The 144,179-nt window shown below is 41.9% G+C and overlaps 1 protein-coding gene and 1 long non-coding RNA gene across 3 annotated transcripts; one reads left to right on the forward strand and one right to left on the reverse strand.

The window, feature by feature from the left end:
• Nucleotides 1-41,376: 41,376 nt before the first annotated feature.
• LOC125452264 (arylsulfatase J-like) lies at nucleotides 41,377-60,511 on the reverse strand. 2 transcript variants are annotated; one of them, XM_048530456.1, is made up of 3 exons: nucleotides 60,157-60,511; nucleotides 57,683-57,719; nucleotides 41,377-43,218 (listed from the first exon to the last, which is right to left on the reverse strand). In XM_048530456.1, exons 1-3 carry the CDS (start codon nucleotides 60,461-60,463, stop codon nucleotides 41,847-41,849), a joined length of 1,716 nt encoding a protein of 571 aa, XP_048386413.1. In that variant the 5' UTR covers nucleotides 60,464-60,511; the 3' UTR covers nucleotides 41,377-41,846. The 2 variants fall into 2 exon arrangements, with proteins under 2 accessions (XP_048386413.1, XP_048386425.1); XM_048530468.2 differs by lacking the exon at nucleotides 57,683-57,719 and having other exon boundaries at nucleotides 60,162-60,510.
• LOC125452273 (uncharacterized) lies at nucleotides 59,859-94,862 on the forward strand. The gene is made up of 4 exons (XR_007247516.2): nucleotides 59,859-60,419; nucleotides 73,941-74,047; nucleotides 75,056-75,307; nucleotides 94,484-94,862. It is a non-coding gene; the product is annotated as an uncharacterized LOC125452273 (long non-coding RNA).
• The last annotated feature ends 49,317 nt before the right edge of the window (nucleotides 94,863-144,179 follow it).

Here is a 144,179-nt window from a genome sequence, read left to right on the forward strand (position 1 = left end):
AACTTGCTGTATTTCCTACATTACAATAATGACTACATTTTTAAAACTACTTCATTGGCTGTCAAGTGCTTTGTAAAATCCTAAGTTTGTGGAAAGCAATATAAAAATACAATTATTATGTTTTAAAATAATAAGAGAAATTCAAAGCAATGGCCTGTATTATTGGTGATAATGGGAACTGCAGACGCTGGAGAATCCAAGATAATAAAATGTGAGGCTGGATGAACACAGCAGCCCCAGCAGCATCTCAGGAGCACAAAAGCTGACGTTTCGGGCCTAGACCCTTCATCCGTATTATTGTATTATTGTCATGCAGTCACCAAGAGAGGATGAGATACAAAGCAGATGTATTGCAGGATTATGGTAGGGTGACATCCACACTTGCACAGTCGATAAGGGAAATCCACAAGTTGCTGTCAGTGATTCCCTGCTTCTCTCCAGGTTTTATTGTTGAAGTCCCCTCAAATGGATATCATCTAGAAATCCTCAATTTGACCTGAACTTCAACTGTCTACAATATTTGTTTTATTTAAAATCTCTAGAAAATGTCATACCTGTTGAATGAGGCAGAACTGGATTTTTAGCTAAGTTGTCGCTAATTAATTCATATTTGTGGATTGTCAACTTTCTCCCTTAAGATCTCAACTTTTTTTTAAAGAACAAAATAAAATGCATTTTTAAAATTTGCTTCTTAGATTTTGACTTCTACTTTATCTCATGTTCCCACCCCAATCTTTATAATTTAGTGCATTAATGATTAAAGAGTGAAGGATATTGAAGAGTCTTGATGTCTTGTACAATATTTCCTTAATTACCATCTGAGACAATTCTTCAATGCGAAATGCTGCTTAACCTGAATGAAGGCATCATTTTGCTGAATGAAGAAAATGCCTTGTATTTGGCACTAAAATAACAGCAATGTTGGGAAAACATTGTTGAGTGGTGGGGGAATAGAAACTTGCATCAGAGATCACTACATCTTTGTGGGCAGTTTTCTTCATTGATAATGAAAACTATAATTACTGTTTTTAAAAAAAACACAAAGAACAGCAGATGCTGGAAATCAGAAACAAAAACTGAAATTGCTCGAGAAACTCAGCAGGTCTGGCAGCATCTGTGGAGAGAAAGCAGAGTGAATGTTTCAGGTCCAGTAACCCTTCTTCAGAACTGAGTGTAGTTGGGGAAATGTTGGTATATACGCTGAAGGTGGGGTGACGGGCAGGAGGAGAAATAAATGATAAGTCGAGATGGAGCGCAAGAAAGAGAGAAAGCAACAGTTGTGCACGCAATGGAATAGATAAAGGTCAGCCAGGAGAATGAATAACTGCTAATGGGAACAAAAACAACGTTGCTGGAAAAGCTCAGCAGTTCTGGCAGCATCTGAGAAGAAAGAAAACAGAGTTAAAGGTCATTGGACCCAACATGTTAACTCTGTTTTTTTCCTTCACAGATGCTGCCAGACCTGCTGAGCTTTGCCAGCAACTTTGTTTTTGTTCCTGATTTACAGCAACCGCAGTTCTTTTGGTTTTTAATTACTAATGGGAACATTACTGGCTGACAATAGGTTGTGTGTGTTGGCAGCAGCCAATGAGATGACAAGGCTGGGCGTGTGGGTGTTAAGGACATGGGAAAGGTGCTCAGGCCTTAAAATTATTGAACTTGATATTGAGTCCAGAAGGCTGAAGGAAAATGAGATGTTGTTCTTCAGCTTGCACTGAGCTTCGCTGAAACGCTGCAGTGAGCCTGGGATGGTGATGTTGGCCAGGGAACATGGTGGTGTGTTGAAGTGACAGGCAACTGGAGTCATTTTTGCAAACGGAATGTAGGTGTTCTGCAAAGCGGTCACCACTCTCTGTTCCATCTCCCAACATTGAGGAGACTACATTATGAGCAGTGAATGCTGTAGACTCGATTGACTGAAGTGCAGGTAAATTGCGGCTTTGTCTGGAAGGTGTGTTTGGGCCCATGGATACTGAGGAGGGAGGAAGTAAACGGGCAGAGCAAGGTGTCGTGGGGGTGTTGGAAGGTGTTGGGAGCGGGGGAGAAGTGGACCAAGGTTTCCCGAAGGGAATATTCCCTGCGGAGGTTTGACAAGGGAGGGAAGGGGAATATATTTCTGGTGTTGGCATCCTGATGAAGGTGGCAGAAATGGCGGCTGGCGGTCCTTTTGGTGTGGACGCTGGTGGGATAGTAGGAGAGGACCAGGGGACCTTATTGTGGGAGGGAAGAGAGGGGATGAGGGATGAAGTGTGAGAGATGGGTCAGACCCAGCTGAGGGCCCTGTAAACTACGATGCTAGGTAATCCTTGGTTGAGGAAGAAGGTGGACATTTCAGAGGCTCTCTTTTAGAAACTGGCATCATCGGAACAGATGTAATGGAGATGGAGGAACTGGGAGAGTGGAATAGATTCTTTTCAGGAAGCAGGGTGCGAGGATGTACAGTCTAAGTAACTGTGGCAGTTGGTGGGTTTATAGTGGATATTTTGACTAGCCTATCCACAGAAATGGAAACAGAGATATTGAGGAAGGGAAGGGAGGTGCCAGAGATGGACCAGGTGAAGGTGAGAGCAGGGTGAAAATTGAAAGCGAGATCAATAAACTTTTCCAGTTCTGAATGAGAGAGGGAAGCAGCCCCAACAATATATCAGAGAAAGAGTTGTGAGTTGGAGCCAGAATAGGACTGGAACATGGGATGTTCCAGATACCCCACAAAGAGACGGGTATAACTGTGGCCCAAGAGTGTACCCATGACCACACTTTGAAGTCAATGAAAGGAGTTAAAGGAGAAGTTGTTCAAAGTGAGGACAAGCTCAGAGGAGGGTGGCGGTGGATAGGAATGGTCCAGGAAGAAGTGGAGAGCCCTGAGACCATCCTAATGGAGGATGAACATGTAAAAGGATTACACATTCATAGTAAAGAGGAGGCAGCTGGACCCCGCGAATGGAAATTCTGAAACTGATGCAAAGCATCAGAAGGATTGTGGATGTAAGTGGGATGGGATTTGACAAGGGGAGAAAAAATATTGAGTCAAGTTCGGAAGAAATAAGCTCCATGGGGCAGGAGCAGGCAGAAACAATGGGCCTGCCTACATAGTCCTGTTTGTGAATTTTGGGAAGGGGATAGAAGCACTGTCTGGGTTTGGGAGACAGTGAGCTTGGAGACAGCTGGGTGTGGTTGTGTGGTAGGGGAGATCACAAGACGAAATGAGATTAGCGAACATTGTGGACCCAATAATCTGGTGTTTCATGGTGGGCGTCATGGTCAGGGGGAGATAGGAGGTATCAGAGAGCTGGTGTTCAGCCTCTGTAATGTAGAGATCAGTATGTTGAACAACAACAGCACCACCCTTGATTTCCAAGTCAGAATTGGGTCTGAGAGCACAGAGAGCTGTGAGTTCAGAGGGAGAAATGTTTGAATGGGTGAGAGGCCCAGAGAAATTGAGGAAAACAATGCCTTATTGACAATTCTCGATGAACAGGTCGGGTGTAGGTAAGCAGCCAGCGGGAGGGGAATCACTTTGTTGTTGATCGCAAAACTTAACACAGAATCATGGAATCACGCATAGATGGAGGCTATTCAACTGGCTATGTTACATCATTGTAAGAGGATTCATTGTTTCTTCCCCATAACCTTTGGAAGTTTTTATGTTCAGATAGGGATATATTTGAGGTTGCCATGACTGCTAGAAGCATATTTACTGCCATGCTCTCACAGTCCACATGGTACACTGGGAGCAGGGCATGCCTGCATCTGAAACGCTTGCTTTGCATGCCAACTCAATTTTACCATAGACCCTCCAATCCCATATCAGATTCACTACATTGGAAAGTTTAACAGATTTGTTATAGGAACAGGACTAGGCCATTCAGGCCCTTGAGCCTGTTCTGCCCTTCAATAAAATCATGGCTGATCTGTGGCCTGATTCCATATACCTGCCCTTGGTCCAAAGTTTTATATTAAAAAGAATCCCATTTATGAAGTGTGCAAATGATATTTGACCCCGAAGAACACTCTGAAAGAGTCCTGATTAAAGCAGTTAATGGGGCAGTGTGAAGACATATTAGTGACAGGAGCAGCAAGTGGGGCCCATGAACAAAGTGGGGCAGAGAGGGAGAAGCAGTAAGAATTTGTGCTCAACAATGATGTGAGTGGCACCAATGTCCTCTTTCTAGTCTGTTTGCAGAAGATGCACTGCTTTCATTATATATCCAACCCTCTTTAATGAAGATTACTTCAACTACTCTTTCAGGTTATGCATTCCAAATCATTAAAAACCCAGTGTTAATGAATTCCTCATCTCCTTGATTGTCCTAGAATGATCTTAATTCTGTGTTCTGTAGCTCCTAAACCTCTTACCAGTGAAAATAGCTCCTCTCAATCTACTGTGTCAAATCTTCTTATAATTTTAAACATTTCTATTAAAAATTCCTGAAACATTATATGAAAATAGGGGTAGAACATGTCAATGGAAATATATCTTTGCATCCTGATTGATATAAGTGATGGAACCGAGAACATTACATTGATTTCTGGGATGTGAGGTATTGTATAGGCTTGTGCTTTTCCTGGAGATTGGAAAATGAAAAGTGATCCAATTGAAACATGTAAAGATCCTAGAGGGACCTGGAGAGTCAGGAACCAGGGATCATAATGTTAGGAGAAGGGGATGTCCACTTAAATGTTACTACCCTGGCAGGTGTGAATGTTCAGTGGCTGAAGATATTTGAGATAGAGATTGGTTGATTTTGGATACTAAGAGAATTAAGGAATTATGGGAAATGGATAAGGAAGTGAAGTTGAGATGGAAGATCATTCATTGTCACTTTATTTAATGGGGTAGCAGGCTTGATGGATGTACTCCTGTTGCAATTTCTCATGATTTTATCTCCTACCCACTAACCTCAATTTATTTAGAGACAGCACTTGGTACTTCTTCCACGTGTGCACTGCCGTGGGACACGTCCAGAGTTTGACAATCATCTTGATTCAACCAATAAATAAATTGAGAGCTCGCATTTTAAAAATAGACAAATGTTTTCAAACAGAGATTGATTTTATGCTAATCATTTGGAATAATTAAAGGAATCAGAGAAATATCTGAGTGATATTTAAATTAAATGTAGTTACAATATTTTAAAAAAATCAATGCACCTATTGACTACCAAGAAGGAAAACTGGAATTCCTAATTAAATAGCATCTTAAATTTAATTATTCCTAAATTAGGGTCAAACTAACCCTATTCCTATAATTAATACCTAATCATTAATAAATATGATGACCATTTTTGCTCACTGAGGGGTGAGATTGCCTCTGTGCAGTAAGTTAAATGAGGCATTTATATTTGGGCCACATTTAGTGCACAGCAGGGCTCGTAAAGGTCAGTTTATTGAATGGCTGGCTTGAAATGTAAAGATGCACCAGCAGTATAGGTTCAATACTGCTGGTGTCTCTTCACATTTCTGACTGAAGTTGCCATGAAGGACCTCCCTTCCTTCTCAACTTCTCCCCTTGCCTGAGGCATGGTGACCCTTTGGTTAATCTACCTTCCAACCCCCCCATCAATTACCTGTCTCCTTTTAATGGGAGAACAGTTCTATGGTTTGATGAGCCTGATAGTTTGCCTTACCTTTAGTGCAAAGAGAAAAGCTATTCCAATGAAAAAAAGAAGCCCAAACAGGCCATATCACTGACATCTAACTCTTAAGAAAGCACCTCATGCATTACTTACCTTTCTAAGAAAGCTAACAAGTGCAAATTAGTACATGACATAAACAATGGTAGAGCCATAAAATGGAAAGAGAGATTACCATGTATTCTGAAATTTTATTGGAATACGGGCAGGAATGCTGAAGAGACTGAATTGGATCTGCCACTTGGCATACGATGAACCTTACATTCAGTTCTACATAATCAATAAAACTGAATTCAGACAGAACATAAGCTAGATATTGATGGCTTTGCATCCCCTCCCACATCCAATTTCACACCCGCTTTGTTATCACTTACTTAAATAGGTGACTAAATTTAATGATGTAACTCTCGAGATTCCAAACGGGATGAAAATTTAAGAATTTGTCTCGCTCTTGTCCATTTCTCATTAGTATCTCTCAGCTCATATATCACATCACTTCTAAGAATTGGCAGTTTTACTGCAGTAAATTGGTGCCATGTCCCTGTGAAAAACAAAGCAGTTGAATTAATGTTTTTTTTATACAGCAGCACTATTAAACATGAATATAGATTGGAAATGTAAACTGCCCTGAAGAGTGGTTTAATGTATTTTTATGCTTACTTAGCTATTATATGCATGGCAACAGAATTCAATAACTAACAGGCTAAATATCATTTGTGACTGATGCATCTTCCTTACTGATTTTTACTCTGTGAAGAGCAGTTGGCCAACATAATGCATTGTTGGTTCAATCTGGATCATAGGAGGTTTTGCTCATAGATACCGAATTTAATTATGAACCAAGTTGACTAAAAATAGGTACCTGGCTCTGAGTTGCTTGGCCTGGTAATTTCGCTAAACTGATGAAGGCCTGTTCTTACTGAGACGCAAAACAGTGCCTCTGTTGGTTGGTCAGTATTGTCATCATGCAGCGATAATCTTTGGTGGCAAGTGAAAGGCATAATTCACCTGAAGCTGCCAGAAAGCTCAGTGACAAGCTGTGGCGCCATCTAGTGTTTTATTTCAACACTTGGCTGGCCGAGGTGCAAAATCAAACATGGATTTATATCAAATACTCCCTTCATATTTAATTTGCACAATACATTGTTGATGTACATGAATCTGCTTTACTTCTGCTAGGCGATTAGAGTTTGGAAAACCCCAAAAACACGGCTATGCTGTTCGTTTACAGCTGAATCTCAATGTAAATCAACAGGCAGTAAATATTTTATTATCTAGTGATGTTTCTTGTCCACACTGGGATTTTATCAAATCATGAGAGAAAGATTGATATGACAATGGTGGGAGCAAGCAGGAAAATAAATATTCAGAAATATTAAATGTATTAAAATTGTTACTGCAGAAAATACAGAATACTTACTTGAAATGCTTAATATAGTGGCGTCTTCCATGCAGTTGCAGAATTCATCTTTAAAGCCATCCCCCTCTTTTTCAGTAGTTAATGTTACAGAACAGATACTATGGTTTCTCATCAGTGACCAATTTTATTGAGTGAACTTAAAAATGAAACTCATCAAGTTATTTATTGTGCTTAAAAAAGAAATACCAAGGACATTCCAGCTTCGTCATGTTGAGAAAATGTCCTGGACTGTGTTGCTGACACAAGGCTGGGGCCTTCTGGGAGGCTTTGACTGAAATGGTAAAACGAGGGAGATATTCAGTTCAAGACTGTTTGATGTCCTTGCCCAGTTTCTAGCATAAAATTGGTAACAGGCCTCTTAATATGAAGCATAGTTTTCTTCACTCAAACTGTGCCAAAATTACTGGGCCTGATGGGCCCGGACTTTCCTCTCAGCTTTGAGCAAGCAGCTGAAACTGTTGTTTGCATTTCCTGACAGAAATTTTATGAGGCTTTTCACTAGATATTCCTGTAAATTATGGGGCCAAAGAATGAAACACTCGCTACAGGTCAAGCAATGTTGTGACTCTTTGTCAATCACAGTGAAGCAGGAGATGGTAAGAAATGCCAATGCTGGAGTCAGAGATGACACAGTGTGGAGCTGAAGGAGCACAGCAGGCCAGGCAGCATCAGAGGAGCAGGAACCTGACGTTTCGAGTCGGGACCCTTCTTCAGAAATTCTTCAGATTCTTACCTCCTGTCCTTGAGCACTGGGGTCTCCCTGCCTCAGTGCAGATTCCCAACCTCAAGGTAAATCCAGAGCAGAATCCTGGTCCCAATCCTAGACTCCAGCGCAGACTATAGGCTAGGTGCCACCATGGAAGGACTGCTAATCTGAATTTTCTACTTCCTTTATTTTTCCAAGTTATTCCTACAATTTTGTATTTTTTCACCTGATGGCATGAAGCTCTATAATGATGGACTTTTTATTTCTTTATTTTTTGTATATTTTTCTCAGGATTTGTACTGAAGAATCTGTAGCCAGATACATTTGTACCTAAATGGTGCTGTAAGTGGTAACTTGTAAACTTTTCACTGCACTCATGTGAGTATGTGATGAGAAACCTAATTCAAATTCTGGTTCTAGTTTTAATCTTCTGTCAGCTGCTGTTGCCAAACGCTCACGTTGGAATCCGTTAACTCTACATGCTTTCCGCGCTGCCTCATCTCTCACCTGTCTCATCTGTCAGCAACATGTACTAAAAATCACTAAGCCTGTGCCATCCACTTCCATCTCACTTAATCTCTCCCCTTCTCTCACCTCAGTGGAGAAGTGCCCATGACAGAGTGGCATGAGCCAGGTCAGATGGATGGGTGCCCAATATCACACTCTTCACCCATGATGAGGAAACAGCCCTGTCTCTGGCAGGACCCTTCCAGCAGGAATACACAGACAGCATTGTTGAGGCTGCTTCCGATATCCCTGCTAGGCCAGATGCTGAAGACTCAGCGGGAATGTCAGCTTTCAAAAGTTTGGCAGTGCAATCTAGTGAGCACCTCATTGTGTCAGCTCTGCCAAGAAAGGACTAGGCCACTGGCTCTCAGAGACTAGGTTCCTTCTTGGGCCTAGGTAGGAGAGGAGACTCTAGTGTTGAAGTCTGAGTCTTTTACCAGATGCACAGAGAGGAAGATGAGCAGCAGAGAGATTTGTGGGAGACAATGGTCCTCAGATGCTGCAGGAGTGCAGTTTGACCATGGGGAGGCAGCTACCCCAAAATTGTGACAGTCTGGCTGCCTCATGGTCAGTTTGGTGGCTGCCATTGAGGCCCCTCAGGGCCTGCATTATACCTGCATGCATCTGCCCCAGGAAAAAGCATTTAGGAGAAAAGGCATAACAACAGGAGGACAGGGAACCTGGTACTCAATTAGTGCATGTAGCATTTAGCACATATTAGAGGGTTCAATAATGAGTCTGACTGACCATCTTAAATTGGCTGGTACGAGAGTTAAATAGCAGCATGGGGGCCAATGATTCCCTGCTGCATTCCCCATGGCAGCATCTCGACCAATTGGAACAAATTTGACAATCAATTGGCACCATATCCACAGCAATAGAAATTGTTGCTCTCCTGAAATTGGGCATTCTTGCACCTGTCCTGATAACTTGAAGATTAAAAATAAGTCTCAGCAGCATGTCTCTTTTACCAGCACTGCTTAAACTCTGTACTATCAAGCAATTACATCCTAAACCCCAGTCAGTGTTTCATCACAACAGTATACATTTTTCTTGTAATCTCTTTGCTTTATATTTCATATTTCTACTTATAAATAGCATTGTCTTTGTTTATGGCTTGGTGATAGACCTTCAAGGAGTGACGCAGTAAAATTAATTGGCACTGGGTTTCAATAAAAGAATGCAGCCGTAGGCACACCCGAATGGAGAGGACTAAGGGCAACCCATAGCTGGGCTTCAGAAACAGCAACATTAATTGGATGAGTGATTGCAGCTTGAGGAGGTGGCTGTCCATTTATTTAGAATGATGCAGCATTTACCTCCAAGGACTATTGTTAGGCTAGTCCTGAATAGAGACAGCAACAAGTGAATGCTGCCTAACTAGTGACTGGAGGAGGAGATATAGTGATTTCTGAATTGTTGCCAAGTGAATTGCTGTCAGACTTTGTTTAATTTTACAATGTTGCTTTTCATTACATCTTAACAGTGCTCCACTTGTACAATTTGTGGGGGACAATATCACAAAAGGAGATTGCATAGCTTTCCAATGTTTGCTTTGTTACTTTCCAAATGTACAAGCATGCCTCTGTTTTAGCCTTGCATTCTCTGTTGTCTACTGTGTTCTTGCCCTGTGATTCATAGGGTGCTGGTGCTGGCATCTTATTCTGCCAGCGGATAAGGTAGTTAATCTTTTCTCTCTGTTCCATGGCAGCACTGCTTTGTAAAGTGTGATTGCAATAGGCTGGATCTGCAGAGCAGCGTATTTCTGCTAATTATTATTAGCCGATCCCTTTATTTCATTTTCTGTGTCAGATTTGATGTCAAATTCATGATTGTAACTGACACCTCTGAGTTCATGTTGATTGTTGGCTCTGTAATCTGATCGATGAAGTAGATACAGAGTTGCTTATCTGTTCACTGTTCTGTAGGAAATAATTCGCTTTTTGGACATTTGGATGACAGAAACTTACAGTACATACACCCACAGAAAGTTGGTGCATGAGTACAATAGTATGCTATTACGAAGGTTGCAGCCACTATCCTTTGCCAGCGTAGGGAAGTTTCAGGCTTTATTAGTCAGTGCATTGAATATAGGAGTTGGGAAGTCATGATGCGGCTGTACAGGACATTGGTTAGGCCACTTATGGAATACTGTACACAATTCTGTTCCTGTTGATATGGGAAAGATGTTGTGAAACTTCAAAGGGTTTGGAAAAGATTTGCCAGGTTTTCAGGGTTGGGGGGGTTTGAGCCATGAGGAGAAGCTGAATAGGCTGGGGCTATTTTCCTGGAGCATGTGAGGCTGAGGATGTGATCTTCAGGGATTTGTAAAGGCATGGATAGGGTGAATAGCCGAGGTCTTTTTCTCATGTTGGGGAGTCCAAAACTACAAGTGTAGGTTTAAGCTGAGAGGAGAGAGATTTAAAAGGTACTTAAGGGGGAGCTTTATCATGCAGGGGGTGGTGTGTGTATGGGATGAGCTGCCAGAGGAAGTGTGGGAGGCTGGTACAATGATAACATTTAAAAGGCATCTAGATGGGTACATGAATAGGAAGCATTGACAGGGATATGGGCCAAATGCTGGGAAATGGGACTAGAATAATTTAGGGTATCTGGTTGTTACGGACGAATTGGACCGTTTGTTTCCATGCCATACATCCCAATGACTCTATGATGCTACCACATGCTTAATCTGATATGGTGGAGGAAAATTACTACCTTGTTTAACAAGAAGATGCTCTTGTAGCTTAGAAGGCACGGTTTACTGCAAGTTGTTCAGGCTGTGTTGATATGATGGACAGTGGCTGAATAATTCTGTTTTTGGCTCACACCATTCATGCCTCACATCGTCTTGCCCTGCACTGCCTTCTCAACTAGTGCAGTCACATGTCCAGGCAGTTTACGCAAGCAAAAGGCCATGGTTTTTTTTTATTCATTCATGGGATGTTGGCATATGCTGGCTCGGCCAACATTCATTTCCCGAGCCTAATTGCCTCATGCCTCAACGTTTTCAGGAGTTATCACTGAACCTGTCTGTCAGGGTGACCCAGCACAGAAAGTGAAGGGCAGTTTCCAATACCCGTCCAGGGAATTAGTCATGATCAGAGGTTTATTCAGGGTTTTCCAGTCAGGCGTTCATGCCTCTGCAGCCTCGGGAATGTGTCACAGTCAGTCTTTTGGTCCATAGCGGTCAATCTGGGGTGGGGTTGACATGGTCGGAGAGATGAGCCAATGGGCTGAGCACTTCTGGTCTGGGGCTATCTGTGTTGATCGCTCAGGTGTCAAGTCTCTCCACAGAAACAAAGGGGAAATGGAAACAAAAACAGAAATTACTGGAAAAACTCAGTAGGCCTGGCAGCATCTGTGAACAGAAAGCAGAGTTAGCCTTTCAGGTCCAGTGGCCCTTCTTCAGAACCGAAGGAAAACTTATTTAGCAACAAGTAACAGAAGTGTTACCATTGTCTCCACGTGTGTCAAATAATCTTGAATCTCATGGTTGTCTCCATTAGCACCTAATGTGATCCAAGAATGGCACATTGGTCTTTAAGGATATTTATTGTAACAAATTTGCCTGAGTGCATACCAACAGAAGGTATTACAACTTTTAAAGATACTTAAATTGCATTAATGTATCCTGGCTAATACTTCTCCCGCAAACTTGTAGATTTGCCTGTAACAAGTTAGGGTCACTAGATCTGAAAAGTTAATTCTGATTTCTCTCCACAAATGCCGCCAGCCTTATTCAGTTTTCCCAGCTATTTCTGTTTCTGTTTGTGATTTCTAGCATCCACAGTTCTTTGGTGTTCCAGTGAAGGGAAAACAGGACTTGTGTGGGGACAAGGGGGCCCATTGCCACGGCAAGGAGAGCCGGTAAGCTATTATTCAGCATTCTGCAGGACTCAGGCTAAGACAAAGGGTTCTGACAGTTATGAAGGTGGTCTTTGGGGGGTGGAATATGATAAAGCATGGACGGGAAGGGCTTATGTTGAGCTTGGTAAGGGGGTGCTGTTCATCCACAGTCAGGTGCGCCCTGGCTTCAAGACAGGCATGGAACATGACCAATCCTAGAATGGTCAGCCCATATACCAGGGACTGGGGAGGAAAGATGGGCACGTGCAGACTCATGTTGATGGGTTGGGTGGAGCCTAGGAAGGTGTGCAGTCTCTAGGGGTTCACTGAAAGGGCTACCAAGGAGAAGACTTGGTTGTTTAGGGCCTCTGACATTTGAAGACAGAGGCTGGAAGCCATTGGCCGAAAAGTGCTCACAGTCTCCCTCCATCATGCTGGAAATTGAAAGTGTACAATGGGGAAGAAAATATCTGCGATCTTACTCAGAGCGAGCGCAGTAAGTGACTCAACCTGTGAGCACGGGGGCTGCAGGACCTACCAATGTGATGTCATTTAAAGGGAAGGAGCATTGCACGCACTGTACAGGACACCGACCAGCTAGATGCCTGGGTCCAGGCCATGCTCACGCATTGGCTCCCTGTTTGTCATTCACTTTCCTGCCCTAGATATTCCTGCCCGCCCCCTTCACAACAACACTGTTGGATACAGAGGCCAGGGAAAGAGCTATAAGATGAGGGGCAATGGTATCAGGAGAAGTCTTTGCTCTATACACACCATGATCATCTTGCTTCCACATGGTGCAGCAGGATTCCAACACAGGCATTGATCAATTGATAGTACATCCTGTGTCCTCTTGAAGTTAGGCACCCTGCCAACACTGTTATAGTCTGACAACACTGGACCAGGCAAGACCCCCTCGAAATATTTAAAGTGGCGTAGACCCTAACTTTTTCTTATTTTAAAGGTAGATGTGAAGAGGGTGTTCCAGGTGTGATGCAACTGGTCAATCCGCTTGGTTGTAAGCAAAACAATTTACTTAAACATCACAGTGCAAACACAAAGTGGAATTTAGAGTAACTTAACTATTGGATAACTTAACCAAGTACTCGATACAGTAACTCAACTAATTAACTGTCCCAATATAGTAACATCCCTAAAACACACCTCTTGGCAAAAAGATAAATTCAAACACAAATTCTTACAGGCAGGATTCCAATCCAGGAGGGAACAACAACCAGAGAGATTTCAGAGGGAGTCAGTTAGGAATCATTTACTGAAGCTCGCAACCTTTCTGGGACTCACACATCTTGCAACTGCTACAGCTAAAACAAAACCAGGGCCGGAACTGGGAGAACATTATCGAGTTCTTTGAGGATGTGACTGGAAAAGTTGATGAGGGTCGAGCTGTGGATGTGGTGTATATGGACTTCAGCAAGGCATTTGATAAGGTTCCCCATGGTAGGCTCATTCAGAAGGTCAGGAGGAATGGGATACAGGGGAACTTAGCTGTCTGGATACAGAATTGGCTGGCCAACAGAAGACAGCGAGTGGTAGTAGAAGGAAAATATTCTGCCTGGAAGTCAGTGGTGAGTGGTGTTCCACAGGGCTCTGTCCTTGGGCCTCTACTGTTTGTAATTTTTATTAATGACTTGGATGAGGGGATTGAAGGATGGGTCAGCAAATTTGCAGACGACACGAAGGTTGGAGGTGTTGTTGACAGTATAGAGGGCTGTTGTAGGCTGCAGCGGGACATTGACAGGATGCAGAGATGGGCTGAGAGGTGGCAGATGGAGTTCAACCTGGATAAATGCGAGGTGATGCATTTTGGAAGGTCGAATTTGAAAGCTGAGTACAGGATTAAGGATAGGATTCTTGGCAGTGTGGAGGAACAGAGGGATCTTGGTGTGCAGATACATAGATCCCTTAAAATGGTCACCCAAGTGGACAGGGTTGTTAAGAAAGCATATGGTGTTTTGGCTTTCATTAACAGGGGGATTGAGTTTAAGAGTCGTGGATCTTGTTGCAGCTCCATAAAACTTTGGTTAGACCGCACTTGGAATACTGCATCCAGTTCTGGTCACCCTATTATAGGAGAGATGTGGATGCTTTGAAGAGGGTTCAGAGGAGGTTTACCAGGATGCTGCCTGGACTGGAGGGCTTATCTTATGAAGAGATGTTGACTGAGCTCGGACTTTTTTTATTGGAGAAAAGGAGGAGGAGAGGGGACCTAATTGAGGTATACAAGACAATGAGAGGCATAGATAGAGTTGATAGCCAGAGACTATTTCCCAGGGCAGAAATGGCTAACACGAGGGGTCATAGTTTTAAGCTGGTTGGAGGAAAGTATAGAGGGGATGTCAGAGGCAGGTTCTTTACACAGAGAGTTGTGAGAGCATGGAATGCGTTGCCAGCAGCAGTTGTGGAAGCAAGGTCATTGGGACATTTAAGAGACTGCTGCACATGCATATGGTCACAGAAATTTGAGGGTGCATACATGAGGATCGATGGTCGGCACGACATAGTGGGCTGAAGGGCCTGTTCTGTGCTGTACTGTTCTATGTTCTATGTTCTAACACAACAGGCCCAGCAGCATCAGAGGAGCAGGAAGGCTGACGTTTCGGATCGAGCCCCTGAAACGTCAGCCTTCCTGCTCCTCTGATGATGCTTGGCCTGCTGTGTTCATTCAGCTCCATACCTTGTTATCTCAGATTCTCCAGCATCTGCAGTTCCTACTATCCCTGAACTGCGAGAACTGGCCACTCTCTGTCCTAGCCACTTCGGCACCTCTGCCTTTCCAACATCTCTAAGAAAACTCAGGACAAAATAAACTTTTTTAAAGTGACGCTCCCCTCCACACACACACATTAGTTAAATATGTAGTTTTAATCAACAATGATAAATCCATTGCTTAAAACATCAAAGTCATAAATTTATAGGGAAACAAAACATGCAAAATAATATGGTCCAAACCACATGGCTAGTTAAATATCTCATCACACTTTGTCAACACTTGTCTCTCACTAGTATGATGTATTTTTATATTCCTTTATTGTTTTATTTCTGCTAATAATTTCCTTCCTGCCATCCTCAACGTCACCCTTTATGAGGACGAAATGGACACTGATTATTGTCCTGTCCCCAATATATCTGATCATGCTTTTTGATTGCATGGAATATCATACCTTAACCTGGGTGAATCCTCCATTGACTGACAAAATCATCCACTTTCCAGCAGGGGGCAGTGTACACCACTGTGAGGAAGAAATTCTTTACTAATTCATTATCGGACTACAGGTCACACTCTGATCGAGAGGACCCACAGAGAAGGCTGTGTCATTGGCCCCCTGCAATTGGGCCAGAGACTGCCATCCAGGTCTGTGCAGTCTCCCTGGTCAACATTGCTGCAAAAAAATCATTGACTTTCTGTACTGTGTCAGGGCAACTGCTATATACTTCTGTGATAATGGGAATTATCATCGGGGAAACCAAGCGGAGGCTTGGGGACCGCTTTGCAGAACACCTCCGCTTGGTTCGCAATAAACAACTGCACCTCCCAGTCGCGAACCATTTTAACTCCCCCTCCCATTCCTTAGACGACATGTCCATCATGGGTCTCCTGCAGTGCTACAATGATGCCACCCGAAGGTTGCAGGAACAGCAACTCATATTCCGCTTGGGAACCCTGCAGCCCAATGGTATCAATGTGGACTTCACCAGCTTCAAAATCTCCCCTCCCCCCACTGCATCCCAAGAACAGCCCAGCCTGTCTCCGCCTCCCTAACTTGTTCTTCCTCTCACCTATCCCTTCCACTTACTAGGAGACAATCCTATTCCTTACAGGAGAACACTGGGACCAGCACAAATGCCAAGACATCCATATCCCGCCAACTGAGTAAGTACTGCCTGTGTCCCTCTCACATTCACCCCACTCTTTGTATCATTCATTACACACTGCTTCTAACCATTGGCTGTGATGTCTTTTCTCCCTTGTAGAATCTGGAAATGTGCACCTGCCTATACTCTATCACTGCAACCACTGTTCATTACAGAGGGACCGAAATCCTGGCACCAGGAGCCTCTTCCTCAGGAGGAGACAGAGCGATGCCATCAAACATTCAGCCGTATGGGGAACCACAGACAGCTCTCAGGACACTCTAGAGGTGACCAGGCTCTTCACCTCAAAGCTGCCTGTACAGCTCGGAGCCTTTCAAGTTGAAGCTGAGGAGGGTCCACTTGTTTCTGGTCTCAAAGGGAAGGCAAAGAGTCATTTTGAGGCACTTGGGTGGCACAGTTGACAGCATGCTATGCCACCAAAATGTCTGAAAATCTGTTTGTTTGAGTATGCGTGTTGCCGTGAATGCTACAGTGGCAGCATGATGCCTAGCTTCATATCCACATTGTAGATACCAAGGAGCAATATCCGTGCTAAGAGCCTGCTGCAGCATGTGGAAGCAGGAGGAACAAGGTGTAGATAGGGCAGTAGGTTATGCTGACAACTTTGCCCCTTATGATCAAACATCCCGATTGTTTTCTTGGCTTGCATGTGCAAAAGTGTTGCTATGAATGAAGTGGTTTTGGGAGGTGTACAGAACCTCCCATAATGTACATATACTTAACATAACTACACTTTGTACAATAGTCTCTTTCAATGTATTAAGGCTTTGACATTATGTATTTTTCTGGGTAGACTGTACTGAGGGGCAATGATTTCCCTGAACTGTTATATGTACTGAGGCTCTCAGTCACTGCCTTCCTCTGAGGGGAATTTAACATCTGGAAAGTGAGAACTTAAGCTAGAAGTTTGGGTTTCAGGAGTCAAGCAGCATAGTTTAGCTTCTCTACATATCAGTGACAGAATAATGCCTCACTACAAAGATTTGAGTCAACCCACCTCCCCTCCCCCCCAAATAATCTTACATAGCTCCAAAATGATACTCTGGCCATAAATACTGAATCAGAGGTTATCGGTGCAAAGGGAACAAATTAACTTAAAATTTATGGCAAACGAAACAGTTCAATGTTTTAATGTTATAAACTAAGCATGTCCTTTAAGGCTGGAATGCTGCTATGTCAGAATTGGCTTACAGCTGTGTGTATCCATAAATGTTCATGCAAATTGCCCTTGAATTGAGCCATGATTAGATTCTCCTCAGTACTGTCCAACTTCAACATTCTCATCATCATTATTGGCTCTCTGAACATCTCTGTCAGACTCCACTTCTTCCTCATCTGAGAAGACAGTTAGCTACGCCCACCTCTTCCTTGTTCACATTCAGTCACTGAATCATGTCGTGAAGTGCACAGAAAATAATTCACTACGACAGGACCGCTATTCTGGAGGTCATATCTGGTGACTAATGGAATGCCCTTCCTGAACAGTGCAGGAAATGGAATGGATCTTTAGAAGACATTTGTCTGTTCATTGATGGCTTGAGTTAGCATATGGGCAGCATTGTACAGCATCATAGAATCTCTACAGTGCAGAAAGAGGCAATTTGGCCCTTTGAGTCTGCACTGACCCTCCAAAGAGCATCCCACCTCACCCCATCCCCATAACCGTGGTTTACCATGGTTAATGCACCTAACCAGCACATCCCTGGACACTATGGGGCGATTTAGCATGGCCAATCCACCTAACCTGCACATCTTTGGCCTGCAGGAGGAAACCAGAGCACCCAGGAAATCCCATCCAGACACAGGAGAACATGCTAACTCCACACAGCCATTCACCTAAGGCTGGAATCAATCAAACCTGGGTCCTTGGCGGCCTGAGGCAGTAGTGCTAACCACTGTGTCAGCGTGCCACACAAGCCTGAAGGTTGCACACGGAGGTCATTAGCAATACCTTCTGGGGATATCCTTTATCATCCATGAGTCACCCCTGGAGAAGGTGCATTTGCAAAATGTGGGTATCATGTCAGCTCCTGGATAGCGGGCACACACCTGCAGGAGTTTTGGCTATGGTCACTCACATTCCCTATTTTAATCTCCCAGTGTGGACCTCATTGATCTGGATAAAGCAGATGGTTCTGCATGTGGAAGTCAATGCATTGCCTCTCTGATCGGCATGCATGGATCCTCCCAGCAACTGCAAGGCCACACAGCTCAGAGGGAGCATTGGTGGTCACAAGCAAGTTAGATGTTGAGCAATCAAATCCACTCCTGTTCAAAATCTGGTTGGACGATACAATGAAGCTTTGAGTGCTATGGTGCTGTCAGTGGCCCCTTGTACCTGTGGGAAAGCCACCAATACCTGCAATCCCCACAGCGTGGGTACGTAGAGCTCTGAAGTCATGACAAACTGGTCAAATTCCATTGCTTTTCTATAAAGGGTGTCAGTGAACTCACATACCAATTGTGCGCTGCCAATGAGATGATGCTACCCTACACCCCACTTACTGTTTGGAAGCAGCCGTTGGTTAGAAAGTTCCATGACCCATGATTGGTTGACTCTTCCCAATGCTGACATTATTAAGGTATTTGTAGTCTTTACACTACTGTCTAGACACGTGGAAATTGTGTGGAATGTGGCCCTTGATGGTCTTCATTATGCAATACAGCCTTAGAACCTGGAAATCCACAACCTGTATAACAGTTTCATCCCTATGTCTGTAACTTTCAGATATGTGGGCCCTGTGAATGTGGATTAAGTCCCCCAGGCTCATCACTACAGCAGGTGATTCTTAGGTACCACTTTTGTCCTGAGTTAGTGAATGATACAATGTGGTTGGAATGCTGGTATTAGCGGTCATAAGAGCTACTTCACTTTTGTTCTATGTGAGTGCTTCCTTTCAATGATAAGAGTCGTCATGCAATAACATTTTAAAATTTCTGCTTTGAGTGCCTTATTTGGACATTTGCACTCTGGATTCTCTGACCAGACTCATTTTAGAGGAAAACGATTAGTGTAAACTTTTCCTTCAAGTCTACATTTCCACTATAGAAAACATTTTTCTCCCATGACTGAAAGTGGCCTTCTCCCCTCTGTACCTCAGTGACAATCAATCCCTTCACCATCTCCCTCGATATTCCTGCCTTTCCCACTGCTTGTACTCCCATACACGTCCTTGTGCCCAGCCCTACCCTTACACCATGTTTTCTGCAGTTGAGCTGCTCATTCTCCCTCTCTAACATACCAAATTACCCCATTGAGTTCCCCACCATTAAAATGCAGCTGTCGATCTTCCTTGTCTCTGTTGCATCTACCACTGCAACTCTCCCCTCTTCAACCCAGTATGTTCCCTCCATTCCCTGTGATGCTCCCATGCCCTTTACATTCTAATCCTTACCACTTCCTTTCACCCAGCTCACCTTTTCTTTTGAGCTCCCTTTTCGGCACAGTCTCCTTTATGTTTCAGACCTTTTTTTTCAGCTGAACCCTGCTTTCTTGCCCTTGTTAGATTCACTAGTGACAGCTTGTGTGTCTGCCTCACTTGTGCAGGCTTGTCAGTACTACTCAGCATTCACATCTTACACTGTCAGCATTTGATTATAACAGCAAGGCCACATATGACTGCGACTTCATGATCTGATTGACTTGAGCAGGCTTCATTCCTTACCTCATAAATATTTCCACACAGAAACAGCTTCGTTATGAAGATAAAGATAAAGTACCACAGTCTCGGTGGACCATAGGGCTGCTTTATCAACGGAGAGTGAGAGACACAAACACACAAGTGGTGGTGGGTTTAACCTGAGGGTAACCACACCTCAGGTGAGGGGCAAGGTTGAGAAGCAAGGACCTTCATGGTGTCCTCAGCTGATGTATGAATGGAACCCTTGCTGTTGGCGTCATTCTACGTCATTAAACGGGCATCCAGCCAACTGAGTGAACAGTTTGCAACTCGATGAGACAGAATGGCTGTTATTTTTCAGGTGATGGTTCAGAAAGAAAAGACAATACGAGACCATTTTGAAACTTTTTCCAGTCTCAAAGACAGTATTCTTAAATAGGCGCAAAATTAAATTATAATATCTGAGCGACTCAGAGAATAACTCCTATTAATGCTGGGGAAATAATGCTGCAAAGCTGCATTGCAGATTAGATCTCAGTGAAGAGCAGAAAAATGAGAATGGAAAAGTTTTGAATATTTTGAAGACACAGTTTGAAGACTGCACACGAAGTATTTACAGAAGGGCCACCAGGAAGATCAAAGGTAGAGCAGAAGATATAAATGATTCAGATAGAACGATACAAATAAAAACAGGATGTTTCTCCAGACTTAATATTTCGAGTCTGAGTTCTGAAGAAGGGTCACTGGACACGAAGTGTTAAATCTGTTTTTTCTTGCACAGATGCTGCCAGACCTGCTGAGCTTTTCCAGCAACTTTGTTTTTGTTCCTGATTTACAGCATCTGCAGTTCTTTCGGTTTTTATTTAAGAGGTATCTCCATCAAGGCTCTTAGAACAAGAAGTTGAATCTTTTTACAAACAAGTGTTTAGGGAACAAGAAAGAAAGCAAGTCTCAATGATAGCTGTTATAGATGTCAGACATTGATTCTCGTGAATCACTCTACCATACAACTACACGAGACAATCACTTTGCAGTTTGTATGAGTTTGCTCTGAACAAATTGACTGCCATATTGGCTTATTGCATTACAATAGTAACTGCACTTCAAAGGTACTTGACTGGAGTAAAAACACCTTGAGTTGACCTGGTGTCCATAAAAAAATTGTAATAGAAATACATTACTTACTTCTCAGAGCAATTTCTTCGAACAAAAATAGCAAGACGGCATTTAATTTTAAAATAAAAGCATTCGTTTTAGAGGCTCAAATATAGGATTAACCTTCTCAGTTATGAATCCTCCCTGAAATTATTAAGACTTTTGATCGACTAAATATTGAGAAATTGCCTCCACTGGCAGATTGATTTTTAACAAGAGGACACACATTTAAGATAATTAGCCAAAGAATCAGAGGAAATTAGAACTAAAAGGATAACAATTTCAAAGAGACATGTTGGGCTATATTACCTCCTTCTGTGTTGCATTTTGTGACAGCTGTGCAACAACTTCTTTCGTACTGCCTTATGTTATCTAAAACAGCTTATTATTGCTTGTTAATGTATATGTTAACCTCTATATGGTTCAAACTACATTCAGAATGTGCAATTCTTCCCAAATTCCATGTTGCACCTTTTCCCAAACAAGGGTACAAAATTAAACCCAGCAACTACCGGACGGTAAGTTTTATCTTGGTATTGGAGAAGAATTTAGAAATATGAGTTATTTTAATCAAACTGCTCAGACACCATACCATCCATATCTGGAACAGATGGGACCTTCTGGCATGGATATAGGGACATGAATCTGGATAGAACTTGCAGTCATTTAAACAATTATAAATCAATTAAGGAGGGCTCAGATTTGCTCAAGGCAATTCATGTTTAACTAAATTGTTAGAAGACGAAAGAAGATTGATTAGCGTCATGAAATGAAAAATCAAAGAATTAAAGTCTGCCCGACTGTTTTTCTTTCTCTGCATTCCACCTCCACTTTTTGCCCATTGCTTCACCCTCCCCCACCCCTTTATTGTTAGCATATATACGAACCTTTTCCCAGCAACATTTGGTTCCATAGAAGGATCACATGCCCCAAAATATTAATTCTTCTTTCCCTGCACAGATGCTGATTTTTTTTTTGCAGCAATTTCTGTTCTTGTTTTTCATTAGCAGTGTATATGATGTAACAGTGGCTCAGTGATTAGCACTGCTGCCTTACAGCGATAGGGGTTTGATTCCCCTTGGGCAACTGTCTGTTTAGAGTTTGCACATTCTCCCTGTGTCTGTGTGCATTTCCTCTGGGTACTCCAGTTTCCTCCCACAGTCCAAAGTTGTGAGGTCTAGGTGGATTGGCCATGCTAAATTACCTGTAGTGTTCAGGGATGTGTAGAGTAGCTCAGTTTGGGAATAGGACTGTGTGGGATGCGCTGAGGGTCGTTGTGGACTTGTTGGGCTGAAGGGCCTGTTTCAACACTGTAGGGATTCTATTCTCTGGGTAACTAGGCTTGGAATGATAACGTGTAACATGGCAGGGTTATCAACAGTAAGGGATGCCCATAACTGAGAGACACAAAATGGCTGACATCTAGCTGTCCCTCTACCCCTGCAGAAAATGGCTGACAGTGAGTAAAGGTTTGGGAAAACATTCATTAAGGGTAGTCTCCACAAGAAGGACAATAGCAAGTCTGTGTTATCAAGGTCACTAAACTCAGATAGAATGTCCACCTGCAAAAACAACAGATAAGAACATTTCACAGTAATTAGTTTTTTTTCTTGAACTATTAACATTATTAAGAGTAAGTTGTAGTTAAAGGTTCTTCAGATAATCACTGAGATAGATTTTGAAGTAGTTACATACATACAAAAATCACTAATAGCATTAGAGGAATAGATTCAAACAAAAGTATGAAAACTAACTAGTCCCAGGTAGTAAAGTAGCTCCCTCATCATTAAAGGGGTAAAATGAATCATAGGCGTAGAAAAATAGCAGATAGAGGAATGTGGCCTGAATTAACACATTATGAGCACAACTCAGTAAAGAATGCTAACACCAGGGTAAACATAAAACTTTACATATAACCAACTTTATAGTAGAACTAATATGAATTTTATAGCAATTAGTAAGAACTAACTTTTTTATATATCTCCTGTAATTAGGGCAGTGGAAATATAAAATGAATAACAGAATCTAAGCAGTCCTTAGAGAGAAGGAATTCTGGGACATGTCCGAAGGAGTACAACCATTAATTTTGGAATCTGAATTAATGAAATGCATTGTAAGATCCCAAGGCCTGATGGTTACAATGCCTCACGAGGCTATGGGGAACCCAGGGCTGTCCATGGAAGTGTTCATTATTGATTCGGTGTTTGACAGGGTTGGATGTATACATTTAGGGGGAAGGCACAATGACCATGTTGTATGTGATTATTGTATAATCAATTAAGGAGGGCTCAGATTTGTTCAAGGCAATTTGTGTTTAACTAAATTGTTTGAAGAAGAAAGAAGATTGATTAGCGCCATGAAATGAAAAATCAAAGAATTAAAGTCCGTCCAACTGTTTTTGTTTCTCTGTATTCCACCTCCACTTTTTGCCCATTGCTTCACCCTCCCCCACCCCTTTATCGTTAGCATATATACGGACCTTTTCCCAGCAACGGTTGGTTCCAAAGAAGGATCACATGACCCAAAATATTAATTCTTCTTTCTCTGCACTGATGCTGATTTTTTTTGCAGCAATTTCTGTTCTTGTTTTTCATTAGCAGTGTATATGATGTAACGGTGTATAAAATGTATAAAAATACTGTATCCCACTAGGAAAATTAAAACATCATTGACTTTCTTCTGATCTGAGCCAAAGATTAAGTGGGTAATTGAGCTCTCATTTTGAGGCCAGATTCAGGCTTGGTTTCTAGCCTCTCCTTGCATGACCTTGTGATGCTCGAATAAACTGCCATGTCCCTGAATTCCCCTGCCTCCTGAGTCCTTGTCCCCAGTCATGGGTTCGCTCCTGCATCAACAAAATTGTAATCCATCGAATGAAAGGGACAATGGCACCCTTGCTAAGAAGTTGGTTCGGTGACATGTAACAGAGGGAATGGTGAAGTATTGTTGGATAGATGAAAGATACACAATTTTGCTTCTTAGCATACTCAGTCCACAGCTTTTATTGATCTATTCTAATGGCATATACTTTGGTGTAGGAATACAATTTTAAAATTTGAGATGATACAAAACCTGGAACGATTGGAAGCAATGAGAATGATTGTAGCAAAATGTTGCTGAAAAGAGAGTTACATTGCTGAAGCCTTTTGTCTCGCACTGATGAAAACAAATGCAAGAATGCCACATTTTAAACAATTGCCACAAGTTATACAGTTGTGAAAGGGTTGTTGATTAATTGGCATTTTAAAATTAATTGACTCAGGCATTGTAAAGGATCCAGCAGCAATTGGTGCCATTGAAAAAGGTGCAAGGCTTGAACATCTTCCTCTTGTTTGCAGAGTCTAACTGTCCTCCTAGGGGAAAGAATGCCACTTCTACCAAATGTAAATCAACAATGTTATGCACTTGACTGATTACTTTACATGAATTGTTAGTCTAACTATTAGCAAATTCTGAATTGTTCAGCAAACGCTGACCAATTGTAGAATCACATCTAACAGCAGATATTTTGGTTTAGGTTTGCAAGTACAGCTGTAATGTATGGCCTATGTAACTGGTATACCACTGTCACTAACATTTGTACACATTGCTTCACTGCATGGAGGCAAAAATACTAGTACTTACGTTGGTATCCTCAAGAAATTCTTCTCGGAAAAATGATCCTTACGTTCCCACCGCATTTATATTTCTGATATGTAGATTATGCAGTTGCTGTCTTTCAATCTGCAGGAGTGTGCTTTTTGTGCTCCATTATATTCTTAAATTCACTTTTGAAGTGGAGCAGGTTAACATGGTCCCTTTCCTAGACATGTTAGTTGTGAAATTCACTAATGGGCTCCCAATATTGTCTATCATGAGATTCCTTCGGTGTCAATATATTAACTCACGAAAGAATCAAATGCTACCATTTTCAAACGTAAAAATTACTCAGTCTGCCTTAAATTACCCTTGAAGGTAAAGTATCTCAAAACTGTAAGTAGTAGTTAAGCGAACCATTTTATGTTGCTGCAATGCAGTGGCTACGTGCGTGGAATTTTCCAATAACCAGATGCTACAGTCAGTGCAAAATGATGTTCTGTGTACCATACAATTGAGAAATGTCATGTTTGATGTTCATTGCCAGTAAAATGGAAAGTAGGTAGGCCATAGGTCCCAGCAATTTAAATTAAACAAATTAAACAAAAGACTCCTTCAGTTGTTTCTAATAGGCAGAGTACAGTTCATATTTGCAAGACACCAAGCCAAACACATGCCGTTAAATGTGGTTTTATAGTTGGATAGCATTTGCTGAATGATCCTGAGTGTGCTAATAGCTACACTAATAACCAAGAGGTCACAATAAAAATCATTATTAACAACTGCAATAGCAACTTACATTTTTATAGCATCTTTATCATAGAAAAGCATCAAATAATACAGGCATTATAAGGCAGAAATGAATGCTGGGAATAGATGAATGTGTTAGGAAACACCATTGAGGGATTTGTCAAGGAGGTCAGTTTTAAGGAGGATGTTAAAAGGAGATGGGAGAATTGCAAATATTTCAAGTTCCGATTCACCTCATATCAGAGGTGTTATAAACAGTAGTCTACAGGGGGGAACCTTTTGAAAAATAATTCATAAGGTCTTTCTCAAGCATGCCCACCTCCAAAGTAAAATAAGCCCTCACTTCAGCCCCTTTTGCCTCTCAAGCCTCCCATGCCAGGCCATGATCCTCCACGGCTCCGAAAGTTCGCATGTCAGGCTGTGCATTTTCATACCTCTTCATCCAGTATGCAATGTTCAGAAGCTTTAAACACTGCAGATGTAGCGGAATGTTTAACAAATAGTCATTCATCATTACGTTCCATTATGTTATGAAAATCTCCTTTTCCTGCAAGCTATTCTAAGTGTCAACCATACATATCCTTTAATGAATTATTAGCTTAAACTGCAAGCACTTGTCTACCTTACTATTAGGAAATTGATTTGAGAAATCAGATTGCCAGTGCTTTCAGTCAAGCAGGATCTCAGGTATCTCAAGAGCATAATGGATTTCTGGGCTCTCTACCTAAGATACATAGTAATGAGTGTGTGTGTGAGATGTGAGGGCCTCTGTTTTAATATCAAGTTCCACAGTGAGGTGTTTTAAACAGCCTGCCTATGCACCCCAGCTGTCTTCAAGTTTTTTTTTGCAGTTGGCCAATTGATTGCAACTGGCACCCACCCTGTATCTGCAATGAAAATCCTGTCCTTGCGGGCACGTATATGATGCCTGGCACAGAAGTTAGGTTACTTGCTTTTCAAACTTGTAACCACTTCTTAAAGCCCATCTTTTACAACAGTGCTTTCTTATTTCAGTTCACATTTCCTAAAAACAAAAATAGCCAGCCTGAAATCAATTATTACTCAATTGAAAAGAGCAATATTGTACTCATCTAATGTTTGCATCACTCCATTTCTGTGCATCTTAGAGTGAATTGAAAAACAAATGTTTCCACCATCAGGGGGGTTAGTAAACAAAATAAACATATTTAAGGAAACTGACAATAGAATAAAAGCAGAAATGAGAAAAAATAAATTATTCAGTGAGACTTTATGTTCTTGAATACACAATCTGACAATATGGAGGAAGCAATATGGGAAATAGCTTCCAAAGTGCAATTTAGTACATACTTGAATTGGAAAACAAATTGCAGTGCTATCTGTAGAGAACAACAGAGTGGGATTACAAAGGCATGATAGTTTAAATTGACTTCTATGTTGTGTGATTCTATCTTTGATTAGATAAAGCAAGCATGATTTCTAACTTGCAAACGTTTACTTGCTGTCAGGATGTTCAAAATTAAAATCATGGGATAGAGATCCGAAGGAATATGAAATGAAAGAATGTTGGAAATTTACTCAGATAGCTCAGAGTTTTGTTTTGGCAGCAGGAAACTGGAGAAACCCTGTGATGAGATAGTAAGAACTGCTGAGATGACAAGCACAAAGCCACACATCACTGAGTATATATGGACAGAGTAAATGATGTTAGATCACGCCCAAAGAAACATGCTGGAAGAACTCTACACAGATCAGCTCAATCCAATATAGCCTTGAATATTCACAGGAACACATGGACATGCAACTACAATTCAGAGTATATCTGTCCCTACCAATTACAGCAGTATTTAATATTAGTTTATAATAAATTATGTAACTTTGAAATCTAAATCTGGCACAGTCCTTGACTTTGCCTTTTCTTCAATCAGTCTTTGAAGAACCTAAACCCACTGCATGCACAAAACCACACAAAAAAGAATCTCTTCACCATGACTTTAGCAGAAGATTGACAGAAATCCCTTGAATGCGCAGATGGAATTTCCAAAGAAAATTCCATGGGGAGGTTGGAAATATATGGCATTAACTACCATCTGAAAAAGATTTAGGTCTGGGTCCTGTCAGGCTACTGGTGAAGGGTTGCATTCAAAGTACTAACTTGCTCAACAATTTTAGATGTCAACTGCACATTTCCAGCCCTTTTTTGTGTTCTATGATAACAATGGAATTCCTGTATAAAGTGGATGGTATAAATATTAGTCTTATGACAACTGTAGCCCGAATATAAGAATTTTAAAAAATAGATTAATATCCAAATTGTCATAAAAGTTTGCAGCTTGATTCCTGTCCAATGAATATCTAGATATTTGTAAATGAAACCTGTAAGTATATAATTAATTGAGATGCCATGATAAGGGTAGTTTGCTTTTGCCTCTTACAAGTTTATGCATGCTGGAAACAAATAGGCCAGGAGGATTATCAGCCAAAACACCATTCTAACTTTCCCTTAGAACAATATGTGTCTAAGCTACGAAAGGAAAGTGGATTTAATTCTGGAAAATGGAACTCAAATTCTTGCAGAAATGAGCTGCAATTCATAGCCTTGTCTTTGATGTATTGGTGATAACAATCATCGACTCTTGTGCAGTAATGTTCAAGTTTCATGTACGAATGTGAACAATGTTATCAAACCTTCATTTACCATAATTTACCTTTAGTCCAAGCTATTGATCGAACAATGAAAATATGCCACCTATCTGAAATATGAATCAAGTGAAATACTCAAAAGTAAGCATTTATATTGAAAATTGTTGAACCCAATGGTGTTTGTTCAAGGAGGAAAGGTTTAGATCACTTAAATGATCTGATTTCATACCTTGAATGAAAAATAAACTAGTTATAGCCTGTCTGTGCACATTAAATTTAGTGATTACTTTCAATTACTCAGTATGTATGAACTAGTAAACTGATCCTGTGCTGATCAAATGCCAAGATCTTGTTTTCTCATGGAGTAGAAGTAGAGTACTACCAAGATCATTTACAACAAAGACTTGAAAATATATTCCTGTAAAAACTTGAAAGTCATACCTACGTACATCAATAATCAGGCATGGTTGTTGCTTTTGATGCAGTGAATAGAATTTTAATTGAACACATCGATTTGTAGCAGTGGGATTGAAAATAGTCTAGAATCATGATCATTGTTGGAACCAGCTTTGCCATGACTGCTTAATGCTTCCAGGTTTCCCAACTAATCCTAGAAGGTCTGCAGAGGGGAGATTGTTGGACTTAATCATAAAGAAAGAGACAACTGATCACTTGGAAAAACAAAGCTCAATTCATCAGTGTCAGCACAGTTTCATGAAGGGCAAGTCATGCTTGAAAAACTTGTTGGAGTTCTTTGAGGGTGTAACCAGCAAGCAGAATAATTGGGATCCAGAAAGCACTTCACAACGTGTCCCATAAAAGATTGATCCAGAAGGTTAGATCCCAGGGGTGTAAGAGTAGATTACTGGCTTGGTTTGAGGATTGACTGACCGAAAGAAAGCAGAGTGTTTGGATAAATGGGTCCTTCTCTGATGGTGCTGTGGGGTTCAGTTCTGAGATCTCAACTATTTATAAACTACACAAATAATCTGTAAGCAGGGACAGAGTGTAACATTGCAAAATCTATAGATGATACTGAAATATGTGGGGAAGCAGGCTGTGATGAGGAGATAAAGAGTTTACAGATTGAAATTGATAGGCTAGGAGAATGGGTCAAAATCTGGTAGATGGAGCTTAATGTAAATAAATGCCAAATTGTCCATTTTGGCTGGAAAAACAAAAGCGAAAATTATTATTTAAACGGGAAGCAGATTCAAAGACCGTCAGTGCAGGGGGATCTGGATTTCCTTGTGCATGATTCACAGAAAGTGGGTATGCAGGTGCAACGTATAATAAGAAAAGAAAATGGAATCCTGGATTGTACAAATAAAATGTGTTATTACATTAAATATGGTGTTGACGAGACTTCAGCTGGCGTATTGTGTCCAGTTTTGGTCTCCTTAATTGAGGAATGATGGGGTGACACTGGGGGCAGTTCAAAGGAGGTTCACTTAGTTGATTCCAGGGATGAAAGGGCTCTCACATGAGGAGTGGTTGAATAGCTTGGGCCAGCACTTGCTGGCGTTAAGAAGAACGGGGTGAGTGGGAGAATATGATTGAGGTAATATAAAATGCTAAAGGAAATTGATGAGGTGGGCGTTGTGGGACAGTCTTGAACAAAAGGTCAGAGTTATAAAGTGGAAGAAGGTAGTTTCAAAACTGAGATGAGGAGAATCTACTTCTTTCAGATGGCTGTTAATCTGTAGAACTCACTGCCCCAGAATACTGTGGAGGGAGAATCGATCAACAGATTCAAGATATGTTTCTAATGAAAAGCGGGATAAAGAGCTATGGGGAACAGGCAGGAAAGTGAAGTTAAGATCAGGATCAGATCAGCCATGATCATATTAAATGGCAGGATGGGTTTGAAGGGCTGAATTGCTTACGCCTGCTCCTAATTTCCAAATTCCTACGTGGGTGCCCTGCACTTGTCAATAGAAGGATCTCTATTTAAAGGGACTTCAACAGGGATTGGAGTTGTGTCATCATGCTTTAGACGATTCTGGAAACAAAGCAGTGGAAACGACATTGGTAGGTGGACTCTTGGTTCTTGACTCTCTCCTGGAGGTCATGGTGTAGCTGGTGAGGGCTCGAAGAGAAGTGCTATTTCCCATGGACAGAGGAAGTTTCCAGTCACACAAGGCAAGCAGACAAGGCTGTGTCTGGCAGTAATACTCAACAGCAGGCATGAAGTCCCTCACAACTGGATTCAGTTCTGCAAGAATGTCAATGGTCTCATAAAGCAGGAAAGGTAGTGGCACACCTCTTTCAGCATCCAAAACCTCCCTCTCTTTTCCTCAGCACATTCCGGCACACCATTCCACTAAAACATAGCTTGCAGCCACACCCATTCCTCCTTCTAGAGGTACAGCTTCATAGCTTGATCTGAACTGTCTGAAATATCCCAGCTATGTCAGTAAACCCCTGTGGAAAGGTGGGATGGTTCATTAATTTAGTTGCATCATTTGCCAACCAGATTTTCCATGGATTGGAACATTTCAAAGCAAAATAAAGGCGGATGCTGCAGGTTTCAGAAAGTAAATGCCTTTTACAGCACATCTTGTGAGCCAACAAAAGGAGGAGTAGGCATCATTAGTCATAAAAGAAGCCTTTGTCCTCCCCTCTGCTGTTTGCAGCCCCACTTCCCACTCGTGCCATGATGGACAATCTCCTGCTCCAGTTCTGATCAATAGCTCTCTCCTTCTCAGCTGCTGCTGTCATTCCTCCAAGGCCAACAAGCACATATGTCTAATTCCATTTGTCTTGATTGCTGCAGACTGTTCACAAGGTTATCTTTCCTCTGGTTTTCCCAACTGGCTGCCAGTCAGACCACTGGTTAAGTTAGCTGCTAGTTAGAAAATAGCAGAACAAAAATGACTGCAAAGTTCTGCTGTTAATTTTCTCCATGTCCCTGAACTTTCCAGGTTGCTCTGTACTATGAAGTACACCAATATGCTTTTGCCACGCCACCAATGTTGGAGACATAGAATTTATTTACTTTATAATCGTATAATGTGATAAAGATTCATGTAATATTTGGATTATTTGGAAACTTGTGTTCTAAAGTGGACTGAACCATCTTCAACAACAACAATGACAACAAAATAGAAGTTGCTGGAAAAGCTCAGCAGGTCTGGCAACATCTGTGAAGAGAAATCCGAGTTAATGTTTCGGGTCCAGCTCTGAGGAAGGGTCACTGGACCTGAACTGCTGACTCTGATTTATCCTCACAGACGCTGCCAGACCTGCTGAACTTTTCCAGCAACTTCTATTTTTGGCCATATCTCCATTGCTTTTTAGCAGACAGCTTGTCACAGATAAGAGCAGTCAATGTCAAACTGTCAAGGGTGTGTTGCTGTATGACACCACTCTGTTTTAATGTCATGACTATAGCATGTGCTGCAAACTCATGCAGTGAAAATACTGCCATGCTTTGAGCAAATGGTCATGTCTGAAGTCAATAGAGGCCATTCCTTGGTGGATTCAGAGAGACAATGGCCAGCCAGGAGGTCCTGCCACAACCGGCCATGAGATACATTCAATTCCACTCTAGGTAGTTGGCTACAGTCAGTTAGGCACCTGGCTCTACCAGAATATAGGGATCCATGGTCTTGCAGTCTCAGGTTTGGACCATGGTCAGTTCTGAAGGTCAAGTGCAATCAGTCCAGGGATTGGTTATCTCAGTTTGTGTGCTGTGGACATATTAGTTTGGACAGGGGGGGTATTTTAGATTCCCTACAGTGTGGAAACAGGCCCTTCGGCCCAACAAGTCCACACTGCCCCTTGAAGCACCCCACCCCAACCCATCCCCCTATAACCTACACACCCCTGAACACTACGGGCAATTTAGCATGATCGATCCACCTAGCCTGCACATCTTTGGACTGTGGGAGGAAACCGGAGCACCCGGAGGAAACCCACGCAGACACGGGGAGAATGTGCAAACTCCGCACAGACAGTTGCCCGAGGTTGGAATCGAACCCGGGTCCCTGGTGCTGTGAGGCTGCAGTGCTAACCACTGTGCCACCATGCTGCCTTTGAACCACTCTTCCCAGAATGAGGCAAAGAGAGGCATTTAGTATTATGAAAGAGCTGTTAATAGTGATACACGAGCATGAGAGGTGACGAGGGGTCCTAATCTGGTGAGTAGAAAGAGCATTGGGCAGAAAGGTAAGTAATATTGGAGCATAAAGTGGGTGAGAGTAGTTGAGTAGATGTCAAGTTTTTAGTTTCGAGACTAGCGATCCATGAGCATGTTCAGTGACCGAGTTGACTTGTGTAGTAGTCCTGTGAAAGTGAGGTAGCAGGATGCTGGGCATTTTATTTTAAACTCAGAATCTGGTCTGTTATCAATATCTAGGCTGCTTGGTCGGGTGGCATGATCTCCTATGGGCAGTCAGCAGGAACAATGGTTCTGCTACCCTTCATCACTCTGTCCAGCAGCACCTCCAGATCCCTGTCAGTGTAGTGGAGTGCAATGAGTACTCCATTCTGGGCTCTGTCCTTAGCAATAACGGTTAAACACCACAGTGAAGCAGGCATTTTCTGGCATGCTGCATCTAAAGCGGTATGCAGCTGGAATTTCAGTTTAGTGCCACTGATGTGAATGTTGCAAGATCCCATTAGTGGTGAGCTCTTCCCCCTCACTTTCTGCACAATTGCACAAGAAGGGCTCCAGAAAGCCTGGTTATGTAATGATATAAAGAGTGGAAGCCTGCATGAGATAAATCGCTCCAAGACATAGCAAACTGGCCACCATAAATCTTGCTTGATAAAATGCTTTAACTGAAAATGGGAGAAGACTTACTACGGTTTTATTTTCATTTTTGAACTCTGAGTGGTTCAGCAGTCTCAAAGATTTGTAATGAGAACTAAAAAAAACACTTGAGGGGAATAGTTTAGTGTCTTAGAAATAAGAGTAGAAGAAACAAAATTTTGCTGTGATCAGTTGGCTCGCAAAGCTGGTTCATCAGTTTGCAGATGTTTCTTATCCTGCTGGGTGATATCATCAGTGCAGGCTCCGATGAAGCACTGTTGTGTTTTCCCACCTGGTATTTAAGCTCTGGGGTCTGTTGGAGTTGATTACCTCATTTCCGGTTTTTCTTTGCAGTGGTGTGTATGTAGGGTTTAATATTGGGTTTGTTTATTAGTGGCCTTCTTAGTGGAGAACTAGGCCTATCTAGGAATTCTCGTGCTTGTCTCTGTTTGGCCTGTCCTAGGATCCTAACGTTGTCCCAATCGAACTGGTGGTCGTCCTTGTTTGCATGCATGGAGATGAGTGAGTATTGGTCATGTCTTTTTGTTGCTCATTGGTATTCATGTATTCTCATAGCTAGTTTCCTTCCTGTCTCACCAATGTAATGTTTGTTGTAGTCCTTGCATGGAATCTTGTGTATTATGTTGGTTCTGTCCATAGTAGGTAAGGGACCTTTGGTTCTTGTTAGCAGTTGGCGTAGGGTTGATGTAGGTTTGTATGCCACTCTGAAGCCCAGTGGCTGTAGGAGTCTTGTGGTCAGCTCAGATATGTTTTTGATGTATGTTAACTTGACAAGTGTATCAGGGCGTATTGCAACCTCCTGTTGTTTGTATGACAGGCATTGTTAGAGTCTGCTGTTTGGGTATCTGTTGTCTCTAAATACTTGGTGGAGGTATTCTTCTTCATTCTGACATAGTTCTGTGTTGCTGCAGTGTGTTGAGGCTCATTTGAATAGTGTTTTCACACATCTCTGCTTTTGGGTGTTGGGGTGATTACTGCTGAAATTTATGACTTTGTCTGGCGTCCACACAGCACCCACAACCCAAGCCTCAAATCTCAAGACTATTAGAAACAAAATTAGATGTTGCCTAGTGCCAAGGTGTCCTGTGACTCAGCAAGACAGACTCAGAAACAAATTATTTTAGGAATACTGTCCAGAACTGTCTGGAAGGCTCAGGACTATGCAGTTTTCTTTCAGGGAGTGAAGCAGATCAATCAGAGAGAATAAAGCTTGTAAAAGCAATGCTGTTTAGCAGTCTCCAAAACAGTCAGAGCAGAAGAAGTGCTGAATGGTTTCATGTTTCCAAAAAAAAATGCTCTAGAAACGGAGGCAAGTGGAAGAGAAGTTTAACAACCCATGTTAAAAAAAATCAGCCATGTTAACAGGTTTTCTTTTAATGGTTTTTGGAAGATACATGAACTCAAGAAATAGCATTGGGTAAATTCAGAACTGTTCTGAATTTAAAAAGGAAACAAAGCAATTCTTTACTGACATTTAAGTATTTGTAAAGTTAATGTTGAGGTTAAAACAATTGAGTCTTTATTTCTGATATTTGTAATAGGCCACTTTTGCTAGTTCTTGCTTCATGTATTATAATCAATGTTTCCTTAGCTTTCGTGTGTAATAAAGTTTGATGTTCTTTTGTTCAAAGAATACTGGAAACTCTTAGAAAATATTCAGTGACTGATCATTATGGTAATAAAATTTCAAAAATAAAACTACCATAAAAGTCATATTTCACAGAATGGCCATAAACACTATTTCACATTGTACCTTCACTGTCATGTTTTCTTTATCTTTTTTTGTTGCAGTGGTTTGAATAGAAACAGATTCAGACCAACTACATCCCATCACAAATTACTCTTAATGCTCCCTGACATTTTCACCCTGCAATACTTTCATTTATTGTTGGACAGTGACTCAAAGAAAACTTTGATGATCGTAGTGATTTGGTGTCATTTTTAGTAACTTATTGAAAAATAACATTATTAACATTAGAATCTATTAGTTCAGTATAGAGTCCTTGCCATAGTAAGAGTTACATAAATGCAGGCCTAAACTGGCAAAGATATAAAAATACAAATGATTTTCAGAATGTGTGATCTTCAACAAAACTACTTCATACAAGGACTACAATTGATACGGGTTTTTGTTTTCAGAAGATCCCCACAGAAAGTTACACTTAGAATATATAGGTTGTTGTATGATGATACTATCAATTCCTAATGTCTTATTAATGCATGTTCCCCTTCTATTTGAAAAGTATCATAAAATTTACTGGAACTGTGAAAACTGCTTGATTGAAATTTTCAGGCTATTTGCATTGCCGGCAAACTATGATTTTTACTCCATTACCATACTGGTTGTGAGGAACTCTGGGTGATAAGCAAGGAAGGTCAGCTATTTGAGACAATTTTAGACAAAAGTTTTATGTGGAATTTACTTTGTTGCTAAATCTTCCACCCCTTGCCCCAATTGACATGCTGTCATCGGTTCCTTAAACTGTTCAACTTTGTTTGTAAATATCAATATGTCTTAGTCCACTCTCTCTGCAACCTCTAGCCTCAGTTTAAGCCCACTGTAATTTTGTCTCTTCCAATTCTGGCCTCCTGTTCATTTCTTGTCTTTAATGTGCAATTGATGGTAAAACATTTTGCCATATTGGTGGCGCTCTCTGAAATGGCATTTATGAACAAATCTACTTCTCCTTTCACCTTTACAAATCTCAAAATGCATCTTTTTAGAGAAGCTTTCCACGTATTTCCTAACCTCTTACATCTTGGATCTACATTCACTTCCAGTTGTCAGATGTGAAGTGTCCATAATACTTTCTATGCTAAAGATCGCATATAAGTTTAAGATGATTTGTTATTTCTTCCTGCAAGAAAAACACTTTTGCTATTTGGAAGTCGATCCATAATCCTATATTGACTTTGGTTAAACTGTATTTTTCTATATGCTGTTCCATGTTTCATATTTGAGAATTATTAGGCACAATTTCTACGGAGGAATGTCTAGTGGGTGTATCCCATCACTTCAGACTGACAGGGAATTGTTACAGTTTCTTACCATCTATAGTTTCCCAAACGTTTTTACCTCAATTTTATATCATTTGTGCTCAAACAGGTTTAGATAGGAAATGTGGAACAATGTGGTGAGTGAGGGTGAAGTGTTGTGCATATCAGCAATAATTCTCAGATGCAATTAACATAACTTGAATGAATGGTGTATGTTCAGGAAGTTAGAGTCCTGCATTACCATGTAGATAATCCAACTAAGTTAGGACAGTATTTACATTGTGTTCTGTTTTGTTCTTAACATTATCCTCTTCAAATTAAAGCCATGTGTCGTACTGAAAACATCATTCGCTGTTGACTGTTCACTAGCCAACACCACTTATGTCTGTATGTATGCCAGGATAAAATATATCCAAGTCAGTTTAACCCTTCATGAAATAGTAGTTAGTTGATATGAGTCATATAAATAGACAACCCAGTCCATAGCAGTTCTGGGAATGCAGCAAGGGTATGATTTATTAGTGACAAAGTACAGGAGAAACTGAGATAATGGGAACTGCAGATGCTGGAGATTCCAAGATAATAAAATGTGAGGCTGGATGAACACAGCAGGCCAAGCAGCATCTCAGGAGCACAAAAGCTGACGTTTCGGGCCTAGACCCTTCATCCCGAAACGTCAGCTTTTGTGCTCCTGAGATGCTGCTTGGCCTGCTGTGTTCATCCAGCCTCACATTTTATTATCCTGTACAGGAGAAACTGTCAAGTTGCACTATAATGTAAAAGGTGGATATGTCACAGTGTAAAAAAGTTCAACAAGACCCAAGGCAAAGGAATTGAACAAGTTGCAGTGTGAAGAAACTGAAGGAACCACACTTCAATAATTTATTTGTACACTGTGCCCAAAAACATTGTCCTTTGTTAGCTTACTATTTGTCAATTGATACTGTGCTAAGGTGCTCAATAGATGATATGAACTTCACACTTCTGAAAAAAAACTCCCACAGGGAGAATCTCCAACAGCTTTCACTGCATTGGCATCTGTGCCATGCATTCCCATGTGATCTGTCTTGGCTACTATTGCTGTTTATATTGTTCAGTTTTATTCTCTCAATTAAAAAATAATTCCTGATACAGAGTCATAGAATCCCTGCAGTGTGGAAACAGGCCCTTTGGACAACAAATCCACTCTGATTCTCTGAAGAGAATTCCACTCAGACCCACCCCTCTACCCTATCCCTGTAACTCTGCATTTCCAATAGCTAAGCCACATAACCCACACATCCCTGAACACTATGGGCAATTTAGCATGGCCAATCCAGCTCGCCTGCACATCTTTGGATTGTTTGAGGAAATCGGAGCACCGGGAGGAAACCCACGCAGACACGGGGAGAATGTGCAAACTCCACACAGGCAGTCACCTGAGGGTGGAATCGAACCCAGGTCCCTGTTGCTGTGAGGCTGCAGTGCTAACCACTGAGCTGCCGTGCTGCCCCTATATGTTTACAGGATAGGCCAGGATTTAAAATGTTACAAGAAGATTGTGTTTTATTATCAGACAGTATTTCCACACCAATTACAGATGTGCACTCCTCCCGAACAAGAGATTTTCAAACTTCCAGGAGGTATCACTTTGCAAAGTAAAATCTAAACAGCATGATGACATTGGGTTCAGAGATAATGGGAACTGCAGATGCTGGAGAATCCGCGATAACAAAGTGTGAAGCTGGATGAACACAGCAGGCCAAGCAGCATCTCAGGAGCACAAAAGCTGACGTTTCGGGCCTAGACCCTTCATCAGGGAGGGGAATGGGGAGAGGGTTCTGAAATAAATAGGGAGAGAGGGGGAGGCAGACCGAAGATGGATAGAGGAGAAGATAGGTGGATAGGAGAGTATAGGTGGGGAGGTAGGGAGGGGATAGGTCAGTTCGGGGAGAACGGACAGGTCAAGGAGGTGGGATGAGGTTAGTAGATAAGAAATGGAGGTGCATCTTGAGGTGGGAGGAGGAGATAGGTGAGAGGAAGAACAGGTTAGGGAGGTGGGGATGAATTGGGCTGGTTTTGGGACGCAGTGGGGGAAGGGGACGAGCTGGGCTGGTTTTGGGATGCAGTGAGGGGAGGGGAGATTTTGAAGCTTGTGAAGTCCACATTGATACTATTGGGCCGCAGGGTTCCCAAGTGGAACATGAGTTGCTGTTCCGGCAACATTCGGGTGGCATCATTATGGCCCTGCAGGAGGCCCGGGTGGATCTGCCGTCGAAGGAATGGGAGGGGGAGTTAAAATGGTTTGTGACTGGGAGGTGCAGTTGTTTATTGCGAACTGAGCGGAAGTGTTCTGCAAGTGGTCCCCAAGCCTCTGCTTGGTTTCCCCAATGTGGAGGAAGCCACAACGGGTACAGTGGATGTAGTATACCACATTGGCAGATGTGCAGGTGAACATCTGTTTGATATGGGAAGTCAACTTGGGGCCTGGGATAGGGGTGAGGGGGGAGGTGTGGGGGCAGGTGTAGCACTTCCTGCGGTTGCAGGGGAAGGTGCTGGGTGTGGTGGGGTTGGAGGGGAGTGTGGAGCGAACAAGGGAATCCCGGGGAGAATGGTCTCTCTGGAAGGCAGACTAGGGTGGGGATGGAAAAATGTCTTGGGTGGTGGGGTCGGATTGTAGATGGTGCAAGTGTCGGAGGATGATGTGTTGTATCTGGAGGTTGGTGGGGAGGTATGTGAGGACTAGGAGGACTCTCTTTGGGCGGTTATTGCGGGGGCGGGGTGTGAGGGATATGTTGCGGGAAATGTGGGAGATACAGTCGACGGCGTACTCGACCACTTGTCGGGGGGATGTTGCGGTCTTTGCAGAATGTGGACATCTGGGATGTGTGGGAGTGGAATGCCTCATCCTAGGAGCAGATGCAATGGAGGCGAAGGAATTGGGAATAGGTGATGGAATTTTTGCAGGAGGGTGGGTGGGAGGAGGTGTATTCTAGGTAGCTGTGGAAGTTGGTGGGCTTGAAATGGACATCAGTTTCTAGCTCTTTGCCTGAGATGGAGACAGAGAGGTCCAGGAAGGTGAAGGATGTGTTGGAGATGGCCCAGGTGAGCTTGAGGTTGGGGTGGAAGGTGTTGGTGAAGTGGATGAACTGTTCGAGCTCTTCTGGGGAGCAAGAGGCGGCGCCGATACAGTCATCAATGTAATGGAAGAAGAGATGGGGTTTGCGGCCAGTGTAGGTGCGGAAGAGGGACTGTTCTACGTAGCCTACAAAGATGCAGGCATAGATTGGGCCCATGCGGTTACCCATGGCCACACCCTTTGTCTGTAGGAAGTGGGAGGAATCGAAAGAGAAGTTGTAGAGGGACTTCACAAGCTTCAAAATCTCCCCTTCCCCCACTGCATCCCAAAACCAGCCCAGGTCGTCCCCTCCCCCCACTGCATCCCAAAACCAGCTCAGCTCGTCCCCACCTCCCTAACCTGTTCTTCCTCTCACCTATCCCCTCCTCCCACCTCAAGCCGCACCTCTATTTCCTACCTACTATCCTCATCCCGCCTCCTTGACCTGTCCGTCCTCCCTGGACTGACCTATCCCCTCCCTATCCCCCCACCTATACTCTCCTGTCCACCTATCTTCTTTTCTCTCCATCTTCGGTCTGCCTCCCCCTCTCTCCCTATTTATTGCAGAACCCTCACCCCATCCCCCTTTTCTGATGAAGGGTCTAGGCCCAAAACGCCAGCCTTTATGCTCATAAGATCCTGCTTGGCCTGCTGTGTTCATCCAGCTCCACACTTTGATGACACTGGGTTGTCTACTATTACGTGACTATTTTCAAACGGGAAAAAAAATCATAACTGATAAATGTTTTATCTCATTCTAATTGTATCCTAATGATTGCATTCAGAAAAAGCTAAGTCAAGGTTTTATAATCCCTCAAAACATTAGGATTCTTATTTTTTAATTCCAATTGTACGAAATGACCTTTATATGCAGGTGTGAAACTGTACTTCTAAGGGGAAAACAGAATCAGATGTTGTTGTGTATGGATAAGGAATGAAGGCCCATTATTAAAATGTATTCTATGATGTGAATTTCACCTAAGCAATATTGGAATAGGTGGTGTATTCAAAGAATCCCGACAGTGTGGAAGCAGCCATTTGGCCCAATGATTCAACACCAACTGTCCAGAGAGCTTCCAACCCAGACACACCCTCCTACCTTATCCCTGTAACCCTGCATTTCCCATGGCCAATCCACCTAGCCAGCACAAATCTGGACACAATGGGGCAATTTAACATGGCCATTTCACCTAACCTGCACATCTTTGGACTTTGGAATGAAACCAAAGCACCTGGAGAAAACCCACACAGACACGGGGAGAATGTGCAAACTCCACACAGACAGTCACTTAAGGCTGGAATCGAACGTGGGTTCTTTAAAGTATTTCCAAACTTTGTACAGGTTCTTTGGCCTTAACAATTGAACATTATCAGTTCAAAAAGCGCCAGCAGATTGGCTTCAAAGGAAGGAACAGAATAAAGTGAAAATTACAATGTTGACTAAAAATAACTGATTTCCAGACGACTGTATCTCACACCTGACTTTGCACAGTCAAACAATTCCTTGAATACCATCAGGTTTTGTGTCTTTCAATTCTTTGTCTAAGTATCAGAAACGGGGATGATAAAGGTGATTTCCACTTCCTTCCATTGGAAGGAATGGAGTAGGGAGTACCTAATGTGTAGTTTGCTGCTTTTCCTGCAGTATTGACACTGCTCGCGGTTTTAAAATTTGTGGTTTTAACATCAATAAACAGACTTCTGTGGGAATCTCTTCAATAAATGCAATTGAAACACATAGCTCTCAAACGGAATTTGAATCCATTCCACTAGCCCTGCCAAATAATCTTGTTCAGCTGTCAGAAAGGAACACAAAGCCAAGCTTTCAAATAACTTTTATTGGGGTGCAGAGAAACACAGATACAATCACATTCTGGGCTTCTGCTACCCTGGGCTCCTTCCCTCCATATAGCCTTATCAACTTTACACAACATTGCTGCTGGCAACTTTCTGCCGAAGAATGTGACTGGCATCTGGATCATGAGCTTTTTGTACTCCTCTACTGCCTGCTGGCACTTCTCACCAGAGGTGGCGAAGCAGTGGGGACAGCCAGCAGCCTGGAGCAGTGTGGAGACAGCCAGCAGCCTGGAGTGGCGTGGGGACAGCCAGGGACCTGGAGTGGCGTGGGGACAGCCAGCAGTCTGGAGCGGAGTGAGGACAGCCAGGGACCTGGAGCGGAGTGGGGATAGCCAGCAGTCCGAGCGCAGTGGGGACAGCCAGCAGTCCGGAGCGCAGTGGGGCAATGGACAGTGGGCCTGGAGTGAAGATGACTTCTGGTTGAGAACCGATGCAGCCTGGGTAGACCACATGGAAACCCTTATAGAAAGACTGTAATGCTCATCTTTTTAGCTTTAGTTCTTATTTAATAATTTATATTATGTATATCTGTTATGTAGTGTAACCTTTTTCTTGCACCTAAGATTTGTACCCAGGTACTTTGTACCTAAAATGATGTCAAACATTGGTGACATTGCACAATTTTCACTGTACTCTTGTTCGTTTTTAACTTGAGTACACGTGACAATAAAGCTAATGCTGACTGACCACCAGCATTAAAATGAGGAACAAAAACAGAAATTGCTGGAAGCTCGGCAGCTCTGGCAGCATCTGTGAAGATGACAATCAGAGTTAATTTTTCGGGTCCGGTGATCCTTCACAGATGCTGCCAGACCTTCTGAGCTTCCAGCAATTTCTGTTTTTGTTCCTGATTTACAGCATTTGCAGTTCTTCCGGTTGTTGTTTAGCATTAAAATGAGGTCAGACGGTTAAAATCTCCAAGGCTGAAAGACACTTGTACTTTTTATTTTGTGTAGAAATTCAATTAAAAATCTGATATAAACATTATCTTTACAAACATGTGTTCCCAAACTTGGCCCAAATGAGAGCAAAAAATATATTTTTCAGTACACCTGAGAAGAAAGGGGTGTCTTGGATTTCCGCTGATACAAATCTATGCATTCTGTAAAAAAACATATTTACACCTTTCACTCTATATCTCACTATACTGGTGAGTGAAGTGCAGAGGGAGGGAGGCCCTGTCCAACTCTTCAGCCGCCCTCATTAATCTTCTGTTGGTCCTGTGTGGGCCACAGGGAAGATAAAATACCCTCCCAGACTGTACATTAAGCTGTTGCTGATATATCAGAAATACCTAATGCTAGCACCATTTTTAAAGTGTAAAGTGCTATCATAGCACTGATTAGACATTTTTCTTTCATTTAACTTAAATCTTGAAAGTGAGCACTAACCCCAAACAGGTTTTTTGAATCGTAATATGGTGTTACAGATGTTGCAGGGCCTTTCTCCCGAGTTGCTATTAATTTGGTTCTTTTCCTCATCATCTCCATTATCCCATGGCACCCAAGCACCACCATTCAGGTCAGGATTGCTTCTTGGATCCTTTGGTGGGTACTTGACGGGAACGGCAGTTTTGTTGTACTGAGCAAGTCTCAAGAGCAACCTCTTGACAACCTCAGGATACTGCTGAGAAAGATCAACTCTTTCATATGGATCAGCTGTTATGTTAAACAGCCAAACCGATTTTCCTTTGGCCCATACTATTCTTTCAAGATTCCACCACTTCCCACCAAAATTTGGGAAGGTTTGAGGGGGGATCCAGTCACTGAAGCCCGGGTTTCCAGTGAGTAGCTTCCAATCTCTGACTCGGATTGCTGCCTGGACAGCTGTGTCCCAAATTCCAAATCCATCATGAGGTGATCTGGTTTTAACGCGTGTGTAAAGAGGATCAATGTTATGCAGTATATCAGTCCGTGGAGAAGGTTTACCTTCACTGATTGTTTCCCAGACATCATATCCATCAAGTCCCAAATTCTCCTCAAGTTCTCCCTCTGCCAGTGTCACTAGAGTCGGGTACCAGTCTGTGATGTGCATCAATCCTTGACTCACACTTCCTTTGTTTTTTATTAGAGGACTATGTACAAAGCCAATACCACGAATTCCTCCTTCCCAGTAAGTTCCTTTCCGCCCACGAAGCGGCCAGTTGCTCCCTCCAGCTAATGGTTGGCCTCCATTGTCTGAGGAATAGATTATCACAGTATTGTTGTAGTAACCGTATTTCTTTAATGCCTTTGTAATGTTATTCACTGCTTCATCCAAACAGGTAACCATAGCAGCATATCTCCGCCGGCCTATGTTCTCAATTGACATGTACCGGCCCAAGTACTTTTTGGGTACCTGCAGAGGTGTGTGCACAGCTTGGAAAGCTATGTAGAGAAAGATTGGCTCCTTAGGGTTGTGCAATGCTAAAATATCGATTGCTTTTTGGGTGTACAAGAAGGTTGAATAAGAATGAGCTCGGTACTCCCAAGCTACATTTTCATCCTTATGCAAGTCATAGCCACAACTCTTGGGTCCATCGCAGATATCGTGGGTGTAATAATCACCACTACCAGTAAGTGATCCAAAAAATGTATCAAATCCTTTTCGTGTTGGAAGACACTCCTTCTTATAAAAGCCTAGATGCCATTTTCCAATCATATGTGTTGAGTAGCCAGCTTCTTGAAGTTTTTGAGGTAGTGTTATATTAGCAAGGGGTATACAATTAGGTTGCCCAGCTCTTATGATGGAATGCTGAAGTCCTGTGTGGATCTGGTACCTACAAAACAAAATAAAAGAAGACAACATCAATCCATTTCACTGTGTAACAATATTTTCAATGCTTTTATACAATAAGTTGGGCCAGGTTCTGCTCTGAGCAGTAAACAACTATCTTGCCAGACAATAATGTGTACAAACACAAATATTGTGTTACAATTTACCACACTGTTAAAAGTAGCGTTTAGATTGGAATTGTAACTTTCTTTGGTGAGTTTAGTTTGTATCCTTCATGTCAGTATAGCAACATCATGAAACTTGATCTAATTGAATATGGTGCCACGACTGAGATGTCATTTTCACACAGCTCATGAAGTTGCATCAGAATTTTGGACAACAACTTTAGATTTCATCAGTTAGCATCCACAAGATAGATCACAATGCACGTCATTAAGAATCTCATCAATGCTAAACATCTCTGCTTATGTCAGAACAAGAACTCGCCTAATGGTAATCAGGGCAATAAGAATAAACAACAATAAGAAAAATGTTGACACAAACATGTTCATTAAAAGCAGTCACTTACTTCTGCTGATATTGGAAAGTTGGGTCAGGTACAGGGTAAGAACAACCTACAAGTTGCTTTATCAGAGTGATTAAATTAGCAAATTAGCAAGAAATGTGTAGAATGAGACACTGATAGAAATAAACAGATGGAAGGAGGGGGTCAGGCCATTTAGAATAGCTTTAAGAGATTGTCAGAAGTCCACAATTTATGAGGGACAAGCCGAATCATCTGGGTGTCTCAGGGAAGAGACATAATGGGAATTGCAGATGCTGGAGAATCCGAGATAACAAAGTGTGGAGCGGGATGAACACAGCAGGCCAAGCAGCATCTTAGGAGCACAAAAGCTGACGTTTTGGGCCTAGACCCTTCATCAGAAAAGGGGGATGGCGAGATTCATATTGGGATCTGAGAGCTTAATCCATTAATAAACCAACAACTGAATTGAAATTACGAATGTGCTACATTCCTGTTTATTTGGTGAGATGCTTATAAATTATCTTGCCTTTTTAGACCAGTTACAAATACTGCAGTTCCAGAGAACTCCCTCGAAGGACTGAGATGAGCCAGAAATTCATTTTCTCAAGAAGATGATGTTCTGTTGCTGTAGCGACTCATCTAAAGTTTCTGATTAAACTTGCAAGTCTTGGGGACATGGCAGAAGCCTGAAGAAAGCATACTTAGCAGGGAAGTTTGCAGTTCTGTTCACTGTAATAGTATGTTTCTGTACTTGATTTACATGAAGTGGAAAGAAGTAGGACCAAATGCATTGGATTTGGAGAAAATTAATCTGCAGGAAACTCACGAAGTGACTCCCCATTAGAACTTGAACTTGCATTAATTTTAATCCTATTACTTTCAAAAATGACTTTGCGGTACCTGAACAGTCTTCCAAATCTTGATAATGAGACCATTGCATTTGTCTTTGACTTGAAGCTTCAATGTTCTCTAAATTTAGGTGACACACAAAAGGTTCCTTGGAACATTAAGTCTTTGTCAGGACTTACTTTGTTCTGCTAATGAGATTTTCTGTCTTTCCCTTCACCTCTCCAGCTGCTTGCTAAGTTCTCAAAAGTGACAGTGGGGAGCTGCAAAGACAGCTTTTACAGATAACTATAATTAGAGGGCTAATTCTAGTGATATTAAACTTACAACTAGCACCAAATATATGCAATTGATAAGTTTAACCAAACCCGGCAGGATTAAGCAGTGAGAAAGCAGTGTTTTTTTTCTCAGACCATGTCATCTGTCATAGACAATAGACAATAGGTGCTGGACTAGGCCATTCGTCCCTTTCAGCCAGCACCACCATTCAGTATGATCATGGCTGATCATCCACAATCAGTATTCTGTTCCTGGCTTATCCCCTTAACCCTTGATTCCACTAACTTTAAGAGGTCTATCTATCTCTTTCTTGCAAGTATCCAGAGACTTGGCCTCCACTGCCTTCTGGGGTAGAGCATTCCATATATCCACCACACTCTGGGTGAAGAAGTTTCTCCTCAACTCTGTTCCAAATGACCTACCCCTTATTTTTAAACTGTGTCCTCTGGTTCTGGACTCCCCCATCAATGGAAACATGCTTCCTGCCTCCAGAGTGTCCAATCCTTTAATTATCTTATACGTCTCAATCAGATCCCCTCTCATCCTCCTAAACTCAAGTGTATACAAGCCCAGTCGCTCCAATCTTTCAACATATGATAGTCCCGCCATTCCAGGAATTGACCTTGTGAACCTACGCTGCACTCCCTCAATAGCCAGAATGTCCTTCCTCAAATTCAGAGACCAAAACTGCACATAATACTCCAGGTGCGGTCTCACCAGGGCCCTGTACAGCTGCAGAAGGACCTCTTTGCTCCTCTACTCAATTCCTCTTGTTATGAGGGCCAGCAGGCCATTAGCTTTCTTCACTGCCTGCTGTACCTGCATGCTTGCTTTCATGGACTGATGTACAAGAACACCCTGATCTAGCTGTACTTCCCCTTTACCTAACTTGACTCCATTTAGATAGTAATCTGCCTTCCTATTCTTGCCACCAAAGTGGATAACCACACATTTATCCACATTAAACTGCATCTGCCAAGCATCTGTCCACTCACCTAGCCTGTCCAAGTCACCCTGTATTCTCATAACATCTTCCTCATACCAGAAGGCACCAAAAGTTGAACTTCGACCCAGATGGGGTAAAGAAAATGAATAGGACAACTGAATTCACACTGCTCATAGGTGGCTTCAATGGACCAATATTCAGGGAATACCGGTTCACTTTCTGTTCATCTTTTTCCTGAAGAAAGTCTAACATTGAAGCCTTGCAGTGTAAGTTTTCGTGATTAAATGTTAATGCATACATACAGAATTGTACTGCAACAATCGAAAGAGTCTAATCCATCAACATTTTATGCATAATGATTTGTTACAAGGATAACTCAGAAATTCATTATTATTCACATTGAATGATTTCCCTAATAGCTATTTAGTGGTACAGAAATTGAACAGTGCTGAAAAAAAAGACATATTTTGACAAGGCTTTTCATCGGCATGGGAAATGTCCTAATGAGGGAAAGATGAAAAGCTTCAACAAAAGATTTGTCCTTTTTCCAACAGGAGTCGAATTTCATGAACTAAAGCTGGGATTTTTGCACACTCACCCACCCTCCAGCAAACCTCAGGCAGAAGTACAGCAGGTGTGTAAAATCGGGGCAGACCCCCTCTTATTCCAGCCGGGCTCTGCCCAGATTAAATTTCATTCTTTGTTTCCAGGTGGGGGCCTTGTAAATATTCAAATGTCACAATCCTGTGATGTAATCAAACCCTGACACGAAATCTCAAAGGGTGTTGTATATAGCCATGAAAACCAATATTGGAAGGACTCAGGAGAGGCCTGGCAGAGTCATGTTATTTATTTTTGTTTATTTCCTTATTGGATTTGGACCATCCCTACATCGAACTTTCCCTCCTCCCCCGTCAGTGCGACTGACACTCAATTCTCCCACCCTGCTGACTCAGTCAATGGGCTGAATGGCCAATGCTGGTTTCTACTTCTTGTGATCACAGTGTTTCTAATCATTCTCAACAGTCCTCAGTGGCGGGCGGAATTCTCACTCCTTCCTGCTGATGCCTCCATTCTTGTCTGAGTGAGAATCGATTTACAGTGCCTGAACACAAAGTATTCCGGGCTTCAGAAAGAAAAATGTAAATTGCTGGAAAAAACTCATCATGTCTGACAGCATCCATGGAGCGAAATTAGAGTTAACATTGCAGGTCCGGCGATCCTTCTTCAGAACCAGCAATTTCTGCTTTCGTTTCTGATTTCCAGCATCTGCAGTTCTTTCAGTATTTTTTGCCCTGGGCTTCACCTCTGCGTGGGCATGCAAGACTTTTGCCCACTTCAGCTCCAACATCCTATACGGATATTGTATTGATCTGTGCCTCAGAGACTCTTACCAATTTTTATGGATGCACCATAGAAAGCATTCTATCTAGATGCATCACAGCTTGGTATGGAAACTGCTCTGCCCAGGACCGTAAAAAATTACCAAGAGTTGTGAACACAGCCCAGTCCTTCATGCAAGCCAACCTTCCATCTACTGACTCCATTTGCACTTCTCACTGCCTCAGGAAAGGCAGTCAACATAATTAAAGACCCCTCCCACCCCAGTTACAATTTCTTCCAATCTCTTCTGAAGGGCAGAAGATACAAAAGCTTACATTGATGGACTAACATATTCAAGAACAAGAGAAAGTAGGAACTGCCGATGCTGGATACAAGAAAGGCTGCATCAGCAGGAAGGAGTGAGAATTCCACCTGCCATTGAGGAGTGTTGAGAATGATTAGAAACACTGTGATCAGTAGCGCTGTGTGAAGCAGAAACCAGCATTAGCCATTCAGCCCACTGACTGAGTCAGCAGGGTGGGAGAATTGAATGTCAGTCGCACTGACAGGGGAGGAGGGAAGGCTTGATGTAGGGAAGGTCCAAGCCTGATAAGGAAATTTATTTTCTGAAGAAGGGTCTCGGCCTGAAATGTGAAACTTTCCTGCTCCTCTGACGCTGCTTGGCCTGATGTGTTCATCCAGCTTCACACTGTGTTATCTCAGATTCAAGAACAACATCATCTCCGCTGTTAAGATCATAAGACATAGGAGTGGAAGTAAGGACATTCGGCCCATCGAGTCCACTCCGCCATTTAAATCATGGCTGATGGGCATTTCAACTCCACTTCCCTGCACTCTCCCCGTAGCCCTTGATTCCTTGTGAGAGCAAGAATTTATCAATCTCTGCCTTGAAGGCATTTAATGTCCCGGCCTCCACTGCGCTCCGTGGCAACTAATTCCACAGGCCCACCGCTCTCTGGCTGTTATTTGACTGTTACATGGACCTCTCAAATTTCAAATTTAGTGTTGACCTTGCTCTTGGTGCACTATCTCTGCAGGCGTAACATTGTATTCTTCATTCTGTTCTGTTACTCTAATACACTTCATATGGTATGATCACCTTGTGCTGAACGCAAAACAAAACTTTTCACTGCACCTAGGTGAATGTGACAATAATAAGTCAAATCACAAATCAATAATTATACTTGTTATTCAAGCATGTGGATGAATAAAATTTAAATAAAGTCGAATTGAAAAGATCCAAGCTGACTTTATTATCATCATCTAGATTGATAATTTTTTTAAAAAAATGTTGCACTGCAGGACTTCTGGCTTCCAAATACAGTCTGGTGTAATTGCATTCACTGTTTGACATTCCGGATGGTGGCAGCTATAGGTTTGGGTTAATGTGCCCATTGAAGTATTTCAGTTGTGATATCATCATTATAAACATTGCAGATGGTTGTTAGTTATACTTCTGCTAAACAACAGTGGTAAGACAACCACAAACTTTTACCGTAATTGCTCTCCTCCCTCCTGTCCCTAGTGACATAAAATTCCCCTTTAAAGTATTCAGTTTTGTGCAATACTTTTTACATGTTCAGTCAGAATACAAATTATTTGGAACTGTTCCCATACTAAACTGGAGCATTTAGTAGGTTGAAAAGAATGTAGTTAAATGCAATCTGTGTGAAAAGAATCAGCTTAACTTTGTTCAATGTATTTGATTCTGTCTGACATTTCTGCATATTTGAAAGCTAAAACCCTTTCTATACTTTCTGGTTTAACTAATGGTGCTGTAATAGATGTGGAATTTTATTGGCATTGGTCCAAGATGTGTTCCTTATTATGGGCCTCAAAGAAATAGAATAGGCAGCAAGAACTTGATTTAAAAAAAAACACCTAAATAATGACAGCCTGCAACATAGTAGGTTCTGATAAGCATATTAGTGTTTCAGAGGAAACGGATCAAAATGGTCAGTTTTTAAATGTTTATTTGGTACTTTTAGATTGCTAGGCAATGTCCAGATACAATCAGTCTTCGGTAATTGCATTAAACCCTGACAACTGCTTCTCACAAATGTATACACAGCTGTAAAAAGTAAATGTTTACTTTATATTTGAAACAATAAAACTTAGCTTAAACAAAAGTGATGGTGTTGGGTAGCCATTTGCCAAAACTAATTCCGAATTTCCCATTCACTTATGATTTTGCTGTTCGTTATTTATGCCCTGCGTTTCCAACCTCAGCTTTCAAGCAACGAAACAAATCACAATGAACTATCTACAACAGAACATTTCTCCCATCATCTCAGGAGCTGGAAAATAGCACACCACTAAATCAATGTGCATTATCCTAACGATTATTAAACCCATGCACACCCAACACCCAAAATCTCTCCATTACTGGGCATCATTCAAGTGAAACATCTCTGAACTGCCTCCAATTAAATAATATCTTTTCTCAAAACTGCTTATCGTATTCCACGTGTGATCTAACCACATTTATTTACAGCTGAAAGACTGGCATTTTCAAGGTGCCATAACTGTACCAAACATACCACCTGTTTCAAACAAAGTGGAAACTGAGTCAAGAAATAAAAATGGAAAATGTTAATTGGCAGTTTGGATAATATTGTGGACACTGAAATGGAGTTATCAACCTGGATTTTGCCACAAACATCAGGATTCAATCACTGGGACTAAGTGGGAGACCAAGGCCATGACTTACTCTCTTGCGTTGGGTGTGCATGGGTTTGAGAAATGCCAGATTTGCAAACGTGACGTTGAAAAACATCTACCCGCACTCTCCCATTTTTAGTTGGGTGGAGGGCAATCATGTGGGTTGAAGACAGACTGGGCAACAGGCAACCAAGGAGGAGAGCAGGAGGCTGCCATTTCCTGAGGTGTTCCAGGCACTGTGCTCACAGTTCCAAAATTACCATTCGACCATCAGCAAGAGGAACAGGAATAGGCAATTCAACCCCTTGAACCTGCTCCATCTTTCATTAAGATCATGGCTGATTAGACATTCTTCACTTCAATTTTCCTGTCCTTTCCACATAAGCCCCAATTCCCCATACTGAGTTCCAAAGACTCAAAACCCTTTGAGAGAAGAAGCCCCTCTTCATCTCAGGGTTTACAAGCACCCCTTAATTCTGAGACTATGCCCTTTGGTCCCAGACTCTCCCATGAGGGGAAACATCCTAACAGCATTTATCCTGCCAAACCCCTTAAGAATTCTACATGTCTCAATGAGATTACCTCTCATTCGTCTAAGTGCCAATGTCAGCCATAATCGAATGGTGGAGCAGATGTAATTGGCCGAATGGCCTCATTCTACTTCAATGTCGTATTATGGTCTTATAGTAAGTAGTGCCCAAACCTGTTTAATTGTGGCCCATAAGAAAATCTCTCCATTACTGGGCACCATTCGAGTGAAACATCTCTGAACTGCCTCCAATTAAATAATATCTTTTCTCAAAACTGCTTATCGTATTCCACGTGTGATCTCACCAGCACCTTGTACAGTTGCAGTCAGGCTTCTGTGCTCTTGTATTCCAACCTTCTTGCAACAAGGACCAACACAGCATTAGCCTTTCTGATTACCTGCTCTACCTATGTGTTAGCTTCCTCTGTTTCATTCAAAGTCCTCCCAATCTCTTTGTATTTTAGCTTTCTACAGTTTTTCTCTATTTAAATAATATTGTTCTTTTCTCCTCCTTTACAAATTGAATAACTTCACATTTTCCAACATTATACTCCACTTACCAACCTTTTTCCCATTTACCTATCAATATCTCTCCATAAGCTACTTGGTATCCCTCTCACAGGCAGGTTTTTCACCGATATTTGCATCAGCTGCAAACATACACTTCCTTCCTGCAAATCATTAATCTGTATTATAAACAGTTGCAGTCCCACCACTGATCCTTGTGGAATCTCATTAATCATCAACCTGAAAAAGAACCCTTTATCTCCACTATCTGTTTCTTGCCCATTAGCTAATTCTCTATGATACCAAAATACCAGCTCCAGCACTGTGGGCCCTTCTCTTATAACTTAACCTTTCGTGATGTACCTTGTCGAATGCTATCTGGTAGTCCAAATCCGACACATCTACTTGTTCTCTTCTATCCACTCTAGTTGAGAATTCCGCAAGAAACTCCAATAAATTAGGAAGACACAATTTCCCTTTCATGAAGCCATGCTGATTCTGCTTGATTAGACTATGATTTTTAAATGTTCTGCAATTACTTTGTAAATAATTAATTCCAACACATCTTCAACAATACGCATCAAGCTAATCAGCCTGCTTTTTGCTTCCCTCTCTTTTTGAATAGGTGCGTCACATTCCAAGCATCCACAATCCAAGGACTTTCAAAAAATTACAACCAATGCATTTACAGTTTCTGTAGCTACCCTTTTAGGATCCTAGATTGCGAGCCATCAGGACCAGGGAACCTTCTGCCTGTTGCACCATTAGTTTGTCTATTAACGTTCCTCTACTGATGGTGACGGAACTTAATTCCTGCTCCAAATTTTTTCATCTGATTGAGACGTTCGAAGCATCGTCCACTATAAAGAAGCAAAATGTCATTTACTAAATGTCATTTAACTCATTTATTTGTTTCCCATAATCATTTTCCCAGATTCATTTTCTAAAGAGCTTTTGTTCACTTTGACCACTCTCTTTCTTCTTATACATTTAAAGCAGTTCTTGTTATCAATTTTTAATATTCCTCACTTGTTTGCCCTCATAGTTTATTTCCTCTGTTATCTTTATCATCCTCCTTTGCTGGATTCTTAGTTTATTCTAGTCTTCTAAACTAACACTGACTTTTACCTCCTTGCGTGCTTTTTCTTTCAATTTAATGATATCCTTAATTTCCTAGGTTAGCCATGTTTGGTTTATCCCTCACGTAGAATCCTCCCTCCTAACATGGATGTGTTTTCTGAGAATAAGAGAATCTCTACAGTGGGGAAAGAAGCCATTCGGCCCATCAGGTCTAGACCAGTCCTTTGAACAGCATCCCATCCAAACCCAGATCCTACCCTATCCCCATAATTCCACATTTACTCTGGCAACACACATCACCTGCCCATCTCTGGATGTTTTAGAATAACTAAACCAACTAACCTGCATACCTTTGGGCTGTGGGAGGGAACCAGAGCACCCACCAGAAATCCATGCAGACATGGGGATCATGTGCAAACTCCACAAGACAGTTGTCCAAGGCTGAGAATTGAACTGGGATTCATGGTGCTGTGAGGCAGCAGTGATAATCATGTGTCATCCTTTTTCCTGACAGTAATGAATTCCCTCCTCGAGTGTCCATTACTGCTTGCTTACTATCATTCCTGCTAATATATCGATCCAGTTTACTTTAGCTATCTCTAGTCTCATTTCTTTGTAATTCCTCTTATTTAAACACAGTTGTTTCCAGCCCACTTTTCTCACTCTTGAACTGAATGTTATGTTATGAACACTGCTTCCAAGCAAACATTTACGCTCAGGTTATTTATTAAGCCTGCCTCATTACCCATCTCTGAATCCAAGATTGTCTGCTCCATGGATTATGACTTTAGGAAATGCACTCTATGAATTTGTTGTCCTAGTTACCCTTTCCAATTCGATTAACCTAGTAAACATGAAGATTAACGTTACCCATGATTATTGCTCTGATCTTTCTCTATGCTCCTAGAATTTGTTGATTTGTCACCTTTCCGACAGAGTGACAACTGTATGGGATCTGCACGTTACTCCTACCAATGTTTTCTTTCCATTGCTGTGCTTTTTTTTAACCTCTGCCCAAATGGACTCCAAATCAAGCGAGCCTAGATCATAGAATCATGGAATTTTACAGTACAGAACGAGGCCATTGAACCCACTGTGTCTGTATCATCTCTCACAAGTGTCCTCATTTCATCTCATTAGAAGAGCACTTCCCAACCGCCTTTCCCATCCCTCCTGTCTCTCTGAAAGTTCAAAGATATCTTAATGTTAAGTTCCCAGTTTTGATCTCTTTGCAGCCCTGTTTTCGTAATGGCTATGAGATCATATTTATTTACCTTGACACCATTGACACCATCAATTCATCTACCTTATTCCAAATGCTTTGTGCATAAAGATACAAAGCCTTTAACTTTGTTCTATTATCAAATTTCCAACGCTTTTATCACTCTTTGGTGCTATATGACATTCACACATTCTTTCCTTTTGTTTTCTGGTAACAATCTGCTCATTATTAACCAGCAACTGAACCCAAACTCCCACCATTTAGTTTAAAGCCCTATTCACAGCCCTAGTTAAGTGATTCCCCAGAACTCTGGCCCCAGCATGATTCAGGTGGAGCCTGTACCATCGGAACAGCTGCCTCCTTCCCCAGTACCAGTGCAGAATATTCTGGGTGCAGTCTGATAAATGCTCTGTAGAGGGTATCCACCTCTCAAATTTGGACATTGAACAGCATGACCATTGCTGAATCCTCCACTATCAACATTCTTGGGGTCACCATTAACCAGGAACGTAACTGAATCAGCCACATAAATACTGTGGCCACAAGAGCAATTAAACAACTGGGAGTTCTGACGGTTAAAAATGTGATGAAATACCCCCAGTTGTCCAAATGAGCGGAGCTCCAAGAGTTTTTGCAATTTGGATGTGAACATAGGAGGTACTGTTAGTAAGTTTGCAGATGACACCTGGCGGTGTAGTGGACAATGAAGATGGTTACCCCACAGTACAATGAGATCTTGATGGGCCAATGGGCCAAGGAGTGGCAGATGGAGTCTAACTTAGATAAAAGTCAGGTGCTGCATTTTGGAAAGAGAAATCAGGGCAGGGCTTAAACACTTAACGGTAAGGTTCTGGGGAGTGTTGCTGAACAAAGAGATCCTTTACGTGCAGGTTGATAGTTCCCTGAAAGTGGAGTCACATGTAGGTAGGATAGTGAAGAATGTGTTAGGTATGCTTGCCTTTATTGGTCAGTGCGTTGAGCATAGGAGTAGGGCGGTCATTTTGCGGCTGAGCAGACATTGGTCAGGCCACTATTGGAATACTGCATGCAATTCTGGTCTTCCTGCTATAGGAAGGATGTTGTGATACTTGAAAGGGTTCATAAAAGATTTACAAGGATTGCCAGGTTTGGAGTGTTTCAGCTATAGAGAGAGGCTGAATAGACTGGGGCTATTTTCCCTGGAGTGTCAGAGGCTGAGGGGTGACCTTATAGAGGTTTACAAAATCATGAGTTGCATGGATAGGGTAAATAGACAAGGTCTTTTCCCCAGGTTATGGGAGCCCAAAACTAGAGGGTATACGTGTAAAGTGAAAGAGGAAAGATTTACGGGGCAACTTTTTCACAAAGAGGATGGTGCGTATATAGAAATGAGCTGCCAGAGGAACTGGTGGAAGCTGGTACAATTACAACATTTAAAAGACATCTGCATGGGTATATGAATAGGAAGGGTTTAGAAGGATATGGGCCAAATGCTGGCAAATGGGACTAGGTTTATTTAGGATATCTGGTCAACATGGACCATTGGGCCGAAGGGTCTGTTTCCATGCTGTATATCTCCATAACACGATAAAGCTTGACACCATCCAGGACAAAGTGGACTGTTTGATGGGCACCACATCTAACACCTTCAGCATTCACTCTCTCTGCTCCAGATAAATAGTCTTAGCAGTTTGTACCATCTAGAAATTGCATTGCAACAACTCATGGAAGGCTCCTGACAGGCACCTTCCATGACCTCCGCAAACTAGAAGGACAAGGGCAGCAGATGCGTGGGAACATATAGCTGTAAGTTTCCTTCCAAGTCAAGCACCATCCTGATTTGGAACTGTACCACTATTCTTTCATTGCTGCTGGGTCAAAACCCTGTAATTACTCCCTATATCCCAAGGGTGTTCCTATATCCTAAGGACTGTAGCAGTTCAATAAACCCCCTCACTACTACCTTTCCAAGGAGACTTAAGGATGGGCAATAGATGCTACGGATCCTACATTCTGAGAATGAATAACATAAAAATTGATTGCGTGTGGGAATTTTGAAGACACATGGTTGATTTTCGACATCTGTTGTTTTCCTGACGTAGAGACTATTGAAGTGTACAAATAGCTCTGGCTGATTTTTACAAACAATTAGTTCCAGTTTTCTGATATGGGTACATATTTGCTAAGCATCAAAAAACTTAGCTTCTGTCAGTAGAATGAATCTCATATTCTATCTGACAGTACAAGTAAATGACTTCTGATAATTCTATCATTTCTAATTTCATCCTCTGTATATTCTCAATACCTTCACCTAAGTATAAAGTACAGCTTTAAAGTAAATGTTTGATTTTAACTGTGCATTGCACCTAATGCATCAGTCAATCTAGGCAACCCAGTGGGAGCTGATATCTCAGTGTCAGCCAAAACTGGGAATGAGATCCAAGTTTTCCAGTCTAATTACTCAATGATTTTTTCCACTTCTTAAAACTTATGCAACATAATTTTCAGGTTGAGAAATTCTACTTCAAATCCTCTGCTGAGATTCTATCATGGTCAGCTCCTGACTAGGAAAGCATTGAGCTATACATGGCAGTCGGAGTCATATCATGAACAAGAAACCAGTTGTTTGAGAGCAATGCAAGTATCATCCTGCATCTTTCTGCCACAAGCCAATTGCAAGCAGCATCTTGCTGCATCACTAAAATGTCATGAGAGGGTGACAAAACAATGTGAAATCACTGAGAGGTAAAATGAATGGAAGTGGTTGAAGTTCTCCTGGTGGGACCTGAGAAGACCACATTTTACACATTGATAATAAATTCTGCTTAAAAAGATAACATAGAAGATGATCCACAATTCAATGAGAATGTGCTATTAAACTGATATACCCCTCATGCTTTCTGTTTTTAGATTCCAGTACTCTGGACAGTAAGATTTGTATTTTTGTTTTCATCATGTTTTCCATTTACACTGAAACTTAGCTGTCTAAAGTGAAGCTTTATTGGTATATTACCCATTTACTTCACATTACATCCTACCATAATCAAGTAGAAATATCTCCATACTTTTTCATACATACTTGAATAATGCACATTCTGAAATGGTGCATCTATAGTTCAGAATTTAGCAGGTTAAGTAGGATTGTCAAAAATACTTCAGTTTTCATTTACGAACCAGCTTTCATGTTGCGATTTGCCCAAGGCTCTTCACAGAAGTGAAGGAGCGATCTGATACTGAGCCAATTTGTAATCCTGAGGGACAAGAGCTCTATTTGTTAAAAAGAAACTGGTATGAACAACTAGAATGTTAAGGGGCAACGTAAAATGAAAAAAAAACAAGATTGCAAGGAAAAGAAATTCACTCAAACCAGTGAATGGGAGAGTTACAAAAAAGCAAAGGGTTACAAAGCAGTTAGCATGAGCCACAGAAAGGGACTATGAAAGTAAAATTGTATTTGATGCTAAAATCAATATAAAGCTATATGACAATTTAGAGGGTAGCTGACAGCAATATGAGCTATTTAAAAACTTGTGATAATATAAATCTCAATGAATAAAAAGAGGACATGTTAGATTATTTTTCATCAGTATTACAGTAGAGGCTGTGGACTTCCCAAGGAAACCATTACCAATTCAGGAATGGGGGAACTCACCAAAATTAACATCAGGAAATTAACAAAGGTCAGGAGACTATGTTACTAAAAAGTGACAAATACTCAAGATCAGATGGTTTTCCACTAAAGTTTAAAAGAAGTAGGAAAGAGTTTGCAGATGCCCTAGTTACGGACCTACAAGCTTTTAAATAAGGAATGATTTCTATTGATTGAAAATTGTACAAGTTACACTACTGGTTGCAAGAGATGAGAAAAGGAAATCAAAGAATTACGGACCTTTTTGGTTATAAGCTTCTGTCACCAAATTACAAGGTTTTAAAACAGGTGTGGAGAGATTGAACATTTTCAGCTGACTGGAGAGAGCCAAAATTGATCTGTAAAGGGTAAATCATGCTTAAGAAACCCGATTAAATTTCTGTAGTGATAAATAATGTAGTAAACAAATGAGTATCAATGATTTTTTAAAATTTTGATTACGAAGGCATTTCATAAAGTATCTCATAAGATTCATTTGTTAAATTTAAAACTGATGAAGTTGGAGAAATGGAGTTGATCTACCTGTACATTGAAGACTGACTGAGTGGCAGGACACAAAGTGTAGCAATGATGGGCAGGGTACTCTAATTGATAGGATGGCATCAGTAAGCGTACAACAGGAGCCTCAACTACTTGCTATTTAGTAATGACTTAGGTGCAGGGATAGATAGTCATATGTCCGTATTATCCACAAGGATAGTTGTCAATGCTACCAATATAGTTGGAAGAACAACATTACAAACTGATAGTAATAGATTAAATGAATAAAACTGTGGGAACTGGATTTCAATATTGGTAATTGTGAGATCATTCACTTTGTACATATAAAGGTTAGAACAGAGTGTTTTCTAAATGGTGAGAAGTAGGAAACAGTGAATGTTTAAAGAGACTCACTAGTCTATGTACGTAGATCATTGACTATCATGGATGTATACTTACATATACACAAAGGTCAATTGAATGCTGGCCTTTGCACCTCGAAGAGAAGAATACAAGCAGTTAAAGTCATGCTCCTGAACTCCCCAGTTAGGTTATACCTAACGTAATGTATTCGGTTCTGCACAGATCCTAAGAAGGATATTGTGGCCTTGGAGGAAATGCAACCTAGATTTACTAAAATGCTGTAACTCCTGACACAGAACAGGAACAGTTGTGCTTATACATTTGGCACTCGCTCTGTCTGCTGATATTTGCATGGTTTCTCCCACTGTTAACATTATAGCTCTATGCCTGCTGTCCACATCACGCTTTCTCCTCCTGTCCCGACACTGGCCTGCTTATTGCCTTTTTCCCAAGCCCTCACAACCCCACTTACTGTCTTGCTTGAGATGAGTTGAAGGCAGTAGGAGTCCAGGAAAAGGGCATAGGTGGGAGGCCATGAGGTCTCAGCAGAGGGGCAGTGAGCATGAGGCAGCGAGGTACCAAGTCGGGCAGGGAGAATAATGCTCTCTATTGGAGGAGTTTATTCTGTATCATCTTTACACAGATTGCTGGCTTGTGATGCCACTAAAAGTAACATTGTACACATGGTAATAAGAGATATGGGCAAAGATAGACTTACGGAATTAGGTCACAGATCAACCATGATCTCACTGAATGGCATAAAAGAAGTTAAATGGTTAATTTCTGCTCCTGTATTCCTGTAAAATAACTAGTCGTCAATTCAAAGAAGAAGATATTAGTTGAGGTAACTGGTAGTGTAAAGTGTATTTAAAAACTGAGTAATGAGGACATTCTTAAAGGTCAAAAGGAATGCTGATTCAGAAAGACTTAGAGTAAAAATTCCAAGTAATGTGACCTATTTCACTTATTAGAGACATGGAAACTAGTATCATCTGAAATGTATAACATATATCGGGTAGCAAAATAGCTCCATTGGCCTGAAGAGTGGTCTAAGATGTTCAGTAACCATACGCATGGTCAAGGTGAGTGACGAGCATCGATTTAATTCAATAGCTGCTTTCACCCACCTATCAACAATCTTGAGCAGCCACAACTCATATCCCATATTCACAGTTTCAAGTCATCCTCATGCACTTTGCTCTGCTGCAAGCTCCACATTTGCATTTCAGTTTGTACACACTACCAATCAACTGGGCCTCAAGTGCTCGAACCAACACTCCCTGTCGCAATGTCTTCTCCCTTGTAAGATGTAGTGTTGTACAATTCAGGTATCACCAGCTAATTGGTGAGGGAATTGCACCACGGTGGGCATTATTACAGTGGCCATGATTGAAGCTATGGCCAGCAGCTGGACTGAAACCGCCAAAGCCGACAATAGCTTTCCTCTCCACTCCTTCCTCCCCTTTAACCCAAAATTTCCCTTGATTTGCAAACTGCAGAGTGTAAGAATGAGGTCTGAAGAAGAGTGAAATCAGACTTGAAATGTTCACTCTCCCCAGAAGCCGCCAGAACTGCTGAGGTTCTCCAGCGCTTCCAGTGATTTTTTAAAATTTCAGATTTCCAGCATCTGTGGTATTTTGTTTTTATTCGTGTAAAAGTGCACAATGTTGCCCCCTTACCTGTTCCCTGACCGGACCCCTATCCCTGTGCTGTTCTCCTGGGACATACTCAGGGACAACAAACTGGCCAATCAGCAGGACAGGAGCTTACAATTTAACCCCTTAAGCATTGTCATCATTCTGCTGGATCTCAGTTGTACATTGTTTTTCAGTCCAACAACCCTTTCCTGACATTGAATGTCCAATCTGTTTGAGTGACCAAGCTCTGTACAAAGTAGCCATTGTTTGCATGCTTTAACATTCAGACCCGTGAGGGGGCAAGGCCGACATTATCAGCTCTGTATCTGCCACTAGGAAAACAATTCCTCTTTTGTAAAAAAAAATCCAAAATCATATAGAGGACATTTCCATAAGATACGGAGGAGGGGGGAGTGCTGTGAAGGATTGCAGAAAATAACAAATCAAACAAGTAACATATACCTCTTCTGTCAACACCTCGGGAACAGGAGAGACAGCGAGACAGCAGGAACTGCAGTTGCTGGAGAATCTGAGATAACAAGGTGTACAGCTGGATGAACACAGCAGGCCAAGCAGCATCAAAGGCAGCTTGGCCTGCTGTGTTCATCCAGCTCTACACCTTGTTACCTCGGAAACAGGTCATCTTTTTAAAACAGCCATGCTTTTACCTATTACCACACATTGTGGATTCTTTTAAACTTGTAATCCTGAAGAAAATATACATTTCTGCACATCAGCAGGATTGCGGCAGATTTTATAACTTCACCTGCAGCTTTTGTTTGCATTACCTGCAGGTACCATCTCGCTCACTCTATGTTAAAAAAAAACACCTATCTGCTGACTGTCTTGCAATCCTTGCCAGCGAGGACTGAACTCATAAATTGAGCGGACAGTAGGAGTTTGGAATCTGCAAAAACAGAACGTGTTCAATACTTAACCGGCCCGTCATGAGTTGGCTCCTGGACGGGGTGCAGATGGGCTGGATGTAGTAGTTCTCCAACTTAACCCCTTGTGCAGCAAGCCTGTCCAGGGTCGGGGTGTGGATTTCCGAGCCGTGATAGCCCACATCGTGGAAGCCTTGGTCGTCGGCGAGGATGAAGATGATGTGCGGTCTGGAGGCGCTCTGGCTGCCGGGATCCTGCACACCGGGGGCTCGCAGTTCAGGTTCGAGCCAGTCCCAGGACAAGTAACCGAAGGTCAGTAAACTCGCCACTGAGAACCCAGCCAGGGCACTGATCATGACGGTGACGGCGATGTTTAGTGATTTTTTTTATTATTTCTCCACCCTCCCCCCCCCCCCCCAACCAAAGGTCAGACGGTGGAGCACTTTAGCAGCGTGACTAACATAGGCGGGAATGTAGCTGGGTTTTGGGGAACAGCAATAAGGAAGCGGACAGTGTGGAGGAGAAGCCGGGCACAGTGGGACACAACGTGGGGGATCGGAGCCGGTTTCCCTTCACCATGCTGGGCTTCAGTGCACGGTGATGCTGCACTCGGTGCTGGCGCCGCTCGCCTCTCCCTATGGGTCGTACCGATCGTCGGCATTGACCGCCCTCCGCCCACCTCCCTCACCGCCTTTCATTCACCAGGGTCGGCTGCCTCCTGAGGGGAGGAGGGAGGGAGGTTCGGGGCACCGGCTCCCAGCCACTGCAGCACCGCCTTGTTTTGTGACAAACGCCCCCAGGAGAGGTCCGCCTCTCTTTAATAGTGGAGGCAAGGGGTGAGCTGGCCGAGTGCCCGCTCGGATCACATCATCGGTCCACCAGCTATTCCGCCACACCGCCTTCTCGGTCAAAGAGTAACAGAATTGCAGTGTGTGGTTCTTTTACATAGTGCGAGAGCTGGGGGAGGGGGACCGATTCTGGAATTTTGACTCAGGGACTTCCGAAAGCTTGTGATTTCAAGCAAACCTGTTGGATGGACTGTAACCTGGGTGGAGTGTGACTTCTGACTAGGTTAGGGTGAGCAGGAGGTAGAGTGCAGTCCTCAAGGGGCCTTAAGTTCTTTGTGCACACCGACTGGATTCAATATAATACCAACTGAAATAACAGCATTTCATAACAAATAAAATCACTTCATAGCACTAATAAAATCACTTCATAACACTCGTAAAACCACTACACAGCACAAGTAAGATCACTTCATAACTTAAGACGCAAGTGTAACCCTTGGGCTTTTTACTGCCTGTTCATTAATTAGCGATAGAATTCAATTCGTATTTTAATCCTGCAATGCATTTATATCATTTTCCCTGCTATTTTAAGTAGTACCATGTCAAAACAAATACGTCTGCCAAGGTAACTGAGTAATACCTATGGAGCACTGATTCCAAAGACTGGACGGGCTAGTTCTGAGATTAAATCAATGGGTGAGAAAATGATGAGCAAACACAGGACCCGCAGTATAACTAAGAGTGGAGCTGGATGAACACAGCAGGCCAAGCAGCATCTTAGGAGCACAAAAGCTGACGTTTCGGGCCTAGCCCCTTCATCAGATTTTTGGCCTGCTGTGTTCATCCAGCTCCACACTTTGTTATCTGGGATTCTCCAGCATCCACAGTTCCTACTATCTCTGATCACAGTACCTTCAGTACTTTGCCGTTGAAGAAAATAAGTGGAAGCAACGTTTACTAGTTGTCAGTGGATGTATTTGTGTAAAATTTAATCTCTGAGTAAAACTAATCAGGATCAATCATCACGTGGCCTCGTCTAATAAAAAAGTGTCAATTTAGTATCAAACTGGGTGTTCATATTAATAACTGATGTCTATCCAAAGGTTATAGCTGCCTACCTGTGGGGAACAGAAATAAGAAAGTGATTACTTCGTTTGAAGGAGAAGCCGGGCACAGTGGGAGAAAGCAATGCAGGGTATCATGGAGAATTGCAGTGGGTTTCTCTTCACCATACATTTTTGCACCTTCCGGGTGCTCCAGTTTCCTCCCGCAGTCTGAAGATGGGCAGGTTAGGGTGTCTTGGCCATGCCTAATTGCCCGTAGTGTTCAGGGATGTGTAGATTAGGTGGTTATAGGGGGATGGGTCTGAGTGGGATGCTCTGAGGGTCACAATGGATTTGCTGGGCCAAAAGGCCTGTTTCCACACTGTAGGGATTCACAGAATTTCTAAGAACACTGGGCTCCAGTGCACGGCGCTGCTGCTGTTGCTGCACTATGTGCTGGGACGCTCGCCTCTCCCTTTTGGTCAAACTGATCCTTGGCATTTCTCATTCTTCCCCCACCTCCCTCACTGCCTTTCATTCCACAGCTGCTACTAACGATAGGTGGAGATAGGGTCCACAGAGAGAGAAGAGCAGTTGGACAGACAAAGGAGTAGATAACAATCTAGCTGAATAGCAGTTAATGGGAACTGTTAATAATAGGTAGTGTGTAATGGCAGACTGTGATTACAAAGTCTGGTTTGTGGGGTAGGAACCAGGACATGGGAGAGTTCAGGCCTTAAAAATTATTAAACTGGACATTGAGTCCAGAGGGCTGCAGGGTCCCCAAGCGGAAAATGAGGTGTTGCTCTTCCAGCTTGTACTGAGCTTCACTGGAACACTACAGCAAGCCAGAGATTTTGGCCAGGGAACAGGGTGTTAAAGTGGCAGGCAAATGGAAGTTCAGGTCATTTTTGTGAGCAGAACATAGATGTCCTGTGAAGCAGCACCCAGTGTATGCTTCCTTTCCCCAATGTAGAGGAGACCACATTGTGAGCGACGAATGCAGTAGACTAGATTGTGGGAAATGCAGGTAAAGTGCTGCTTCACTTGGAAGGTATGTTTGGGCCCTTGGATGCTGGGGAGAGAGGAGGTAAATGGGCAGGTGTTGCACATTTGCCGGTTACAGGGGCAGGTGCTGTGGGGCTGTGGGGAGGTGTTGGGAGTAAAAGAAGTGTGGACCAGTGTGTCCGGGAGGGAACAGTTCCTGCAGAAGGTGGAAAAGTGAGAGGAGGGAAATGTGTCAGATGGTGGCATCTTGCTGGAAATGGCAGAAATGGCAGCTGATGATCTTCTGGATGTGGATGCTGTTGGGATGGTAGGTAAGGACAAGGGGAACCCTATTGCTGTTGTGGGAAGGAAGATAGGGGATGACAGCGTAAGTTTGAGAGTTGGGTCACACGCAGCGGGGGGCTCTGTCAATAACGGTGTTGAGAATCCTCGGCTGAGGAAGAAGGTGGGCGTTTTGGAGACTCCCTTTTCAAAATTGGCCTCATTGGAACATATGTCATCGAGACGGCAGAACTGAAAGAATGGAATGGAGTCTTTCCCCCTTACCCTCTCCCGCAAATGCAATTTCTGACCTTCCCCTCTAACCTTCCCCTGAGCTTCCATTCTGTACAAAAACAAAGTTGCTGGAAAAACTCAGCAGATCTGGCAGCATTTGTGAAGGAGGAAACAAAGTTATCGTTTCGGGTCTGGTGCCCCTTCCTCAGAACTTCCATTCTGTTTCATTTGGTCCTCCACACTTTCTTTCTAAATAACAAAACCATCGCTTTTACACCTCTCTTTTCAGTTTTGAAGAAGAGTAATCATATTGAACTCAAAACATTAACTCTATTTCATTTTCCACAGCTGCTACTAAACCTACCGAGTTACTTCATCACTTGGCCAGAGACAAAAAAGCTACAGATGCTGGAAGACAAGGTAGACAAATAGACACCCAAAACATTGACTGCTCCTTCCCTCCAGATTCTGCCTGGCCTGCTGTGTTCTTCCAGCCTCCTGTTTGACCATTACCTCACTTTCTGTTTGTATTTCAGATCCTCAGCATCCACAATATTTTGCTTTTATTTTCGTACAGAACAGAAGTGTGCCCAATCTAGATAGGAGCAGCTGGATGACAACAAAGACCAAGGTCCATAAGTCTACCTTTTATCACCCTGGCAGTCAAGATGATGAAGTTGTTTCCTAATCATAGCAACCAATAACTACAGTGTAACTATGTTACAGCAGAATTGCTCAGCAAAGTGGTTTAGCAGACAATATTTACTCAGTGGAAAAAGGATCGTTCATGACATTTTTGATCTCTGTGTTGGTTTCTCAGACCTAAACAAAATGAAGATTTTTTAAAAATCTACATCGCCAATGAACTGGCGGTGAAACAAAACCTTGCATTAATGGAATACCACTTTGATATCAAACTGTTTTTATATTTAGTTACTCGAGAGCACATGCCAATTGGTGAAAGCAACTGAGAATTCACTTGATAGAGTTCGGGTGGTTTTTTTTTAGGTTCAGTGTTGGAAAATATTGTGTTTAACTTATTTTTTAAATAAATCAGTCTATGTCAGTGTCCCTAACTTTTATGTTATATAAATGACCTAAACATGGTATACAGTACTCTTCTTTATGTTTGCTTTGAACCCACTCCTCAAAACACCCTCACTGTTGTTGTAAATTTTACCCCCATTCAAAGCCTTTTTCCCTCTCTACAGTTGAGAACATGTTGCTGTCTCCAAAATTGTGCTCACCTTTCTCAGATGTTTATGTGTGAATCCCTCCAGCCAGATTTACAGCCATTTCACAGCTTCAAAATAGAGCTTATCAAATGAAAATAGAGATTATAAAACAAATTCAAAAGGAAATATCAAAGTTTTAATAAATGAACTAGAAAGTGATTGAATATGGGAGAATATGGACCCAGTAAAGACCGATACAGATGTTACGTTACTCAGCAATAGTTTATGCTATCAGACTTTGGAAATGAATATTTTGTAGTATTTTCACAGTTGAGAAAGAGCAAAGGCAACAGCAAGGTACGAGGGGAACTTAAAGTAAGTCAAAGGGCTGAACCTATTGGGAGGGAGCATACGGTGCCTTTCCAGCATATTCGAAGATGAATTGGTGTTAGGGAAGTGGGGGCTACATGCTTTGGGGGTCCTATGTGCCCATCAGAGACACCTTCCTTTAAGCTCATATTCCCATTATCTTTTCCCCAATCCTGGTCCCAGTAAGCCAGTTTCCACTGTCTCCTCACTCCTTTCACTGGGGCCTGTCACCTAGATCCTTCCAATAGCCTGAGCTTACCTTGGATCAGGCCTCCATTGGGTCCTCTTTTCCATGGAGCAGCTGTTGTCCCTGCAGTGAGCACTGCTCCAACCTGTCCTGCTGCGACTCAAGAGCTGCCAGTTATCTAATTCACTTGCAGTCCTCCTAAGTGGGACTTCCTCCTCAAAAGCAAGTGTAAGTCTTGCCTTGAGTCAATTAATCTCCTACCTATTGTTAACATCAATGTATTGGATAAAGACTTGTGGGTGAGGGCCCGAAAGGATTGATGAGGAACATACCCCACAAAGAGACAGGCATAACTGGGACCCAAACCCATACTCATAGCCATATGTTTGACTTTGGAGAAAATGAGACAAGTTCAAGGAGAAATTGTTCTAAGTGAGAGCGAGCACAGCTAGGTGAAAGAGGGTGGTGCTGGATGGTGACTGTTCTGGCCTTCTTTCAAGGAAGAAGTTGGAAGTCTTCAGGCCATCCTGATGGGGTGGACATGTTGAGGGATTGCACATCATGGTAAGGAGGAAGGCAGCTAGGGCCAGAAACCTGTCAGCTGTGGAACTGATATTAAGCATCAGAAGAATCACAAAGGGACTGGGAAGAGCTGGAACAAGGGGATAGAAAGATAGTGTCATCATGGGAAGAAATCAGCGAGGCAGGGACAGCTGAAATAATGGGTCTGCCATGCAGCCCTAGTTGTGGATTTTGGGAAGGAAAGACCAAAGTGAGCTGGATTATAAAGCTGTGAATGGAAGATCTCCAGAGGAGCTGAGGTCAGTGACTTAATATGGCTCCAGTTGTGTTTAACTCTTCTTTGTTGCCCCACATGCCATGTTTTCTGTCCTGGTTGTTATCTGTGAAAAAAAGCAACCTGCAGATTTTAACATTACATTATGTCGCTGGCAATAAAAAGCATATGAACATGGAATCAACATTAAATCTGGAATCCACATTTCAGGAGGGTTATGATTGCACTGGAGAGGGAATAGTGGAAATTTACCAGGATTTTGTTTAGGATAGAAAGTTTTAGGGATGAAGAGAGACTAGATAGACTGGTGTTGTTTTCTTCAGAATTGAGGAAATTAAGGGGAAAATAACTGATATGAAGGTCATAAATAAATGGGAAGAAATAGTTCCTCTTGATGGGGGGATCAATGATCAGGGTACACAGATTTACAATAAGGGGCAGGAGGTTCAAGGAGATGTGAGAAAAATAATTTTCACCCAGAGCGTGGTGAGAATCTGGAAATTGATGCCTGTTTTGGTGGTAGAGCTAGAAACCCTCCTGACATTTCAGAAGCATTTAGATGTGCAAGGACAAGGCATGCAAGGCTATGGGCCAAGTGCTGGGAAATGGGATTGGAATAGTTGGGTGCTCATTTTTGATTGTCAGAGTCAGGATGCTGTCTACATAAAGAGTGAGGAGCTGAACGCTGGGTAACCCACCAACGTTGTTAGTCTTTCTGCCCTTTCGCGGAGTTGCTTTCATCCTGGAAGTGTCACGGGAGAGGAAAGTGGGTGGCACAGTGTTTACTTTTGGTGCAAATGGGAACTGTCCTGAGTTAGTGAGTATAGAAGGCACATAGGGTTAGTGCTGCTGGGGATCAGGGTGGGTGAGGAATATTTTGCAGGCAATTGTGAGAGTGGTAGAGCAGGAACCTTGGTGAGAATTGGGCACTGTAGCAGAGATAGAGCGAATAAGAGGTATCAGACAGAAGCTGATGAAACTTATGCAACAAGAGTGGAAAAGATAATTGACCTTCTTCCTGGAGTGTTGTGCCTTCCTCCAGTTGGCTGAGACTGCTTTAACGCGGCTGGTAACCTCAGACCAGGCTTTTACTGTCATGTTCTCCCCTGTGGGCTGTAGTGGAAGAGGAATCCCCACCTCTGCACTGTCCTTTCCAGCAGAATATTTAGGTCCCTTTCTGCAAAGTGAGGTACCCATTTCCTACTGCCTACATTGTCCAGGACAAGTGTCAGCTGACTGTGCTTATCCTGGGGCACAATTGGTTTTGAATTAAGATGCGGGCGCACCAAGGAATGCTGGTTGAATTCTGGGATATCTGCTGAGCTTTGAATTGTTCTGTGAACGTAGCAGAGTGAGAAGGGGCTGGAATCAGATCTAAGGGATACTACAGGCATCAGAATAGGTAGGTTATGAGGCAAGTCAGGTAAGATGTGACAGACAAACTCACTAAGTCTTACAGTAGAGACAATTTAGTAGAAATCTAAATTAACATAAAATCCAGAGATAATGGGAACTGCAGATGCTGGAGATTCCAAGATAATAAAATGTGAGGCTGGATGAACACAGCAGGCCAAGCAGCATCTCAGGAGCACAAAAGCTGACGTTTCGGGCCTAGACCCTTCATCAGAGAGGGGGATGGGGGGAGGGAACTGGAATAAATAGGGAGAGAGGGGGAGGCGGACCGAAGATGGAGAGTAAAGAAGATAGGTGGAGAGGGTGTAGGTGGGGAGGTAGGGAGGGGATAGGTCAGTCCAGGGAAGACGGACAGGTCAAGGAGGTGGGATGAGGTTAGTAGGTAGCTGGGGGTGCGGCTTGGGGTGGGAGGAAGGGATGGGTGAGAGGAAGAACCGGTTCGGGAGGCAGAGACAGGTTGGACTGGTTTTGGGATGCAGTGGGTGGGGGGGAAGAGCTGGGCTGGTTGTGTGGTGCAGTGGGGGGAGGGGATGAACTGGGCTGGTTGAGGGATGCAGTGGGGGAAGGGGAGATTTTGAAACTGGTGAAGTCCACATTGATACCATATGGCTGCAGGGTTCCCAGGCGGAATATGAGTTGCTGTTCCTGCAACCTTCGAAGGTTGCAGGAACAGCAACTCATATTCCGCCTGGGAACCCTGCAGCCATATGGTATCAATGTGGACTTCACCAGTTTCAAAATCTCCCCTTCCCCCACTGCATCCCTCAACCAGCCCAGTTCATCCCCTCCCCCCACTGCACCACACAACCAGCCCAGCTCTTCCCCCCCACCCACTGCATCCCAAAACCAGTCCAACCTGTCTCTGCCTCCCGAACCGGTTCTTCCTCTCACCCATCCCTTCCTCCCACCCCAAGCCGCACCCCCAGCTACCTACTAACCTCATCCCACCTCCTTGACCTGTCCGTCTTCCCTGGACTGACCTATCCCCTCCCTACCTCCCCACCTACACCCTCTCCACCTATCTTCTTTACTCTCCATCTTCGGTCCGCCTCCCCCTCTCTCCCTATTTATTCCAGTTCCCTCCCCCCATCCCCCTCTCTGATGAAGGGTCTAGGCCCGAAACGTCAGCTTTTGTGCTCCTGAGATGCTGCTTGGCCTGCTGTGTTCATCCAGCCTCACATTTTATTAACATAAAATCCAGTAAGGTTTCTTACAGCTTGAGTGAGTTGTATTTATACCTTAGTCAGTAGTCGTTCTATAATATTCAAAATAATTTTATGAAAATTAATCATTTAAACATTACAACGATCTAAAAAGTACCACAAAAATGACAATTAGCACAAATGGCATAAAGGTCTTACAATAAACAAATTGAGTTTGTGTTCGTCACCAATAACTATCTCAAACGTCACACAATCTATCTTTGAAACCAAAGCAAATTTATTTTGCTTTCCATCAACGTTGTTCTTTTGATTGATATTCTAGGGGAGAAAGGGGAGTCTTGCCACTTCTAATGTCCAAATACATCAGCTACCAGCTGTTGTCTAGTCATTTTAGGAGCTGGAGTTGAGACAGTTTGCGTGGTCCAGAGTGCATGGCATAGTGACATTCCCCTTTCACCTTCCTTTCACCCATTTCTGGCACAGTTCTATCTGCAGGGTTTCGGGCCAAATCTTCCTGTAAAGCCTGGAAAGGCAATGATAGTACCGAGTGATAGTATTGCTGGACTGTTAATCCAGAGACCCAGATAATGTTCCAGGGAACTGGGTTCAAATCCTGCCCCTGCTGATGATGTAATTTGAATTCAATAAAATACCGGCAGTTAGGAATCTAATGATGAGCGTGAATACATTGTTGATTGTTGGGAAAAAGTTATCTGCTTCCCCAATGTCCTTTAGTGAAGGAAACTGCCATCCTTACCTGGTTTGGCCTACATGTGACTCCAGACCCACAGCAATGTGATTGACTCTGAACTGCCCTCTGGGCAATTAAGGATGGGCAATAAATGCCAGTGACACCGTCATCTCATTAATGAATAAAGTGGGAATATATTTTCTAACAGTGCTTCCTCATTCCTTCACAAGAATGGTACTGGCTCTTTTTTGAACTATTAGAAAGGACAGAAACCAGATATGACTGCTGTACAGAATGGAACAGACATGTTTCTCCCTCACAGGCTTAATCTTCAACGTATTGCAGTATCTGTCAGAAAATAAAGTCTCAGTAATTTTTTAGATGTCTTACAATGTATGATTCATATAAGTAAAATTTAAAAATACCAAATGCTCCTTTAAACAGTCATTTTAAGCTTGCTAAAGAGTATTTTATCTTGAAACATGAAGGAAGCAAGATAAACATTAAGATGGATATTTTTAAATATTTCTTAAAGTAACTTTAATCTTGTGAAAGAGTCCTTTGCATTGAAGTATTAAAGGATTCAGGTAAATGTTAACATAATAAGTCAGATATATCTATTTTTAAAAACGTTACTTAAATCATGTGAAAATGTGACATAAATTATATCCCTTTAAGAAGTCTTTAAGATAAACCACACTAAAAGATTATATTGACCATTAACAAACAAAGACCAACATTGAAAAGGCTTGCACTTACCCATGAGAGTTCATACGTGCCCCTGTTTATGCATTTTGGAGAGAATAAGCCCTGCTGAGCTGGCTTAATGCTGTTAATACCAAGCTTAAACAAAACAAAAAGTGTTCAAATGTTCAAATTGATGAACTACATATCTGTGCTGCTTAACAAAGAGACTATCAGCAGATGCTACCCAGAGCCCATTCTTGCATACCACAACTTCTGGATTTTGGCACAAGCATGAACACCGTGAAAATTGCAATACCATTTTCGCTTCCTTTAGTAGTGACCAGCTCAATCTTCTTCAAAACTTGGACTGCAAAATCTGATTGAAAAGAAGAGGCACAGTAAGTTGTGCAGGGAGTTCTCAAGTGGGCGGCATGGTGGCTCAGCAGTTAGCACTGCTGCCTCACAGTGCTAGGGACCGGGGTTCAATTCCAGCCTGTGTGGAATTTGCACATTCTCCTTGTATTTGCGTGGGCTTCTACAAGATGCTCTGGTTTCCTCCATAATGCAAAAATATGCAGGTTGGGTGGATCGGCCATGCTAAATTACCCATTGTGTCCAGGGATGTGCAAGTGAGGAGGATTAGACATGGGAAATGTAGGGTTACTTGGATGGGGAAGGAGGGGGAGATGAGTCTGGGAAGGATGTTCTTTGGAGGGTTAGTGTGGACTTGTTGGGCTGAATGGCCTGTTTCCACACTCTTGGGATTCTCTGGAGGTGGACATATTAAATAGGCTGCATCTTCCTCGACCCATGAGGATTACGTTATAAAAAGGATGAGTCCAATCTGCAGCCAATTAGCTCATCACTGATATGATTGTGGTCCATTTCCCTGTCTTACCCCAATAACCCTTGACTTTATTCAGGTTTGGTGGTGAGAAACTGTGTGAAAGTAACATTGCATCAACTCCATGGCACATTCATACCGCTGGAGAATTTCCAAGGTGCTGTTGGTAAACCAGATTGGCAGCCTACTTGACAGAAGTGGCAGCTATTGAAATCCCAATTGGGGGTAATATTGCAGTCTCTACCTTGCATAGAAGTCACCAGCTCCATGGAGTCAATGCCTGTTCTCCCCCTGTGAGGTAGGCTGGGGGTGTGCCATTGAAACCAAGAGGTCAATGCCCAAATGCATTTACATCAAAACTAATCCCTTCGCTCTAAAGGCTTTGTTAACTTCAGTCTTCAGCAGTTGACAATTTTCCTAAATAATTCTGAGGAAACCTCTATGTTGAAGTGTTCCTGCAGCCCTGATCTGCCTCGACAAATTGTACTTTTCCTATCAAGGGTCTACTGAATATGCAGAGCTGCTGATCCTTGGATTAAGCAGCTAACGTAAGCCTGTTTGTTGGTGACAAATGTTGAGATATAGAAGCATGATTACATCAAGTCCAGATTCACTCTTGCTGCCTCAGTAAGGCAGCCAACATAATCAAAGACTCCTCCCACCCCAGTTATAATCTCTTCTAAACTCTTCCATTGGGCAGAAGATACAAAAGCTTAAACACACTTACCAACAGAATAGCTTCTTCCACGCTGATATCAAATTTCTGAATGGACTTCTCAAATTTTAAATTTAAATGGCGATTTCACTCTTTGTGCACCTTCTCTGTAGCCGTAACATTAGTATTCTTCTGTCTAATCTGTTAATGCACTTTGTACGGTATGATCTGCCTGTACTGCATGCAAAACGAAACTTTTCACTGTATCCAGGTACATGTGACAATAATAAACAAAATTTAAAAAATCATTTGGTTTTGATGCCCTGGTACCAAAACCATAGGAAAATAACAGAATTGTGATAAATGTTGTTCAATGTGGCAAATGTGGGACTGACGATATCTCTCTGGGCTTCCATTGTAGTTCAGAGACATTGACTGGCTTTTGTCTGTGGTGCATTGGAAACTGAGACATTGGCCATCAGGTGCTGCCACATGGGTGGCTCTGACAATGTTGTAATAGAGTTGACCACCATGTACACACCGGCAAAGGATGGACTCCAAGCTGTTCACCAAAACTCTCCATTCTGGTGACGATGAATCCTTTGTTTCTTCTTGACAATGACAAGAGACTCTCTGGCAGGGCTGTTAATTCGCCAAACATCTCATTCATCACTGTTCTTCTGTGAATCACCCTCCTGAGGTCCTCATCTCCAGGGAACTAATACAAAACACTCCCTGGCCCTGAAGCCAGTCCACTCAGGTCAGGGGACTCAGCACCAAACTCCATGCCAGCTGTAAAAGTTTTCCCAGTGCCATTGTCTAGGATTTTGGCATTAGTACATGTCACATTACATTACAGAGCTTCTTCATCAGTAGTGCGGCATTTCCCTCCCACTTCTTTGTGAGACTGGTGTGGTGGACTATTAGCAGTTCTTGGCTATCTGAAAGCATAAAATCAGAAGGGGAGGGTGGGAATTTGTTGATGTGAAGAAAGAGTCTCGGGCCATGCTATGTGTGGCTTGCCGATCACTCAGATAACAGGATGAGACCTGAGTTGAAAAGCGCATAAAGAGAGGGACATGCCATCATTCTCAATGCTCTAGTAATGCCAATGCTATGTACACTGTTGATGCCAATTCCATGATGTGAAATATTATCTCCTCACTAGGCTTCAGGGATGAAGGCATTCCTGTGCCATTCTGTTTTACTTCTTTCTATTGTGTGCCACCTTGTCCTGCGAGAAAGAGGTTGTGCCACATAGTGTGTCATTTATGTGTCTGCCATAACTGGAGGTACATGGGAGGAATTGGAGCTGGCTGTGAGGTTGCTATCATTGGAACATAATTGAGAGTGAGGCAGAGTGTTTGAGCCAAGTGGTGAATGCTCGGGATAGCTGCTGGCTAACTGAAGGGACTGTGGTGTGTTGATCAGCATGAGGATGTGGTAGGAGAGTACACGGCGCAATGTGGGATTCACGGCACACATGAGGCTTTGGAATTTCTCTGAGCCAACGGCTCTAGCTCAAACTCGAGGCATTGACCTTCCTGCTTATGCACTGATTTCTTTTTGAGGCTCTGTTTTGTGGGATTTCTCAGTCCTCCGCACAGCCATCGCTTCTCCTGTTGTTCTACAGCACCACTAAGCCTCTTGTGATCCTGGAAACTCTCTTTTAAACAGCGCCCTCGTGCAGCCACTGTCAGTGCACACTGCTTCATTCCAATGAGTGCAGTTCCCCTTTAAGAGGAGCAGACTGTTTGCACCACCTTCTATCAACACATGCTGTTGAGTTTCCTCCTGAGCCAGCACGGTGGCCCCATTCAGTCCAACGGTACAATCATGTAACAGAGGAAGTAGCAAGAGGTCTGCATGCTACCTACCTTAATAGGAGCGGTTGTCTGTGAACAGACGATAAATAGAGAGCTCCGCTCTTGAAAACGGACCTCAGTAAATTTCTTTTTGCTCTTACCACTAAAGAAGAAATAACAATTAAACCATATTTTCCTTTTTTTTAAAAAAATAATGTTGTTAATGCACAGCAACCGCAAGATATCTTTCCCCAAATGTACACTAACTAGTGGCTGGGTAATGGAAAGAACACAAGAAGCTTCCGAGAGGGCGGATATTAACACATTCAACACAGCAACGGTGGAGCACAAGAATTTCTGAGTCCACATTCTGCATTGAGTCCGAGTACAAAGTTCCAGCTGCTCGATAACATCACCAAGGAAGAAATGTGTTCACATAGCGTCACTACAATTATTTTGAGGCCACGGAGTGTGGAATCATAATGGTGTAGTGTTTATCTTGGAATCCTCATTTCTGGCATTTTTCCCTTCTTCAATCACAGGAATGTCTGGACATACTGACCTCATCACACCCTGCTGTGTGATGCATAGATACGGGTAGCAACAAGGGATACGACAGAAGCAAATAAACTTTGGTTCTCATTTTTTGTAGAATGAATGCCTTATTCATACTGAAATCTATTTTAAAGTGTAATTAAAGTTTTCTGTTTTTAGGCTGAATTTCTGCCTGACAAATTGAAGCTGAGACGTTCTCACCTGCAGTTATTTTTTGGACTCTGAGAGGCATCTGAACGTTTGATTTCAGTTCAATTTTGTTGGCTGTAAGTAAAAGATAATCTTTTGCTGTTTTGAGGCTTTCTTGTATGTGATGGCCGTGCATTCATCACCAATAAGAGACCGAGCTATGCTGGGCATTCAGGAAAGCACAGTAGTAACTACAAGAAACTTGGAACATGGGGCAGAGCGAAGGACCTGTGAGCTTAAACAGCCATACGGGTAACAATGTGCAGTGGCATGTGCGAGAAATTGCTACCTAAGCCTTTATATACTCTGAGAAATGTTAGTTTGATGATGAAGGGTAATTCTGTACTGCAAGTGTTTGACTGGGGGGTAACAGCTGGTGAAGCAATGTGGCACTGGCACCAAGGATGCCAGTATATGCTGGCTCTGGCAAGTGGGAGATTCGTGCTCACCTTGGATGAGAGGGAAGCCATTCGGGCGGGATAGGTGATTAATGAGTTTTGGGCAGCATGGCAAACATTCACTAGGTTAACAAACCCTCCATGAAACACAACAAAAATTACATTTTGCAAAAGCATGGTAATATTTAGCTCATAATGTACCCAAGACATAAATGGGTGTCTTGTTATAAAATGTGTGTAGCTACATTCTGCGAATGCTAAGCAAATCTAGCATGATATACCTGCAACATTTCAAAGAAAAATGTGCGGTAATTTAGGTAAGAACCTTATGGACGTCAGTGACATTGGAATGAACCCAAAGCAAACAAGCTGAAGTGTTGTTGGGGAGTGTGATGTGATCAGATCCAAGGGCAAGTAGTCTTCCATTGACAGTTTGTGGACCAGAAGCAGCCCACAAGAGACTTTTCTAGAACCTGCCAAAGTGTTTTGTTGGTGCTGTGGTAGGGGAAAGCTGCCAACCAGGTCCTTGAACACTTATGAATAAAATTCATTAAGCTTTCTAGCCAAAAATATAAAATGGGCTAGCTGTTGAACAGGTTGATCAGTTAAAGAAACACAATTCATTCTTTGTTTATTTTACATGCTGTATTTATAACTGTAAATTCCTTTTCTTTCTCTGTTCCTCAGGCAATAACATACATAGATGACTGAAAATGCAGACTTCCTGATTCCAGTCCAGTGCCAGGACCAGTGCCACTCCCAAACTGCCTTCAGAGTTAAATCCATTCTATAGCCTGTCCATATAAATGTCCACCAAAAATTGAATGGACAACACTGATTTATAATTGTCTGATTTGTCACAATTTCACTGCAAGCCCAAATTACTTACATTTCATAACTAGAACACAGTCATAGCGCCCAGGCAAGTCAGCGCAATTTGTAAGTATAACATGTTTAGCCGGGAATCTGATGTTGTTGTTGTTTCAGATCCTAACAGCAGTGGGAGGATGTCTGATATCACTTAAGGTATTTAAAAAGTCAATGAATTGAAATTCACGTCTCTTTCCAGTTTTATAATGGCATATGGAACCACAAGGCTTAAGAGCCCTGGCTTGTTAAAGGAGGCAGCGAGATGATGAGAGTTCTGTGCTGCCTCTTGCAGTCAGCTAGCCAGCTGCAGAGTCAAAGCACAGTGAAAGCAGGGGGAACATTAAGGAAGGCATTGCCAGTCAATTACAGAAGAGAGAGTAAAAGTGAGGGTGCATGCTACCAGCATCATAGAAAGGCAGAAGCTACCAAGGGGTGAACTATGGTATGGTAAGGGGGACAATGGCCAAATAGGCAGAAGGAGCACGCCTAAGAGACAGGCCAACTGCCAGTGGATCCAATCCTCACAGTCTTTATGGCTGTTCTGAGGACAATCTCAGAAGGGAGGAAATCTCGGCATTGGTGGGGGCACGTCAGGAAGAATTAAGGACCATTCATGGAGTGAGAATGATGCATAAAGACACAGCGGGGTATGCCAACAATTCTATATGTGAAAAACAGTTCATCCTTCCATGTACAGCTGAAAGTGCTCCTGAAATCCATGTTTCTGCCATGAGGCAGTCCATGATCTCTGCGTCACACTTCAATTCCTCTGGATCTTTGTAGGAAACTGGTGGAGCTGTGTGTGGATTCTCACAGGATGCAACCCATCATGGGATGATCCAGAGGACTGGTGATAATGTAGTCTATGCAACTGACCCTGGTAGAGAGGTTCATCACTGCATACCCTTTGTGTAAGGTGATTGCACATATGAGGCCATGGCTCCCACAGCCTTCCACTCCCTCAATGTTCAAGTGGTCTGCAGCCACTAGAATTAGATTGTTATGGCTTGTACAAGGGACCAAAGAATGAGTTATCTCTCCTGCCTACTCCAGTACCCTCAGGTACCGGGGTGTTTCAGACCACTGCTTGCACTTTCAGATATAGATTCCCAAGAATACAGGCTACATATTCAAGGCAGGAAAATCCTAATGCCGGTGAAAAATCCTTCACACTTCAGTAGAAGAGCAGTACAACACTTGTCACAGGTCCGCTCAATACTCATGGCATTTTATAGGTATTTCCTTTGAGTTTGCCTTTTCTGTTTTATCCTCAGACTGTGGATGATAGTGGATTCATTGTCTGAAACTAGTTGCTCTGAGAAGGTCATAGTGTGAGCCTGCAGAATATTCCAAATGAGTACAACTGAATGGCTTGTTAGATGATATCTAATAGCATTAATGTTGGGTAAGGAGTGTGGGATGGATTCACCTGCTGAGATCGATTACAACTTTGGTGAATTCACAGGATGGCAGTTTCCATGTCTATTTCTCATTCCAAAAATATGTGGATGTATTAAATTCATCATTGTGACTCATTGGGATGTCGAATTCATGACTTCTTGGTTGCAAATCTAGCATTGTAACCTCATACCACTACACTCCATCATTTTCTTAATAATTATAATCTACTGTTGAATATTCTATCTTTTTTGTCCCATTCGACTTTAGCTAACCTTACCTTTGTACACTTGCAATTGCCTTAAGTTTAAGGTTCTAGTTTCAGACTCACATCTCTCACCGTAAGACTGAATTTGAAATTCTCTCATGTTATGTTCATGTTTACCTAAAGGATCCCTTACTATGAGGTTAATAACCTAAATTAGAACTCCCTATTGTAAAATATGGAAAAAAAACAGTGTATCCAGTCAATATACTCTAATGCATCTGAAGACTTATCTAATTTCACAACGTCTGTTAATCAGTTAATAGCTTACCAATGACAGACATGACAACCTGGCAACTTGGCAATCTCATTTCTAAATAGCCACTTACTTTTTCAAGACAAAATCCTATTATCACTCACTGTATTAAAATACCTAACTTTTAATAAAGGATTTCATTATGACATGTGAATTTGACAACACCTCTTGACATCTTTTGCACAGCTCCCAATGACACATCTGCACTGGCCTTGTCAGTCATGTCTAGGAGCCGTTCATCAAAGTACTTCAGAAATTTGGGCTGAACACAATCCTGGAGGTCCGTCTGTCAAACTTCCAGGAAGATTCAAGGGGAATGGCTTGTCAGGGCAGCAGAGGAATCCGTGACTGATTTTACACAATGATACAGCTCTAAACATAAATACTTTCATAAACAACTGTGAATGAAGTTGAGGGATGGGATAGGAGAGTGGAATTGGAAGAAAGTTACCAAGTAATTCTGAATTTCACTTCTTTAATAATAGTTGGGCTGTGATTGGGGTTAGCTGGTGTAGAAAGGCTCAAAGTCTACATGTCTACAAACGTTTTCAGTTTGGATAGTTCAGGGGTTTGGGGAACATGCTAGCCAAGTTGTTCTTGTATAGCTCCAACAGTAACATGCATTTAACAACCTGGAAGTGTGGCTTGCTGTGTCGTATCTGGAAAAAAAGTAGAACAGTTCCAATGTGTCTGATTACCACCCCCCATGAACCAATTCTCAATCATCAGCAAGGTGATGCAAGGAAGCATTGACAGTGCTATCAAACAGTGACAACCTACTCACAAATGCTTTGTGTGGTTTCTGCTTGAGTCAGCCTGGCTCTTGATGTCATCATAGTTGGTCCAAAGTTAGGCAAAAGAGCTAAGTTTCTAAGGTAAGGTGAGAGTGACTGCTGTTGTCTTCAAGGTATGATTTGATTGCATATGATGTTGAGGAGTCCTTGCAAAACTGAATTGGGGAACAAGTGGCAATTTTTTCATGGTTGGAGCCAGAACTAATACAGGCAAGCATGGTAAATCATCTCATCTCTGAAATATGAAGATAACAGAAGGTATAACCACCTCCAAGTTCCTCTTGATATCTCATTCCATTATAAGTTGGATCCATATAATTTCTCTGTTTGGACCAGAATCCTGGAACTCCCTAACAGTATGATGGGTCAACTGAAATCATAAAGATTGCTACAGTTTAGTAGGTGTCTCTTCACTTTCTCCAGGAGAGCATTGATGGAGGAATGGCTAACTAACAGAAGAGTCAGTTGGGATAAGCAGGACACATTTTTGGGATGGCAAACTGTGACTAATGGAGTGCCACAGGGATCAGTGCTGGGCTCACAATTATTTGCGATATATATTAATGACTTGGATGAAGAAAGTGAATGTGTTATAGACAAGATGGCAGATGACACAAAAATATTTAGGAAGGCAAATGGTGAGGATGAACATTAAGAGTCTGCAGAAGGATATAGGCAAGCTAAATCAGTGGGTAAATCTTGGCAGATGGAATATAATGTGGGAAAATGTGAGGTTATGCACTTTGGCAGGAAGAATAGAGGATCTGAATATTATTTAAATGGAGAATGTACCTCTTTGTCATAAACAGTAGTTTATGATGCAGAAATCTGATCTGTGTTTTCTGTTCACTTGATCCCAACACTCTGGTAAATCAGGGGCTTAGTGTGTTTTGATTAAATCATTAACTTGTGTGACAGCCCGAGGAGGGATGGGGTTTAAAATTGGCATACGTTGCAAGTGGATTGTAACAGCCGGACTATGCTTACAACATCTGTAGGCATGGTGTTTGCTTCTCTATATGTGTGTGAACCGAATCTTACCTCTTTATCTGCTTCTTCATCAGCAATCACATTCATCCTGCCAGACTGTTATCAAATTACAGATGACTCATGTCTTCCAGCTCAGCATCGGATAGACAATACACAACTGATTTAGATCTGATCCTGAACTCCTTTTTTTTAAATTTCAAAATTATACTTTATTCAGAAAACGTATATATATTTTTGTCACTTCAGCAATTCTGTACAGTGACAAATGAAGAAACAAACATTGGAGTTTGACCCTATTCAGCAAATAAATCAAAGACATTTCTTACATATACCAGACTATAGGCGGTGTCCCATAACTGAACAGACCCCCATTTAACTTTGGCAGAAAGACCTTAGACAGAGATAGTAAGAGCTCCCAATGCTGGTGTCTGCGTAATACATTGTGAAGCTGGAGGTACACAGCAGGCAAGGCAGCATCAGTGGACCAGGAAAGCTGACATTTCGGGTTGAGACCCTTCTTCAGAAATGCTTATTTTTTATTTCTGAAGAAGGGTCCAGGCCTTAGACAATGGTCTTTCTCCACTGCCTTGTCAGTGGCTGCACCAAGCTTTAGTGTGTCCCTCAGTACATAGACATGGATGTTGGAATGTGTCTGTAACACTCCGTCAAGGTCAACTCTTTGCTCTGGAAGACCAACAAATTTCAGGCAGACCAAAGAGTGTCTTTCGCCAAGTTGATAGTCCTCCAGGGACAGTTGTTTATCTTGGTGTGTGTCCTGGGGAACAGACCATAGAGCACAGAGTCCTGCGTCATGGAGCTGCTCAGGACCTGACCCTGAACTGCACTATCTTGCCATGTACTCTGTTTCCTCTGTGATAATGGGAACTGCAGATGCTGGAGAATCCAAGATAATAGTGTGAAGCTGGATGAACACAGCAGGCCAAGCAGCATCTCAGGAGCACAAAAGCTGACGTTTCGGGCCTAGACCCTTCATCAGAGAGGGGGATGGGGTGAGGGTTCTGGGCTAAATAGGAAGAGAGGGGGAGGCGGACCGAAGATGGAGAGAAAAGAAGATGGGTGGAGAGGAGAGTATAGGTGGGGAGGTAGGGAGGGGATAGGTCAGTCCAGGGAAGACGGACAGGTAAGGAGGTGGGATGAGGTTAGTAGGTAGGAGATGGAGGTGCGGCTTGGTGTGGGAGGAAGGGATGGGTGAGAGGAAGAACAAGTTAGGGAGGCAGAGACAGGCTGGACTGGTTTTGGGATGCAGTGGGTGGAGGGGAAGAGCTGGGCTGGTTGTGTGGTGCAGTGGGGGGAGGGGACGAGCTGGGCTGGTTTTGGGATGCGTTGGGGGAAGGGGAGATTTTGAAGCTGGTGAAGCCCACATTGATGCCATTGGGCTGCAGGGTTCCCAAGCGGAATATGAGTTGCTGTTCCTGCAACCTTCGGGTGGCATCATTGTGGCACGGCAGGAGGCCCATGATGGACATGTCATCTAAAGAATGGGAGGGGGAGTGGAAATGGTTTGCGACTGGGAGGTGCAGTTGCTTATTGCGAACCGAGCGGAGGTGTTCTGCAAAGCGGTCCCCAAGCCTCCGCTTGGTTTCCCCGATGTAGAGGAAGCCACACCGGGTACAATGGATACAGTATACCACATTGGCAGATGCCAGAACCCTCACCCCATCCCCCTCGCTGATGAAGGGTCTAGGCCCAAAACGTCAGCTTTTGTGCTCCTGAGATGCTGCTTGGCCTGCTGTGTTCATCCAGCCTCACGCTTTATTATCTATTACTCTGTTTCCTCTGTATGGTTTGTCTTCTTTGACAGCCTGATCTATTTCTATCTGGGAAGCACATTTAACAAATATTTTACATGAAACGAAATGTAAGTAGTTATTGTTTTATCTTCATTTTTCCATTCTGTAGTTATGGCTATTGATCATTTTAGATTTTAACCCTTGCTGAATTACTGTTGCGGTTGTGAGATGAACAGAGAAAAAAGGTAAAAAAAAATGTCAAAGAGAATTTTCGAATAAGTCTCATGTTCTTCAAATGGGATTTGCTTCTCATGTAACCTGTTATGAAAGTACTTCCATTTGTAATATTTGAGGGCAAATGTTGAAAAGAGTGTGAAGATTGGTTCATTTGAGACAGATGAGATGCGAGGGCCTTTCTATTAAGCTTACTGGAAGGCCACTTAGGATTTTTCTTTAAGAAGACAGACTTAATGGAAATGGAAATTCAACTGAGGAAAGAGCCCAAGCCTTACAGACTTTGGAACTGCTTGGACCAATTTACAGAGAAGTCATATTTCTGGGCTTGTTGCTGTTGAGAGATTTCTTTTTGCAGTATTGTTCAGGAAGGTCAGTAGGCAAGTAACCTACTAACAGAGAATCCACCCAACATTCTTTCCATTTTTTCATAAACCTTTCATGGAAAAAAACAATGGGGGTGGGGAGGGGCTGAAAAAAAGACTACTCAAGTTAATCTACTGGAAGACTTAGAATCCCTACAGTAGAGAAAGACGCCATTCAGCCCATCAGGTCAGCACCAGACCTTGAAAAATCATCCCACCCAGGCCACATAACTTCACATGGGGCTTTTACCATAGTTAACCCATCCGACCTGCACACTGTGGGGCATTTTTTTTAAGCAAGGCCATTTGACCAAACCTGCATTCCTTTTGCCTGTGGGAAAAAACCAGAGCACTTAGAGCAAACCCACAAGACACGGGGAGAACATGCAAACTCCAAGTACGTAGTTGCCTGAGGGTGGAATTGAAACCATATCCCTGGTGCTCTGAGACAGCAGCGCTAACCACTGAATCACTGTGCCACTTCGATCTTGGTGATCTCTCCCAAACGATCTGGAAAGTACCAGTGGCGACCATATATTGACACTTGCCAACATATGCCAGAAAGCCAGACTGAATGCTATTTGGAAAGTTTCATATCTTTTCCCTTAAGATTTAGCAATTATTTGCCCAATGTTTTCTTTTTAAAGCTGATTACTGCCATTATTTTTTGGCGTGTGCTTATTTAGCAGGGTTAATAGTTATATATTCTTATTCCCAGCTGTTTTGGAGCTTAGCATTTTTGTTGAATTAGTTCATAGTTCCTTGAACGTAGTTGCAGTTAGACAGGATAGTAAGGGAGACATTCGGTACGCTTGCCTTTATTGGTCAGTGCATTGAGTATAGTAGTTGGGAGGTCATATTGCGGCTGTACAAGACCACTTTTGCAGGTTAGGCCACTTTTGGAACATTGTGTGCCATTCTGGTCTTCCTGCTATAGAAAAGATGTTGTGAAACCTGAAAGGTTTCAGAAAAGATTTACAAGGATTTTGCCAGAGTTGGAGGAATAGAACTACACAGAGATTGATTAGGCCGGCGCTATTTTCCCTGGAATGTCTGAGGCTGAGGAGTGACCTTGCAGACGTTTACAGAATTGTAAGGAGCAATGGATAGGGTGAATGGACAAGATCTTTTTCCTGGGGTGAGGGAGTCCAAAACTAGAGGGTATAGATTTATGGTGAGGTGGGAAAGATTTAAAAGGGGCCTAAGGGGCAACGTTTTCATGTAGAGGGTGTTGTATATATAGAATGAGTTGCCGGAGGAAGTGGTGGAGGCTGGTACAATTACAAAACTTAAAAGGTATTTGGATGGGCCCATGAATAGGAAGGGTTTTGAGGTTTATGGGCCAAATGCTGGCAACTGGGACTAGATTTACTTAGGATATCTGGTCAGCGTGGACGAGTGGACTGAAGGGTCTGTTTTCATGCTGTACAGCTCTATGACCCCATTACTCTAAGTCTTGTTGTTATAATGATACAATATTGTTGTTTATTCAAGAAGACTGGATCTCAGATTTTTTTCTTGTATTCTAAATTTTATGTTCAATCTATATTTGACCATATTTGCAACTGTGTAAAACATTTAAATATTTATTGTGACCAGTGGAGTAGTGAAAATAGAAAAAATCAGTGTGCTCCTCAAACCACTATCATAACAGTACTGTGTGGTCTTTAAGTATCAAGGGTAATTACAGTTTACGTTTTATACATGGATTCAACTATTTTTTGAGAAAAAAATGAAATAATAACATTGTTTCAATAATTAATGTTCTGAAGTACCATTGTATTTCTGGAGGGATTGCATTTACAGCTCATCAGGGACTGGATCCTATATTAAATCTTCAACTTTCACTCATCTAGAGACCAAACGGTAATTAATATATTTCAAAAGGAAATTCCTAATCTCTTGATGGAAGCTTGACAGGTATAAATTTATGAAAAGCACAAATATAAATAACTGCTATATGGTTGCTCTTCTCTCACCAACATTAACTACTCAGCCATGTCTCAGAAAATCCTTGGCTGTTTTAGTGCATTCCTACAGCTGCTGATGCTGAAGTATGACAGAAGAGCTGACAATTGTGTTCAGAGGAGCAGCACAGGAAGGCCTCCAGGAGCATGGTAAGCCTTTGTCTGTAAATTGGAGATGGGCAAGATGGCAACAGTGATTCAAGTCTAGAGAAAATACTCACCTATATCAAACCTATCAAGCAACAGCACATCGGGCCAAAAGGGCAAAGAATGGTAAAAAGGTACCCTAATAGATCTTAAATACACATAGCATTTGGAACAAAATAAATGAATTAATGGCACAAATAGAGTTAATGGCTATGATCTTATGACCATTAAGGAAATACAGTGGGTTACAAAAAGATTAAAACTGGGAATTAACTATTTGAACGTATGTTACCTTTCAAAAGGACAGACAGGAAAGAATGGTCAATAAAGTGGCTTTCTTTCTGTATGAATTAGGATAAGTATGATGGCAAAAAAGTGATCTCGGAATGGAAGATGTAAAGTCCATATGGGTGGGGCAAGAAGGCACTGGTGAGGGTAATCTATAGCTTGCTAACAGTTGCTGTGCAGTAAAACAGAATAAACCAGGAAACAATGAGGCCATGTAAAAGAGACAATATGTCAATCCTGGGTATCTTTAATCTTCATGTAGATTTGGAGAAATGAAATTGGCAGAAGTAGTCTTGTGAATGGATTCATAGAGTTTATTTGAGAAATATCTTAAAACTAGTATTGTCCAGTAAAGTTCCTTTCAAAATTATGCACAGAGGTGTATTTTTTTAAAAAATTATCTCTTTATGTCGCTTGGACATGGCATACTCTATTTCTTTAGCTATGTATTTTAAGTCTATAGTCTTTAGTTACCAACCTACTCATAGAGGAAGTAATTTCTCTCTACTTTGTGAAAACATCTGACAATTTTTAATTATTCTATTGGATATCTCCTTATAGCTTGTCTGCTGTAGGAGTTTGAACCTGTATCAATGATAAATGCATCTTTTCTGTGCTCAAAAGAACAGATTATGTGAATTAGGTAGGTTAGAAAGAATACAGGGATATACATATAACTTAATTAAGCATTGAATTAGATTCCAAGAGATTTTCTTTTGATAGGAATCATTGGCATTTAAAATAGTATCAGAGATAATAGGAACTGCAGATGCTGGAGAATCTGAAATAACAAGGTGTAGAGCTGGATGAACACAGCAGGCCAAGCAGCATCTTAAGAGCAGAAACTTCTGATGAAGGGCCTAGGCCCGAAACATCAACTTTCCTGCCCCTAAGATGCTGCTTGGCCTGCTGTGTTCATTCAGCTCTATACCTTGTTATCTGGCATTTAAAGTAAGTTACTAACTCATGAAGTAATGGCAGATTTGTTGTGTTCACTGAAAAGAGAATTGGATGGGTTGCTGGTGAAGTGTAGAAATGGAAGCAGAGATCTCAAATGATGCACTTTGCTCTTTTTAATATCTCCTGGAAATAATTTTTCTTTACATTTGTGGTTCAGAAAGGGATTTCCCGAGATTTTTACTTCTTAGAATTGTCCTGGATTTTTATTTTTGCAAATCTCATGGTTGCCTTCTAAGAGTTTGCCGGGTGCTGGTGTTAGAATCATAGAATCTTTGTTGTGATGAGGTGAATGGGGAGATTTGAGGGTCTCGCATGTTGCCATATGACTGAATGGGACAGGCTCAATCAATAAACTGGTCCTTTCCAGCCAAAATATATGTAGGGTTTTATTGCTTCTACGTGGAAAATCAATGAAAGCTAAAGAAGGTCAAAGTGCACCAAATAAAACTTGATGTAAAAATGTAAATTGCCGGAGAAACTCAGCAGGACTGGCTGCATCTGTGGAGAGAAAACAGAGTTACCATTTTTGTTTTCAGGGTTCTGAAGAAGGGTCTCTGAATTCCAAATTTTGACTCTGTTTCCTGCCTGCAACTGCTGCCCAACCTGCTGAGTTTCTCCAGCAATTTCTACTTTTGTTTCCGATTTCTGGAATCTGCATTTCTTTGCTTTGAAGCAAGACTTGATGGTCTTTTTATTGGCACCTCATTCAGTTTAATAGTCTGGAAAAAGACATCCACTTCCACCTATTATCTTTGTGAAGAATCATAGTTCTGACAAACAAGCTGTACAAGTGTTATAGATGCTCAATGTATTCAGATCAATTTTATTTCTGTCTGAACTCAAGTGGTTAATTGTTTCAGAAGCTGACAGACCTAATTAGTGGACAAGAAAATTGTTGAGGCATGCATAAAATGCCTTATTGTGTGCCCCAGAGGGTGCGGTCCCCTATTGGAAATGCAATTTTGTTACCAGCATAATGAAATTACCACAAAGAAAAATAGGCTGCTCAAGTGAAAATTAACAACTTTCCCCAGGAACAATGAAGCAGTTTGAACTCCTGGACACCTGTCTGGTCATTCAAGCAGTAATACTAATGAGCTTTTGTACTAGAGTTAGCTTTTAATTTTTACGTGATTGAAATTCATTTCAATGCAGAGGCCCACTGTTTTTTCTAACAATCACATAGGATGCAGAATCCTGGAAAGTAAACAAATTCCCTTACACATCAATATATATAACTATTACATTGGTATAAATACAAATCAAACACATGTGCTTACATATAAACAATGAATCTAGCTACAACTTTATATCCAAAACTCATTTTCTTTTGTCTTGTCAGCCTTTTTGGGTTAAGCCATCCATTTTGCTGCTTATGATCCACATGGCCGATAATCCTCATCTCTCCTGTGACCACCCTGCACCCATATCCCCTTAATCCCTGTATCCACCAACACACTCTCCTCTTGAGCCTTGGTTCCAATATGGACAAAAGAGCTGGATTCTAGAGGTGAAATGGAAGTAATTGACCTTGATACCAAACCAGCATTTGATTGAGTGTGGATCCAGAAGGATAAGCAAAATAGAAGTCAGTGGGAATTAAGGAATAGGCGCTTTGGTTGATCTCATACCTAGTGCACAGTAAGATGACTGTGCTGGCTGAGGGCTATCATCTCAGCTTTAGGGCATCTCCACAGAGAAACTTCAGCCAATTCATCAGTGGCTATCCCTCCACCACAGGTTTGGAAAAGGGGATGCTTACTGATGATTGCACAGTGTTCAGAACCACCTGTGTCTCCTCAGATCTGAAACAGAGTGTGCTGCCTTCCAGTGAAATTTGGGCAATATTCAGGCTTGAACTGATGAAGAATTGAAACGAAGATTGAAAAATTGAAAGAGCTATACACAGTTTCACTTGGAAATTTTGAAGGAAAATAAAGAAAGTAGAATAGAGATAGTAGACCAGATGACTAGCAGCCGGGTTGTGGAGTGAGTGATAGAAACAAGGATGCAGCCTAGACTGCACAATCAACAGGATAAGGGGAGGGAGATCAGAGATAATGGGAACTGCAGATGCTGGAGAATCCAAGATAACAAAGTGTGAAGCTGAATGAACACAGCAGGCCAAGCAGCATCTTAGGACCACAAAAACTGACGTTTCGGGCCTAGACACTTCATCCGAAAAGGGGGATGGGGAGAGGATTCTGAAATAAATAAGGAGAGGGAGGAGGCGGACTAAAGATAGATAGAGAAGATAGGTGCAGAGGAGAGTATGGGTGGGGAGGTAGGGAGGGGATAGGTCAGTCTGGGGAGGACGGGAGGCTTTGGTTGGACACAAGCAATGACTGATGTGCATACTATGGAAATAGGTGACTTCCAGTTGACATATGGATCAAGTTAGAAATCAAGAATATGATCTAAGATGCCAATGACATGGAAACTAATGTTTTTTTTTCCCCAAAGTTCAGTCTCAGAATGTTTAAGACTGAGTCCCCTTGTGAACCTGTGAATGAATGACAGTAAGCTTTACCAGTGAGCTGGTGGTTTGTCAAGTTGAACCACAAAAGCATCTAGCATAGACAGCAGAATCTTTTGTTTGTCCCAGGGACTGATTTGAATTCGGGTGAGTATATTCTTTGTTCCCACCCATAGGTAGGACAGGGAGCCATAATGGACAGATTCAGGCAAGGTCTAAAGAATCTGAAGGAAGAATCAGGAGAGCACTTGCTGGGTGAGCAGGCAGAATGGTGCTGGCAGGACAGGAAAGGTGAAGCTATGCAGATAGGTCAACCCACCTAGAAACTACTAGCAGAACAGATCATTTGAAGCCATGTGACTACAAAACCAAAACTGCACAGCTTAGGGAAATGTCTGAATAAAAAACATAAAAGATAATTTCAGGAGACAAGTCAGAAAGCAAAATTTACAGTGAAATTCAGTAAAGAAAATGTCAGGTAAGACAACTTGCATTTTGAAGTGTTTTGCTCTACTCCTTGAAATTAGGAAGAGTTTTTTTTGCGTCTAACTTAAAGCTCTGTATTTTTGGATGTTATTCATTTTTTTAAAGTTTGCTAACAGCTGTCAGTGAACATATTGAATGACTTATTGGGATTCCAAAAGAACCACAAGGCCTTTTTATTTATTTCCTTTATTTATTTTTCTGGAAGACGGCCAGCAAAGAACATTAAATCCTTATGTAGGACAAGGGATTTTAAAAAGTAGCGAATGAATGCACAGACATTCATAGGAAGCAATAAGTTTAGAAGGAGCACTTTAAAATCAAAGGAAATCTGTTAGCCCACCAATACTGTCATTTGTACTTGGAGTAGTTTTTTTTTATAAAGGCAATGTCTAAAGAAATTTAGCAACTTACTGCTGAAAAACTGAAATGATATCTGAGTGTAAGGAATGAATGCACAAGAGATATTAGCACTTAGAATCAAATAAAAAAGTTGCTTTTTATTTTAAGAAGATTATAAGAATATTTAATTAGACAGTGTAGTTTTCTAAGACTTGGGTTTGAGTTGACCCAGTTCCTAGACTGTTGAAGTATGTATTTGTTGATCCTGACTGCAGTAGTGGCCAAGTAACTGCATCTATGCTGCTGGGACTGACATTGGAGGTTGCCCTTGACTTACTGTGCCAACACCCCCTGACTGATGGGTGTCTCCATGATTTAACTGAGGACTAGTCCCTGTAGACTTTGATGCACGGTCATTTGGTCAAACACATGTCTGACATGTACATGGGTGGGACATAGTGCAGGTATGAGATTGACATCACATGGTGCCAAACAACTACAAGTCCACCCCATTAACTGATTGCTCCTGACAGCCATAACAAGCTGAGATAACAAGTGTAGAGCTGGATGAACACAGCAGGCCAAGCAGCATCAGAGGAGCAGGAAAGCTGACGTTTCGGGCTAAGACCCTTCTTTAGAAATTCAGAAACCATAACAAGCTGCCTGGTTTTGAGACTGTGCTAAAAGGCAAGTCAAGATTGCAGTGCTGTGAACACTAATGCAAAAGGGCATGGCATGGCATGGCAAGGCAGAGCTGCTGTGAGCACCCAAGCAGTTGCAACGTGAGCCAGTGCTCTTGAGCAAATGAGTAGTCCTGAGATGCGACCATGTCCAATGGGTGTGTCTCTGTGTGCTAAGGGGCCTTGCAGTAGTATTGCAATGAAAAATGCTGGCTTCTCCAAAGTGGCACATGGAAATGAGGAATTATGTTGAAAGTAGATTGGAGATGTGCCATGACGTGCAGCGAGACTAGGTGATATTAACTAATAACCAGAAATTGATGCATGTAAAACAGACTCTTATTGCTCACAAATTATAATCTTGACTCACTGTTCAACACTTGGTTGGAAAATGAGATATTCTGCTCTTGATGTTGAGAAGATCCTTGCTCACCATCTCTCATGAACTTCCCAATGTTCTTGCTAATGTCCATACCTTTAAGGGGCTTGGAAAATGTTTTGATTTGTGAACTTTGAATCATTTGTCAGAGAGAATTCAATTGAATATATCAGTTTGGGATTTGTACAGGTTGTAATGAAAGAAAAGTCAAATGATATTTGTATACATGGGATTGAGTTTGGACTGGAACAGTGAAAAGTTTGGGAATTAGATTAGGAGTAGAGATGTGGATCTACATGTAGATGCAGTTTAAGAAGAGAACTGTACTATCTTTTAAGTCCATTTGATTTGGTAGTTAACATGAAAAATGATGATGGGAAAGAAAGGGATCAGGAAAAGGCACTATTACAGTCTAGCAGAGAGACTGAGAGAAAGAAAGTGAATGGTGGTAGCCTCACACTGCATTCAGTGTATCCTTATGAAAATATACCAGAGAAAGGCACTGCAGAGGAAGGATGCCATGTTGGGGAGGTTGGGCAGCTGCTGCTAGTGACAAGCAATGGAAAAGCCAATATTACAAGCGTTCTACAAATGCCAATTGGTGTGCCAATGCATTGGCTTATGGTTTCATATGGACCTGGAAGGACTGCGCACCAAAACACAAATTTGAGGGGCTTTTCAAAAGTGATGCAGCGAGGTATTGTCAGTAATGCCTGGTATGTGCTAACGTAACTGGGGAAGATCAGTCAGAATCTGACAGTCACATCAGTCACAACAAAATACGCCATGGGAGCAGTTACAAATAAATTTTGTGGGAGCCCTTGCACTGTTGGGGAAAAGCTATTGTTTGTTCGTTACTGTCCAATTTGCGAGGTGGGCCAAAGCCGACCCCACACAAGATTGTTCATCTATAACTGTTGTTCATGTAAAGATAGAAGAGTTAACCCCTCAATGAGGAATATCATTACAGATGGATTCAGACCAAGAACACATTTTAATAGGATGGGTGATGAAATAAATTTGCATATTGCTTGGAATAAAATGAAAAAGAAGTCACACCCCATTTTCACCCACAGAGCTTAACTTTGCTTGGCTGAATGAATGAAAATACCATTAAGGACAGCACTAGGTAAAACTATCCAGGAGTCAGAACCAAAAGAACTGCATTGTCTGTAAGTCCAGGAGTCAGGATGGGGGTGGTCAGCTCTGTTGCCTAACATCTGAATGGGATTCCGAGCGATGCCTGGTTGGGTAACTGGATTAACTGCATATGAACGAATGATAGGGAAGGTGATGAAATTGCTTGAAGATATTGTGACTCATAGCAAGGAAGTAGGAGCTGTCAGAGAGTTTAGTGGTTTGTGAGAGAGTTATGCAAGCAGCCGAGTTAGAGGAAGGTAGGAATCAGCGGATCTTACAGGACATGGAGGCAAACATGGAAAAGACTGAGGTATCAATATAAGGGACAAGGAATGGTGAGCTGACACCTGAGAAATCAAGCTTCACCCCTAAATGGACTTTATGAGTTAATAATGATTAGTTTCACTTGCACTTGAATATAAAAGGAAAAGGGCATTGGGAACCCTGGTCACAATTGAAGCAAGTGGCTTTTTGCGTTTTCAAGTATATTTACTCATTGGAGTAATTGAACCAGGTTAACCATAGTAGTGGCACACACTGTAGGGATACTAACTGCCTCCTTGATAACTCCTGAGGAACTATCTACAAACAGACAGTCGGTATACGATAGAGCTGCTCACTGCCCGCTGCAGGAGGAAGCTAACCTCATGGTGAAGCACCTATTGTACATGGCCTGTGATTCTTTCTGCCATACTGCACATTGGAAAAGGATTGGGTAAGCAACTCACTGTCCTGTGCTTATAGATGAGAAACTATACTGCAGTCGGATTTGGATCCCCCTCTGACAGACTAACCACTGTGACAACCGACTGTGTCCAACTTATCTGCAATATTGCCAGGAAAGAAACATTTTGGTGCCAAACCTGAGGATGGGCTGTATGCCAAGGTAGTTTATTGATAAGGTCAGCAAAACTTGGAATGTTAACAGGAGCATGGTGGGTATGCCCACAGAGCAGTGGGAACAATGGCAGTTTCACACATCATTCACAGCAGGAGATGGAGAACCAAAGGCATAAATAACATGGTCTGGCTCCAAGACAAGGAACAGAAAATAACTATTGTTGGCAAAAGCTGATAAAATTTGATATGATATTGTACCATGAGCTGGTACCCGTTATTCAAAACATCTCCAACACTGGCTTGTCTGAGTGGGTGTTCAGACCTCTGTATTGTATGCAGCTTTTGCAAAGCAAATGGCAACAAACAAAGCTTAATCTAATGGTGGAGGGCTGCCAATGGCTGCTCCCCTTCTTCAGAGAAAAGGTTGATTGAAATAGGGGTGCGACTAATACAATTAATGGTAGGGTTTTAAGTAGTGTTGTAGAACAGAGGGGCCTAGGAGTTCAGGTATGTAATTCTTTGAAATTTGCTTCACATACAGACAGGGTGGTTGAAAAGGCATTTGGCATGCTTGCTTTCATTGCTCAATCCTTTGGGTATAACATTTGGAAAGTCATGCTGAGGTTGTACAGGACATCGGTAAGGCCTCTTCTGGAGTACTGTGTCCAGTTCTGGTCGTCAAGTTATAGGAAGGATATTAAAAAAAGAACAAAAACAAATTTGCTTTAAAAGCTCAGCAGGTCTGGTAGCATCTGTGAAGGAGAAAACAGAGTTAATATTTCGGATCTGGTGACCCTTCCTCAGAACTGGAGGATATTTGATAGGAAGGATATTATTAAGTTGGAGAGGGTTCAGAAGAGATTTGCCTGGATGTTGTCGGGTATGGAAGGTTTGAGTTGTAAAGAAAGTTGGATAGGCTGGGGCATTTATCACAGGAGTATGGGAGATTGAGAGGTAACCGTGTCGAAGTTTGTAAAATCTTGAGGGGAATAGATAGGGTTAATGGTAGGTGTCTTTCCCCAAGCATGAGGGATTTGAATACTCGGACAGAGAAAGCAGAGTTACGATTTCACATTCAGTGACCCTTGTTTTGGGTCACTAAACGTGACATGTTAGCTTTACTTTCTCTCCAGAGATGCTGCCAGACCTGCTGAGGTGACAGCCTTTCTCTGGTTTATTATTCACCCGATGTCTGGGTCAGAGATCATGAGGGTGATTTAAGTACTTTCCATTTATCTGGATGAGTGCGGCTCCAAAAATAATCAAGACATTTAGTATCATTGACACCTGCCAATTATCTCCCCCCTCCTCACTATCCCGTTCCCAGAAATACCTTCCAGATGAAACAGCAATTTACCTACACTTTATTCAGCCTAGTCTGAAGTATTTGCTGTTGGTAGTGCGGTCTCCTCGACACTGGGAAGATGAAGTGCAAATTTGGCAGAGCCTACATCCTGTCTGTTAACATGACCCTGAGCTTCCAGATGCTAGCTATCTGAATATACCACTGTGTTCCCATGCCAGCTTTTCTGTCACAGGCCTCCTGCAGTGTTCCAGCAAGCCACAGTGCAAACTGGAACAACAGCACTTCATTTTCCACTTGAGGACACTGCAGCCTGTAGGGCTCAACATCAAGTTCAATAACTTTAGTTATCTAAACTTTAATGTTCTTTACCATCTCCCACACCCTTATCCTGTTATAACATTGGTTGCTTTCAGCTCAGCCAACCCATTCTCTCCTACTCTCATATCTCATTATCACTTATTCAACTTCTGTTCTATCCTGGTCTGCTACTGACAATTCCCTCTTATATCTCTCTCTGGGCTCCATTCTACCTATCAGTTCACCTCCATCTCCACCCTCCCCAACCTCTTCAGCATAAATACCATGTTTTCCTAGCTGCTATCAGTTCTGATGACGAGGCACTGGACTCAAAACATGAACTCTGCTTTGTTTCCAGACTTGTTGCGTTTCACCTGCAATTTCTGTTTTTGTTTCAGATTTCCAGCATCTGCAGTTCCTTGTTTTGTGTATAATCTTTCAGGTCAATGATCTTTTTTATTAACATCAAAGAAAAAAGGTAGAAGTGTTTTAGTTTTTAAGCCTTCAAGAGGGAGGTGCAGCAAGAACAAAATGGAATGTTTGTGACAGGGTGGAGTAATGGTTAGCAAACAAAACAATTTAAGATGCAAAAAATGCTGACTAGGCAACATTTATTGCCCATCCCTAATTGCCAAAGAGTAGTTGAGAGTCAGTCACATTGCTGTTGGTCTGGAGTCACATGTAGGCCAGACATATAAGTATGTAGGTAAGGCACTTTCCTTCCCTAAAGGATGTTAGTGAACCAAATGGGTTTTGCCTGACAACTGACTCATGGTTATCATTAGATTCTTAAATCCATATGTTTACTGAATTCAAATTACACCATCTACCATGGCAGAATCCAAACCCAGGACCCCAGAACATTAGAGATAACAAAGTGTGGAGCTGGATGACCACAGCAAGCCATGCAGCATCTTAGGAGCACAAAAGCAGATGTTTTGAGCCTAGACCCTTCATCAGAAACATTATCTGGCTCTCTGGATGAACAGTCCAGCGATAGTAGCACTAGGCCATCACCTCCCCAGTGTAGGTTGGTTCTGTACTCATTGGAGTTTAGAAAATTGAGAGATCTTATTGAAACATATCAGATTCTTAGGGGACTTGATAGGGTAGATCAGTAAAGGCCGTTTTCCTTGTGGGAGAGTCAAGAACCAGAAGGCATAATCTCATTCAGGACTGAAATGTAAAGGAATTCTTTCTTTTAAAGGACAGTAAATCTGTGGAATTCTTTACCACAGAGGGTTGCTAAGGCTGGGTCATTAACAATGTTCAAAGCTGAAACAGACGTATTTCTAAACATTAAGAGAATCAAAGCTTCTAAGGAAAGTGAAATTGAGAATGATCATATCCACTATGATCTCATTGAATGTTGAATCAGACCTGATGGGCCAAATGGCATCCCTCTATTCTTATGTCTTACAGTCTATATTTGGTGTCCCCTTGTAGATTGGTGACTGCTTTGTGGAACACTTCTGTTTGTTAGTGGTGCACTGTTGGCCATTGTTCTTCTTTCACTCTTTAAATAAATCACTTCTATGCTTCCTGATGGACCAAAGAGAAACGTTTTGAAAAAAAGCTAGTTAGTTTTAATTTTTTTAAGACCACTAATACTTTGAAAGCAAAAACTTTAGATAACCTCAGGCATGAGTAAAACCTTGTCCTTTTTGATGAAATATATTTTTATAGTTGGTAAGGAGTGTTCAACAACACCATAATTTGAATGGGACTCTTAAATAGTAACTTTGTTTTAATGAAGTATTTTGATCTTTCCACAAGTGCATGTTGTTGGAACATACAGAGAGTGTTTGGTCGGGAATGCTTGCTCCTTTCCTGCTGTAAAAATCTCTTGTGGATTCGCCAGTTCATTTGTTTATTTTGTTTCTGTAGATTTGATACGTGGGCCTTCATTTTCTTACAGCCGCCACCTCTGATAAATGAATAGTTGTGGTCAACATGGGAAACAAAAATACACCTAAACGCTGAACACTGTCTTCTACTGAAAAGAATGCTGCCTTTCTGTGCTCACACTCCTGTATCTGGACTGCTTTTGTTGTAAGAATTTGAATTTCCCGAAAATTTATCTTCTTCACATTACATTCTTGTCAAATTAGTTAAGCCTTGCTTCAGGATGAAGAAGTGGCATTGGATTTCATACAAAATACAATTTTCTGTTGTACATTTCAGTAATCAACATTTCATGCATGAATATCTTTGACCAGCATACTCGTTTTTGGTTTTATCAGTTATAAATGTTGTTGTTATTGTTCTAAAGCACAATTATATTGTGCTTTAGAAATACTTGATTGTTGCAAGAAAAACAATAAAAAGTGGATTTGGATTTTATTGCTTTGAATTTCCATCTTTTCTTCTGGATTTCCCAACACATGCTGCCAATTTTTGACCTTTGTTTGGATAAGTAGCAACATTAGGTGAAAATGAAAATTGAATGTAGTTTGATTTTAAAATGTCAAATTAAGTGACCATTTATATATTTTAAATTAATAAGTCCATTATCAATTCAAATATCTAGATTTTCTCAAAGGAACAAAAATATGCATTTGAATATGTTTCGTGTGGATGAAACAAACACAAGACTTTGAACAAATGAGTGAAAGAGCTCTTATATGCTGATGTACAAGAATTCCAGGAATGAATTAAGCAGTTTTAGAAAAATAAATAAGATTAACTTTCTCTTATTAGTTGGATGTTGTAAAATAACCAACCCATTTAACATCCTGGGCAGCATTCATATTTCAACAAGTAATTCAGTCTAAAGAAATGGCTCTTTATTCAAGCTGTTGCCAGGCCACTTCAATCGGTATTTTTAAATATGAGTGACAGTGGTGTGAAAACAGCCAGAAATCCAGTAAATCAGTGATTGCCATTGACTTAAGCCTGCAATTGTCATTGAGTTCAGCCTGTGATTTCCATTTACTTCAGTCTGTGGTTGTTGATGACTTCATTCTGTGATCACCATTAACTTCAGACTGTTATCAGCATTGACTTCAGTCCATGAACACTTTAGACTTCAGTCTGTGATCACCTTTGACTTCAGTCCATGATTACCATGGATTTCAGTCTATGATCATCATTGAATTCAGTCAGTGGTCGCTGTTGACTTCAGACTGTGATAGATTTCAATCAGTGATCACTATTGACTTCAGTTTGTGATTGCCATTGACATCAGTGCTGATAGACACTGAACACACCCGCACTGAAGTGAGAGAGGATATTGGCAGAGTGCACAGTATCCCAGCAATTTGTGGCATAATGGAACTATGAACATAATTTACTTATTTCATTATTTATTGGAACTGGTAATAGCCCAGACGTTGATGCCAATTTTTTATGTTTTTTTGTTTGCTTTTCTATCTTCTGTTTTCCTTGCTTACCTCTTGAGCTCACGTGGTATTAGCAGTAGACCTCATGGACCTCCAGTGAGCCCAGCGCAGAGGAGAGTAGGCCCAGTGCGGACATCAAGTGTTTGTAAAACTAGAGCCATGGAAGCATCAGTGGTGACTGAATGTGGCAGCAGCTGGAGCTTAGTATGAGCCTGGATGGCATTCAGCGACAAGGCAGTAGTGGCGATGCGGCGGTCGGAGCTGAAGCCTGGCATGCCTGGGTGGGTCTTATCCCAGTGTGGGTGAAAGAATGTCCAACATGAGGGAGAGCAAGCCCTCTCTGGGAAGCCAAGCTTGGAGCATCTGCAGGCCTAAGGCTCAAGAACGGACTATAGTTTTTGAAATTTTAACTTTATTTCTTTATTTTTTTACTGTTTTGCTAAGAAGACCAACGTGCTGAACTTTTTAACTTATTTCCTTTTTTTTCTCTATTTCTGTATGTGAGATCTTGTACCTAGGTACTTTGTGGCACTGTGCGTGGTGACATCATACACTTTTCATTGTACTTTTGTACCCTATGCTTGAGCACACCTGATAATAAAACTTAAATCTAAATCTAAATAGTAATGAGTTTAAGATGATTGCTTTTATAAATATGCAATGCATCTCGAAACATATGGTGTGGAAAAGATATTCTGAGTTTCACATCTGCACAATTTGATGTTGATTTATGTAGCTCCATTGTTGGTTTTGTGAAACAGCTTTGCTGGGATTTTGTTGTAATTGGTTCTCTTGCACGTTGATTGTGAATTAAATGCATTGCAGTTTTACAAACATACATACAAACCGATGAAGTCGAAACCAATTGGACCCCTAGCTTGCTCCACTGTTCTGCGATGTTGAGGATGATCTGATTATGACTACAACACTACAGCCTGCATACCTTTAATCCTCATGATCTGCTTGTTAGTCATGAACCCATCTACCTCTCCCTGAGAAATATTTGCTGACCCTGCCTCATTGCTCTATGGCCAACAGTTCCAATGATTCATGATGCTTCAAGAGAAAAAAAAGATGCTTCTTATCTCAATCTTACGTGGGAGATTCTGATTTTTAAATGCTCATCCCTGGCTCTAATCTCTCCTACAAGGAAAGACATCCTCTCAGCAACTGTCATCTCCTCTCACTATCTTATATGCCTCAAAAAGTTCACCTGTCATTCTCCCAAATTCCAATGAATACAGACCCTGAGTGTTCAGTCTTCCTCAGAAGATAATCTTCACAGGCCACGTATCAGTTGAATGAACCTCTGCTGCACTGAAATACATTCACATTTGTCCTTAAAATATGGAGACCAAGCTATGCACAGCACGTACTTCATTGGCTGCAAAGTGCTTTGGGACATTCTGTGGTTGTGAAGGCCTCCACATAAATAAAAGTCTTTCCTCATTCTTTTCATTAGAACAGTTCATGCAATGCCACAATTTCTGCAGACCAGAAATTTACAGTTGAGTCTACAAAGCCTTGTTCTGACTGAAAGGAAATAGTTGTGGATATTTTCACGTTAAAGATTATTTTCTAATTTTTTCTTAATTTTCCTTTCAGTTTCTTTATACTGTTCTTCTTATCCAATTTTACATTCTACCTCTTGCAATTTGGAGGATGAAAACATTTTGAGCTGAAGGATTAGGACAGAAGGCGAGATACTCCTATCTTTGCAAAACATGGGCCACACGAGGCACTGTTTGTGTATTCATACTCTGACTCAAATTTACAACAAAACTAGACCAGGGGCTCATTTCATGTGAGACTGTTGAATTCTTCTTTGTTGTGGCAGTTACTGAGGGTTAATGAGTGGAGCTGGAGCTGGATGAACTTCGGATCATTCAGGAGGCAGAGGGGGTTATTGAGACGAGTTACAGGGAGGTAGTCACTCCTCAAGTACAGGAAAAAGGCAGATGGGTTACGGTCAAGGGACGGAAAGGGAACCGGCAGGCAGTGCAGACATCCCCTGTGGCCATTCCCCTCAACAATAAGTATACCGTTTTGGATACTGTTAGGGGGCAATGACTTAACAGGGGAAAGCAGTGGGGCACGGGTCTCTGGCACAGAGCCTGTCCCTGCTGCTCAGAAGGGAAGGGGGAAGAGGAGCAGAGCATTAGTCATTGGGGACTCCATAGTTAGGGGGACAGATAGGAGGTTCTGTGGGGACGAGAGACACTCATGGTTGGTGTGTTGCCTCCCAGGTGCCAGGGTGCGTGATGTCTCTGATCGTGTTTTTGGATTCTTAAGGGGGAGGGGGAAAGGGTGCAGAGGAGATTTACTAGGATGTTGCCTGGTATGGAGGGAAGGTCTTACGAGGAAAGGCTGAGGGACTTGAGGCTGTTTTCATTCGAGAGAAGAAGGTTGAGAGGTGACTTAATTGAAACATATAAAATAATCAGAGGGTTAGATAGGGTGGATAGGGAGAGCCTTTTTCCTGGGATGGTGACGGCGAGCACGAGGGGGCACAGCTTTAAATTGAGGGGTGAAAGATATAGGACAGATGTCAGAGGTAGTTTCTTTACTCAGAGAGTAGTAAGGGAATGGAACGCTTTGCCTGCAACGGTAGTAGATTCGCCAACTTTAGGTACATTTAAGTCGTCATTGGATAAGCATCTGGACATACATGGAATAGTGTAGGTTAGATGGGCTTGAGATCGGTATGACAGGTTGGCACAATATTGAGGGCCGAAGGGCCTGTACTGTGCTGTAATGTTCTATGTTCTTTGTTCTATGTTCTATGTATGGTGCAACATACTAATTAATTTCTGTTTCACAATATTTAGGTTGTAAAAGTTTACTTGTAATTGATTTATTGTCTTTGGCCTTAATGCAATTTTGCTTTGTAAAGTATTTAGTCAAAATCTACAACGTTACACACCGTAGTACGCTGATATTTTGTTTCTGTTATCACAGATTTTCTAAAAACACCACAGAATGACACCTTTAAGGAGTAAAACAAAATAACTCCTCCAGTTCTTCTTGTTTTATTTCTTGCAGAATTAAGTGGTCAACTGCTGAAATGAAAAGCTTACGCTTCCTAGGCTTTAACTGAAGATGAATTACCCATTTTTGTTCATTTCCACATTATTGGTAGCAGAGGCCTGAAGCCATGAGAAAACTCTTGTCAAACCTGAAACAGTAATCATATTCTGTGACTAAAAGAGACATGGCATTCAGAACGGTGCATGAAGCGTAACATTGAGTAAGTATTAGTGGAGAGCAAGTTCCTACATTAAAAACTGTTATTTTTAAAAGGTTAAAGGTCAAAAGGCCTTACTGACTTTAACTCTTTGTTGAACAGGGGACATTAAATTTTCCACCACTTTCCTTCAATAAAGCCAATTTATGGAGCTCAGTTATGAATAATATACTCAATGCTGCAGCAAGACTTATTGATCATACTGACATTATTAACCAAAGTGAGTTATCATATATTCTCCCTTACTGAAATACCAGTTCAAGAGCTAAATTGCGAAAGAACTGCCACTGTATGATCTGAAAGTGTATGTTAAAGATTATTTTCTAATTTTTTTCTTAATTTTCCTTTCAGTTTCTTTGTACTCTTCTTCTTAATTCAATTTTACATTCTACCTCTTGAAATTTGGAGGATGAAAACATTTTGAGCTGAAGGATTAGGAAGGAAGGTGAGATACTCCTATCTTTGCAAAACATAGGCCACAGGATTTAAGAATTTGCTGTTAAAGATTTTTCTGTGAGTTCAAGCAGCCAATTACTTTCGATTATGTTGAAAGAATCAATGAACCCACTATAAAGAGTATTTTCTCTTATGGCAAACCTGCTGTTTGTCATCGCAACTAATCCCTTTCATTAATCAGCCACTACTAACGAATGGTCAGAACAAATGAAGATATGCTGATGTCAATGTTACTTCATATATAGAATTTTTTCTCTCAGGTGTGAAGTAGGTTTTAATTTTGGTGCTAGGTTGGCCAAATAGTTTGGGGAAATTCATTCATTTGTGCATCTCTGAATATAAAGGAGACCCACAACAAAATTAATGAACAATAATTGGATTTATAATGTAGTACCATTGAGGTCAGGCAGGGTGAAACAGCTTCATCTGTTGCTTAAAATTCTAAGATACTTTGCCATTCAACAGTAATTTATGGTAGACTGGGCATTTCTCAGGACCAGAAGTCTTAGATCTGTTTATGATTTTGTGTGACATCAATGAGAAATGATCTGACCATTGCAGCCATTAGAGATGGCTTTAATGCACCTTATTTCAGCATCAAACAGTTTGGCCCTCATTACTGAGTTGCCAATTTGTCCATGTTATGCCATGTGGAATACGTTTCATGTATTGACAAATGAAGGTTGGTTTGCATTAGACAGTGGCTGATTTCTCAAGGAAGCTTCATTTGACTGCTGCATTTCAAAGGTGAATTTGAGAGCAAGATGGATTCTATTAAGACATCTGAGGAAATTCTTACATGTAGATATAGCAAATGTATCATTAATGCATCAGAAATATGCCACGGGTGGAAACTTTTCAGACAGCTGCTATGGAGTATTTCAGTGTTGGTGTGTTGTCAGATATGTAGGGGGATGCCCCATAGACTGGCAGACTGTGTCAACAGACAGACTTGGTCTGTTTGCAAGAAGCAAGATGCTGACCTTACCAAACTAGCCTATGGTTTGCAAAATCCACAACACATGGGTTTCCAACAATGGACAACATTTACTACATAATCCTGAGTGCATGAAGAATTGTGCTGACAACCAATTTGGGATTGTTAGCCAAGCCTGTAGTATGCCACTGTCATGTGTATCAGAAGCTACATAAATGCCTTGTTTCCTGCAGACAGAAAGGACATAGATAAACATAACATGTTTCATATGTGACAAAATAAACAATAGCCATTCTCTGAGCTACTTCTTAGAAAAATGCTTTAATCAGTCAGTCACTCAGCTTTGTTTAAAAGTTGTCAGAGACCACTTGCTAATCAATCAACGCTCTCACACAAAATAAGTTGTTGTCTCTTTTCTTTGATATTTCTCGCAAATTAGCCGAACAAGTGCAAGACTAAAGTCATCACTAACCCATTTGTTTCGGTAATATTCAAGTTTTGTAGGACCAAGTGATAAAACATTCCACAGGGTACCCCCTTCCACAGAATTAGGTAGATGGAAGCAATGTAAAGGCTTGGAAAATTGAGAGAATGCACAGATTCCAGTAAAAGTTTTGAAGATATTTCACTATCTGATGCCAACCATTTAAAAGATTTTGCCACAGCTTGTAAAGGCAGAGGGTCTTTATGACACATAATTTAAAGGATAGGCACAGGTAAGTGGAGCTGAATGAAAGCAGCAGTTTCTTAACAACTGGATGCCATTTGGGAGATAGAGATGGCTCCACATGCTGAGTAGGTTTTTCACTGCTCCAAAAGAGTATCAATGCAGGTGATGAGAGATAGTCATTTTTTCTGAACTGAGGCTGTCGTGGATGATCGTCTAGTCTATAGATGTGGAGACATGATGGAAGAAGCATCACAGACTAGATCAAACCTAGTGCAACTGCTAAAAAAGCAACCTGAAGCTGAACAAGCAAAAGATGCAAATGAAAATGCTTGAAGTAATGTACTTGGATTATGTACGGACAGCAAAAGAGATTCACTTGTATTCTGACAAGTCATGGGCTATGTCACACAGCGATCAACAGTGTGATCATTTGTTGGAATCACGCAAGCTTTCGGAGCGCAGCCCCTTTGTCAGGTGCACGAAAGCCTGTGTGATTCCCAATAAACCTGTTGGACTATAACCCGGTGTCATGTTACTTCTGACTTTGTCCACCCCAGTCCAACACCAGCATCTCCACATTATTTGTTGGATTGTGATCTACTTAATAAAGTTCTTGCCTAATTTTTCATAAGAATATGAACATCTACGCAAGCTCACAGCTAAGGATATACAGAGATATTGGAAAGCAGAAGAAACAACTCTCATATGCATTAAACAACTAGCAATAACAGCCCAACATGCTCTGAAAGAATTGAACATGAAAGAATCTTGCTCTGATCAAGCATTTGCCATTGGAATGACAATATCCAGAAAGTGAAAGGATAATAGGAACTGCAGATGTTGGAGAATCTGAGATAACATGATGTAGAGCTGGATGAGGGGTCTGATGAATGAACTAGGCCCGAAATGTCAGCTTTCCTGCTCCTAAGATGTTGCTTGGCCTGTTGTGTTCGTCCAGCTCCACACCTTGTTATCCAGAAAGAGAACATCACCGCAAGAGTGAGTAAAAAGCATGCAAGCTGCTGAAACCAACCTGTGACCTTGTTATTAAAGGATCTGAACAATTTGGACATTATGGAAGAAATGCAAATGTAGAGACAAGCAAAAACAGAGACTAGGAAAAAGACACAGTTTTATGCTCACAAACAATTCTTTCTTAGCCATGTCTGTTGGATAATTTTGCTAGCATGTAACTGCAAATGATGGTGCATACATTTTTTTAATGTGAGAGAAATGTTTGGAGATTTGCATTTGTAAGGATACTGAACACATGTGATTTGCCACAGCCATGTGAACTCTGTTGTAAATTTCTTTCATTTTAGATTGAGTAGCCATTAAACACATTACAAGATGCACCCTTTAACTTTTCCACATGCCTCTAATTCTGTCCTCTTGAGCATTCATAATTTTAATCACTCCATCCTCAGGGACCATGTTTCTGGTTTCCCAGTCCTAAACTTTGGAATTCCCTCGACATACCTGTCTGCATTTGAAGCATGTTTTTTATCCTGTATGCCACTTCTTAAAACCTAATTCTTTGTCTTAGCCTTTTATAATCTGTCTCAATATCTTTTTACGTGGCCCATTACATATCTTAAGGAACTTTATTAGATGCCAGAAAATTCTTTCCAATTAAGATCATTGACACAAAGTTTGTAAATATTTGTTGTTAACATTAGGTCAAGTATGTGGTAAGAAGATGGCAAGTCATGCTTTTAGAACTACAATGTTTTCGTAAATCAATAACAAGTAGAAAGGGGCTGTTTGTGAAATTAAAGGATTGTGAAAAACAAAGCTACAGAAGTGAATTATTGGTCGGAGCAAGAGTAGTGTGTTAGATTCAGTGTGATAAACATGCAATGCAAATGAGCAATGAATTAATCTAGTAAGTGTAAACACTGCCAAGGATCATGCTGCCTCAGGAAAAGAAACAAACACATTTCAGTGATTCACAATAAATCTCTGCTCCTAAGAGGTCAAATTGTGATTGCTGAACCACAATGATTCTTGATAGGATTTGTTCAGAGGAAAAGATTACCACAAAACCCTCCCTGTGAATAATAGAGATGTCATGGTGAATGAAAGAGGAGTTCTAGAAAGATGTTGGGAGAAACAGGTGCATTGCAATTTGTCACTGAGAAACAGGATCACTATAACAAACTGCCAGCAGGCGTGTGAGTATTGAGGAAAAATTCCTGTGAGAATATGGAAAATTGCTGGTGGAAATAAAAGGGGTTTTGTGCTTGGAAGTAATTTTAATGCAATTTGATATGGATTTAAGTGAAAAAATCAGGTTACTGCCATATTTGCTCAATGTCCAAAAGTAATACTTTGCAACATTTAGACTTTTGTGACATTTAGACAGGATGATAATGTTTCAAATAATCAAAGTTATTTTTATTTAATTAACTTGCTTTATCATGTGACAAAACATAACATAAAACAGGATGGGCAAAAAGTTAATGTCAAAACAATGGTGAGGCTGAACGCATTCACCATTATTTGCATGGAAGTTGGACAACAACTTTGGGTGAGGAGCAAACACATGGTTAAGTCCAAAATTCACATATTACTGTTTGAGTAAATTCATTTAAAATGGCAACTCAGTATAAAAATGGCCTGAAGATTTGATGTTTATGCAATAGCTACAAATTCCACTCAACGCAGAAAATCTAATTGATTTTCAATCCAAGGACAGAATTTCCCTAACAGCAGAAGAACATGGCAAATGGCAAGAAATTCGAGAGAATGAAAATAAAGGGCAATTTTCACTATTGAGGAGAAACTCTGATTTCTCCTTAATGCTTCATCAGCTAGTGAAGAATCTCACCAGTAAACAACTGGGGCCTATTTTCAAGTATTAACATTGTCATACATAATGTATGTGCGTGATTTCAGGCATTTCAGATTACATCGTTTTCTTATTCAGCTCCAAGTTCATCTGGTGCTCTCTCTTTCTATAGCAGTTGCACTAGATCCGATCATATTCTGCACTAACTTCTTCAAATATGGCTCCACAACTATAGGCTAACAGGTAGCTTCAGTCCAGGAAGATATTGACTATCTCACATTGCCTCCATTGATACTCTTCTGGAGCAGTGTAAATACTAACCTGCATGTGGAGCCATCTCTACCTCTCAAATGGCATCCAGTTGTTAAGAAACTGCTGCTTTCATCCATCTTCACTTACCTGTGCCTATCCTTCAAGTCATGTGTCGTAAAGACCTTCTGCCTTTACAAGCTGTGGCAAAATCTTTTATCCGGTTGGCATGTGGTAGTGGAATATCTTCAAAACTTTTGTTCAAGTTCTTTGAATCTGTGCATACTTTCAATTTCCCAGGCCTTTATACTGTTACCATCTTCCTAATCCGATGTGAGGAGTTGTCACTTTTTATTATTTGATACTGCAGAACCTGAATTGTGATGTTAAGTTTGCCTCGTTTATATCAAGGTGTAGAGCTGGAGGAACACCGCAGGCCAAGCAGCATCAGAGGAGCAAGAAAGCTGACATTATGAGTCTCGACCCAAAACGTTAGCTTTCCTGCTCCTTCGATGCTGCTTGGCCTGCGGTGTTCATCCAGCTCTACACCTTGTCATCTCAGATTCTCCAGCTGCAGTTCCAACTATCGCATGAAGAAAGCATTTTGCTTTTCAAGAATTGGCTTCCTCTTGTTTCTCACCAGTACCTGGGAGTATAGCAAATCAATATATTCATCCAGCTCTATACCTTGTTATCTCTGCTTTCTTCATGTGGCAGCTCACCAGCTCAAGGCTGTAATTGACGCAAGTTCAGACCATTTCATCTTCCAGCATCATGGATTGGATGTCAGGCATACTTAAGTTGAGGTTCTGAAGCTTGGATTGATCAAGGAAGGCTTTGCACTACACTCCATGATGGATGGCTCAGTATCTCAGGAGAAGCAAACGGTGCTGAACTTAGTGCAATAATCAGTGAGCATCCCACTTCTGACCTTATGATGGAGGGAAGGTCACTGATAAAGCAGCTGAAGATGGTTGGGCCTAGGACATGACCTTGAGGAACTCCTGCAGAGATGTCCTGGAGCTGAGGTAACTGACCTCAAACAACCACAACCATCTTACTATGTGCCAGGTATGCCTCCAACTGCAAAGAGAAACACACCTACCTGATTCTCATTGACTCCAGTTTTACCAGGACTGCTTGATGTCACTTTTGGTCAAAAGTCTTGTTACGTCAAGAGCGATCATTCTCACTTCACCTCAAGAAATAAGCTCTTTTATCCCTGATTTATGCAAATCTGAATGTGTTTAAGAGCTGACTGATGCTGGCAGAATCTAAACTGAGTGTCAGACAGCAGACTACTGCTAAGCCAGTCTTGCTCGATAGCACTGTTGATGAACTCTTCCATCATTTTACTGATGAAGAGTAGTCTGAAGAGGATATAATTAGCTCGGGTTAGACTTGTCCTACTTTTCATGGACAGGACACACCTGGGCAATTTTCCACATTGTTGGGTAGATGCCAGCATTGGAACTGTAACAATTATGTTTGGCGCATAATATGCTCTGGAGCCAAATTCTTCAGCACACTTGCTGGAGTATTATAAGAGCCCTTAGCCTTTGCAAGATCTAGTCCCTTCAGTCATTTCTTGTTATCATGTGGAGTGAATCAGACCCAGCTGAGTGCTGATGCCTGGGATCTGCAAAGGAGGTTCACTTTCCTGGCTAGAGACAAAAAAAAATCTGCAGACGCCGGAAACCAAGCTGGACAAACAGGAGGCTGGAAGAACACAACAAGCTAGGCAGCATCTCAAAGAAAGGATCAGTCAGTCAATGTTTTGGGTAATACCCTTCTTCTGGGGGAAAGGAGCAGCAGTCCTGAAGAAGGGTTATACTGGAAACATTGACTGCTCCTTTCCTCCAAATGTTGCCTGTCTTGCTGTGTTCTTCCAGCCTCCTGTTTGTCTATCATTTATCTGGCACTTATAGCTGAAAGCTGTTGCAAGTGTTTCAGTTTTGTCTTTTGCACTGACAGACTGGACTACACATTGTTGAAGGTATCAATATTTGTGCAGCCACTTCCTTTAGTGAGTTGTGTAATTGCTCACCACTATTACTTCTGGCTGTCACAGCACTGCAGCGTTTAGTTCTGATCCATTACTTTGCATTGCTTTGTTTAGTCTATCACTTAACTCTTTCTCTGTTTGGCACCAAATGGTCCTGTGCTGTAGCTTCACCAGGCAGACACATCACATTTAGTATGACTGGTGCTTCTCCTGCCATGTCCTCCTGCATTCATCATTGAAGCAGAGTTGATTTCCTGGCTTGTTGTTCGGGTGTTCCCCAACAGTCAGCAATGGGTTCACAATCATCATTAGACTCTTAGTTCCAGATTTACACTGTATTCAAATTGCACCAGCTGCCATAGCATGATTTGAACCCAGCTCCCCAGAACATTATCTGGATTAACAGTCTAGCAATAATACCACTAGGCCATTACCTCCCCTTAAATTAAACAAATTGAAATAACTGAAAGTTGACAAATTCCAGGACCTGATTTTCTGTATCCCAGAATGTTGAAAGAGGTGGCTATAAAGGTTGTGGAAGCATTGGTGGTCATCTTCCAAAACTGTATAGACTTTGGAACAGTACCTGCAGACTGGAAGGACGAAAATGTAATTCCATTTTTAGTAAAGGAGAGAGAGAGAGATGGAGACAGAAAACCAGAGACCTGTAAGCTTGACATCAGTGGAAGAAAAAACATTCAAATATATTCTAAAGAATCTGATAACTTGTGTAATTCAATAAAATGACTTTCTTTTTTGCAAACCTGCCCATCCCTTCTTCGTAAAACTAGCATCCCATTCCAGGAACCAGCTAAGTGAACCTTGTCTGAACTGCTTCCAATACAGTGATATCCCTCTTTAAGGAAGGAGACTGAAACAGTACACAGATGTGGTCTGACTGAGGCCCTGTGCAGCTGTAGCAACATTTCACTACATTTATATTCCATTCCCCTTGAAGTGAAGGCCAACATTCTCTTTGCTTTCTCAATCACAGAAACATAGAAGCCATTAGATCCCTCAAGCCTCCTTTGCTATGCAATATGGTCATGGCTGATCATCAAGCTCAATGCCCTAATACAGTCCTCTCCCCATTTCCCTTGATCCCTTTATCCACAAAGTTGCATTGACTTCTTCCTGAAAACACATAACATTTTAGCCTCTAGCATGTTCCACAGGCTCAGTACTGTCTGGGTGAAGACATTTCTCCTCATCTATGACCTAAAAGATTTACCTCTTACCATTAAACTAAGACCCCTACTTCTGGACTCCCCCACGATTGTGAACAATTTTCCTGTATCTAACCTGTCTGGCCCTCTTGGAATTTTATAGGCTTCTATGAGCTATCCCTCATTTTTCTAAACTCCAGTGAATCCAATCCTAACTGACTCAATCTCTGCTCATACATCAGTCCTGCCACCCCAAGAATCAACTTAATAAATCTTTGCTGCTCTCCCTCTATAGTAAGAACATCCTTCCTTAGATAAGGAAACCAAAACTTCATGCAATATTCTGGGTGTGGCCTCACCAATGCCTTGTATAATTGCAATAAGGCATCCTTGTTCCTGTACTTGTTTCCTCTCACTCTGAAGGCCAACATATGGTTTTCCTTCTTTACTGCACTTTAGTGCTTACTTTCAGTGATTGGTGCATGAAGATACCCAGGTCTCGGTGAACACTCCCTCTCTCAATTTACAGTCATTCATACAATAACCCACCGTCCAATTTATATCGTATTTATCCACATTAAACTGCATCTGCTATGCATTTGCCCAAGGACTCAGCCTGACCAAATCACACTAGAACAACTCCACATCCTCTCACAGCTGACCCTTCCACCCAGCTTTGTGTCACCTACAAATTTTGAGATATTACGTTTAGTTCTTTTATCTAAACCATTAATGTAGATAGTGAATAGCTGTGGTCTTAGTGCCAATCCCTGTAGCACTCGACTAATCAATGTCTTCATCCAGACATGCAGAAATAGACCAATTTATTCCCACATTTTTTATCTGTCTGCTAACCAATTTTATATCTATCTCAAAACCATACCCTCAATCCCATGCACTTTAATTTTACACTGTTACGTGGGACTTTTGAAAGACTTCTGAAAGGCCACATAAACCACATCCACTAGCTCCCCCGATCACTTGATAGACTTGCTCGTCTCTTATAACTCATGTGCTGATATACCCAGATCCCTCTATATACTGAAGGTCTCTGCAGCCTCAGATTATTGGGGAGACAGTGATGTAGTGGCAATGTTTCTGGGCTGGTAGTCCAGAATCCAATGTTAATATTCTGAGGGCATAGGTTTGAGCTTCACCATGGCCAATGGTAAAATTAGAGTTCAGTACAAAACTGGATTAAGAAGCTAACCTAATTGCAATCATGTGATCACTATTGAATGTTATGAAAGCCCATCTGGTTCACAAATGTTCTTTAGGGAAGGAAATCTGCCATCCTTATTTGGTCTGACCTACATGTGACTCAGATCCACAGCAATGTGATTGACTTTAACCTGACCTCTTGGAAATTAATTGCTGACTAGATATTAATGCACACTTAATATACATGTGTAAAAAATTGTTACCAAAGTGAACAAAGTCACATTTTCACACATAATACTCCAACTCCAAGTTTTAGCCTGCACTTCAGCTATTCAGATTTTGCAGTCTCGCTGTCCCCTTCACCAATTGCTTTCCCACCTACTTTGGTTCATCAGCAAATTTAGCTTATATGCACTTTATTCAAATCACTAATATAGTAGTAAATAATCGATGCCCGAGCAGTTTGATCTTCCTATTGGTCAAATTCGATAACCATTGTGTGATAACTGAAGTTGCAATGGGCACACAAAATCCAACATCTGAACACATTATGATCCCAGCTGATTGTGTTACTGGACAGGTCAGATTCCAGAAGGAAAGATGGCTTGATAGATCATATGTTTATTTCCTTTCAGTTAGTTTGTGTAATGAAAACCTACTTGCATTACACTGTGGATGTTTTTCAGCAACAGAAAATATGGATATTGGAAGAAAATTTACAAAGATCTGAGCACAAACAGGAAAACAAAGTGTTATCCAGTTTTCTAACACTAGCTGTTATAGGCACTAAAGCCCCAGAGAAATTCTTACCAGAGCTTTTGAAGCCATTATATAAATGATGCTGTCCAATTTCTCCCTTAAACAGTAGACAGAACTTTATGATTCCTTTCAATGTCTGATGGCATGAATCATTCACAATTCTGATGGCCTCAATATTCTCAGTTCTAAAAACTTGAAGATTTCCAAACTAGCTTCCCCAGCTTGGAGACTTTGTGGAATAAGAAAAAAGAACTCCTGTTGAAGTGACTAGTTGGAGTAACTATTTCAGCTTTCAAACTAAACTGCAGATTCTTCTAAACCACCTTTGAGCCTTCTGTTCTAAAGACGAAATTAAAATAAACTAATTGCCTTAATGTATTTACTCTGCCTATTATAAACCCACCAAGATAAACATCTTATCCATTATCGCCACAGGGGTCTGCAAGAAACTTGACTGCAATCATTTGGAACAGATGTATTTAGAACACTGTTCCAAACTGACTTGCTGAATTAATAAAAGGTCAATGGATTATGGCCCGTCTGTGTTGGTTTTATTTTTACTCTGTAAACATAAACCCACCAGCCTAAATATCTTGTCCATTATCATTACAGGGGTTTGCAAGATGATTGAGCGTAATCATGTGTCTTTTTCAAACTAATATATTTAGATCACTGTTCCAAATTGGCTTACTGAACTTAAAAGACATCTTCACAGAACTAACCAAAATCCAACTATCTCTACATTTTAAGTTGAATTTCCAAAATGATAATATATATGTTGTACTTTTCATCGATAATGGCACATTTTTAAAAAATTAAGTCAAACAGAGTTTTTTATAACTTGTTTATTCTTAATCTGAAATGTAAGTACACAAAACTGAACTTCCTTTCGAGTTCACATTCTGTCTTTGCTTCCTTTTAGTCATATTTATTGGTGGTAGTGGTTACGATAATGAGGAAACAATCATTTAAACTGAGATAACAAAGTGTGGAGCTGGATGAACACAGCAGGCCAAGCAGCATCTTCGGAGCACAAAAGCTGATGTTTCGGGCCTAGACTCTTCATCAGAAAAAGAGTCTAGGCCCGAAACATCAGCTTTTGTGCTCCAAAGATGCTGCTTGGCCTGCTGTGTTCATCCAGCTCCACATTTTGTTATCTCGGATTCTCCAGCATCTGCAGTTTCCATTATCACTGAATCACTTAAACTTACTGCCTTGTGTGATCATCCTTCTCATTTCAGTGTATGTCAGTGTAGGCAAGTACTGGTGCACAAGCAGAGTCAAATTAAAATTGAACAATTCATTTATTCTTTTAAAAGCTATTTAAATTGAATGATAAAGCAAGATAATAATCTTAACTAAGTAATTTCAAAATTTCAATTTGCACAGCAAAAGCCAATAAACTGACTGATTGCATAAAACCTCCCTTATCTCGTGGAGTGACTGTTTGAACTATTTGAGTTTGGTTTAGTGATCACAAAGAATCTGTAATGTAATTTCCTCACTTATAGCAGTGACTGACACCACAAATTAAGTTCTGCCATTCTGTCTTTATAACAGAACCATAGAACAGGCAACTGGTTTCACTTTTTCTATTGCATCCATCTGTGAACAAAAACTAAGTTTCTTTATAGTGACACATGCAACTGCAGGTGCAGAGAAAACTCTGGTTCTGAAATTACATGCTGACCCATGCCTCTGGCAAGATTTTCATTCTCATACATTGTATTTGTTACCATGTATATCCTCTATCATCAAAAACATGATGTAAGACCATACACTGGAAGACACAGAAGCAGAAGTAGGATGTTCAGCCCATTGAGTCTGCTCCAACTTTAAAATAGATCATTGATGATCTGATCATTCTTAACCGCACTATTTGCCTTTATTCCCTTGATTCCTTTAATGATTAAAATTTGACTGCCGCAGCTTTGAATACATCTAACAACCCATCCATGACAACTCTTTGAGGTAAAGAATACCGTAAATTCACTACCATGTTAGAGAAAAGATCCTTCATCTCTGTTTTAAAAGGCTGATCCCTTATTCTGAGTTTATGCCTTTTGGTCCTAGACACACCCATAAGGGGAAGCAAGCTCTCAGGTACCCATCCTCTCAAGGTCCCTTAGAATGTTACATATTACAATAAGGTTGCCTCCCATTCTTCTGAACTATAATGAGTACAAGCCCAATCTTCTCAACCTCTCCTCATAGGAACGTCCTCCCCAGACTCAGAATCAAACTAGTGAACTTCTCTGGACTGACTCCAATATCAACCTATCATTCCTTAGATAAGGGGACCAAAGCTGCTCACAGTACTGCAGATATGGTCTGACTAGTGCCTTGCATAGTTTGAGCAAGACAGCCCTAATATACTCCATTCTCTTTGAAATAAGATTCAACATTTCATTTACCTTCCTTATTACTTCTCATTCCTTGAAGTTGTATGCTAGTTTTTTTTGTGTGATTCGTGTAAGAGGACCTCCAAATCCTCCTGTGCTGTAGTTTTTTGCAGTCTTTTCCCGTTTAACTCGTAGAGTCATAGAGTCATAGAGATATGCAGCATGGAAACAGGCCCTTTGGTCCAACTTCTCCATGCCGACCAAATATCCTACATAAATCTAGTTCAATTTACAGCATTTGGCCCTTATCCCTTTAAGCCCTTTCTAATCATGTACCCATCCAGATCCCTTTTAAATGTTGTAATCATACCATCTACCACCACTTCCTCTGGCAGCTCATTCTATACACGCACCACCCTCTATATGAAAAATTTGCACCTCAGGTCCCTTTTCTATCTTTGTCCTCTCATCTTTAACCTGTGCCCTCTAGTTTTGGACATCCCCCACCCTGGGGAAATGACTTTGTCCATTTACCCTCATGATCTTATAAACCTCTATAAGGTTAGCCTCCAATACTCCAGGGAAAATAGCCTCAGCCCATTCAATCTCTCCCTGTAGCCCAAACCTGGCAACATCCTTGTAAATCTTTTCTGTACTCTTTCTAGTTTCACAACATCCTTCCTACAGGAGAGAGACTAGAATTGCCTGCAGTACTCCACAAGTGGCCAAACCAATGTCTTGTAGAGTCGCAACATGACCTCCCAACGTCTATACTCAATGCACTGACAAATAAAGGCAAGCGTACCAAATGCCTTCTTCACTACCCTACTTACCTGTGACCCTACTTTCAAACAAGCATGAACCTGCTCTCCAAGGTCTCTTTGTTCACGAATACTCCCCGGGACCTTACCATTAATTGTATTAGCCCTGCCCTGACTTGCCTTTCCAAAATGCAGCACCTCGCATATGCAGTCCTCTATTCTTTCTGCCAAAGTGCAGAAACTCACATTTTCCCACATTATATCCCATCTACCAAGAGTTGCCTACTCGCTTAATCTGTCTATATCTTTCTGATGACTCTTTACATCATCCCCACCACTTGCCTTTTCACCTATTTTTGAGATATTCATAAGTTTGGTCATAGCAAATTCACTTTCCTCATTCATGTCATCAATACATATAGTCAACAACTCTGGCCTCAAAGAACAAAGAACAAAGAACAAAAAAAATTACAGCACTGGAGCAGGCCCTTCGGCCCTCCAAGCCTGCGCCGATCTAGATCCTCTGTCTAACCTGTCATCTATTTTCTAAGGGTCTGTGTCCATTTGCTCCCTGTCCATCCATGCACCTATCCAGACATATTTTAAAGGACGCTAATGAGTCTGCATCTACCACCTCTGCTGGCAACGTGTTCCAGGCACCCACCACCGATGCGTAAAGAACTTTCCATGCATATCTCCCATAAACTTTCCTCCTCTCACTTTGAACTCATGAACCCTAGTAATTGAGTCCCCCACTCTGGGAAAAAGCTTCTTGCTATCCACCCTGTCTATACCCCTCATTATTTTGTAGACCTCAATCAGGCCCCCCCTCAATCAGTACTGACCCCTGTGGTACTCCACTAGTTACATGTTGCTATTCTGAAAGTGATCCCTTTATCTCAACTCTCTCTGTCTTCTAATTGTTTGCTAATCCTCCTTCCACATGCATATACTACTCTGACAAGATTTCTTTTGATTTTTTTTAATCTAAATTAAATCTATAACATAAATAACTTATTAAATTAACTCTAAGAGGGGTGAAATGCCTTCTCAAAAGGACATTTTAAATTTACCCTCAAAGCAAGGAATGCACTCTCTCAGAATAAGCTTCTCACACAGGCAGGGCAACAACTAAATCGCTTCACTTTTCAAGGATTTTCCAGTTTCAGATGTGATTCAGCTGCTGCTGCGATTTCATGAGATGAACTCAGCTTTGCATTGGTTGTTCATGCCAGAGTTAAGTTGTTATAAGTTGTTAAGTTGTTCATGCCAGTTAAGCACTAACTAAATTCCAAATCCAACTGCTCGTCAGATGATTAGATTCCCTACACCGTGGGAACAGGCCCTTCGGCCCAAGAAGTCCACACTGCCCCCTGCAGCATCCCACCCAGACCCATCCCCCTGTAGCCTACACACCCCTGAACACTAGGGGCAATTTAGTATGGCCTATCCACCTAGCCTGTACATCTTTGGACTGGGGGAGGTAACCAGAGCACCCAAAGGAAACCCACACAGACACAGGGAGAACATGCAAACTCCACACAGACAGTCACCCACAGCTGGAATCGAACCCAGGTCCCTGGCGCTGTGAGGCTGCAGTGCTTACCATTATGCCACCGTGCTGTCCTCAAAGATGATCTCCTGCTTATCTTGAATGTGCCCCAGCAAAAGTAAGAAATTAATGAAATCATATCAGGTTTACATGCATCAAACTATTTTGGAAAGTATCACTCCATGTTGCATCTACAAGTTGAATCAAATAATATTTCTTAAATACGTATCTCCATCCACTCATGCATATATTTACTCCTATTGCCTTATTTTTCTGATTTAATACTAAGATTTTGTACCTGGGTATCTTCCTACTTCGCTTTACAAGGACTATAATGCTGATCTTTTAGCTTCTTTATTTCTTCATTTCTTGTAGCTTATACCGATGAATTTCTGCCGAGATAACCTTGTACCTAAGATGGTGCTGGCAATGCCAGATTTGTACACTTTTGTTGTACTCATATTTCCCTGTACTTGAGTACATGTGACAATAAATCTAATTATAATTCTCCCAATATTATTGGAAGTTTGCATTGCCCAAACTTGAGCTACTACATTTTCTCTCATAATTAAGAAAATATACTGATCTGTTTTTGTCAAATTCAAATGATTGTGTACTTGCTCATATAAACATTATCTGCCATAGTTTTACACAGTTGCTTAACCGACAACTCATTCAGCTTCCTGCTGCCACTTCCAAAGCTAACGTGCTCTTAACCTAAAGCCACTGGAAATGTGCATTTACCACATGCTTTCCCTTTATCCAAGTCAGTGAGAGATGTGGTGAAAAACCAAGGTTCAATCCTTTGGGAGCACCATTTGGTATTTGCCATTCAGATAATTTTTACTTCTCACTGCATTTCTTTCTTACCTCATAAGCAATTAACTACTCATGTCTTAAAGCTGTCAGCAATTGCATGTAATTTTTTTTTAATAATACTCCCATGCAAAGAATCTCATTAAGTTCATTCTGAAAATCCATATGGATGCTTCTGAATCCCCCAATTTAGTGAAATCTTCAAAAACCTCAATTTGGCAATTTAGACATGATCTATCCAACATAAATCCATACTGACACTCCCTGATCAATTCGTACTTGTCCAAGAGCTCAGTCATTGTATTCTTATTTCCAGTAAGTTCCCTACAAGTGATGATGGATGTAATGATGGATTTGTAGCTTTCTGGTTTAATTTTGGTTACTTGTTACATGTTAAGTTAAATGTTTGCCTGTCTTTGGACTCCTATGGATGAAAGAAAGCAGGAATGTTCCCAAATCTCTGAACTCCTCCATTCTTAGCAGCCCCACACTGAAAGGAATCACTTCCTTGATCTGCCTACCACTCACCTTCTCTCAATCATACAAATAACTCTTAATTGCCACAACTGAAGAATGTTGCATTCTTCAAAAAATTAAGGATGATGGATCAGAGCCTGTGTATACTTGTATGGTCCATTGAGACATTTTTACTGAATAAACACAGAACTGTTGTAGAGGGCAATTTTTACAGCAATTTCTGACGTTTGGATACAATTAGTTAAACATGCAAACCTGGAAGTTGTTTCTCGAGATATCCCGCTCCACCACAGGGTGTGTAGTTGCAATTTTCCCTAACAGAATAGTCAATGAAAGTAATGCAGCATGAGCACTGGGTACCTGTCCACTGATTTTGCACAGAGAAAGGTCTAGGCCCGAAATGTCAGCCTTCCTACTCCTCTGATGCTGTTTGGCTTGCTGTGTTCGTCCAGCTCTACACCTTGTTATCATAGATTCTCCAGCATCTGCAGTTCCTACTATCTCTAAAAGGTTAGATCTTGTGTGCATTCAGCAACGGGATAGATTTAATCAATGCAACAAGTGATAATTATTGCCAAACAGCTCCACTCATCCTGAAAGATAAATCTTAAAAATGTGGAACCCCATTCCCTCAGAAGAAACTTAGTGATCAGCCAGTTTACTTCATCTCTCCATTAATTATGTTGCATTTCTCTTGTATTTTTTCTTAATGTAAATTTATGTCTTCTACGTTGCATTTCTTGGTTTAGATACATATGTAAGAATTCATTAATCTGATTGGTGAGGACTCTTTGTGTTTCTTTCCATAGATGTAAAATGTCCTTTGCAAAGGCTGTCATATAGATGGCAGATTAGTGCAAGTCTACACAAAAACTTTGTTAGCAATGGTCAGTATTGCTAGTAGCAGGTGCTGTTGCTTCACCATTGGTCACAAAATCTGCACCAATGTAATTGAGTTGTTTTTCCCAGAATAGCGTGTCTTCATGTAAAGATATGGCTGCGTTCCTGAAAATTGTGACTTTAGCGAAATGACTTGGTGAAGTACAATTTCCTACGGGACTCAATGTTAAAGCTCGAGTTAGGTTCCTGAGGACAACATTTGCCCTGAAAAGCCAATATGTAAGTTGATGTACTGTGCAATACATGTTCATCGCTGTGTACTCCTAGCTGAAATGATTTGCAAAGATTGAAAAAAAATTCCTGCTTGCAAAGAAGTTTTCAGGGAAATTTATAGTACATTACAAATTTCTCAACTATTGGACCTGTACGAGTAAAGGACCATAGAGTGCAGCACAGAAAGTTAGGTCCTCTACAATCACAGGTACAAACAGCAGAAACCTTTAAAAAACAAAGACGAAAATTACGATTATTTTAATACCTGAGAAGAAAATTGTTTAAAAGTCAATGCTGTTCACTGCGGGGCACAGACTCAATGGCATCAACTCTCAGAGCACTCACTGATGTTACAGTGACCTGTGAGACACAATGACATGAAATACAACTAGTAAGTAAGGAATATTAAAATGTCACCTTAAATGAGAAGTGAGAACATTAAAAAAAACTTGAAAGTGTTAAAAAAAGCTTTAAAGGGGGAGACTTAATACAAAGACTTTCCTGTAATTGTTTCTTGAAATAACCCAGAGTTTCCCCACTTAATGCTTAATGGATATATACAGTAAGACATCATTTGACACATATCTTGAATACATTAATAATATATTCCCCACTAAGACTGTTAGAGTTTAAATTATGATCTCATATGCCTATCCTGCTGGCAGCAGTTCAGGGAACATGCTTAATAATCAGTCTAAATGCGTGTTTGGGTGGGACTTTGAAGATCTTTACGAGGATAAAGCCCGGCCTGTCAGATCAATGGGGCTTCCCCAACATTGATTTTGTGGTCTTTGTTGTCTACTTGCATGGAATTCCTACTCCCCAGCAATATTAAAGCCAAAGTGCCCCCTAAACAAGTCAGCAGTTTCTTTTTTCACCATCATAGTCTTGACTTCATTTACTTCCATTGCACCTCCATTCCACTAACCCCCCGCAGCCCAAACTACCCTCTCTACCTTGTGGCTTGGGAAAGAATTTTTGCTTGCAAGCATTTTCTCCTTTTTGTCATCTTCAATTCAAACAATTAATTTTACTCCCTGCCTCTGGCATTGGTGTATTTGAGTGTGGGGTAGCTTGCAGTACAGAGGTTTTGTGTGCCACCTGTTCTAACCTGTCTCCATGCTGTGCTGAATGGGCAAGGCAACAAGCAGTCTGATTGATTTTGGGCCTGTATATAAGTTTACTTAAATAGTTGAACTTAAACAGCCAGATGATGGTTACAGGAGGGTGTCATTACTACTGCGCCATTTAGTATGTGTTGCTAAGGCTGAGGAAGGCAAAAGCTTTCATTTTGTGGATGTTTTGGGCAGGGGAGGGGCACTGGCTTTTGTAGGGTAGGGTTCCCTGCACTTGTCAGAGTCACCCCCACTCCCAACCCCAACCCCACCCAAGGTCACACTGCATACACACACACACACACACACACACACACACACACACACACACCCCACTGTGTTGCTTTGCCAATCAGTTAGATCTGGGCAAATCTGATAATCCTCAATTCTGCTTTCCCCATAATCCTTGATTTTCTTACAGATGAAAAATCTCAATCTTGACTATATTTAATGACTAACCTCTACAACTGTCTGTGGCAATGAATTCCACAAATTCAGTACCTTCTCAGAGTAATAGAATCATACAGCACAGAAACAGGTCCTTTGGTCCAACCAGTCCATGCTGAACTTAATCTCGGAGTGAACTAGTCCCACTGCCTTCTCCTGACCCATGTTCATCCAAACATAGAACATAGAACATTACAGCACTGTACAGGCCCTTCGGCCCTCGATGTTGTGCCAACCTGTCATACCGATCTCAAGCCAATCTAACCTACACTATTCCATATACGTCCAGAGATAATGGGAACTGCAGATGCTGGAGATTCCAAGATAATAAAATGTGAGGCTGGATGAACACAGCAGGCCAAGCAGCATCTCAGGAGCACAAAAGCTGACGTTTCGGGCCTAGACCCTTCATCAGAGAGGGGGATGGGGGGAGGGAACTGGAATAAATAGGGAGAGAGGGGGAGGCGGACCGAAGATGGAGAGTAAAGAAGATAGGTGGAGAAGGTGTGGGTGGGGAGGTAGGGAGGGGATAGGTCAGTCCAGGGAAGACGGACAGGTCAAGGAGGTGGGATGAGGTTAGTAGGTAGCTGGGGGTGCGGCTTGGGGTGGGAGGAAGGGATGGGTGAGAGGAAGAACCGGTTAGGGAGGCAGAGACAGGTTGGACTGGTTTTGGGATGCAGTGGGTGGGGGGGAAGAGCTGGGCTGGCACAACCAGCCCAGCTCTTCCCCCCCACCCACTGCATCCCAAAACCAGTCCAACCTGTCTCTGCCTCCCTAACCGGTTCTTCCTCTCACCCATCCCTTCCTCCCACCCCAAGCCGCACCCCCAGCTACCTACTAACCTCATCCCACCTCCTTGACCTGTCCGTCTTCCCTGGACTGACCTATCCCCTCCCTACCTCCCCACCCACACCTTCTCCACCTATCTTCTTTACTCTCCATCTTCGGTCCGCCTCCCCCTCTCTCCCTATTTATTCCAGTTCCCTCCCCCCATCCCCCTCTCTGATGAAGGGTCTAGGCCCGAAACGTCAGCTTTTGTGCTCCTGAGATGCTGCTTGGCCTGCTGTGTTCATCCAGCCTCACATTTTATTATCTCCATATACGTCCATATGCTTGTCCAATGACGACTTAAATGTATCTAAAGTTGGCGAATCTACTAACGTTGCAGGCAAAGCGTTCTATTCCCTTACTACTCTCTGAGTAAAGAAACTACCTCTGACATCTGTCCTATATCTTTCACCCCTCAATTTAAAGCTATACCCCCTCGTGCTCGCCGTCACCATCCTAGGAAAAAGGCTCTCCCTATCCACCCTATCTAACCCTCTGATTATTTTATATGTTTCAATTAAGTCACCTCTCAACCTCCTTCTCTCTAATGAAAACAGCCTCGAGTCCCTCAGCCTTTCCTCGTAAGACCTTCCCTCCATACCAGGCAACATCCTAGTAAATCTCCTCTGCACCCTTTCCAAAGCTTCCACATCCTTCTTATAATGTGGTGACCAGAACTGTACACAATACTCCAAGTGCGGCCGCACCAGAGTTTTGTACAGCTTCACCATAACCTCTTGGTTCCGGAACTCAATCCCTCTATTAATAAAAGCTAAAACACTGTATGCCTTCTTAACAGCCCTGTCAACCTGGGTGACAACTTTCAAGGATCTGTGTACATGGACACCCGAGATCTCTCTGCTCATCTACACTGCTAAGAATCTTACCATTAGCCCTGTACTTTGCCTTCTGGTTACTCCTACCAAAATGCATCACCTCATACTTGTCTGCATTAAACTCCATTTGCCACCTCTCAGCCCAGCTCTGCAGCTTATCTATGTCTCTCTGCAACCTACAGCATCCTTCGTCACTATCCACAACTCCACCGACCTTAGTGTCGTCTGCAAATTTACTAACCCATCCTTCTACGCCCTCATCCAGGTCATTTATAAAAATGACAAACAGCAGTGGACCCAACGCCGACCCTTGCGGTGCACCACTAGTAACTGGTCTCCAGGATGATCATTTCCCATCAACTACCACCCTCTGTCTTCTTCCAGCAAGCCAATTTCCGATCCAAACTGCTATATCTCCCATAATCCCATTCCTCTGCATTTTGTACAATAGCCTATTGTGGGGAACCTTATTGAACGCCTTGCTGAAATCCATATACACCACATCAACCGGTTCACTCTCATCTACCTGTTTGGTCACCTTCTCAAAGAACTCAATAAGGTTTCTGAGGCATGACCTTCCCTTCACAAACACCTTTCCTATTCATGTATCTATGCAAATATGTTTTAAACATTGTAATTGTACCCTCATCCACAACTTCCTCAAGAAGGTCATTCCACACGTGAGCTACCCGCTGTGCAAAAAAATTTGAGCCTCATGTCTTTTTTAAAAGTCACACTTTTTAAATCTCCTCTCACCTTAAAAATGTGCCCCATAACCTTGAAATCCCCCATTCTACGGAAAAGACAACTACCATTAACTCTACCTATACCTCTTATTGTTTTATAAACTTCTATCAGGTCGTCTCTCAACCTCCTATGCTCCAGTGAAAATGTCCCAGCCAATTCAGCCTTTTTTAATAACTCAACCTTTTTGTACCCAGCAACATCCTGGTAAATCTCTTCTGAACCCTCTCCCACTTGATAATATCCTTCCTATAGCCAGGTGACCAGAACTAGACACAGTACTCCGGAAGATGATGGGAACTGCAGATGCTGGAGAATCCAAGATAATAAAATGTGAGGCTGGATGAACATAGCAGGCCAAGCAGCATCTCAGGAGCACAAAAGCTGACGTTTAGGGCCTAGACCCTTCATCAGAGAGGGGGATGGGGTGAGGGTTCTGGAATAAGTAGGGAGAGAGGGGGAGGCGGACCGAAGATGGAGAGAAAAGAAGATAGGTGGAGAGAGTATAGGTGGGGAGGTAGGGAGGGGATAGGTCAGTCCAGGGAAGGCGGACAGGTCAAGGAGGTGGGATGAGGTTAGTAGGTAGATGGGGGTGCGGCTTGGGGTGGGAGGAAGGGATGGGTGAGAGGAAGAACCGGTTAGGGAGGCAGAGACAGGTTGGACTGGTTTTGGGATGCAGTGGGTGGAGGGGAAGAGCTGGGCTGGTTGTGTGGTGCAATGGGGGGAGGGGACGAACTGGGCTGGTTTAGGGATGCGGTGGGGGAAGGGGAGATTTTGAAACTGGTGAAGTCCACATTGATACCATTAGGCTGCAGGGTTCCCAGGCGGAATATGAGTTGCTGTTCCTGCAACCTTCGGGTGGCATCATTGTGGCACTGCAGGAGGCCCATGATGGACATGTCATCTAAAGAATGGGAGGGGGAGTGGAAATGGTTTGCGACTGGGAGGTGCAGTTGTTTGTTGCGAACTGAGTGGAGGTGTTCTGCAAAGCGGTCCCCAAGCCTCCACATGGTTTCCCCAATGTAGAGGTAGCCACACCGGGTACAGTGGATGCAGTATACCACATTGGCAGATGTGCAGGTGAACCTCTGCTTAATGTGGAATGTCAGTTCGCAACAAACAACTGCACCTCCCAGTCGCAAACCATTTCCACTCCCCCTCCCATTCTTTAGATGACATGTCCATCATGGGCCTCCTGCAGTGCCACAATGATGCCACCCGAAGGTTGCAGGAACAGCAACTCATATTCCGCCTGGGAACCCTGCAGCCTAATGGTATCAATGTGGGCTTCACCAGTTTCAAAATCTCCCCTTCCCCTACTGCATCCCTAAACCAGCCCAGTTCGTCCCCTCCGCTCACTGCACCACACTACCAGCCCAGCTCTTCCCCTCCACCCACTGCATCCCAAAACCAGTCCAACCTGTCTCTGCCTCCCTAACCGGTTCTTCCTCTCACCCATCCCTTCCTCCCACCCCAAGCCGCACCCCCATCTACCTACTAACCTCATCCCACCTCCTTGACCTGTCCGTCTTCCCTGGACTGACCTATCCCCTCCCTACCTCCCCACCTACACTCTCTCCACCTATCTTCTTTACTCTCCATCTTCGGTCCGCCTCCCCCTCTCTCCCTATTTATTCCAGAACCCTCACCCCATCCCCCTCTCTGATGAAGGGTTTAGGCCCGAAACGTCAGCTTTTGTGCTCCTGAGATGCTGCTTGGCCTGCTGTGTTCATCCAGCCTCACATTTTATTATCACAGTACTCCAGAAGTTGATTCACCAATGTCCTGTACAACCTCAACATGACTTCCCGACTCCTATATACAAAGGACTGAGCAATGAAGGTAAACATGCCAAATGCCTTTTTAACCACTCTGTCTATGTGCAAACCTCAAAGAATTATGTAACTGCACCCCTAGGTCCCTTTGTTCTACAACACTACCCAAGGCCCTACTGTTAATTGTATAAGCCTCAGCCTGGTTTGTTATACTAAAATGCATTTATCTAGATTGAACTCAATTTGCAAATTATCAGCCCATTGACCCATTTGATCAACATCCCTTTGTAATCCTAGAAAACCTTCTTCACTGACTACTATGCCACTAATTTTGGTGTCGTCTGCAAACTTACTAACCATGCCTTCTTTATTCCCGTCCAAATCATTCATATAAATGACGAACAAAAGAGGACCTAGAATTGATCCTTTGGAACACCACTGGTCAAGGGCCTCCAGTCTGAAAAGCAACATTCCAACATTACTCTCTATCTCCTACCTTTAAGTCAATTGTGCATCCAATTGGCATATCACCCTGAATCCCATGTGACCTAACTGCGCTAATTAGTCTACCTTGCAGAATCTTGTCAAAGGCTTTACTAAAATTAAAATAAAGTGTTGACTGCTCTACCATCATCAGTCTTTTTGGGAGCTTCCTCAAAAAACTCTATCAAGTTTGTAAGACATGATTTTCCTCACGTAAAACCATGCCTCTCTAAATGTCTATAAATCCTATCTTTTATAATCACCTCCAGCAATTTACCCACAACTGAAGTCAGACTCACAGGTCCATAATTCCCTGATTTCTCCTTACAGCCTTTCTTAAACAAAGGTATAACATTGGCCACCCTCTAGTCATCAGGCACCTCACCTGTAGTTATAGATGATGGAAATATTTATGCAAAGGGTCTCTTCACATCCTCCCTTACTTCTCCAACATTCTGGGATATGTTAGACCAGATCCCAGAGAATTATCCACCTTTGTGTTCTTTAAGACCTTCCAAACTCCTGGCTAAATTTCTCCTCATCTCTGTCCTATCTAGACAACCCTTTACTCTGAGATTATGACCTTTGGTCCTAAACTCTGACGCAAGAGGGAACATCTATCTTGTTAAATCTCCTTGGAATTGTACATGGTTCGATAAGATCATCTCTCATTCTGCTAAACTCCAATGAGTATAAACCTATCTACTCAAATCTCTTTGTAAGAAAATTGTACCATAGCTGGGATCAGGCCTTTTCTAGCCTGCCTTCAATGCTAATATATCTTTGCCTGTTACGAGAATGAAAGTTGTTCACAGTATTCAAACTGTAATTTGACTAGATTTAGCAAGACATCCCTATTTTTATGCTCTAGTCCCTTTGACATAAAGTCCTATATTGCATTTGCCTCCCCAATTGCCTGGTGAACCTGTATGCTAACTGTTTGTGTTTTTTTTTGTTCTCTGCAATCGTTCTCTATTTAACCAATATTCATCTCCTCTGTCTCATACTATGAAGCCTCTGCTATTCTTTTGGCCAAGATACATAACATCACATTTTTCCACGATATATTCCAAAGTGTATTTTTTTATCCACTCACTTGTCTGTATCTTTCTGTGGACTCTGTGTCATCCTCACCACTTACCTTTCCATTTAGAGTCACAATTTTTTTACAGAATGGAAAGAGACCCTTTGGCCCATCAAATTTATATTGTTCATCAAGCATCCAATGCTGTAAGCCCATTTCTCAGAACTTGGCTTTAGTCTTGTGTGTTATAGCATTTCAAGTGTTTGTCTAAATAGTTCTTAATATCATGAGTATTCCCACTTTTATCATCCTTTTAGGCTGTGAGTGCCAGATACCCACCACCCTCACATGAAACTCTTTTTCTTCAAATCACTTCTAAACTCACTTCTCCTTAACTTAAGACTGTGCCCCCTAGTTATTGACCCTTCTACTAAAATGTTTGCTGTATTCGTGCTATGTCCTTCGTTGTTTTGTACAACTCAATCAGATGCCCCCTCCAGCTTTCTCTGCTCTAAAGAAATCAACCTGATTTACGTGTCTTGTCTCCCCTGATAGCTGAATAGCTCCAGCCTGGGAAACACCCTCTCTCGTGCAATCATACCCTCCCCGTAGCATTAGTGACCAGAACTGCACACAATGCTCCAGTTATGGCCCGACATTATATACAGCTTCATCATAACCTTTTTCCTCTCGTATTCCATGCATTGAATAATAACAGCAAGTATTCATAAATCCTCTCAACCACTTCATCAATCTGCCCTGCTGTCTTGTTACTCCTTCCAAAGTGCATCATCTCACATTTTTCAGCATTAAAAGTCATTTGCCAATATTCAGCCCATCTGATCAGCTTACTTATATTGCCCTTTAGTGTACTGTTTACCATGCCACCAATTTTCATGCCATCTCTGAACTTACTGATCAAACCTCCTACATTCATATCCAGATCATCAATGTATACAGCAAACAGCAAGGGACCCAGCACTGAATCTTGCTTCCTGCCATTAAGCCAATTTTGGACCGATTTTTGTGTCATCCACAAATTTATTGACGATGCTTTCACTTCCATCATCAAGTTGTTATGATATAATGCAAATGATTATGATTTCAGCATAGATTCCGGTGGCTCTCCACTCATGTCAGCACGATTTCCCATTAATCAAGCCATACTGACTCTGTATTTCTAAATGTTCTGCTATTACATCCTTTATAATAGAATCTAATATGTTACTAATAACTGATGTTAACCAAATTGGTCTACCGTTGCATGCTCTTTTTCTTGTCTCTTTCCCTTTTTAAACAATGATACTCCTTTTGGCAGTTTACTAATCCTCTGGGATTTTACAAAAGTCTAAGGATTCTTGAAGATTCTTATTAGTGCATCTGACATTGCTGTAGGTTTCTTGCCAATAGGATGTAAACCATGACTTCCAGGGCATTTTAGCCACTAGCCAAATCAGGCTCCCGAATACAATTTCCCTTGTCATAGTTAATGTACGTTCTTTGCTCCTTGATTACTACGTTGGCACATCCAGATGTCCTGGAGTCCAGGCAAAGTCTATTCTGTGTGGATTGCATATAGTCTCTGCAGTGGCCACTACTCAGTGGTACTGCTGAGGCTACTGAGCTGGGTTTGAAGTCGAATTCTGAGTCTGTTAAGGTAGCCCCTCCACAATATTTCTGGCTGACCCCTTGGATCTTTAGAGTTTTTTTTTGGAGGAGTAGAAAGTATGTCGTCTGTCATAAAATCCACCCGATTGAATCCACTTGTTGCTTTTCATAACACGACAAGTCTGCTGGATTTTAATGTTTTGTGTTTTGGCATTATTATGTAGCTACTTAGCATATCTTACCTTATATGATGACTCTAATAGTCCACAGTTAACTACAGAATGGAATTATTGCACTTAAAGTATGCATTGACTTCATATTGTAGCAAATACACTTCTGAGTATTTAATAGTTAGAAGAAATTACTCTTCCAGCTATAGCGCAAGCAGTGTGACTGGAGAATTGGCTGAGAGCCATAGATTTGAAAGATAAGTATTTCCACCGAGCATTTGGACCCAACCACAGGAAATTTATTTCAACATCATGAGACAGAGCTGCCTGAAAAAATTACATGTATTATCTTTTGATTTCTTCTTGGCAGCAAAAGTCCTTGCAAAATGCTTCTCAGAAGTATTCGGTATTACAGCAGTGTCTAAGTAGCTTTTCATCTATCTTCACCTAAGCAAGGAACTGGTCAGAGGCTTTTGTTTTAACATGAACTCTCCAGTTGTTAACATGATAGAAATTTATTGTTAACATTGAAACATTCTAAACAGCTCCCTCTCATGATTTAGTGACCAAGATATTCAATGCTGTCTGTAGCAGAGAATTGATATGTTCTAGCTGGTGGTAGAGTAAGAGCCATTGAATGATAAAGGCTCCCAAAGGAGACAGGAGCTTTGTATTTGGAGTCTATCCCCATCAATGAGAGTGAGAAAAGGAGAGAGAGACAGTTCATTGATCACGTAGAAAGCAGAGTGGAGGAACATAAATGATATGAGGCTTTGAGAGAATGAGGATATGGAGAGTGCAGTACCATATGGTCATTAAATGTTCAAAGAATGCAGTACCCCATGCAAAGTGGCTATTGGCTTATTATTCTGGAACTATCGGAGCAGCACTATCTGTAAAAACTGCACTTGTCAGGTAGGCGGTCCTGTTCTGAATGCACCACCCCATCCCCCACCGCACCTATTACTTTTGGCTGTTACATTGCCCATGGCACTCAACACTTCACTATAGTCAGCAATCCATTGCTATATAGAGCAGCCAATGTATGTCTTGTTTGCATCAACAGATGGGAGAATGCATCAAGTTTCATAATGATCAGCCAGGTTAGGCTAAGAGGGATAACAAAGTGTGAAGCTGAATGAACACTGCAGGGCAAGCAGCATCTCAGGAGCACAAAAGCACAAATTCCCTGGCCCCCAACACCTCATTTTCACCACGGATATCCAGCCCCTATACACCTGCATTCCTCATGCAGACGGCCTTAAGGCCCTCCACTTCTTCCTGTCCCCCAGGCCCGACCAGTCCCCCTCCACCGACACTCTCATCCGCCTAGCCGAACTCATCCTCACCCTCAACAACTTCTCTTTTGATTCCTCCCACTTCCTACAGACAAAGGGGGTGGCCATGGGCACCTGCATGGGCCCCAGCTATGCCTGCCTCTTTGTAGGTTATGTGGAACAGTCCCTCTTCCGCACCTACACAAGCCCCAAACCCCACCTCTTCCTCCGTTACATTGATGACTGTATCGGCGCCGCCTCTTGCTCCCCAGAGGAGCTCGAACAGTTCATCCACTTCACTAACACCTTCCACCCCAACCTCAAGAAGCTTTTGTGCTCCTGAGATGCTGCTTGGCCTGCTGTATTCATCCAGCTTCACACTTTGTTATCTTGGATTCTCCAGCATCTGCAGTTCCCATTATCTCTTAGGCTAAGAGGGAGACTGGATTTGGTTGCAATATTTCATCAGGCCCAGGCGATTAAAGGCTGCACACATTGTGGGCATCAATTTACCCTCATTGCGGGGAAAAAAATATTTGTGTACAGAAAGGTGTCCCCACCTGCAAAGTTTCAACTATTTGTGAAAGGATCCTCCAGGACTGTGCAGAGTTCCTGAGAAGTTGTCGTGGCTCATAGATCCTGAGACAGTCCCGAATGCCTTGATTCTTCACTCAATCTGAGCATCTTCATGGGCGGATCCTGGGTGAGAAGGGTTAACTATTAAAAAGCCAGTGTAGAAACATCATAAAACTGCAACAGAATCATACAATCATTGTCATTAGACTACAAGGGTTATTATGACACAGACAACTTACTTTCTAAAAGTAGAGTTCAATTGTTTCAGTCATGCTTGGGGAACCCTCAAATATGACACGTAAGGATCCCCTATACCCAGGCAGTGTGCCGTACTCTGCACAATCTGGCACAGCAGCAAAGCATTAAATGGGACAGATGAAAATATTGATCTCACTGCCTCCCCTCTCCAAAGGATGAGGTCGAGAGGAACACACTTCAACAATGTGGACATGAAGATGAGGGAATAAGTGGCCATGGCCATTGCAATTCATTCAAGAGAGATATGCATGTGCGCATGATTCAATTGGAAATCCCTGTCATCCCGCTGGACATGAGAGTGTCACTCTCTCTCTCTCTCTCTGAGAAAGTTCCTTTACTATATTATCCCAGGCTGCTTCATTTGCATGATCCCTATTCATTTAGTAACAACCATTTCATAGGCACCATCTCAAAACGATGACTATGTTGTCAGCTGTCATTGGTGGAAAGAAACTCATCTAAGTATGGGTTTCAACAGATGTACAAAGCAAACATATAGGGTGGAATTTACCCGTTTTTGGTGAATTTGTTTGGTTAGGTGAGATTCATGGTGAGCCATTTTCTCACATCCTCTTCCATTCTTCATCTCATTATTTATTCAGCTGCACTCTTGTGGCATGTCTCTTGTGGAATCATGTGGCTGGAAGAACTTTTCACTGCAGGACCCTTTGGAATTGTTGGTGTCGGACAACACTTTAGATGCTGCAGGCCAGGCTATGGCCCTCACACTGTGCTGCTTGATCATTGTCACCGAGCACATGGCCCAGAGGAAAGGAAACCTTCATGGGCAGGGACCTGCAGGTCCAGGAGAATGTGGTGATGGGGAGGAGAAACTTCCTTTCCTTCCCTGCTGAGCACCAAAGGAGACCAGGCAACATGAAGCCAAATTGCAGCCTGCATCAGTGCTCTGTCCAAGTTCAAGTAGGATGCCCAATGGTGCAGGAAGAAGGCCAACGAGCTTTTGAAGTCCACAAGGGTAACAGTCAGCATTTTCGCTCTGCCACCTGACATACACGGGATCACTGTTCACTCTAACTATTGCACACACTTCTCACTAAGGCTCATGGATTACAACTCTCATTATTATGTGCATCATGTCCTCTCAACGACTCTCACTCATCTCATCCTCCCAAAAAATGACTCCTTCCAGACGTTTGCACTTCCTACTTATTCGCTGGGGCAACCCACCATCTCTGCTGCTGATTTTACAATAAACAAAGTATTCTGCTTTTTGCTTCCTAGGGCACATTGTTCAAAATAAATTTTCGTCGAGAAGAACATAAGGATTTGGGGGAACAGATGTGAATTAAAACAGGTGAAAATATCAGAAATGAAAGTCCAAACCATCAGTGTTGGTGTTTGATTGGAATGCGTTAAGCAGCCTTGTGAAAGGTTAGTGAAGTCTTGGTAAACATACAACAACTGAAAGGTGTGAAGGAATCTTAAAAAGAAGATGGCAAAATATCACAGGGTTTCTTCTCTGCACTTCTGCTCATTTCCCAGATTCCTGCTCCCATCTTTTCTCTTCCCTCCCAGAAGGATGTTAGGATTTCTCTTGTCCTTAGCTTCCATCCCACAATCCTTCTTATTTAAGAGGTTACACTCAACTATTTCCGCCACCTCCAGCATTAGTGCCACTACTATCCCCTCCTTTTATACTGTTGTGGAGGTTTACATTCCAATGGCAACAACCTGGACTACTCCTCAATCTCCCATAATGCTCCTGGTCCTGATGACTTGCTATGCAAGCACAGGAAATGCAACACCCACATTTTACCTTCTCCCTCCTGCTGCCTATGGCCCAAATACTCCCAGGTGAACAGAAATTTACTTGTATTTCTCTCAAGTCAATTAATTATATTTGATGCTCACAATGTGTCTCCTCAGCATCAATCCTTAAGCATGTCCTCAAGAGGTAATGTCATTTCCAGTTGGGCCATTTTAAGAACAGCATCTCATCTTTTAACTGGACACATTACACCCTTCCAGACTCAAAATTGTTTTGAGACACTTTCAGATCATAAGAGCTGATCCCTTTCTTTTGGAGTGCAACTGTCAGTCATGACATTGTAAATGATAATTACATTTTTTATAAACTTTTGTTCCTAATTCCATTATCATCCCCTGGTATCTTTGCATCACCTGTCATTTTACCAAATAGCCATCAAGGTCATAGAGTCATAGAATCATAAAGTATGAAAGCAGACCCTTCAGTCCAACCAGTCCATGCCAACCATAATCCCAAACTAAACATTTCCCACCAGCCTATGCTTGGCCTATATACCTCCAAACATTTCTTTTTCATGTACTTATCTCATTCTCTTTTAAACATTTTAACTTTACCTGCATCCACCACTTCCTCTGCAAGTTTATTCCACACACAAACCTCTCTGTGTGTAAAACAAAAATTCACCTATATCTTTTTTCAAATCTTTTTCCTCTCACCTTAAAAATATGCCACCTGTCTTAAAATTACCCACACTAGGGAAAAGATATCTGCCATTTACTTTATCCAGCCTGTCTTTATGGCCCAAGCCCTCCATTCCCAGCAATGTTCTGGTAAATCTCTTCTGAAGCCTCTCCAGTTTATTAATATCCTTCCTGTGTCAGAGAGAATCCTATTCTGCACCCCCCACCCTCCAGAAGACTGCTCCCATTCTCCCAGTTCTTCAGCACCAGGCATGATGCCTCATTGCCTGCTCCAATTGTGTGGAACACAGCATCTCCAGCAGCTGAATCATGTATTCCACCACAGCCTGGGTCAGGACATATGCACCAGCTTGGTGAAGGTACGGCACCAGCTCAGTAACCAACATATTGCTTCTAAAAAGGAGCCCAATCCCCTACACATCCCAGACCTACTTCAACTGTTCAAATTTCATTAAATAATACTTACATAACAAATGATACAGTGATGTTCCCACAGCAACCTTGGAATTTGCATGGGTAATGGGATGCTTTTGGCTAGCGCTTGCTTCTTTGTAAGTTATTGCTCTTCATTTTTGCATCACTGAGATGTCCAAGTTAGACTTGCTAGCACCAATAGCACAGTGCTAATTGCCTATCATCAGCACTTGACATCTAAACATATTAACTCTACATGTATTGCAAACAGGTGATGCACTGACTGCAAATGAAATGTAGCTGTAGTTTGCAAACTCATGCTTCATGTATTTGCCCCTTCAATGTCCTAGCATCCAGTAGACTTTTGTCTGTCAAACTGACTCTGACACTACCCATCCTGAGCATTCCCCCAGCCATTGTTATTCAAACTCCATGTGTAGCAAATGACAAGTGATGACAGGGAGCACAGCTCACAGTGAGCACCAGGCTCTACCTGGAAACCTGGTCCACCCACAGAATCTGCAATGTCCCCTTTTATTCCTACAGCCCATTTCCACTTTGGCCCTCCCATGTGGAGACCCAGCACTTTAAACTTTGTCTCCAATTTTTCTCTCTGCCCCTAATCTTCTGCACTGCACCTTAATAGTGTTCATTCTGCTCCTCTACATCTCACTGTGGACAGCATGGAGGTGGCACTAATGACTGTCCCCTCCTGTAGTTTACCATGCTCTCTGATGCTATTTCATGTAACCCCACCATATACACTATCCCACCGCTGTCAATATCTTTGTCCCCAACTCTACCCTTGCCTCTGCTTCCACCCTCAGCTTTGACTCCTCCTCCCCTTTTGACAATGATGCCTGCGTTGATGCTACATGTCTCTCCTTAGCAATCAATGCAGAGACCGCCTCCTGGACTGCATTCACCTAGATGTCTGACTGACATTGATGAGAACCCCCTAGGCATGTCTGACCAGATCCCTAACTCCTGTGTTTGTGGCTCCCGGATGGCGAGATGTGATTCCCCTCAATGTTAGAGTTGGCTGTTTAGGACTGACCAGTGGCCACTCCTCGAATGGGCACATTATCTGACCATGCCTTTGACTGTGTACATACTCTGCCCATGACTCACGGTTCTGGGAGCTCCTGACCGATAGCATCCCCTCTCCCTTGACTGGACATGGTCATTTTGTTCAATGAACGTGTAGTGAGTTTGCTGTGCAGCAGGCAGCTGGCACAAGCTGTTGTTGTTAGATGACATTTTTTTGTCCCATACAGCTTGATGTTTAACAAAAAAAGAAGTTGCTGTAAAAGCCCAGTGGGTCTGGCAGCATCTGTAAACAAAAAAAATCAGAGTTAACATTTCGGGTCCGGTGATTCTTCCTCAGAACTGAGCTCTGTTATGTTCTTCCCCCTGCCCTCAACCCCTGGATAGATACTGACTAACAAACATCACAAACAGCCTGTCTGTGCATCTGCACAGAACAGTACATCAATATGACAGCACTGATAGCCTTTAGGGGCTGGCTAAACATGCAAAAGGCATGACATAAGCATGGCAAGGCATGGATACTGCACAAATGCAGGTAGGCACTAAGTTAGTGGGTTCGGAGACAGCAAGTGAGCACCCCTGAGATACGGCCTGATATTATTGCTGAACCCAGTGCCTGTCCATCCTCACAGAGGGTTCTTGTAGCAGCTTTAGTCAGTTTGGCCTGGCCATCCTATGCATTCTGGGCAGGAAGCCATGAGGATCATGAGGGGTTGACAAATGTCAAGCCCAGTCTATGTGCATGAGACTTGCATGTGGCTGGTGCCTGTGGATGGTTGCCCTGAAATGCTACTATTTAGCGCTAAGCAATATGGAGGCCCTTTGCATCCAGCTGTGAGCTGAAGGGCCAAGTCCCATTCTGACTTTCATCTCACTAATTCTTAATATCTAGTTTGTTTCTGTGTTTGGTCAGACAGAAGGCTGAATATAAATGAGCTGTGCCCTTAATATGGTGTTTAACAAACTTTAATCCCTCTTATTTAGCAGCTAGCTGCTGCTGACTGAGGAATTTACCTTGCTGCCTGGCAGATGCATTAAAAATGAAGCGAGACACCTCCGATGCCGAGATAAGCCTCACTGGACCTCTGATGTGATTCTGCTATAAATTTCACCAAAGTCCACATTGTTCAGACCCCTAAAAGATTTTCCCCATGTCTTTTTTCCCAGACTTAAAAACAACATGTCTGTCCTTTTCATGAGGAATAGATGTTGGTATGTCTTCATTCTACTTTTGTCTCATCTGATGGGAGATTCACATATCCCGAATTAAAACATTGCCAGTAAATCTGATGTTTCTAAAATTTCTACACAAGAAATTGCTACCGTTACTCAATAGGCAACATAGAACATATAACATTACAGCACAATACAGGCCCTTCGGCCCTCGATGTTGTGCCAACCTGTCATACCGATCTCAAGCCCATCTAACCTACACTATTCCATGTACGTCCATATGCTTATCCAATGACGACTTAAATGTACCTAAAGTTGGCGAATCTACTACGGTTGCAGGCAAAGCGTTCCATTCCCTTACTACTCTCTGAGTAAAGAAACTACCTCTGACATCTGTCCTATATCTTTCACCCCTCAATTTAAAGCTATGCCCCCTCGTGCTCGCCGTCACCATCCTAGGAAAAAGGCTCTCCCTATCCACCCTATCTAACCCTCTGATTATTTTATATGTTTCAATTAAGACACCTCTCAACCTTCCTCTCTCTAATGAAAACAGCCTCAAGTCCCTCAGCCTTTCCTCGTAAGACCTTCCCTCCATACCAGGCAACATCCTAGTAAATCTCCTCTGCACCCTTTCCAAAGCTTCCACATCCTTCTTATAATGCGGTGACCAGAACTGTACACAATACTCCAAGTGCGGCCGCACCAGAGTTTTGTACAGCTTCACCATAACCTCTTGGTTCCGGAACTCAATCCCTCTATCAATAAAAGCTAAAACACTGTATGCCTTCTTAACAGCCCTGTCAACGTGGGTGGCAACTTTCAAGGATCTGTGTACATGGACACCGAGATCTCTCTGCTCATCTACACTGCTAAGAATATTACCATTAGCCCTGTACTTTGCCTTCCGGTTACTCCTACCAAAGTGCATCACCTCACACTTGTTTGCATTAAACTCCATTTGCCACCTCTCAGCCCAGCTCTGCAGCTTATCTATGTCTCTCTGCAACCTACAGCATCCTTCGTCACTATCCACAACTCCACCGACCTTAGTGTCGTCTGCATATTTACTAACCCATCCTCCTATGCCCTCATCCGGGTCATTTATAAAAATGACAACTAGCAGTGGACCCAACGCCGACCCTTGCGGTACACCACTAGTAACTGGTCTCCAGGATGAACATTTCCCATCAACTACCACCCTCTGTCTTCTTTCAGCAAGCCAATTTCCGATCCAAACTGCTATATCTCCCACAATCCCATTCCTCTGCATTTTGTACAATAGCCTATTGTGGGGAACCTTATTGAACGCCTTGCTGAAATCCAGAGACGCCACATCAACTGGTTTACTCTCATCTACCTGTTTGGTCACCTTCTCAAAGAACTCAATAAGGTTTCTGAGGCACGACCTTCCCTTCACAAAACCATGCTGACTATCCCTAATCAATTTATTCTTTTCTAGATGATTATAAATCCTATCCCTTATAACCTTTTCCAACACCTTACCAATGACTGAGGTAAGGCTCACTGGTCTATAATTACCAGGCTTGTCTCTGCTCCCCTTCTTGAACAGGGGAACCACATTTGCTATCCTCCAGTCATCTGGCACTATTCCTGTAGACAATGACAAGTTAAAGATCAATGCCAAAGGCTCGTCAATCTCATCCCTGGCTTCCCAGAGGATCCGAGGATAAATCCCATCTGGTCCAGAGGACTTGCCTATCTTCACACTCTGTAGGATTTCTAATACCTCTTCCTTGTGAACCTCAATCCCACCTAGTCTAGTAGCCTGTATCTCAGTATTCTCCTCGACAACATTGTCGTTTTCTAGAGTGAATACTGTTGAAAAATATTCATTTAGCGCTTCCCCTATCTCATCTGACTCCACACACAACTTACCACTACTATCCTTGATTGGGCCTCATCTTACTTTCGTCATTCTTTTATTCCTTAAAAACCTATAGAAAGCCTTAGGATTTACCTTGATCCTATCTGCCAACAACTTCTCATGTCTCCTCCTGGATCTTCTGAGCTCTCTCTTTAGGTCTTTCCTGGCTACCTCGTAGCCCTCAAGTGCCCTAACTGAGCCTTCACATCTCATCCTAACATAAGCCTTCTTCTTCCTCTTGAAGAGAGATTCCACCTCCTTCGTAAACCACGGCTCCCGCACTCTCCAGCTTCCTCCCTGCCTGACAGGTACATACTTATCTAGGACACACAGGAGCTTTTCCTTGAATAAGCTCCACATTTCTAATGTGCCCATCCCCTGCAGTTTCCTTCCCCATCCTATGATCCCTAAATCTTGTCTAATCTCATCGTAATTGCCTTTCCCCCAGCTATAACTCTTGCCCAGTGGTATACACCTATCCCTTTTCATCACTAAAGTAAACATAACAGAATTGTGATTGCTAAGAAATGTCCTTTCAATAATTTACAAGTCAAGACCTTCATCCAAACCCATGCTTATTCCATTTGAGGTTCTGATTATTTTAAATGCTGCATCTTCCCTGGTGTAAACATTTTCTTTGTAAGAGGCCTTCTATCAAAAACTCGTAATTTCGACTGGAATGCAGTCAGTTATTTAAATTATAATGATGATTTTGTACTTTTGAAGGTTTGTAATGTTATTTCTTTATTTTGCTTTCTTTTTGTACTCACAAACCTGTATCTAGCCAACTGTGTACTTAAGATGACATTGTAAGAGGCTATTCGTCAACTTTTCATTGTACTCACGTGAGTACATGTGACAATAAAACTAATTCAATTCAACTTTGTTAATGCCATTGGGGTAAGCATTTCTTGATGCACTGTGTAAAGGAGAATGAGGACAGGCAATGTAAACCAAATTCTACAACAGGAGTACACAAACACACATTGTTGAAAGTGTCCATCAATGTGATACTGCTGTAAGTAAGTGGAAGGCCACCTGGACTTTGTAAATAGAGGCATAAATGCCAATGTTGTTCAGGAAGCAGTGTAAGGTTGACTACAAATGGCTAAAGCCCCTGGGAAAAGCTCAGGTTGCATAAAATCTTGCTGAATTTAATGACAGGACTTTATTATAATAGTTTTCTTCATTTCCTGCACTGCAGCCAGGCACATTGGTTAGATTCCAGGTGGGAAAGCCAGTCGCTAAAATCCACAGCCAGGGATCATTGGAAACAGTTCATGGCAATCAGTACCAAGTTGAGGGGTAAAGTTGGTATTTGCGAATGGGGTGAAGCTGACAGAAGGTAAGGAACTATTGTGGAATAGAGAACAATATATCAAGCTTTTGATGAGGGAAGCGAATTTACCACAAGGGGTAAGTGAAGGCTCAAGGATTCTTTAAGGGCTATGGGTCCAAGGTTGATCATCCTGGACCTTGTAAAAGACCCTTAAATTGTGGAGGTGGCAACTCCACCTTCTTGTTCGCTGCTGGGTTTTTCCAGCATTTTACAACATTGCCAGGAGCCCACTGCAAAATGTAGACTGAGCTCAGAAATGTACTGTTATCGTTTCACTTACCTTTAGTGTTTGGAATTTTATCATCACTTTCTTCTAGTTGGTGTTTCTCTTTTCTTTTATTTTACAAATCTCATGCTTGTGTCTCACTTTTCCATTTATTTGATTACGGGATGTAAAGTGGGTGTCAATGGCAAGCCCAGCACATTTTACCCAGCCCCCATTCCCCTCAGGAGCTGTTAGGAGGCAATCACAGGGCTGTGGGTGTGCAGCCATATGTAGGCCAGACATTCATGAATCCAATGGGCTTTTACAACCATTGACAATGGCCTAAGAATCTTTCTAATCAATGTGGTCAGAGACGTTAACTCACACCTCTGGAACAGGTGAGATTTGAACCAAAGTTTCCTGGCTGAGAGGGAGGAACATTACCACAGCACCACAAGAATGCTTCAATGCTATTTTCATTGTTGCTGAGACTAGCTTCATATTCCAGATTATTATAATTAAATTCAAATTACATTAGCTGCTCTGGTAGGATTTGAACTCTTCCCTCTCAGAGTGATCCTGGCCCCCTGGATTGCTACTACTCATAGACATGAACTTTACAGCACCATCTTCAAAGCTGTTTCAAACTACGATTAGAAAAGTAAATGATGCAAAGAAAGAAAAAGTCTTCAAGCTTCCACTGCTGAATGTTGGAAAGTGTTAGGCAAGAGTGGTAAAATGGGAAATCAATGTGCTTCGGTGCTTTCGCATGCATTGAACACACTGAAAGTTCTTGCTGGAACTGACTGATGACCTGCCCCATTCCATTCCTAAATCAGTGGGTTTGTTGAAAGGATTTTTGCATATGTTTTTGATCCATTGCAATGGTCAATGGGATTTGTACAGCTTCATGTCGATAGGACATAGCTAGGCAATTTTTTACATTTCTAGGTAGATGCCCGATTGAGGCTATACTTAGAGATTGAGGCTACTTAAGAAAAGAAGACTTCTGGAGGGCTCAGAGTGCTCAGTTATTTCCTCATGTTGCTATACCACAAAATCAAACTGATTTTCCTTGAGTGAATTTCCTTCCATGCCTTTTTCACTTTGCACTGCTTACCACTTTGCAATCTGATCATTTGTCCAAATATTATAGGTGCCTGGAGTTACAATCTCCTGCAAGTTTACCGGTACTAGAAGGAGTTTATTGTTTTTGATAATAGGAACTGCAGGTGCTGGAGAATCTGAGATAACAATGTGGAGAGCTGAATGAAGGTTCTAGGCCTGAAACGTCAGCTTTCCTGCTCCTAAGATGCTGGTTGACCTGCTGTGTTCATCCAGCTCTACTCTTTGTTACCTCTTTTGTTTTTGATGTCTTTGATGGTTTTCACATCAGGGGAAATTTTCATTGGTAGAAAGTGTTAGCCTGCATGTGGAAGTAGCCCTTTGATCCAGAAACAAGGGAAACCATTTGGGGACCAACCAAGAATTACAATAACTGTCAATAAGGCGGTATCTGGACATGTGAAGGATACAAACTAGTGAGCTGCTGAACATTTTTCAGTCTGCAACTGATTTGTCAATACCAATGTTTTTATGTTTTTGCTTATAATGAAGCAAATAGCAATAGAGGTTAGTGTTCCCTATACTCGCTTTTTATTTATCAATCCCTTAAATTAAGTCTGTCTTAGTTCTGTAACTAAGTTCAATGAAAACTTGAGACAGTTTGAAAAAAAATTCTTCATAAACCTGTGCAGACATGGCTAAGGTGTAGAAATTGAAATGGAAGAAACAAAACATTTGGAAATCGTGTGAACTTGAAAACAAGTTTACTTTGGATAGGTGCCACACTTCAAGTATTTGCTTGCTTACTTATTCGTCCAAAACCCAGTGTTCTTTCTCTTCAAGTAAAAATACTCCCTGGAATTAAACCAATAATTTTCTTGCTTATTCTAATTCCCAAAAAATCTAGTTAAAAAGAAAACTAAACATGGACTATATCTTGGGCATGAAGTGCACCTCTCATTGAGTAATCCCTTCAGTAATTTCTCTCATGAATGCAACCAATGTGCTGTGCTTCAAAGTAATTTGCTGTTTCAATACTGCTTTTTGGTCCTTGATCCTGGTTCAAAAATTGAATTTGAAATAAAAGGTAATATTTGTCTATTTGGAATAAATTTTGTCTAAGAAATAAATAATCAAATAGGCTAGATTATTAATTTGTAATTGCTGTGACAACGCCAAGAAAAAATACAAAAAAATTACTTCTGGAAGCTGGCTTCACAGTTGTTGTATTCAAAAACTATTCAAACAGAACTGGGTTGCATGTTGTTTCCAAGCTTTAACCAATTAACAGCCAACATGAATGCAAAAACAAGACACAATCAAACATATCCTACACATGCACAGACAGTTAGATACTTGCCTGGGAGGAGCTTACTGGATCATTTTCTCACGGAACATTGTTTGTTCACCAAAAAACATGTTTTCTGCTTTGCCACAAATATGAATAAAACTCCCAAATATTTCTTTGACAATTGCAAAACTAGTACAACAGTGTTGAATTGGCTTGGAGTGATAATTGACCCAGTTCAATAGTTGTAGTGAAATTAACTGCAATCCATTGCCTTGTCTTCCATTGAGTTTAATATTACATTCCTCTCACATCAGTTTAGATTAGATTCCCTACAGTGTGGAAACAGACCCTTCGGCCTAACAAGTCCACACTGCCCCTTGGAGCATCTCACCTAGACTCAACCCCATCCCCCTATAACCCACACTCTACAAGTAATTTAGCATGGCCAATCCACCTAGCCTGCACATCTTTGGACTGTGGGAGGAAACCGGAGCACCCAGAGGAAACCCATGCAGACATGGGGAGAATGTGCACACTCCACACAGACAGTTACCCGAGGCTGAAATCGAACCCGGGTCCCTGGCGCTGTGAGATTGCGGTGCTAATCACTGGGCCACTGTGCCGCCCTGTTTACCATTTGGTGCGGTACTTAAGACACAACCATTTTGCTTTTGGAGCCAAGAGTAAAATGCAGTCTAGACTAATTCGATGAAAGTGCCTTCCGTCTCCGAGCTGCATGAGTCCTGCATGAAAGAAATCTGAGCAATTTTAACCAGATTCCTGGTGGGCCCTAATCTGCTACATAAAGCAGCTTTTGAGTACAAAGTTACAAAAAATGATAATCGCTATCGGCATTCACAGTGGAACTGGATCTGGAAATAAAAAGATGTCACCTTCCCAGTTATCGAGGCTGGTTTCTCTGAATTTAACCAAACTCTTTTTCTCATCTAGTCCAAATACAAACGTTATGTTTATATTTCATGCTATTCATGGCCTCAGGATGTCCCAAAGCATCTTACAGACTAATGACGTGTTGCAATTTGAAGCGCTTTGATTCATCTGAAAGCAGGCCCAGGAATTTCCTTGGGACTTATGTAACTTTAGTGGACAACTGGTAGAAAGTCTCAATAAGCACATAAACAGTGTTCCTGTCAATCTCCCACCAAAGATTGTGGCAAATTGATAGCAGAAATGTGGAGGAAATATCTTGCTGCATGAGTTAAATGCTTTTCTAAGTCTACTCAGCAACATGATGTAGGCTGCTGGCGGTCACCAGTGAGTACGCTGGTTTGCCAATCTGTTCCAAATTAGGTGTGTAAGAATATATTAATGGTGGTATTTTTGCATTGTCTTTTAGAATATTTATCTTTTTTCATTTGGACTTGCAACTGTGATGTTATTCCTCTTGTTAGGAAGTTGGGTAGCTCAGCTGGCTGGATAGCTGGTTTGTATATGCCACCAACATGTATAATTCACACATGAAAGTCCCACCTTCTCAGCCTTCACCCCACCTGAGGTACGGTAAATCACCACTAGTCATTTCTGTCTGAGGAGAGAGCAACCCTCTGGGACTATTGCAACTCTGCTTTGTCCTCTTGTTTGATTAATGTATTATTGCAGCAGTCTCTAACCTTTTCAAGCACAAAATCGCATTTTGAATTGAAATGCAACACAGGATCTAACCCTAACAAAATGAGAAATAAACAGTTTATCTTTAATGCTATATAAATCTAAAACAAATTTGTATATTTATTCATTTTGTGCTCTACACACCGAGTCCCAGTGTGACACCTGTGAGTGCACATTATCAGCCCAGTGTCTTGAAATTTGGGTTATAGTTTAAGTCTGTTCGCCATATGCAGTCCATCCAATCAATATCTGTGAGATGGGCGTGATACGTGGACTTGATTCTCTTCATTTTGGAGAACACTGTCTCACGGAAGGAGATGAGAGTCAAAATACACATTTACTTGAAAAATGCAGCATGATAGGATTGTGTATTTTTCTGTTTTTGAGGCCTCAAAAATAGTTATCCTTTGATCTTACTCTCAGTCTAATATCATTTTACAAAGTAATTACCTCCACATCACTCAACCGCTTTGTAAATCAAACACCTGATAGATCTTGGTAGCAAATGCATCAATATCTTCCAAAGGAATGGATTTGAAATAAACATGGTAATTTGTTCCATCATATTCCTTTTCTGGGAGTCAGGGTGGGGTGCACTACCAATGGGGAGTTCCAAACCACACTAACTACATATTAATGGACTAAACATTTTCTTTAATTCTGCTTAAAATAACACTGCCTGTTGCTGAATGCGAAGAAGGTGTTTGGTATGCTTGCCTTTATTGGTCAGTGCATTGAGTACAGGAGTTGAGAGGTCATGCTGCGGCTGTACAGATCATGCTGCTTTAGAATATTGCATTCAATTCTGGTCTGCCTGCTATAGGAAGGGTATTGTGAAGCTTGAAAGGGTTCAGAAAAGACTTACAATGATGTTGCCAGAATTGGAGTGTTTGAGCTAATGGGAGAAGCTGAATAAGCTGGGGCTATTTTCCCTGGAGCATCGGAGGCTGAGGGATAAACTTATAGAAGTTTATAAAATCATGAGGGGAATAGATAGAGTGAGCAGCCAATGCCTTTTCCCCAGGGTATGGGAATCCAGAATTACAGGACATAGGTTTAAGGTGAGGGGAAAGATATAAAAGGGACCTGAGGGGTAACTTTTTCACAGAGGGTGGTATGAATATGGAATGAGCTCCCAGAGAAACAGCTAAAAGATTCCTGGATGGGTCTATGAATAGGAACGGTTTAGAGGGATATGGGCCAAGTGGTTGCAAATGGGACTAGATTGAGTTAGGATGTCTGGTCGGCATGGATGAGTTGGACCCAAGATTCTGTTTCCATGATGTACATCTCTGTGACTTCATTTATTTATTGTCATGCGTACCTAAGTACACTGAAAAGCTTTGCTTGAGCAGTACAGGGTTTCCTTCCACTGTCCAAACATGCACAGGCTAGTTAGATTGGCCAGGCTAAATTGTCCATAGTGTTCAAGGATGTGTAGATTAGGTGGGTTATAGGGGTGTGGGTCTGGGTGGGAGGCTCTGTGGGTCAGTGTGGACTTGCAGGGCCGAAGGGCCTGTTTCCACACTAGGTAATTCTATGATTCTATGATTTAATCCTGAAATTGCTTGTTGAATTCCTCTGGTACTGTCCTTTGGTATGCGGAGAAGATTGCTGGGCAGAACCATTCATCATTGATTGCTTTCTATTATTTTCTCCAGACTTAGGGGAGAGCTGTGATCTTTTGTTTTTCAATGAGGAGGACTACAGAGCCAGTTTCAATTTGAATGCAATTAAAATTACATATAAGCTCTGTCCTTTCCCTGTTTTCACAGTTTAGCTTTTTCAGTTTTGACCTCATGTCAGTAAAGAACCTAACGTTGACCAACTTTATGGCACACGTGAATCCGAAGAAAAGTTACAATTTCAGGCATCAGAAGTGGAAGTCATGCTGTGGCATTCATTCACATTTCAGAGGGAACACAGGCGATATATAAAGAACTGAGAATGAAATTTGAAACAAGAACAGAAATCACTTGAGAAACTCAGCAGGCCTAGCAGCATGAGTGGAAACAAAACAGAGAGTTCAGTGACCCTTCTTCAGAGGTTAAGACTGCAATTGACTGTGAGAGACTCTGTGAATCATGATCTGTGGGTTGTGGATTATGGTGTTATTGTAATATACTTTTCAGTGAAGTATGAAATCAAGCAAATCTGGAAAGTGCGAGGAAACAGGAATTGATGCTGGACATTTTGTGAATTTTTTTCATATTATGACATGCCATGAATCACTACTTGCAGCAGCTACAGAAAAAAAATACACTATTGCAAACACTTGAGTGCTCACTCATTGCCATTTAAGCTGTCTGAGAGTGGAGCAATTGCAGACTGTTATAGCCGTTTCTGAAGGGAATTGGAAAATGCTTGAGAAAAAGTGTGTACTTCAGCGATTAGGGTTTAATGAATATGCAAATGAGCTATGCAATGATGTAACTCTGGCTGCAATATCGAATCATTGAATCCCTACAGCGTGGAAACAGGCCAACAAGTCCACACTGACCCTCTAAAGGGCATCACACACACGATACTTCCCTTAGCTAACACATCTAATCTACGCATCCCTTGCCACTATGGGGCAATTTTAGCATAGCCAATCCACCTAACTTACATACCTTTGGTCTTTGGGAGGAAACCAGAACACCTGGAGGAAACCCACACAGACACAGGGAGAATGTACAAACTTCATACAGATAATTGCCTGAGGGTGGAATCAAACCCAGGGTCCTGACGCTGTAAGTCAGCAGTGCTAACCACTGAGCCACTGTGCTACCCTATAGTAATGTGATGGAGACTGAGAACAGCTCAGGACAGACATACCTGCTCCAAGTCCTCAGGTATACAGTGAAAAGAAATATGATTTGAAGAAAAAACACCTTGCAGCCTCGTATGAATCACTCTGACCTGATGAACACACACTGAAACATAGTGGCTCCGGTGGAGACACCAATACAGAGTAGAAAGTGCTTCCTCAGAAGAACTGAAAGAGTCATGAGGTAAGGTTGAAGAATAATGAGGCATAAATCCTGAGAAAACATCACAATTACTTTAAGTTGAAGACTTGCAGGAAGTCTGGTGTCCTGGCAGCATGTCTATGCCAACTGAGCAGTCCCTGACCCTTTGGCAGCCAATGAAGAACCAAAGCAAGGACATAGATGGGAGACTCATTTTATAGAATCATTCAGGTGTCCATGTAAACACCATGCAACAGCATCTGGCCAACTTTGTTGTATGCATCCAGAAGGGAAAACTAGTAAAACTTGCAAATAACACATAGCGGACTGATTTATTTTATACATCTCAGAATGATGCTCCAGTGAAACCAATTTATTTCTAAGCAATGCTTTAAATTCTACTGATTTTCCCCACTTGGCAATGTGCCTGACTGTAACTGATATGCTTCGTAGGCAAGGTTGATGAGACCTCAGCAGGCTATCAGTCTGTATGAGCAACATTTGCACTTCGTTCAGATCCAGTTGCAGAAGTTAGGGGTATCAAAGGACACCTTTATTAATGATTTGTATATATTACTCTGTCCCTGTAGTAATGGCACTTTAAGGGGTAAGCTTCTTTGAGTCCTTGACAATAAACTCTGATTCTTTTTGAAGTTTAAAGAACTCTTAACATAACAACTGCATACAAGGCAGGCTAAAGAAATAGCATGACTCCAGCATTGGCAGTTCTAACTATCTCAGCATGAACCTAGGATGTGATTTGGGGTAACTCTGAAGTTTTAGTTGGATAGGCCCAAAGATGTCTGCACTTCCCACCAACAAACCCACCAGATTTGGGTTTAACAGCAGGATGTGCCATTCTGAAATGCTGGCATTGTAGTGCAAATTAGCCACACAGAAGCCAAGATTGATTGTTATGCCTACGCAATGCTTTCACTGCGACAGTGTTGGCCATCTTATCTAATTCCATAATTCAAGAAAACCTCTGAAAGGCAAAAAACATTAGAATACCCGCTGAGAGATGGTAAGAACTGCCAGTGCTGGAGTCTGAGATAACAGTGTGGAGCTGGAGGGTAATGCCAGGCCAGGCAGCATCAAAGGAGCAGGAAAGCTGACGTTTCGGGTCAGCACCCTTCTTCAGAAATTTTCACTGTGTTAGAAAAGCTG

The sequence above is a fragment of the Stegostoma tigrinum genome, chromosome 1, assembly GCF_030684315.1.
Source record: "Stegostoma tigrinum isolate sSteTig4 chromosome 1, sSteTig4.hap1, whole genome shotgun sequence".
NCBI lineage: Eukaryota > Metazoa > Chordata > Chondrichthyes > Orectolobiformes > Stegostomatidae > Stegostoma > Stegostoma tigrinum.

What these genes read in the sequence shown, in the direction of transcription:
- LOC125452264 (XM_048530456.1), bottom strand. Translation starts at nt 60,463, where the DNA reads ATGATCAGTGCCCTGGCTGGGTTCTCAGTGGCGAGTTTACTGACCTTC. An exon ending in ACTCATGACGGGCCGGTTAA is followed by an intron (nt 57,720 to 60,156) that starts GTATTGAACACG and finishes CTTCTCTTCGAG; the next exon opens with GTGCAAAGGCCAGCATTCAA. An exon ending in CAATTGACCTTTGTGTATAT is followed by an intron (nt 43,219 to 57,682) that starts GTAAGTATACAT and finishes TTTGTTTTGTAG; the next exon opens with GTACCAGATCCACACAGGAC.